Source organism: Emys orbicularis, chromosome 4 (assembly GCF_028017835.1).
Source record: "Emys orbicularis isolate rEmyOrb1 chromosome 4, rEmyOrb1.hap1, whole genome shotgun sequence".
Lineage (NCBI taxonomy): Eukaryota > Metazoa > Chordata > Testudines > Emydidae > Emys > Emys orbicularis.
The window spans coordinates 62,127,985-62,255,358 of NC_088686.1; the positions used below are offsets into that span (position 1 = coordinate 62,127,985).

Sequence of the window (127,374 nt, forward strand, 5' to 3'; positions counted from 1 at the left end):
AGGACCGGAAACCTCAGTCTGTAGCACAATAAAAGAACATTTCTTTATAATACTGTTCCAAAGTACCTCATACCAGTAAGGTTAAAGAATAGAGAGATTGATTGGGGATAAATGTTGGAAAAATTGTGGTGAAAGAGGAGATTTTATGCATATTTGGTGGATATGTCCAGTCATTGGAGAGTATTGGGATGCGATCTGTAACAAAATATCACAATTCTGGGATATTTATTACCAAATGACACTTTGGTAATCCTCCTAGGGCTTCCTACCAGAAATGGTCACACAAAAGTAAATGAATAATTCATCTCGCATCTGCTAGTAGCCGCTTGGCTATTGGTAGCCTCATTGGGGAAAAAAATAGCCCAACCATAGAAGAATGGTTCAAAAGAATAAATACACCAGTTATGTACCCAGCAAAATAGGCAGAGGACAGATAGCTACCTTTTATTCAATACTCAAAGTACATTCACCTGCAAAATAAATAAATAACCAACATACCGGTCCAATTTTTTTTAATATTAACATTTAATAGACAGGTGTCCTCTATTAAATGTGTGCACTGAGATTTCACTCAATTTAATAAAATCACTAGAAACGATGTGGCATTGTAATGATGCTCACTCTGTAATATGATAATTTCCTGTTAAATATAAGATCTAATAACTAAATCCCTTTATAATGTCTCTTTAAAAAGCTGACTGCTGTAATGATTGTTTTGTTTCTCAAATTTACATGGCAAAGATTTATAAACTTACTAAAACTTCTTAAATAAATAGTTTTAAAACAAGTGTCCCAGGTGATCTCTCTGTGTGTATCCCAAAGCAGTAGTCGCTCAAATACCTGGGTCCTAGATCATTTAGGGTTTTAAAGATTATTGTATTGTACTCAGAAGTGAACCAAAATGAACGTCTCCTTTCATTCCAATATCTGGACTGGAGAAATGGACTTTACGTCTCATTTCCCACCATCCTTATTAAGATGTCAAATCTCTAATGGAATCCATGACTGATGTTTCCTCTTGTTTTATAGCAAACAATGTATCTCCTCTAGGTTCCACTGGGTTTATAGTGTTTCACAAACCTAGGTAATTTTAATGACCAGTTGTGCACTGCTTACACTAATGTCCAAGTTTGCAGGTGACAGAGCAACCACTTCATGTCAGTGATGGGGAAAATAGCAGCATCAGAAGACCTGTCTTGATTATGAACAAAATGTGTGGTGTTAGCTAGCTAACAGGATCTAACCAACACCTTCTAAAACTTTAGGCATGGCAAGCTGTAATTCAGCAAATGCTGGTCTAGCTAAAGCATGGGCAACCCTCTAGGCTAATATCACACCTTTCAAGCCTAGTGAAGAAAAGACCATCAAAAGTCTCACTCCATCTTCTCTGTTAGTAGAAAAGTGGCATGAAAACAAATTATGATTCTTTCTCACTTCACTTGTATGGATCATGGCAGTAATTTATAGCACTTGGAAGTGAATGAGATTGTTTTTTTAAATGGAAATTGTAACCTGTGTGGTCAGTCACTTCCCTATCAGCTAAAATCCTAATGTCCCACTGCAGTCTGATAATTCTCTGTCCTTCTCAAAGCTCTTCACAAACAGTAATGAACTAAGCTTTCCAAAACACTCTTGTGAGGCAGGTAAGGATTATTTGATCATTTGTATTGCTGCAGCTCCTAGGAGACCCAAGTCATGGACCAGGACCACCTGTGCTAGGTGCTGTACAAACACAGAACAGGGTCTGTCCTTTTCTAAAGACCTTACGGTCTAAGTGTAAGGCAAAAGAGGGTGGAAGCGGAGGTAAGCTTGAGCAGGGGGGGTGGGGAGTGGAGCTGCCGGTGGGTGCTGAGCACCCACCAATTTTTTTCCATGGGTGCTCCAGCCCTGGAGCACCCACTGAGTCAGCGCCTATGGTATATCAGAGCCCCCGACCACAGGAATAAGAAGGCGACTGACAGGGAGCATTTCCTGTTCCGACAAGTCTCAAACAAGTCCACCTGGGGAATTCCCCACCTTGGGAAGATCACGCTGACCACCTTGGGATGAAGAGACCACTCGTGGTGAGACAAGAAGGTTCTGCTGAGGCGATTGGCTAATATGTTCCTGGTGCTCAGGAGGTGCATGGCCACAAGATGAATGGCATGCTGCACACAGAAGTCCCAGAGCCAGAGAGCTTCCTGGCAAAGGGCTGTCGACCTGGCTCCACCTTGCTTGTTGATATAAAACTTCGCGGCGGTGTTGTCCATCAGGACTTGTACCACCTCACCCTTCAAGTGGGACTAGAAAGCCTGACAGGCCAAACAAACTGCTCTGAGCTCCCTGACATTTATGTGGAGGGAGTGATCGTCCCATGACCAACAGCCTTGCATGCGGGGCTTGCCCAAGTGGGCTCCCCAGCCCATGTCCAAGGCAACGGAAACCGGGGTCAGCGCCAGGGCCGCAAAGGAAACCCCCTCCAACCACCATTCCAGTGAAAACCGGATGTGGTCCAGCACCCTGACTACCAGGTCTAGATCATGCCTGTTGGGGGTGTAGACCGATGTCAGCCACGCTTGCAATGGCCAAAGATGGAGACAGGTATGACAGACCACATAAATACAAGCTGACATGTGACCTAACAACCTCAGGCAGGTGCGGGCGGTGGTGAGTGGGTGGCCCCTTATATGGGAGATCAAGTCCAACACAGCTTGGAAATGGAAGGAAGGCTCTGGCCCGCGTTGAGTTGAGGACCACCCTATGAATTCTATCCGTTGCACTGGTATGAGGGTTGATTTCTTTTTGTTTACGAATAGGCCCAGGTCGCAACAGGTAGAATGCAGCAGATCGAGTCTCCTCTGCACTTGATCCCGCGATCTGCCCTTGATGAGCCAATTGTCGAGGTAAGGACAGACCTGGACCCCTCGATGTCTCAGGTAAGTGGCTACTGGGGCCATGCCTTTTGTGAATACCCACAGGTCCGACAAGAGACCAAAGTGCAGTGCCGTAAATTGGAAATGACGCTGGCCCACCATAAAACGGAGAAACTGTCTGTGTCCTTGGAAGATGGAAATATGTAAATAAGCGTCTTTCAAGTCAAGAGCGGCATACTCGTCTCCCGGATCCAGGGAGACCATGCGGAACTTCAACTTTTTGAGATATTTGTTGAGTCACCGCAGGTCCAGAATGGGTCTTAGGCCCCCTTTTGCTTTTGGGATTAGAAAATAGTGGGAGTAGAACCCTTTCCCCCTCATTTCCTGAGGGACCTTCTCCACTGCCCCCAACTGCAGAAGCTTATCTACATTTTGAACGAGGAGTTGCTCATGGGAAGGGTCCCTGAAGAGGGACGGGGAAAGGGAGTGGGGGTGGCCGAGAATTGCAGGGTGTAGCCCAGAGATACAATTTCTAGCACCCAACGGTCCGAGGTGACCTGAGACCAGACCGAACGGTAGGGACGAAGATGGTTGAGAAAAGAATGAGGCGGATCCAGGGAGTTGACTGAGGTGTTGCTCTCGGGCGCACCCTCAAAATGAGAGCTTCTGGCCTCTGTGATGTTTTGCCAGGCCAGGTTGCACAGGTGAGCAGGAGGAGAAAGGGCGGCGACAACTAAAACTCATGTCCCTATCCCTTCTCCTTGCAGACTCCTGTCGAGACTGCGAAGGCCTGGGCGGCAGGGGCGGCCAGAACTGCTTCCTTGCCAACTGCAGAGTATGCAGACCCAGCAAGCAGAGGGTGGCCTGAGTGTCCTTCAGCCCATGCAGCCTTACATCTGTCTGCTCAGCAAAGAGTCCAACCCCTCAGACGGGAGGTCCTGGATTGAGGACTGCATCTCCTGGGAGAGGCCCGTGGTCTGAAGCCAAGAACTGCGCTTCATGACCACCACTGAATTGACCAATCTGGCCACTGAATCAGCTGCGTCCCATGCCATTTGGGCATCAGATAACTGGCTCTGTGGATGAGGGGAAAGCAGTGGACGTGTTATTCCTTGACTTTAGCAAAGCCTTTGATACGGTCTCCCACAGTATTCTTGCCGGCACATTAAAGAAGTATGGGCTGGATGAATGGACTATAAAGTGGATAGAAAGCTGGCTAGATCGTCGGGCTCAATGTGTAGTGATCAATGGCTCCATGTCTAGTTGGCAGCTGGTATCAAGTGGAGTGCCCCAAGGATCGGTTCTGGGGCTGGTTTTGTTCAATATCTTCATTAATGATCTGGAGGATGGTGTGGACTGCACCCTCAGCAAGTTTGCAGATGACACTAAACTGGGAGGAGTGGTAGATACGCTGGAGGATAGGGATAGGATACAGAGGGACCTAGACAAACTAGAGGATTGGGCCAAAAGGTTCAATAAGGACAAGTGCAGAGTCCTGCACTTAGGACGGAAGAATTCCATGCACTGCTACAGACTAGGGACTGAATGGCTAGGCAGCAGTTCTGCAGAAAAGGACCTAGGGGTTATAGTGGACGAGAAGCTGCATATGAGTCAACAGTGTGCCCTTGTTGCCAAGAAGGCTAACGGCATTTTGTATAAGTAAGGGCATTGCCAGCTGATCGAGGGACGTGATCACTCCCTTCTATTTGGCATTGGTGAGGCCTCATCTGGAGTACTGTGTCCAGTTTTGGGCCCCACACTACAAGAAGGATATGGAAAAATTGGAAAGAGTCCAGCGGAGGGCAACAAAAATGATTAGCGGGCTGGAGCACATGACTTATGAGGAGCGGTTGAGGGAACTGAGATTGTTTAGTCTGCAGAAGAGAAGAATGAGGGGGGATTTGATAGCTGCTTTCAGCTACCTGAAAGGGGGTTCCAAAGAGGATGGATCTAGACTGTTCTCAGTGGTACCAGATGACAGAACAAGGAGTAACGGTCTCAAGTTGCAGTGGGGGAGGTTTAGGTTGGATATTAGGAAAAACGTTTTCACTAGGAGGGTGGTGAAGCACTGGAATGGGTTACCTAGGGAGGTGGTGAAATCTTCTTCCTTAGAGGTTTTTAAGGTCAGGCTTGACAAAGCCCTGGCTGGGATGATTTAGTTGGGAATTGGTCCTGCTTTGAGCAGGGGGTTGGACTAGATGATCTCCTGAGGTCCCTTCCAACCCTGATATTCTGTGATTCTATGAGGGAGCACCATACCCCTGTAGTACCCTCCTCAACAAGGGCCCCGAATTCTTGGGCCAAGTACTGGGGCAGGGAGTCCTCCAACTTACAGAGGGAGTCCCGTAAATTAAAGTTATATCTCCCCAAAAGAACCTGGTGGTTTGCAAGCCTTAATTGAAGGTTGGCCATGGAACAAATTTTCCTTCCAAAAAGTTCCAGCCTCTTGGCCTCTTTATTTTTGGAGGTAGACCTGGATTGCCCATCTGTCTTTCTTGTTGGCCACAGAAACGACCAATGGGGTCAGGGGAGGGTGGGTGTACAAGTATTGGCTGGGATGAAATACGTCTTTTCATCCCTCTTGTAGGTGGGCAGGATGGGGTTTGCTAGAGGGCTTTGCAATCTTTAGGATCCCATCGGGCACCAGAAACATGACATGTGGGGGTTGATGGGGACAGCACATTAAATGAAGGTGTCCGATTTCTCCACCATCTCCTCCACGTCTAGGCCTAAGTTCGTGAACACCTGTCGGAGCAGGGCTTGGTGCTCCTTAAAATCGTCCGGTGGGCTAGCGTGAGAGGGCCCTGCAACAGCCTCATCTGGAGAGGATGAGGATGACTGGACCACCTGGGGAAGGCCTCGGGGCTTCATCCCCCATAGGGGAAGGAGGTTTTGGGGTGGGTACTCGCTCCTCCACCCCGGCATCCGATTGCACTTCACGCACCAAGCCCAGTGTTGTCTGTTGCTTTTCTGAAGCGGCTACCGACGATTGGTGCGAAGGCGGCATCAGCATAACTGGCACGCCCCAGGCACTGGAGTAGGGCCATTGCACCGGCCACTAGCCCTGCTGCCAAGATGGCATTGCGGAGGTGGACGCAGCCTCAGGTGCCCAGTCGTGCCCGTGCTGCCTCGGTGAGGTGCTGAACTCCCTTTCCGTGCTGAAGGAATCTCCTTCCAGCAACCGCAGTGGGGCCATCGAGTCTGGCAGCTAACCTTGGCAGTGGGTGAACAGTGCCTTGAATAAGCGGATTGGTGTCGAGAGCGAGGGGATTGGTACCATGTTAGGGAATGTTCCCACGGTCTAGGTGTCGGTGACCTATGTCGTGGAGATGGTTGGTGGGAGGAATACCAGCGCCGGCCATACGGTGACCGGTGTCTCTCTCTGGGAGAACCTCGTCAAGAAGGCGGAGACCGGGAACGCGGTGCCGGTGATCTGAAGCGGCGAACCAGCCACCTGGGTTGACACAGAGATCTAGGGCACGGTGACTGAGAACGCTGCCTCGGCTCTGGGGACTGGCGGCGTTTGCTCGCCCTCTGGGAGGATACTATGGCTGGCTTGCCCTCGTTGGGAGGCTTTGCCAGGGCCATGGGTACATACAGTGCTGGCTGCGCTAGGAAAGTCCTTTGCTCTCTGGGCACCGGGAGGGCCTGGGAAGGCAGTGGCTTGGTGGGATAACTCACATGACTGGAGTACTGTCATGGATGGATATAAACTGTTCAGGAAGGACAGGCAGGGCAGAAAAGGTGGGGGAGTTGCATTGTATGTAAGAGAGAAGTATGACTGCTCAGAGCTCCGGTATGAAACTGCAGAAAAACCTGAGAGTCTCTGGATTAAGTTTAGAAGTGTGAGCAACAAGGGTGATGTCGTGGTGGGAGTTTGCTATAGACCACCAGACCAGGGGGATGAGGTGGATGAGGCTTTCTTCCGGCAACTAACAGAAGTTACTAGATCGCAGGCCCTGGTTCTCATGGGAGACTTTAATCACCCTGATATCTGCTGGGAGAGCAATACAGCGATGCACAGACAATCCAGGAAGTTTTTGGAAAGTGTAGGGGACAATTTCCTGGTGCAAGTGCTGGAGGAACCAACTAGGGGCAGAGCTCTTCTTCACCTGCTGCTCACAAACCGGGAAGAATTAGTAGGGGAAGCAAAAGTGGATAGGAACCTGGGAGGCAGTGACCATGAGATAGTCGAGTTCAGGATCCTGACACAAGGAAGAAAGGAGAGCAGCAGAATACGGACCCTGGTCTTCAGAAAAGCAGACTTTGACTCCCTCAGGGAACTGATGGGCGGGATCCCCTGGGAGAATAACATGAGGGGCAAAGGAGTCCAGGAGAGCTAGCTGTATTTGAAAGAATCCTTATTGAGGTTGCAGGAACAATTTAACAAACCATCCGATGTGTAGAAAGAATAGTAAATATGGCAGGCGACCAGCTTGGCTTAACAGTGAAATCCTTGCTGATCTTAAACACAAAAAAGAAGCTTACAAGAAGTGGAAGATTGGACAAATGACCAGGGAGGAGTATAAATATATTGCTCAGGCATGCAGGAGTGAAATCGGGAAGGCAAAATCGCACTTGGAATTGCAGCTAGCAAGAGATGTTAAGAGTAACAAGAAGGGTTTCTTCAGGTATGTTAGCAACAAGAAGAAAGTCAAGGAAAGTGTGGGCCCCTTACTGAATGAGGGAGGCAACCTAGTGACAGAGGATGTGGAAAAAGCTAATGTACTCAATGCTTTTTTGCCTCTGTCTTCACGAACAAGGTCAGCTCCCAGACTACTGCACTGGGCAGCACAATATGGGGAGGAGGTGACCAGCCCTCTGTGGAGAAAGCAGTGGTTCGGGACTATTTAGAAAAGCTGGATGAGCACAAATCCATGGGGCTGGATGCGCTGCATCCAAGGGTGCTAAAGGAGTTGGCGGATGTGATTGCAGAGCCATTGGCCATTATCTTTGAAAACTCATGGTGATCGGGGGAGGTCATGGATGACTGGAAAAAGGCTAATGTAGTGCCCATCTTTAAAAAAGGGAAGGAGGAGGATCCGGGGAACTACAGGTCAGTCAGCCTCACCTCAGTCCCTGGAAAAATCATGGAGCAGGTCCTCAAGGAATCAATTCTGAAGGACTTAGAGGAGAGGAAAGTGATCAGGAACAGTCAGCATGGATTCACCAAGGGCAAGTCATGCCTGACTAACCTAACTGCCTTCTATGAGGAGATAACTGGGTCTGTGGGAAAGCAGTGGATGTGTTATTCCTTGACTGTAGCAAAGCTTTTGATGCGGTCTCCCCCAGTATTCTTGCCGGCAAGTTAAAGAAGTATGGGCTGGATGAATGGACTATAAAGTGGATAGAAAGCTGGCTAGATCGTCGGGCTCAGTGTGTAGTGATCAATGGCTCCATGTCTAGTTGGCAGCTGGTATTAAGTGGAGTGCCCCAAGGATCGGTTCTGGGGCCGGTTTTGTTCAGTATCTTCATTAATGATCTGGAGGATGGCGTGGACTGCACTCTCAGCAAGTTTGCAGAGGACACTAAACTGGGAGGAGTGGTAGATACCTGGAGGGTAGGGATAGGATATAGAGGGACCTAGACAAATTAGAGAATTGGGCCAAAAGAAACCTGATGAGGTTCAACAAGGACAAATGCAGAGTCCTGCACTTAGGACGGAAGAATCCCATGCATTGCTACAGACTAGGGACTGAATGGCTAGGCAGCAGTTCTGCAGAAAAGGACCTAAGGGTTATATCCAGCTTCTCATCCACTATGAGTCGACAGTGTGCCCTTGTTGCCAGGAAGGCTAACGGCATTTTGGGCTGTATAAGTAGGGGCATTGCCAGCTGATGGAGGGACATGATCATGCCCCTCTATTCAACATTGGTGAGGCCTCATCTGGAGTACTGTGTCCAGTTTTGGGCCCCACACTACAAGAAGGATGTGGAAAAATTGGAAAGAGTCCAGCGGAGGGCAACAAAAATGATTAGGGGGCTGGAGCACATGACTTATGAGGAGAGGCTGAGGGAACTGGGATTGTTTAGTCTGCAGAAGAGAAGAATGAGGGGGGGATTTGATAGCTGCTTTCAACTACCTGAAAGGGGGTTCCAAAGAGGATGGATCTAGACTGTTCTCAGTGGTACCAGATGACAGAACACGGAGTAATGGTCTCAAGTTGCAGTGGGGGAGGTTTAGGTTGGATATTAGGAAAAACGTTTTCACTAGGAGGGTGGTGAAGCACTGGAATGGGTTACCTAGGGAGGTGGTGGAATCTCCTTCCTTAGAGGTTTTTAAGGTCAGGCTTGACAAAGCCCTGGCTGGGATGATTTAGTTGGGAATTGGTCCTGCTTTGAGCAGGGGGTTGGACTAGATGACCTCCTGAGGTCCCTTCCAACCCTGATATTCTATGACCCCCTACTGCTCCCTGGGGTCAGTGGAGGATCCCTTTGGTGGCTAGAAGGCCACCAGGCTAGAAGGGGAGACACCCCCGTGTGGTTCCAGTGTGGGTGGGCTGCGGCCCGAACAGGGTCCTTTACCAGATGCCCCTTGGTCTTTCTTGCTCAGTGCTGGGTCACACTTCTTTGATTTCTTCTTGGGCATAGGTGAAGGGGAGCAGTGCCGGGTAGAACCTGGTGCCAGGGGTGCACTGCGCGCTGAGGCCGAAGTACTTGGATCTGAGTCCGGACAGGACGTCTCCAAGGCTGGGCGGAGAGCAGCCTCCATGAGGAGGGCCCTCAAACCGATGTCACGCTCCTTCTGTGTTCTGGGATGAAAGTTCTTACAGATGCGCGACCCTTTCATAGGCGCCGACTCCGTGGGTGCTCCGGGCCTGGAGCACCCACGGCGAAAAATTCGTGGGTGCTCTGCCCCCACCGGCAGCTCCCTGCCCCGCCTCCTCCACCCCAGCTCGCCTCCGCTCCGCCTCCTCCCCTGAGCTCGCCACCATGTCCTGCTTCTCCCCTGTCCCTCTCAGCGCTTGCGCCGCAAAACAGCTGTTTCGCGCGGCAAGCCTGGGAGGAGGGGGAACGCGGCACACTTGGGGGAGGGGGCCAGGGCGGGGATTTGGGGAGGGGTCCAATAGGGGCAGGGAGGGGCAGACTCTGGGGCAGGGGTGGAGTCGGGGGGCGAGCACCCACCGGCGCAGAAAAAAATTGGCGCCTGTGGACCCTTTCTTTTACATGTGATTCCCGCAAGCACTTCAGGCAGCTGCTCTGGGGGTCACAAACAGGCATAGACCTTTACAGTCAGCACAGGGCTTAAAACCCAGCAACTGGGGCAAAGTCCCCACCAGGACCCTAGCTTACAAACTACAGTGCTTAACAACTACTTCACTAGCTAACTACTGTCAACAAAACTATTTACAAAGCACTAAAACACAAAGCGAAGGAGAAACCGCTAACCACTTGCTAGGCAAGAGAAAGAGATGCTCTGACCAACCGCCACAGGCGGTAAGAAGGAACTGAGAGGGCACAGGGCCGGCAGCCCCAATATACGGACACATGAGCACGGCACTCCAGAGGGCGCCACAGCTAACCCTATGGATACTGCTAAGGCAAAAATCTCCAGCGACTGTGCACATGGGCGCGCACGCACCTAGAACGAAATTGACATGAGCAAGCACTGGAAGAATATTAAGGCACTGCCCTCATTTTACAGAGGATGTCATTCATCTGCATTTCCACCTAATAAGGATATGGAGGAGAAATTTTGGTGCACTGATACTTTTTAAAGTCTTTCATGTTTTTCTTCTCATGCTGCTGCAGTATTAAGTGGTTAAGTTACTGAAACCGAGACCTTAAAGATAGGAGCCCAGAGTTAAGATCTTAAATTCAAATTTAGGCATTTAAATAAGTTTTTCAGAAATGATGAGCACCCCACAGCTCCCTTTGAGGTCAATTGCAGATGGTAGGCACTCAGCATTTTTGAAAATCAGGTCACTTATTTAAGTTCCTCAAAAGCACCTACATGACTTTGGAGTCTTAGTCCCAATTTCACAAGTGATGTAAGGCACTTAGGGTCTGTCTACACTGAAACTAGGGGTGCGATTTCCAGCATAGGTAGATGGATTCACGTCAGCGCAGCTCAAGCTAGCATGCTAAAAATAGCAATGTGGATGTTGCTGCATGGGCTGTGAGCTCAGGCTAGCCGCCTGACGCCAAGCCTGCCAGACGCCCCTGGGTCTGAGCCGCAGGTCTTGAATACATTTAAAGGGACAGAGTAAAGAAAAAAAAATCATATAGTTAAAGAAACTCCTTCCCTCTATTGTTAATGGCACCTTCAATTATTCCAACTAAAATAATTCCTGCAAAACAGATTTGCTTTTTACCATTCAAGTTCTTTGGTTTTATTTTTCCCTTTTCACTCAGAAATGGAGGCTAGTCAGTTTCACTCTGTTCCCCTGTGGTTGCTTAGCACAATGCTGTTGTGTTTCCAGTACTGCAAGAGAATGTTTAAAGGAAAACAAAGAGCCTTCATGGACTTTTATTATGTTTCAGAGAAATATTTATATCCTATTAGATTCTGACTTCCCTTCCTACCTTCCATCCCCGTTCTGTGCTTAATTTTTCAAAACGCAAAGTTTGAACCTACGAATACTTGGCAGTGATGCTTTAAAAATGACAGCTAGCAGGTGTAGAATGAAAGAGCTACTCAGACTTGTCCAGATGTTGTGATGATAAATATTCTTTCAATAAACAAACACTGTGTAAAAGAATTACATTTCCAATGGAGCATGAACAGCAACACTCCTCAGATCATCCTGCCATCCAGCCTCAAACAAACACCCAGCAAATGTAGATAAAAAAAAAAAGTCACTATCACCTCCACGAATGCAAAACAAACACAAAACAACCAAAAACCCACAAGTCAACACATATACCTAGTGTGGACAGATGGAAAAATACACTTAGGGTACGTCTACACTTACCTCCGGGTCCGACGGCAGGCAATCGATGTTCTGGGATCGATTTATCGCGTCTTGTCTAGACGCGATAAATTGATCCCGGATCGATCCCGGAAGTGCTCGCCGTTGACGCCGGTACTCCAGCTCGGCGAGAGGAGTACACGGCATCGACGGGGGAGCCTGCCTGCAGCGTCTGGACCCGCGGTAAGTTCGGACTAACGTACTTACGCAAATTCAGCTACGTTAATAATGTAGCTGAATTTGCGTACCTTAGTCCGAAGTGGAGGGGTAGTGTGGACCAGGCCTTAGACACAGATCTTGTAAATAGGATTTTGAAAACTCTCTGGGTCAGATCTTCAGCTGATGAAAAACAGTGTAGTTCCACACACATCCATGTAGTTACACTGATCACTTAGGGATGGCCCTGGCACCTACTGATGCCAACAACAAACTCCTGTTGTCTCCAATGATCCAGGATCAAATCCTAAAGTCACTACAAATGTAAGAGGGGGGTTGGGGGGAGGGAAAAGAGACATTCTTTTCTCCTTCACCAAAGCAGCTCACTCGGGAACTCTCTTAGCTCTGGTTCTTAGTTAATACTCAAAGCATGTCAAAATTGAAAAACTTTGCAGAACTTCTACTATTTTTCACTGGTCACTGGAAAGCTCTGGCTCTCAGGACTAATCAGTGTACATCAGACTCTGGGCCCTAATTGTAGGCAAAGCTCCCATTGGCTTCAATAGTAGTTTGGCCTGAGTAAGGGCTACAGGTCTGAGTTCTTTTCTGTTAAAGTTTGCTAGTAGATTTTGTTTTCAGGGATAGTCGTTAGTTTCTATACAGTAGCTACTTTCTTTGAATAAACGGATAGCTATTAACTTGGAACAGCCACTATAAAAGGCCCACAGGGAGCTTTCTTCAAGACAGCTGTTTAATTTAAACCTGACTGCTCCAATATGTGTTCTTTCATCTCACTGCCTTTACGTAAGGAAAAATAGGAGAGGAAAACACATTAACTAACTGTTCTAGGCCCTTCAAGATCTCTGTGATTTGCATTGCTGTGTGATGACAGTAGAACTACAAATGGCAAAAAACAAAAACAAAACAAACACTTGTATTTACATTAGATTGTAACAGAACATTTATATTAAATAAGCAGTTAGCCTGGTTGCTGGCTTGAAGTCCACATGCCAAAGCCCCAGAACGCTGAGGAAACAATGAAACCATATGATGTGGTGTTAACTCCCTTTTTGGAGTTGCTGGTTGAGGCTAACATTTTTCAGAAGCGTCCACTGATTTTTGGCTGCCCAGCTGAAGAAACATGGGGGCTGCTTTTCAGAGATGCTGAGCACTCACAGCTGCCACTGGCTTCAATTGAACTTGTGGATGCTCAGCACTTCTAACCTGAGCCACCTCTGGCTTGATCCTCAGGGCAGCCCAAATCAGTGGCCATTTTTGAAAATTTGGGCCTTAATGAAGTTGCAAAACAGTTGGTGAATAGCTACCTAGTGCAGTTGCTCCCAACTTTGATTTGCCGGAGCCCTCTTAGGCAGTGGCACCAATTAGGGGAGGCTGGGGTAGTGTGTGTGTGTGGGAGAGCAAACCTCCCCCCCCCCCAAGGTTTTTGCACTTGCTCAAAATTCCACAGGCCACTGAACGGAGATGTGAGGAGAGGGGAAGGGGGCAGGGTCAAACCACTTTTAAGCAATGGCCCCATACTAAATCAGTATGGGTGCTGCTGGAAAGGTCTGGAGTGTCACTCCAGCTGCATGGTCACACCACCATTGAAATCTAACTTGGACACCCCTCTGTACAGACGGAGGGACACCCGGGCCAAGGTTCAGTAAGTGACAATGTGACCTGGGTCATGGGGTCACAATACCATTCAAATTTGGCCCAGCTGCCGCTCTCCCCAGATGGAGGGGCGACCAGCCAAATGGTGTTGGGGAGCCTGTTCCTGTATGGCAGAGCACAGGCGAGTTGCTGAGAACTTGACTCCTGGCCGCACCGGCTTGTGCACTGTGTGGGTATAAGACAGGGGACACTCTCCGGCCGAGGGAGACACAGGGACCCTGCAAGAGGAAGATGGGGGATGAACAGGGACTGGAACAAGGTCCCTGCACAGGAGCTGGGAGAGGGTACTGGAGGGGGTCTGGACATGAATTAGCAGGCCCCACCCCCACAGAAAAATATGTGAATTGGCGCCACTGCAGTCTTAAGATAGTTTGGAGAGTGAATGATCTCTCCTCATGGCGCCTTGTATCATGTCCTGGCTGTCTCTCTTTTTGCTCCCTCCAGGGCCGGCTCCAGGCACCAGCTTGGCAAGCAGGTGCTTGGGGCGGCCACTCTGGAGAGGGGCGGCAGGTCCAGCTATTCGGCGGCAATTCGGCGGACGGTCCCTCACTCCCGCTCGGAGCGAAGGACCTGCTGCCGAATTGCCGCCGCAGATCGCGATCGCGGCTTTTTTTTTTTTTTTTTTTTGGCAGCTTGGGGCGGCCAAAACCCTGGAGCCGGCCCTGGCTCCCTCACATGTCTGTCTGTCTCTTTCTCCTCCCCTCTCCTTCCCCCATGTTTTTGGTGACTCTTCTCCTCCTCCTCCTCTCTGGTAACTTCAGCGCCTCTCCCCATTCCCCAGGAAGCAACATGATGAGAAGCTTGGGTTGGTGGGTCCTGCCTGAGCCTGCAGCCTCCGCATCTGTGAGCTGCTTCTAAGGCCAGCTACTTTAGGGCTTGTCATCACTGCTAAAAAGGTGCTTTTTTTTAACCTCAGGGTAACTACCATGCATGAACTATGCTGAAGTAAAAAACACACTGAAGGCCAGGCACCTTAGTTGTATCATTAGGTTAACAGTCCTGTACTCCCTCCTGGAGTTGACTTTGGTGAGTTTGCCTGCCGGTAAAACTAAAGTGCCAGGTCTTCACTTTGCTTTTACCACACAGTAGCTCACAGAGGCTGGTTACGATGAGGTAAAGAACACACCTTTTTTAGTGAAGACAAGCCCTAAGAAACCTCAACAAGAGCAGGGAGGGGAGCTAGACAGTTTTAAAGGAACCACCTGCTGCTTTACCTGCAGACACCACAGCCCGTTTGATGTGCATGTTGGATCTGGAATCCTACAGCTTTACCCATTCACATTGATTTCTCCTCTGCTCCTACTCTTCTAAACTAGTCTGATACCCCATTCCACCAGGAGGGCCTCACCCCAAAATAGAAAACACTGAGCTACATACCAAATGGCACTTTGGGTGCTCACCTCTCCAAAAAAGCTAGACAGAGATCCTATGGTGTCTGCCACCCTGAAGCAGTGATCCTTATTTACTTTGATCGTGAATAGTTACCAGATAAACATAAAGTGGTAGCACTACTTTTTACTCCTCTGACTCACCACAGGGTCTGTGGTGAGTCCTCCCCTCCTACCCCCCATGAAAATATGTGAAACAGCAAAGCCTATGGGACTGTCCAGGCCACTTGTATTACAAGAAGCAACATAATCACTTTTTACTTATTGACCATCTATCCCAGTTCTCAGATCAATATATTACCTCAGATAATATTGTACTATCCAGTCTCCTGCTCATTATCAGTTATTTGAGAACAATGCTTTATCTGTCAGTGAAATTGAGGAGACCTTTGAGCATCTCCCATGCAGACACAAAGGTCTGTTCTCAGCATGATGCAATACTGCAGCTTCACAACCTGCAAGGCTGGACACATACAACCTAAATCAGTTTCAATATTATCTGAGGACCAGCAGCCTTCCTCTTTCAAACAGTCTTCAGTCCCACTGCAGCCTTATCCAGATCAAGGAGGCCTGCTGACTAGAGCTTCCTCAATGTAATAGCAAAAAGAGTTTCCTCCACATTACATGATGATTTCACTAAATTCTAAATGTGAAAATAAATGGCATCTGAAGGAGGATCAAAGATTCATTCTTCTGGTTGTCTATAAAAAGACCCTAGTGGGCCTTGCCAATAGAGCTTTAGCACTTCTAGAGACTGTTCAGATCAAACACACACCAGCACAGCCAACACCTGAGCAGGTCTGGTGCAGCCAGTGGTAAGACAATATGCTGAGCAGGGGGATCAGAGTTAGAATCTCAGTTTTGCCATCTCAAGACTGGCAGGAAGGGGGAACATCCAGGGAGTGATTCCTTCAACTTCAGGGATGAGGAAGTGCTTTACAATGCCACAGTGGCCCTCTTACCTGAGAACTTTGAAGTGGGAAGCAGTGCTCTGAAGGGGGTCTGGTTTCTGCCTGCTGCTTAAGGATGCAAGGAGGTTTCAGGGACACTCTTACCAAATGGCTGATGCTGCAGTCTTTCTAGCAGGAGCAATTCTTGATGATAAAAGCAAAGGATGATGAGGTAAATATAGCTTGTAACCAAGCTGCGAAGTTGGAATCTCAGAACTTCTTGCTGCCTCCCTAGAAAGGAGTCTAGTCTGTCAAAGAAGCTTATTGGAACATCTCTGAGGGTGAGATTTACCTGCATTTAGTTTCCTACTGTATTAGGCTTAGACTTGTGTGTTTTTGTTTTATTTTGCTTGGTAATTTACTTTTTTCTGTCTGTTATTACTTAGAACCACTTAAATCCTACTTTTTATATTTAATAAAATCATTTTTTACTTATTAATTAACCCAGAGCAAGTATTAATACCTGGGTGAGCAAACAGCTGTGCATAGCTCTCTATCAGTGTCATAGAGGGCGAACAATTTATGAGTTTACCCTGTATAAGCTTTATACAGAGTGAAACAGATTTATTTGGGGTTTGGACCCCATTGAGAACTGGGTGTCTGGGTGTAGAGACAGGAGCACTTCTCAAGATGTTTTCAATTAAGCCTGCAGCTTTTGAGGGACGTGGTTCAGACCTGGGTCTGTGTTTGTAGCAGGCTAGCGTGTCTGGCACAACCAGGCAGGGCACTGAAGTCCCAAGCTGCCAGGGAAAATGGGCTTAGAGGTAGTCTCAGCACATCAGGTGGCAGTCCCAAAGGGGTTTCTGTGACCCAACCCATCACAATAAGCTTTAGCCTAAGTTTTCTGTCCATATTTGGCTCCTCCTATAGTTTCCATGCAGGCCCTTTCTATTCCAGACCCTAGCTCCTAATGTTTCAGAAAGGGTCTCCAACCCCATTTATATCCTGGTTGGAGCTATATGAATCTACCTGTTAAAATGATTAAGCAATAATTTACACTGCTTGTTTATGCAGGGTCATAGCATCTGAGTTGAGGTGACAACCAAGAAGCCTTAATTTCTATGCAGGATCCTAGGAACCATCACCCTGCTAGTCAGTGTCATAGCCAGAATTAACACTGGTTAGGCCACAACTGGAGTACTGTGTCCAGTTCTGGGCACCACATTTCAAGAAAGATGTGGACAAATTGGAGAAAGTCTAGAGAAGAGCAACAAGGTTAAAGGATTAGAAAACATGACCTAAGAGGGAAGATCAAAAGAATTGGGTTTGTTTAATCTGGAGAAGAGAAGACTGAGAGGGGACATACACCTCTCCCTCGATATAACGCTGTCCTCGGGAGCCAAAAAATCTTACCGCGTTATAGGTGAAACCGTGTTATATCAAACTTGCTTTGATCCACCGGAGTGCGCAGCCCCGCCCCGCCGGAGCGCTGCTTTACTGCGTTATATCCGAATTCATGTTATATCGGGGTAGAGGTGTAACAGTTTTCAAGTACATAAAAGGTTGTTACAAGGAGGAGGGAGAAAAATTGTTCTCCTTAACCTCTGATAGGACAAGAAGCAATGGGCTTAAATTGCAGCAAGGGCAGTTTAGGTTAGACGTTAGGAAAAAATTCCTATCAGGGTAGTTAAGCACTGGACTGACTTGCCTAGGAAGGTTGTGGAATCTCCATCATTGGAGATTTTTAAGAGCAGGTTAGACAAACACCTGTCAGGAATGGTCTAGATCAGGAATGGTTCTAGATCAGTGGGCCGTGAGCAAGTTTCAAGGGGGCCGCCAAGTAGGGCCAGTGTTAGACTTGCTGGGGTCCAAGACAGAAAGCCAAAGCCTCACTGCATGGGACTGAAGCCCAGGGCCCCAAGTCCTGCCACCCGGGGCTGAAGCCGAAGCCTGAGCAATGTAGCGTCATGGGGACCCCTGTGACACGGGGCCCTGGGCAACTGCCCTACTTGCTACCCCCTAACGCCGACCCTGGCTTTATATGCAGAAAACCAGTTATTGTGGCACAGGTGGGCCATGGAGTTTTTAAGCATGTTGGGGGGGGGGCTCAGAAAGAAAAAGGTTGAGAACCCCTGGTCTAGATACCACTTAGTCCTGCCATGTGTACAGGGAACTGGACTAGATGACTTCTCGAGGTCCCTTCCAGTCCTATAATTCTATGATTAGAACTCAGGAATGTCTAGCCCTGAGCTCAGACCACATTGTTCTCCTCCTTTTACACTCACCCACACCCCAGTCCACCCCGGACTGCCCTTAGCTGAGGAGGTACAACCCTGTCCTTCCAGGAGGATGAGCCATCTTCCTGCACAAAAGGAAGGAGTGGGAAACCTGAAAACAAGGGGAAATTGCCAGCATAACTGAAGTTCTTTTAAAAGAAGATAGGAAACAAATTCCCTTAAATATATTCACATAGGGCTTCTCCTTTTGTCAATGTTCTCTAGTCAAAACAACAACACTTTCTAGTCCAGTAAGAGTTTCTTTTAAATTATCAAAATCAGAACAATTATTTTTTTATCTTGAAAATGTTTCTCTTCTTCACTTGCCCTATAACCTAGCAGTAAGCTCATATTCCCCAAGGCCCAGATCCACAAAGGTATTTAGGTTCCTCACTTTCATGGATCTGAGGAGTCTGAATGCCTCTGTGGATCTGGGCCCATGTGATTGGGCTAACATTCAGCAAAATGAGACATACACCCTGCATAGTTTTCTAGGTATCTGCCCCCACTGTGCACTGGAAAGGCTGCCTGCTCCATCCTAGCTGGCCAGTGGCCTAGCATTCTTAGCTATTGGATCCAGCTCCCTGTCTGGATCAGTTGCCATTCCTTGCCAATTCTCCCCTGTTCCTGGCCTCAATTCCTAATGTGGCCTCTCTCTTACTCAGACCAAGAGTAGGTCTAGAAGTGGCAGCAGGGCGAGGTGAGTCACTGTGAGGAGCAGGTAGTGAGGAGAGACCTGTCTCCCAGACATCCAGAAACCTTCCCTCTTCCTTGCCATAACATAGCAAACTCCCAGTTGACAAATACCTGGAAGCTAGGCTCTAAAGGGTTAACTTTAAGCTTTTTGATCAAGTCTGCAGATGAGCCCAGATCTGATCAAGTCAATTTCTTTTTCTAACTAATTGATTAAAGCATGTTCTGAAAGCACACCTATGAAAGAGGTTGGGCAACAGAACTGTTCAGTTTGCCTGTGCAATTATAAACAAGATTCTAACAGCTGGGGGTGAAATTTATTAGGTGATTCTACCTACTTCTCTCCCTCTCCGAGTATTATGAGGATTCAGTAGGCAATGGCTGTAAAACCCTTTGAAGATGTGATGGTATCATCACCACAGGATGTGACCAAAAAATCTACTTGATTTTTTTTTTTTACCATACACCACAGAAAGCTGTGGAGGTGACTAGACTGCACAGGATCAGTTCTGACCTTCTTCGCTAGTACTCATCTCACAGCTGCTCTCTCCCCAACACACTGTGCTAATAATCTTTGATTCTTCACCCCCACTCTGTTAAGGACATTCTCAGACACTCTTCATAGACCAAGTTGAGCCATTAATAACACAGGTATCATATGGTTATAACTCACACACCACTAAGGAAACATACCTGGTAAGGGAATGAATTCTGACAGCCACCTGTGGCATGAGAGGAGGATGCATGTTTTTTATCTTGTATTTTGTTTTGATTTTATTTGCCTCTTTATACCTCCTGGTCTGAATATTTTGTATGGGCACAACTGTATCCATAACTCAACACTGAATGGTAAGAGTTAGCAATACTTAGCTCATATATCTGGCTTTTCATTTCATCCATAGACACTAAAACACTTTATTTACTGACAGAGAAACTGAGGGATGGGGCAGCTTTATGATTTACCCAGAATCACACAGCAAGCCCTTGGCAGAGCTGAGAACATAAGAGAATACTGTACCTCTACTTTTCCCCATCACCCTGCCCAGGCTGATTCCTCCATGTTCTATACCTGGTCTTAAGAAAACCATGAACTTACAATGTATTCTACAGGCAACTTCTGCAGATGTGCTATCAAAATACTTTGCACTTTTGTAACTCCTTCCATCTGGGGATCTCAAAGCCCTTCACAAACATTCCAGCCCCATTTTATAGAGGGAGGCAGTCAGGCACAGAGAGGATGTGACTTGCTTAAGGTTAACTTACAGCCAGTTATTGTTAGAACTCAGGTGTCCTGGCTCCTATCTCATGGTAGACTAATCTCACTTCTTGGATATTAATTACATGTGATGCTTGGTAAGGGTGACAGAGTGCTGGAGAGATACCTGGCCCTGCAGGTGAGATGCAGGTACTTCTTCATAGGCTGTCAGCCATTCAGCAGCATCCTCTGGGCAGAGAGGGAGGGGCAGCTCTATACTGCAGCTTCTGCTGCAATTAACAAACTTGGAAGTTAGAAAGCGACTCTTTCAAAGCACAAAAGAATACCCCTTCCTTGTGCTGAAGTCTCCCAGTGGGGAAAGGCTGTTAAGGCGCCTCACAGAGACCCGTGATAAAAGCTCTCCTCCTCCTGCTGCGGGAACCGTGTTGCCTTTGGCACAGGGAAGAGTTTGGAAAGTTGCAGACTTTCCTCTTTTGATGGATGAATCTGCTGTTTCAATTCTCTCCGGGACGAAATCACGTAACCGCTTCGCACGGACTTTTCGGGGGACTCTGGGACCACCACAATGGGAGGAGAGAGGCTCAGCCCCTTTCAAGGCAGCTATAAAGCCAGGGCATGCACCCTTCCAAATCACCAGAGCAGAGCTGAGAGAGGGATCTTAGAGAAGGTTAACACAGGACGGGACTGAAATTACTAGGCAAAGACACAGCCAAAAAAAAGAAAGAAAAAAAAAGCGCTCTCTGGTACAGAGTCTCAAGGATCAACCTGACAAGGCAATTTGAAGAAACTCATTCGCTCAAGCAAAAACTATAGGAACTCAGGATGAGACTATGAGACCCTGGAAACTGCGGAGGGATCTATAGGCTGAGAGGAGATTTACTGGGTGTCCAAGCTCAATAAGGAGCCATCTCCCGGGGAGCGCACAAGGGAGGTTCCTAGACGGTTCAGGTGCTGAACTAGTGACTGGCTGGACGGAAGAGAGGCTCCCTAGACTTTTCCCCAGGCCGGGACCCAGAGTCTGGGCGGGATCAGCGCTATGGCCACGGGAGGGGAGAGCAGCGGCGGCAGCCCTGGGGAGCCAGCCCCCTGGCTCAAGGACACGGTCCGGCCCGCCCTGCTCCTCGCCAGCGCCTTCTTCCTCTGCCTGTGGGCGAGGAGGCGCCTGAGGCCGCAGAGCGGGAACCCGCCTGGTCCCTTCGCCTGGCCCCTGGTGGGTAACGTCCTGCAGCTGGGCCGCCTGCCCCACCTCACCTTCTGCAAGATGGCCCAGCGGTACGGCGACGTCTTCCAGCTGCAGCTGGGCCGGCGGGCCGTGGTGGTGCTCAACGGCGAGGCCGCCATCCGCCAAGCCCTGGTGCGGCAGGGCGGCCAGTTCGCCGGCCGGCCGGACTTCCCCTCCTTCCGCCTGGTGTCCGGCGGCCGGAGCATAGCCTTCGGCCGCTACAGCGAGCAGTGGCGAGCCCACCGCCGCCTGGCCCACGCCAGCATGCGGGCTTTCTCCACCGCCAGCGGCCGCAGCCGGCAGCTCTTCGAGCAGCACGTGGCGGCAGAAGCGCGGGAACTGATCCGGGGCTTCCTGCGGCGGGGCGCCGGCGGCGCCTACTTCGACCCGTGCCCGCTGTTCACGGTGGCCAACGCCAACGTGATCTGCGCCCTGTGCTTCGGCCAGCGCTACAGCCACGACGACGGCGAGTTCCGGGCGCTGCTGGGCCGCAACGACAAGTTCGGGCAGACGGTGGGCGCGGGCAGCCTGGTGGACGTGCTGCCCTGGCTCCAGGCCTTCCCCAACCCCGTGCGCCGCGTCTTCCGCGACTTCCAGGCGCTCAACCAGGAGCTGCACGACTTCGTTAGGGCCAAGGTCGCCCAGCACCGGGGCACCTACGACCCGCGGCTCACCCGGGACATCAGCGACGCCGTCATCGCCAAGATCGAGCAGGGCGGCGGCGGGGCGCAGGAGGGGCTCAGCCGGGACTACGTGGAGGGCACCATGACCGACATCTTCGGGGCCGGCCAGGACACCACCTCCACCGCCCTGTGCTGGGTCCTGCTGCTGCTGCTCAAGCACCCGCACCTCCAGCGCCAGCTGCAGGCTGACCTGGACCGCGTGGTGGGCCGGGACCGGCTGCCCACTGCCGAGGACCGCGGCTGCCTGCCCTACCTGGAAGCCTTCATCTACGAGACGCTCCGCTTCAGCAGCTTCGTGCCGGTTACCATCCCGCACGCCACCACCGCCGACGTGGTGCTCCAGGGCTTCCGCATCCCCAAGGACACGGTGGTCTTCATCAACCAGTGGTCGGTCAATCACGACCGGCACAAGTGGAAGGACCCCCACCTCTTCAACCCGGCCAGGTTTCTGGACAGAGAGCAGAAGCTGGACAGGGACCTGACCTGCAGCGTCATGATCTTCTCCATCGGCAAGAGAAGGTGCATCGGCGACCAGCTTGCCAAGCTGCAGATCTTCCTCTTCACCGCCATCCTCCTGCACCAGTGCACCTTCGAGGCCAACCCGGCCGAGCGGCTCACCATGGACTGCATCCACGGGCTGGCCCTCAAACCTCTGCCCTTCACCGTCTCGGTGAAAATGAGAGACACCCCTCAGAGCTGCCGGGCTGGGGATGCCCAGTGAAGAACCACCCTACTCCGAGCCCTCTGGGTGCACCCTGCTTGCTGCGCTGGGCATGCCAGCTCGCCCTGCCTACACTCAAGAGCAGATATCTCCCAATGGGAACGCTCTCTGTATAGCTTTAGGTAAGATCATTGCTTGTATGAGGGGTTTTCTCCCCCGCGCAGTTACTCCCTTTCCCAGGAAGGTCAGAAGCCCTTCGCTGTGAATTTGTGTTACCTCCCCTTTGAAAGCCTCCAGCCGGTAAGGAGGGAATAGAAAGCCCCCTTCTGCCCGCTGCTCCCCACCAACCTTCTTGCTCAGTAGTCTTCTGTCTGCTCCGTGTTAGATCAGCTCTGACTCCGATGCAGTTTCATTCCATTTCCGATTGGTAGTGACAGCATGTGGAGCCAGAGGCGATTTTAACACAGCACCTACTGCCAAGTGAGCTGTAGTTACCTTGATGATACCTTTTTGCAGGTCCGGAGTCTCAGCGATTTTCGCTTTCTAGAGATCAGACGTTTCCGATCTCTGGCTGCACAGGGGAAGTCCTTCACCCTGGCTTCTGTATGTGGCAGAGGTTTGAGCAGCAAGCTTAGCCTGAAGGCAAGAAGGATTGAGAAAAGAAGCGCTGTCTTTGCTAACTTCCCTGAATTATTGTTGACATAAAAGGGTCGGCGTATGCGCACTGCCCCTTATTAAAACTTCAGAGCCTTACAACAGCTCATAGCAAGAAGTGAAGGGATCTAGATTAATAATGATTTATTCCACGTAAAGCAGACCATGGGAGTGTAAACCACCTGTTAAATGTACACTAGCCCCGCTAGAACTGCATAAACAAACCTACTAGCAGGCAGTCGGGTACTCACCTGCCCTAATTATTTGCATTCCGATTCAGACAATGAGTTATACTTTTCCCCTCCCCGGAGTCTAAATTTTAATTCGACCGGGTATTAAATGGTTAATACGATTTACCGGGAGCCTTGCAAGAAGTTGTGTTCAGGAGTTGACACTGTGACATTAACTTTGGCACGAGATCAGCATCTCCATTATGCATATAAACAGCCCCACCACAAGCTTGGGTTGCCTTCAGATTGCACCCTCTCCGTACAAAGAGTGTCTTGATTGTTTCCTGCGGGGCGGACAAAGTAAATTTGGCAGAGCCTGTCGGGGTTTTAAACGCTTCACTAACGAATGCAAGGAGGTGAAAGTCATCCTTGTTGAACGCCACAGCAGACTGCCAGGTTTTGCCTTCCGCTGAGTCAATCCTTGGGGAACAAGTGTGTGTCCTGAGTTACTCTCTGAGCAGGAGGAGAATTCAAGCTGAGTAGCACTTCCTTCCCGGCAGCTTTCCCCTCTGCCTGGCAAACCCAGAGCTTGGAGAGCCTTTAGCTTATCTAGATAGCGCTGCATACTCGCTGATATTTTACACCCAGCACTCTCTCTCCCCCTACGATTAAGCTTTGGACACAAATACATTTGTCTATGGTGCTTCTCCGAGTTATTCTTTTGTAATATGAATGATTTCCATTTTAATTCATGGAATAACAAAATGTGACTGTCCCTTCTCAATAAAATATCTTTGGCACAAATGTATTATTGCATTGCTGGTTTTGGTTGGTTGGGGGAGGGAAGCAGGGGAGTGTCATTTGTTCCTAGACTGCGTTTCCCTGCTCTGCAGAACTACCCTAAACTTGGCCACAAAGATAGCCAGCAGAAAAATCTTCCAGGGAGTAGCATATGAGGCTCCATTGCTGGGGGTGCATGTGTGCATGCTCCTGGCCTGAAATCACTATCCCAAGGGACAAGGATATTAGCGGGGGACAATGTTTTCCAAACCCTCATGCCCATTGAAACAGCAGGGATCCCATGGGTTGTGTGTAATCAATGGCGATCATAGACTGGGGAGGGAGGGAGAGCAAGATTGTGCACTCCATTTATTATTTATGGATAGGGCTCTCCCAAATTCACAGTCCTTTTTGGTCAATTTCATGGTCATAGGCTTTTTTAAATTCTCAATTTCCTGGTTTCAAATATTTATATCTGAAATTTCAGTGTTGGTAACCAGGGAGCCCCGACCCAAAAGGGGGGGGGGGGTTGCAAGACTATTGTAGGGGTATTGCAGTATTGCCACCCTTACTTCTGCACTGCTGCTGACAGGTGCTTCCTTCAGAGCTAAGCAGCACAGACTTGAGGGTCCCATGGTATAGGGGGGTCATCATTTTGGGGGGGACAAGGCCAGCCTTACCCATGGGTGACTGCCCAGGGCCCCATGGTCAGTGGGGCACTGTGGTCCCCCCACACACATAGCCCAAGGTCCCTTTATCCCCTGAGTGCTGGGCCCAGAGCCGGGAAGGGCCTGGCTGAGGGCAAGGACTCCAGAACCTTTGTAAAAGTGGGGGAGGGGCATTGGTGCTGGAACTGGGATGACTGGGGGCCAGGTCCCCCCCCTTTCTAACATGGGTGTAGTTTGGGGGCAGAGGCGGCATTGCCCCCCCCCCAACTGCAAGCCTTGGGCAGGCATGGAGCAGCAGAAGGGGCTGTGCTTCGTGGTGGCATTGACCCCCAAAACTGCAAGCCTTGGGCAGGTTTGGAGTGGCACTGGCAGGGGCTGCACTTCACGGTGGGGGAGCTGATCACCGTTATCAGCTCCTCTGCCATGAAGAGCAACCCCTACCTGCCCCCACCGAACTATGCCATGTTAAAAAGTGGCAGGTATGGCCCCCGCCTCTCCCCCCCCACACTTCCGGCACCATTGGCTGGGGACACCCCAGCCGGGGGCTCCTACCAGGCTCCAGCTCATAGTCCCAGCCAGGCTAGGGAGGGACTGGACAGGACTTCCATTTCCCCTACCTGGGCCACTCCCAGGCTGGGTCAGACCCACCTTTGGGAACCTCTGCCAGCAGCAAGAAGCTCTGTGGCTACTATGTGCTGTGAGTCCCTCCCCGCCATGACTGCAAAGCAATGGGGGCAGGAAGCGGGGCAGGGGTGCTGACCTTCCTGAAGATGGGGGAGGTTCCCGGAGGTGGGTCTGATCTGGCCCCGGAAGCAGCCCCCGCAGGAGAAGAGGAAGTCCCATCCCTCCTAGGACTAGCAGCTATAGCCCAGCACATGATAGGAGCACCGACTGAGGTGGCCCCTGTCACGCCCCCATGGGCAGCACATGACTCCCACATTCGGAAACTCCCTAGAAGTGGGAAGGGACACCGGCACCTGGACCATGGCTTCATCCCGAGGCCCGCTCCTGAAGCCCCCGTCATTTGTGCCTCTTTACCTTCCCCCCGAAGGACACCTGCTGCTCGCACCTTTTCACTCCCTCCCACCACCCACCACTTGTGCCACTCTGCCCCCCGCCTGCCAATGAGCGACATGCGGGGGGGGAGGGAAGAGGCGGAGTGAGGGCAGGACCTTGGGGGAAGAGACAGAGAAGGGGCAGGAAGAGGAGCAGTGTGGGCAGGGCCACGGAGAAAGAAGACAAGTGGGAGTGCGGCCTTGGTGCGGAGTGTGGGCAGAAGTACTGCCCAGGCATCCTTTCAGCAGTGGCAGCGCTCTAAAGGTGGCAGGCTGGTGCGCCTCCAGAGGGAGATGTGCCACATCCAGTTTGGGTAGGCTTAGCCTCCCCTGGCCTCTTACACCCACTGCCCATGCCTGCCCCTTCCCAGCAGATTTCACAATGGAGACCAGATTTCATCATCCATGATGCATTTTTCACAGTTGTGAATTTGGTAGGGTCCTATTTATGGAGCACCTACAGTGAGCAGGTAGCATTGCACAAAGCTAAGAAGACAGGGTCTCTGCTCCAGGGGTTGTGATCTCGCTCAGACACAGACAGAACTATGTGAGGGCCCATGTTTGTGGAGGAGGGAAATTGTGTAGCAAACACACTTGTCAGGATTCACACAATCAATCTATTTTAAGGATATGAAGGAGACAAGGGGCTGGTAGGTGCAGAAGAAGAGTGGCTTTTCTGAGTTCACAGGGCAGCACTGAAGAAGGCACAAGTGTAAAGTGGGAGACTAGAAAGTGGCAGGTAGAGGGGGAAATGACCCATTAGCACAGTGATACTGACGAAGGCTCACAGCCATAAGTGGTTCTGTAATGTGTCTCCTGGCTCTTTGTAGCACATGATACTAAAACACTGTGTGATTTAATTATTAACCAATCTAAGTTATTATTAACCAGTCAGGATGCTTTTACTATGTTATTAATAACATAGTGCAAGTTGATAACTTAACATTTGCTGTGAGAATTATACATTATATATATCGTCTATACACTAGCATAAATGAAACTATGAATTCACACAACTGTGGCTCTTTTGGGTAATTGCTAATTTGGCTCTTGAACCACAGGTCTGCGTATCACTGCCCTAGCATATGGCCTCGATTCTTCACAGTGAGGGCTGAACTTACTGCTGTTGAAGTGGGGAAATCAGGGTTCTCTTTAAAGGAAATAGAAGGTTATCCTGTTAACCAGAACATTTATGTGATTAAAGTGACAGTGTCTTACTTATGGATACTTAGAGTAATTTGGTACTTGAGAAAGTTATAATAGCACTGTTGAGGGCTGAGCTCTGTTGTGCTAGTCATCAAGGGGCTGCCCACTCGAACCTACACACCTCCAAGACAGAGAGAAGCCTCAGCAGGAGAAACAAATCTATACACATATAGCTCATTATTATATATCCCAGCAGTGCCAGTGTTAGCCCAGTGGGGGCCCCAAGCAGGAATATTCCCGCTCCATACTAAAACAGGCAAGTTTTTATAATAAAAAGGAAGTAGGGGTCCCCTTGAGCTGCTTGGGTCCTAAGCAATTGTTTAGTTTAATTATGCCTAGCCCCGGCTCTGTATCCCAGCAACTCCCGCCCTGTGAGAACTTGTGAATGCTGCAGGGAGCCCACAGGTCCCCTGCTATTGGCTCTCCTTGATTCCACCTACTTCTACTGGTCTCCACTAGGAATATGTCCAGAATAGGTTCATTTGTGTTTGCTAACACATTTCTGAAAATCACCTCTTACCTATTTTAAAACTCTAGTTTATATAACTTACCCTGTTTACAGTGGCCATTTGTTGAACATGCAGGTGTCTATTCTAACCCGGAACAAGTAGCATGGCTGTTACTCTAGTTCAGCTGAGATGGTGGTGGTATGATCCAGCCCTACAATCTGATTTCCTGCAGGATCTCCCGCTCACAGAAATCTTCTTTCACCCAAGACTCCGCTCAGTCTTGTAGGTTGAGTGAAAGAGAATGGGCTTTGAGTAGGCAACTCCTTAGTGAGTCTGGGGTGGCTACATTAGTGAGAAGTAGGGGGTACACAAGTGACTCACCTTGTTCAACCCACCCCAGTGTCTGTGAAAACTTTAGCTCAGTCTTCCCCTGTGTTCTGTCAGCTACAGACTTCAGAAAAAAATATATTTGTAACCATTTACTTTTTTTTTTCTCCTCACTCTGCCTGTTCTGTTAGGCGCTGTATAAACGCAGAACAAAAAGACAGTCTCTGACCCAGGAACTTACATTTTAAGTATAAAGTTCAGAAGGAATCATAAAAACCTCAAAAAAGGACCTAAAATAGCTTTTTCTATGTATAAGTGTCATTGTGTTAAAGTCAGATGCTTAGGCCCTTGCTGGTGTTGATCCTGTGTGCCAGGTGTGATCCCCATTCTCCAACACTATAAATGACTGAAACCCTTAGGCGGACTTGCCTACCTTCCAGCTTCTTGCTGGGCCATGTAGCTCCCCACCCTCCCATAAGATGTCTTCATCCTTTCCAGCTGTCCAGAATATGGCTGCTGATGCTGATCCTTCTTTCCCTTCTTCCCCTGCCAGGTACTAGAAGGAGTTGGCAAAAGAGGAGGAGCCTAGGAAAGTGAGGAAGTCAGAACTTAGTGCCTTCTGCTCCCTCTATCCCCTTATGGAACTCTGAATACCAAATGCGGGAGAGGAGTAAGAGAGCAGAGCTAGAAGGAAATCTAAGATTCTCTGTAACTTGAAGTCTTTAAATCAAGATTTGAGGACTTCAGTAACTCAGCCAGAGGTTACGAATCTATTACAGAAGTGGGTGGGTGAGGTTCTGTGGCCTGCAATGTGCAGGAGGTCAGACATGATGGTCCCTTCTGGCCATAAAGCAGGAGCGACAGAAGCACTCTAAAAGTGTGTGTGAGGGGTGACAGGTGCCTGAACCGTGGCCCTGCCCTGCCCCACGTCCCTGCCCTTTCCCCCCCCCAAGATCCCACCCCCACACCGCCTCTTCCCCTGAGGCCCTGCTCCCACACTGCCTCTTCCCCCCACGACCCCGCCCCCCACTCGCTCCTCTCTGTCCCTCCCCCCCATTGCTTGCCCTTATGGCTGGTAAAAAGTAGAAGGGCATTCATTTTTAGGCAATCACAATGCAAATGAACTCGCCACTATCAGTCTCAACCGCATATGATCCAGGAAATTAATTATTTTTCTTCATGATAAATGGAGTCATCCATCCGTTTTCTCCATCCAATTTGACACAGAGTCACCAGGTTCTAGACCTGAGTGACATCTGTTGTAAAAGTGGTTATAGCTTTTAGCCTTTTATCCAATTTGGGTACTCTCTTCAGGTCTGGTCCATATGAAGATAGATTCTTTTCCAAAGTTTGAACAGTAGTTCTGAGTTGTCTTCCCATCAGGACTTGTGCTGGACTATATCCAGTAGCTGCTATTGGTGTTGATCTGTAACTCTCAAAAGCAAGGAATGGATCTTCCTGCTGCAGGATTTTCTTAACTGTCTGTACAGCTCTCAGTCTCTCCATTCACTTGTGTGTAATGTGGACTGCTAGTAATATAATCAAAATCATATTTCGTTCAGAATGACAAATTCTGCTGCAGTGAATTGTGGTCATTGCCTGCCACTAATTGTTCTGGAATAGTCAAGTCAGCAAAGCTGCACTTCAGTTTCTCAATAACACTGAAACATGTTATGCCTTTCAATTACATTATTTATACATATCTGGAAAAATAGTCCACAATGACCAGGTAATCATGTTCTCTTAATCTGCAGCTAGTCTCTTCTCAGAGCTCTCAGACAGAGGGATTTATATACTGCATAATCCAGCATTGTCTCTTAAATTGATTTGTACTGGATCTCCTTTAAAAACTCCAATATCATAAAATCTTCCTTCTTTCTCATCATGGCTGCCACACAGCAGCTGACAAGGTTGTTGGTCTTTGATTCTTTGATCACGTGCACTCTGAATGCAAAGCGTTTGTAAGTTGTTTCTGTGGTAAACTGGCCCATGTAGTTCAGAATACCTCCAGAGCTCGTCAGAACTGTGTCAAGTGACACCATCACCTTCATCCCCACCCCTGACAGCTGATAGTCCTCTCAGAAGGAACTTGACTCAGGAGCTGATGTCACAATTTGAAAGTCAATAGTCTTACCATGAATATTCAGTTTCACTCTCCAGGCAGGCTCTGTTTCATCACACATGATAGATCCCAAAAACAATGGCTCTTGATTGTAATACAAGTCAGCTCCCTGACTGCTTTGGTGCAGCAAACAGCTGCAAAATGTCCATATTTCATGCATGTATTACACCATGTGCCTCTGACTGGAATGCATCATCTCTTGGGATCTGACTTTTTCTACCCTTTGTGCATGTAGGCTGGAAAATGTCCCTCTAAGCCACAGAGTTCTTTCTCCTTGCCCCAGGGGTTTTATGACAACTTTTAACACTCAAGTGTCTGTTTATAGCTTCAAAGCTATTTTCAGTTTTTTTAAATTGCTCCTGCCTTCTGTTCTGTAGTTTGAGTAATTCTGACTGTTTTTCTATCTGTATAGCTATGGCTAGGGTTAAATCTCTCTTCAATTGTAGCTGCTGTTTAACCCAGTAACCAACCAGTCTGATATTTTTATGTTTTGCATTCCCAACATCACAGTTTTCAGCCAATGTAAGCAGAGCTCTTATAAACCATTGAACATTTCCCCCGGTTCTTGAATTCTCTGGTGAAAACAATGCTCTTTCATAAACCGTATATCTCTGAGGTATAAAGTATGCATCAAACATAACCAGAACCCTTTCATAGTTATCTTTGTGACTGTCTTCAATTAAGTCCAAGAATGTAAATATATGCTTTGCTTGCTTCCCCATAGCATAATTTAAAGATGATACCTGCATATCTCCAGTTTCTTTGTGCAGCTTGGTAGCAATGCAAAAGCTTGCAAAATATTGTTTCCAGTCTATCCATTCTGAAGGTTTGTCAAAGCTGAAGTTCTCTGGGGCATTGAAGAGTGGAATATTGATAAGATCCTGCAGCCTTTATTGCTGTTCTTTCTGTCTGCAACTTTTGTTGCTCTGTTCGCAACCTTTATTGCTGTTTTCCTTCTGTTTCTATTCTTAATTCCGCAGCTAACACCATGTCAGCATCCTGTACAGATGTGGATTGGTCACAGAGCTTGCTTATACACATCAGATGTGTTCATCATAAGATCCTTTAGTGCTCTGCCAGCTATGGCTGAGGGTCATTTAAATAAGTATTTTACACACACTGTCATATAGTGGCTGAATGGTATAATACAGTTTAATATGCCATTACACTCTCCCTCCCTCCCTCTCCCTCCCCCCCCCCCCAAAATCACACATACTTAAGATTCATGATAGCCAAGATTCAATGCTGGAGCAGTATGGGTTTAAGGATCAATATCTCACAACTCAGCAGGCAAACCTGCTTACCTTTGGCAATCAAAAGAAATTACTTGTAATACTTGGTGAATCAAAATTAACTCTTCTCCATATAAATGCTAACGAAAAAATTTCAAACTATATTTAAAGAAACAAGTTAAAATGAATATATGGACAGAAATAGGATTTCTAAAGTAGCACCTTCTTAATGAACTATCTACTTCCTGTGCATCCTTGAAACAGACCTGCTAATTTCAATGACTAAGCACTGGGGGAAAAGGGTGGGTATACCTGCAAGCCTTTACTAAGAAGCTCTCTGGATAAGTAGAACACTTCATACCTAGGGCTATCTGACACTGTGAGGAATACATTTGCACACTTTTTTAAAATACCAAACCATCTAAAACCCAACCAATTCATGCTATAAAAACCCTACTGAACTGGATTCCGTTGATTAAAGTACTGCACCCAATTGTGACTTGCAAGCTTTCCCAGTGCTCCTTCCTGCCAGCATCTGCTGAATGCAGATATCACTGCTTATGGGGTGAGCTTCATAACTTCCACTAGTCATAGTGGGGGTAGCAATAGGTTAATCATTGATCAACTTTTTCTTGTTTTTTTAAAAGGGAGAAACAGAAGGTAGGCTGGAAGAACAAAACTCGCAAAGTGTAGTACAACTACTCTGCCATGATCCTAACAACTGTTTGCCAGAAGCTGAGCATGGGCAACAGGGGATGGATCACTTGATGATTACCTGATCTGTTCATTCCCCCAGAAGCACCTGGTATTGGCCATTATAAAAAGCAGGGTACTGTGCTAGATGGACCTTTGCCCCAACCCAGTATGGCCATTCTTATGTTCTATAGGTAAAGTCTGTAGATCGGAAAACAACACAGCCAATGCCTCTTTTCAGCAAGCAGTCTATAGTGGGACAGATACCTCACACTGGTGCAAATTCTCCCAGTGCTTCAGCAATGCTTCAGCCATGAACGATTTCCTCAGCCAATCCCACACAGATACACATGAGAGAACATCTGTTGGCCCTTTCGCCACTTGAGAGATGTGCTCCGTTTATCTGAAATGCTAGTTATTGCAAAGGCTTTTGAGAAAAAGTTCCTCAGAGTCAGCTTGAAAACGCGTGCAAGGGTTTAATGCAGCTGAAGTGGTTTATTCCACTGGATAGGGAAGGAGCTCAGAATTTGACCGAGACCATCTGCTCTGAAAGCAAAGGGCTGGAACTATTCCAGTTACAGCTTGCTTCTTGGGGCTCTTAAAAACTACTGGTCTATGTGGGGGGCATATGTACCGTACCCCTCACATGCTATATGTAATCCCAAGAATATCTCAAAACCATTTCACTATTTAAACTCCATTAAGTACATTATTCCATACCCAGACCTTTTGTTCATTTTACTAAACACATCTGTATTTGCAAGCACTGTAGAATAGGTAAAGCACTGTTATATTGAGCAGGAATTTTATTCCTAGCTCTGGCACTGACTTGCTGGATGATCTCTAACCTGCAGTTAGTCACTGTGACGTTACTGACATAATCTGAGACCATATAGAACATGGTTGCAACCAAAGTCCTGTAGTGGCACCAAATCTTGTATAAAGGGGTTCAAATGAGGTGTCTAAGACAAGGTTATGGTTTGCTGGTTATGATTATGCTGTCTATATGTGTGTATCAATTTTGTAGTTAAAGTTATAAATATTGGCTCTATACTGTCTGTATTTCAAACTTATGCTATGCTTCTGGGAAACTTCCCAGACAAGTTGGTGTTAGCTCTGCCTAGCCTGCTTGATGGCCCATTAAGGACCATCAGCTATACAACTGATCCATTGAGAGAAGGCAAATACGCCTTGCAACTCAGCAAAGTATGCAGGGACCGGCCCATGTGACTCCAGACTCCATTTTGTTGTAATTTTTTACAGTAAGGACAAAAAGATGTTCTTACACCTGGAAAAGACTATAAAAAGGCTGATGCCTCTCCTCCATCTTGTCTTCAATCCTGCTTCATACCTCTGGAGGAACTTTGCTACAAACTGAAGCTCTGAACAAAGGACTGATGACCCATCCCAGCTGGGGATGTATTCCAGAGACTTGATTTGAACCTGCAGTTTATTCTATCTCTGCTACAAGCCTGAACCAAGAACTTTGCCATTACTGTATGTAATTGATTCCATTTAACCAATTCTAACTCTCATCTATATCTTTTTCCTTTTATAAATAAACCTTTAGATTTTAGATTCTAAAGGATTGGCAACAGCGTGATTTGTGGGTAAGATCTGATTTGTATATTGACTTGGATCTGGGGCTTGGTCCTTTGGGATCGAGAGAACCTTTTTTCTTTTATTGGGGTATTGGTTTCATAACCATTTGTTCCCATAATGACGGCACTGGGGGTGATACTGGGAAACTGGAGTGTCTAAGGGAATGACTTGTGTGACTTGTGGTTAGCCAGTGGGGTGAGACCAAAGTCCTCTTAGCAGGGCCGGCTCCAGGCACCAGCTTACCAAGCAGGTGCTTGGGGCGGCCACTTCGGAGAGGGGCGGCATGTCCAGCTGTTCGGCGGCAATTCGGCGGACGGTCCCTCACTCCTGCTCGGAGCAAAGGACCTCCCGCTGAATTGCCGCCACAGATCGCTGCTTCGGGCGGCCAAAACCCTGGAGCCGGCCCTGCCTCTTAGTCTGGCTGGTTTGGTTTGCCTTAGAGGTGGAAAAACCCCAGCCTTGGGCTGTAACTGCCCTGTTTAAGCAATTTGGCCTGAATTGGCACTCTCAGTTGGGTCCCGCCAGAACCGCATCGTTACAGTCACTCCAGCATTTTGTGCTCGATTCCTCACCTGAAGTCTGGGTATAACATATACTACCTCACAGGAGAGTGTAGTGAGGCGGTGTGGCGCCCCTTCGTCCCGCATAGGGCCGAACTTCCCCTAACCCCAACGTGGGCGGAGCCACCGGGCCCGGTGCCCGCCCCTCCGAGGTCACGGCCCCGACCCGGAAGCATAAAAGCCCGCCGGCAAAGCTCAGTGGAGCCCAGGCCGGCAGAGAGAGCAGACGTCCCGGGCCGAGCTCCCGCTTGGGAGACAGCCGCAGGCCGCGAGCCGCCTGCTACCCCACCGCGCCGGTCGAGCCTACCTCTCGCCAGGTACCCCGAGGAGAACTGGCCAAGCCTGCCCCGGGCCCGCGACCCCGAGGAGGACTGGCCAAGCCTGCCCTGGGCCCGCTACCCCGAGGAGGAGCCCAGCCTGCCCCGGGCCAGCTACCCTGGTGGAGAACTGCTGGACCGGCCCCCAAGCCCCGCACCAGAGGAACCGATGCTGCTGGACTGGCCCGAACCCGGCGTCGCCAACGACGTAGGCCCCGAGGGGGAACACGGAAGTAGCCCGGGGGTAGCCGACCCCGGTCAGGCTGCAGAGACCTGTGAGCCGATGTCAGTGTGTTTCGGTCAGGACACCCCACTGACCAGCAGCGGCAGTAACCGCTGCTAGGGCCCCGGGCTGGGATGCAGTGGAGTGGGTGGGCCTGCGTCCCCCCCCTGCCACCCCTGCTCACGGGTGGCAGGCTTCCCCCTCACCCAACGCTCAGGCAGGAACCTGAGCCTCCCCCAAGTGCATTGTTGCTCAGTCCCTGCACCAGAGGGCCTGAGCCCCTTAACTGACTGTTGCTCAGTCCCTGCACCAGAGGGCCTGAGCTGTGACCTGTTTATGCCCCGCCCTGATCCAGGGCCCGGGCCTGCTTAAACTGTGGATTATTGCTCAGCCCCTGCACCAAAGGGCCTGAGCTAGCTGAGTGTTTGCTCAGCCCTGCCTGAGGGCCTGAGCTCCCTGAACTGTGGGTCGCTCAGCCCCTGCGTAAAGAGGCCTGAGCTTTGACTGTCTGTGCTGTAGTGAGTCGGTGTGGCGCCCCTCCGTCCCGGAGGGTAGAGCCCCGGCGCGAACCTACTACAGAGAGCTATAAAGATACAATAAATATTTGTAAAAATAGTTTGAGATCCTCACATGGAAGGCACTGTATAGAAATGCAAGAGAAATATTTGCCAGGCTGTCTAAACCTATTATATCCTTTAGAATTAGATGTATGGAACACAGTAGATCTCAAACTTGCATCGTCTCTGTACCTCTCATTGTGCTGTCCTGGTACCTGTTCATCAGACAGAAAAGACGGTTACTTACCTTCTGTAACTGTTGTTCTTCGAGATGTGTTGTTCACGTCCATTCCACATTAGGTGTACGCGCGCCGCGTGCACGAACGTCGGAAACTTTTTCCCTCAGCGGCTCCCGTCGGGCCCGCAGGGTCTCCCTTCCCGCCAGAGCGGCGCCCCGCCCCAGCGTATATATATCCCTGCTGGCCCGACCCTCCCTCAGTTCCTTCTTGCCGGTGACTCCGACAGAGGGGAAGGAGGGTGGGAAGTGGAATGGACGTGAACAACACATCTCGAAGAACAACAGTTACAGAAGGTAAGTAACCGTCTTTTCTTCTTCGAGTGCTTGTTCACGTCCATTCCACATTAGGTGACTCACAAGCTTACCATTGGAGGAGGGTAGGAGTCAAGGAATAACTGATTGAAGCACCGCCCTGCCGACCATCGCGTCATCTCTGGTCTGATGGTGGATCGCGTAGTGGGCTGTGAAGGTATGAACCGACGACCAGGTGGCTGCCTTGCAGATCTCCTGAAGCGGGACCTGCGCCAAGAAGGCCGTCGAGGACGCTTGGGCTCTAGTAGAGTGAGCCCGGATCGGAGGTGCAGGCACGTTGGCGAGCTCGTAGCACGTGCGTATGCAAAGCACGATCCACGCCGACAGGCGTTGCGTTGAAATAGGCTGGCCCTTCACCCGTTCCGCAATGGCCACGAATAGCTGAGTCGATTTGCGGAAAGGCCTGGTACGGTCCAGATAGAAAGCCAACGCCCGCCGCACATCGAGGGTATGCAGGCTACGATGGCGAGGGTCCGTATGGGGCTTGGGGAAGAACACCGGCAAACAGATGTCCTGCCCCATGTGAAAACTTGTGACCACCTTAGGGAGGAACTTAGGGTGAGGCCTAAGTTGCACCTTATCCTTATAAAAAACAGTATAAGGAGGTTCTGAGGTGAGGGCCCTCAGCTCCGACACCCTCCTAGCCGAGGTGACAGCCACGAGGAACGCGACCTTCCATGAAAGGTGCATGAGGGAGCAAGAGGCCAGGGGTTCAAAGGGGGGCCCCATGAGTTTAGTGAGGACCAGGTTGAGGTCCCACGGGGGTATAGGTGGGCGAGTGTAGGGGAACATCCTATCCAGCCCCTTGAGGAATCGGACCACTGTGGGGTTGGAAAACACGGACAGCCCCAATTCCCCCGGGTGAAACGCCGATATGGCGGCTAGATGCACTTTAATAGAAGCGGGGGCCAGGCCCTGGCGCCTAAGGCTCAGCACGTAATCCAGGATCATCGGTATCGAGGCCCGCAAGGGCTGGACGCGCCGAGACTCACACCAGAGGGAGAAGCGCTTCCGCTTGGCCAGGTAGGTTGCCCTTGTGGAGGGTTTCCTACTACCCAGGAGGATTTGCTGGACCTCCTGGGAGCATCTGTGCTCCGCCTCATTTAGCCAGAGAGCAGCCATGCCGTGAGATGCAGCGATGGCAGGTTCGGGTGGAGTAGGCGACCTCGATCTTGTGTTATGAGGTCGTGATGGAGGGGGAGGGTTATCGGAGAGGCCACGGACAGCTCTAAGAGAGTTGTGAACCAGTGTTGACGTGGCCACGCCGGGGCGATGAGAATGACCTTCGCCCTGTCCCTGCGGGTCTTTAGAAGGACCCTGTGGATGAGTGGGAACGGGGGGAAGGCATACCGCAGGCTCCCGCCCCACAGGATTGCAAAGGCGTCCGCCAGAGAGCCCGGACTGCGGTTCTGGAAGGAGCAAAACTGTGGGCACTGGCTGTTGTCCATGGTGGCAAACAGATCCACCTGGGGAAACCCCCACCTCAGGAAGATTGAACGGAGGATGTCCCGCCTCAGCCTCCACTCGTGTGTGAGGTAGGACCGGCTGAGATGGTCCGCCAATCCGTTCTGGACCCCGGGGAGATATGCAGCCTGGAGGTGTACTGAATGGGCTATGCAGAAGTCCCAGAGGAGGAGCGCCTCGCGACAGAGGGGAGAGGACCGGGACCCGCCCTGCTTGTTTATGTAAAACATAGCGGTAGTGTTGTCCGTCAGAACTGACACGCCGTGCCCTCTTATGGTGGCGTGAAAGGTCTGGCAGGCGAGGCGAACCGCCCTCAGCTCCTTCAGGTTGATGTGAAGCAACTGTTCCTCCCTGGACCACAAGCCCTGAGTGCGTAGGTCCCCTAGGTGCGCCCCCCAACCCAGGTCCGACGCGTCTGTCACCAACGTCAGAACTGGTTGTGGGGCGGCGAACGGGACCCCCGCACAGACCTGCTGTTGGTCGAGCCACCAACAGAGGGCGTTCGATACCGGAGCCGGGATCGTGACAACCATGTCTAATGGGTCGCTGTTGGGGCGATATACTTGGGCCAACCACAGCTGCAGAGGCCGGAGCCGGAGACGGGCGTGTCCAACCACGTGGGTGCATGCCGCCATGTGCCCCAAGAGCTGTAAGCAACGTCTGGCCGTGGTCGTGGGGAATCTCTGGATGGAGGTCACGGCCTCCTGGATTGCCCGGAAACGCGACACGGGAAGGCTCGCCCTCGCCGCCACCGAGTCCAGGACTGCCCCTATGAACTCCAGTCTCTGTGTGGGGACTAGTGAGGACTTGGGCACATTGACCAACAGGCCGAGATCACGGAACACTTGTAGCGCCAAAGTCACGTGGGCGTGAACCTCTGCCTCTGACCGGCCCGCTAGGAGCCAGTCGTCTAGGTATGGGTAGACGCGCATCCGTCGCTTCCGAAGGAAGGCCGCCACCACGGACATGCATTTCGTGAAGACACGTGGGGCCGTTGCCAGGCCGAAGGGCAAGACCGCAAACTGAAAATGGCGCTGCTGGATAGTGAAGCGCAGGAACCGCCGGTGGGCCGGGCGGATAGCGATGTGAAAGTACGCGTCTTTCATATCGAGGGCAGCGTACCAATCCCCCGGATCCAGGGAAGGAATGATGGTACCGAGGGAGACCATACGGAAACGTGGTTTTTGCAAGTACTTGTTCAGCTTGCGAAGGTCCAGGATAGGACGGAGGCCCCCTTTTGCCTTGGGAATGAGGAAGTATCTGGAATAGAACCCTTTTCCTCTGAGGTCTGGAGGAACCTCTTCCACCGCCCCTACAGCGAGGAGGGTCCGTACCTCCTGCATAAGGAGTTGCTCGTGAGAGGGGTCCCTGAAGAGGGACGGGGGGGTGGGTAGGAGGGGGGGGGGCGAGGAAAACTGGAGGGCATATCCTGACTCTACCGTGCGGCGCACCCAATGATCTGATGTTATATGGGACCAGGCACGGAAAAAACGGGATAGGCGGTCCCTGAAACACAGGGGAGGATCCGGGGAAGAGGTCGGTACGCTGTCCTCGATCGCGTCTTCAAAATCCTTGTTTATTGCCCGGCTGCGGCTTGCCGTTGTTATTGCCCTGGCCTTGACCCTGGTTAGGCGTATTGTTGCGCCTACGCCTATTGTCTCTGCCCCGCCTACGGTAAGGCTCGTGCCGAGGGCGAGGCTGGTAATGCCTCTGTGGAGGCTGTGGCTTAAAGGGTTTCCTCTGCGTCACGGGGGTATGCATCCCCAAGGACTTGAGGGTAGCCCGCGAATCTTTGAGGCCATGGAGCCTGGCATCAGTCTGCTCCGAAAACAACCCCGTCCCTTCAAACGGAAGGTCCTGGAGGGTGTTTTGCACCTCTGGAGGAAGACCAGACGCTTGCAACCACGCTGAACGTCTCATCACCACTCCGGACGCGATAGTCCTGGCGGCCGCATCGGCCGAGTCGAGCGAGGCCTGTAATGAAGTCTTGGCCACCGCCTTTCCCTCGTCCACCATGGCCGCAAACTCGGGCTGGGACCCCTGAGGCAGGGCCTCCTTGAACTTGGACACCGACGCCCAGGAGTTAAAGTTATGTCGGTTGAGGATCGCCTGCTGGTTCGCGATCCGCAACTGGAGGCCTCCCGACGAGTAGACCTTCCTGCCAAAGAGGTCTAATCGTTTCGCCTCCTTGGCCTTGGGGGCCGGGGCCTGCTGGCCATGCCGCTCCTTTTCGTTGACCGCCGAAACTACCAGCGAACATGGGGCCGGATGGGAGAAGAGGAAGTCAAACCCCCTGGATGGGGCAAAGTACTTCCTCTCGACGCCCCGTGCGGTAGGCGCAGAGGAGGCTGGCGTCTGCCACACAGTCTTATAGTTTGACTGTACGGTCTTTATCAATGGAAGAGCAATCCTGGAGGGACCCTCCGGGCTGAGAATGTCTACCATGGGGTCCTCCTGCTCGACCGTCTCCTCCGCCTGCAACCCCAAATTGAGGGCCACCCGGCGGAGCAGGTCCTGGTGTGCCCGGTGGTCAATCGGGGGAGGGCCGGACACTGTTGTGCCCGCCACGGCTTCATCTGGTGAGGAGGAGGAGGTCATGGCTTTTTGAGCGTCCTCATCCTCCTGTAAGTCCTCCTCAGCGGGCTGACCCTCCGGGGTGCGTCCCCTGTCCTGGGCCACGGACGGTGCCTGGCTCGGTGCCGAGTCCGCCCTCTCGGCCTCAGGCGGTCTGGAGACCGTAGCCTCCGCACGGGAGGTGGGACGGTACCGTGGGGAGCGGGACCGGTCCCCCAGAAGGGCCCGACCTCGAAGTTCTGGATGGCGGGCCTTGCTGGTGATAGGCCCACGGGGTCCAGAACGGCCACTGTCCCGGATGGCTCCAGTGCGGTTGCCAAGAGGTCTCGTGCCGTGTAGCGGAATGCCCTCTGCGATCGTACCTCGACCGCCCCGAGCTCACTTCCGACGGCAGCGACGGCGACCTGGAGGGCCACGGCGGTGCCGTGGAGCGGTGCCGATCCGGTGTCGGGGAGCGGTGCCGTCGGGACCGGGACCGTGAGTAGCGCCGTACCGATCTGGATCTGGAACGGTACCGTTGACCGCGGGACCGGGAGCGGCTGCGGGAGGACGGTCTTGGGGTCCTCGCCGTCGAAGCGCCCCGGTGCCTGCTCGGGCCGGGTTGCTGGGACGGTGCCTCGCTCGCGCCGGGGCCCTTCTGCGTGGAGGCCCGTTGCGCGGCGGGAAGCCGGGAGTCCACCGAGGCGGAGCTCGACCGGGACCGGCGCCGGGAGCGGTGCCGAGATGGCGACCGCGACGGGCGCATCATCGCCGGCTTGCCCTTGGAAGGCAGTCTCGGCGGAATGTCTTTGGCGCGGAGTGTGCTGACGGAGGACAATTCAATGAGGTCCTTCGCCGCCTCAAATGTGTCCGGGGTGGAGGGCTGTTCCAACAGTTCCTCCAGCCCCTCCTCCTCACTCGACGCGCTTGTCCCGGGGCTCGACGGGCCTTTCGGCGCCGGAGCCACTGGTACCGGGACCTGTGCCGGGGCTGGCACGGCCTTGGGCGCGCTAGCGGTCTTCGTAGGTGCCGCCTTCTTGTGCGGGGAGCGACCCCGGGCCTTGGGCTGGCTCTTGGGCTTGGCCGGCGAAGCAGACCGGTGCCGGGCGTGATCGCGCCGAGGCGGCACCGCAGGTTTAGTCTGCACCGCTTGCGTTGGGTCGCGGACCGATGCCGGGGCACTTCGCACCGACGCTGACAGTGCCGTGGGAGCGGAGGGCTGTAACGCCATCTCCATGAGGAGCTGTTTCAGGCGAAAGTCTCTCTCTTTTTGAGTCCTGGGCTTGAAAGCCTTACAAATCTTACAGCGCTCCTTCTGGTGAGCTTCTCCCAGGCAACGGAGACACGACTCGTGCGGGTCGCTCACTGGCATGGGCCTGTGGCACGTGGCACAAGCCTTGAAGCCTTGGGCGTGCGGCATGCCCCGCCGCCCAGGGCCGGTGCCGGGGTTGACCAAACCCCTATCACCAAGAGTTTGGTTGGTCTTTGTAACAACTAAAAAACTACTTAACTCTAACACTTACTATAACAAAGAACTGATAACTACTGCTAATGACTATGCTAAGGGACACTCTCGAGTTGAGAGGAGAGCTGTTCCAACGTCGCCACGGGCGGTAAGAAGGAACTGAGGGAGGGTCGGGCCAGCAGGGATATATATACGCTGGGGCGGGGCGCCGCTCTGGCGGGAAGGGAGACCCTGCGGGCCCGACGGGAGCCGCTGAGGGAAAAAGTTTCCGACGTTCGTGCACGCGGCGCGCGTACACCTAATGTGGAATGGACGTGAACAAGCACTCGAAGAAGAATATACTTTTGTATGGGGCTTTCTAGCAGCAGAGGGTTTGTTTGGTCGATCTCTTTTTTGCTTTTTTTTGTCTGCACTAAGAAAACATCTCAGGTGGAAACCAACACAGAACTATAAACCTCCAGCATAACTGGAAAAATTTTTTTGGAAGGCCTGAACTGGAATCTTAAAACTTTTGTAGAACTGCCATGAGGGAAATTACATGAAATACAACTCTTAATATTATGTTCTTTCCCAACATTTAGCTTCTTAATTCAATCTGGCAAAGTGACTTGCATTTTTTTGAAATGTTCTTTCCCATTAGTGCACAGAATTAAAATCCCATAAGCAGTGAGCAATTAATAATGCATAGCTCAGAAATCACTGTTTTCTTCTTCTGGTGCTATTAACTCCTTCATGCCAGTCTTTTCGGTACTACTTTAAAGTGCATCACTAATGACATTGGTGGATAATATATCCAATATAAAATTGTATACTGTGCTCTTCATCACAGTATCCAAGAACCTACATAGCTTCTTGTCCCAAAAGAACATAGACATTATACTAAACTAGACCTGTGGTCCATCTAGGTACCAGATGCTTCAGAGCATGGTGCAGAATATGCCAAAAGGAGAATGATGGATTAATCTGCCAGCAGAGGAAGTTTCTACCTAACTCCAAACAGTTTGTGGTTGGTACATCTGGTCAAGATTTGTGGCAGAACAGTTTTCCAATGGAAAATGCAGTTTCATCAAAATCAAAGCACTTAAGGTGAATGTGTTGATTTTGATACAATCTGAGACTCATTTTGATAAGGCAGAAATATTTCATTTCAAATTTATATTTTCAATTCATTTAGTTATATCTCTATGTTCTATTAACTGCATTATAGTTATGTATATTTATATTTGTTTCAACATTACCAAAATTAAATGTTTCAATGTTTCCAACTCTAAATTTTTCAGAATTTTGTTTGTGAAAAATTTCAAAATTTGATTTTTCCTTCCAATTCAGAATGAAAACAAATTTTGAAATGTTAGAATTTCTCAAATAGTGGAAATTCAGTTTCCTGACCAGCTTGAGAAGTTGGTTTATGCCCCCAATCCCGAGTTATATTTTACACATATTTTATAATTGTGGATGATCTTAAGAACAGCATAAATAGCAGGGGTGAGACTTGGGGCTGCACCTCTAAGAAGTGCAGCACAGAACTCGCAGCACAGGTTGTGTCATTAAGTGGTTTTATGTCATCTTCGCACCTCCCTATCCTGGGCTGTTTTGAGGGTCTGGAGAGGTCCCCAAACTAATACAGACAATCCTGGGGGGGGGTCTGTCTAAATTACATCAGCTTCCTTGGGCTTCAGCACTACCCAGAATCTCTGCAGGGCTGCATCCCTGCCCCGAGCACCATGCCTCCTACACCTTGTGAGGGGGTCCTCTGAGGGCAGCCTTAAGGCTGGCTTCTTTAGTGCTTGCTCAGGAGGAATCCTCCTTTGGCAGGAGATGGGTTTTTTAGGACTCATTTACACCATGCTGGTCCTTTTATCCAGCATAAAGAGGCTAGAACTGGGATGAGGATCTCACCCCTTTCTCATCCCTTTTTAAATCTTACCAAGTTTTATCTCCCCCTCCCAATGAGATCTTCTGCTAATGAACTTACTTCAAGATTTGTTGCTTTTTAAATTCATCGGCTGTCCTTTTGTTCTTGTACCATAGGGAAGGGCAAACAGGAGTGCCCAGCTTTTCTAAACCAGGTGGTACTTTGTATATCACCAGCACGTATTTCCCTTTTTGTCTCCTCTCTAAACTAAACAGGCCCAACCTTATCACTCTCTCTTCATACGAAAACCTCTCCATGTGTCTAATCTTTTCATCACCATCTCTTCCCTCTTGTCATCGTACTATCTTTTACCAGAAGGTCTGAACAGTCCACACTGCCACCCATCTTTTTCCTTATTTGTTCTTTTGACTATTTGCTCCTCCAAGTCTCTCTCTGCTCTGTTAATTGCCATTTTACCTGCCCCAGAAAGGCCCATAAACTACGTGTTTGACTTGGACTAGATTTGTATGTTGAATAATTCCTTTTAATAAATAGTAAAAGTGGGGACTGGGATAGAGGACAGCCACTGTTGGGAAGCCCGAGGGAGAATGAGCCCATCTTCTAGCACTTTGGGAGGAGAAGAAATTGATAACCAACTTGATGGTGCAAGTTTCACCCACCCACCCACAACAGGTGCTTTGAGTGTACTGATCGCCATTGTGGGGTGCACAGGGAGAGTATTCATCTTGGTGGCAAGCTGTTACAAAGACCCTTCAATTTTTCCTTGTTTCCCATTTAAATAATCTCATAAATATTGTAAAGAGTACAAATGACTTAAGAAAACAGTTCAAGTTGTTTGAGTAGCTGGAAATATACTGCACAGCTGTTCATTTGAGTAAGCTATTTCCTCCCCAAAAACACAGTCAAGAGTACAAAAAGTCTTAAGAAACCATTTGAGAGGAGTGCACTTTGGTATTTCAATGCTTTCCAAGTAATTTAGGGTGGGGGAGTTACAGTCAACCACCACTTAGGAAACACCAGGATTACACAGGCTTATAGATATCCTCTGTGCATAGTTGCTTCAGGCCTAAGACTGCTGTAAATTATGAATTCAGCTTAAAAAATGTCCATGTAAAAACTTTACCTGCTCATCTGCCTTTGCCTGCCTCCATCCAAAAGAGAGGTGACTGCTACGATGTCCCCAAAGTCATCATACACAAAAGCTAAGATATTATTGAACATGGGCAGAAATAGAACAGTAGGTTTTACATCCCTGCTTGGGCATGAAGGTCATAATTCATGAAAGTCCCCATCACACACACACACCCCTCCTGTGAAGATAAAACCAATATTTTACAGCATACTGTTACATATTGATTTATAGTGGGGTGATTTTAGAATTAATGAGAATGTTTGTTAGTGCAGAACACATCTGACTTACATCTGTAATAAGCAGGGCCGGCTCTAACTTTTTTGCCGCCCCAAGCAGCAAAAAAAAGCGCCGCCCCGCCGTAACACCCCCCCCCCGCTGAGCGCCGCGCCGCCGAAACCCCCCCGCCGAGCGCCACGCTGCCGAACAACCGCCGCCCCCCGCCGAACAACTGCCGCGCTGCTGAACCCCCCCCACGCGGAGCGCCGAACAGAGCGCTGCCGAACACCCCCCGCAACACCCCTCGCCCCCCGAGCTGAACACCCCCACCCCCCGTGGAGTGCTGCGCCGCCGAAACCCCCGCTGAGCGCCGCACCGCTGGAACCCCCCCCTGCCGAGCGCCACGCCGCACTGCCCCCCGCCATCCCAAGATTGGCTGCCCCTTACCAGGTGCCACCCCAAGCACGTGCTTGGTTGCCTGGTGCCTGGAGCCGGCCCTGGTAATAAGGCTAGGAGCAAATGCAAATTGACTGTAGCACAAGAACTCCTCTGCTTCTTTCACAACAGTAACCCACAAATGCAAGCAAAAACCAGCAGGAACAAACACACAGTATTTCAGCCTCCAACGTGGCTTGTGGTAGCTGACACGCTGAAAATGAAGGGCATATTTCTCCTGCTTCTCCAGTTTGCAAGTGTTTTAGTTCTGCTTTTAAAGCAGAGCATCTTTTGTATTTCTTCAGGCAGGGGCAATTTTCAAAACGTGTATGAAGTACTTAAAAGAAAGAAATGTGCCCACCTAGATCCTGATCCTGCAAAGAATGCTGGGGGGGCGAGAGGCAGGCAGAGCCCTACTGAAGTCAATAGGATCTACCAGCATGGAGTAGCTGGCAGAATCGGGGCCTAAACTAGAATCTAGGCTAGGAGAAGGAGCAGGGTGTCAAAACACAAAAGGAAGGTGGAATGATGCAGTTGACTGACAGCCTTTTGGACCAAACAGCAGAAGTGTATTATCAGGACTAACTGATTTAAGTTTGCTCACTCTATTTCTGGTGTGAGTGAGTGCCTGTTTAACCTTTGTAATCATGGCATAAAAATCTTTTCACCTTTACACAAGAATTGCCAAATAGCCTCATTTAGAGGAACAATTTATATTTATCACAAAAGAATATTATATCGTATGATTATTGGATCAAACACAAGGCCTTACATCATATTTAAGAAGGAAATGGTTTACTTTGTCCAATGAATGGGTCAAAGCTATTTTCTAATTAAACTCAAATAAAAACTACGTACATAAACAAGCCAGCAATCAGCAACTGTTTCAAAATGCAGAATTTTAAAGCCCTAAATCTCATTTTCCTCCTGCTCTTCACCCCAGGCTTTTGACCGTGCCTGAACTACTGGCACACAAAATGTCACTGGAGATGCCAGACAGCAGCATTCCAGCACTCTGCTTATTGCGCAGCTCAGAGTTTTACAGTCCATTTATCCCAGCTCTGTGGACAATCTCTGGTTTTACAATCCAGCTGGTGATTTATTTGATATCTAAATTTATCCTCTGGGCGATGCTGGCATTGTAGACAGATGGACCATCTTTTATGGAGTGACAGCCTTTTTGACTGAGAGGTAAAAATTGGTAAACAAGCATACAGGGTCGCAAAACTTGTCAGAGATGGTCAGGTTTACTTGGTCCTGCCTCAGCACAGGGGGCTGGACTTGATGACTTCTTGAGCTCTCTTCCAGCCCTACATTTTTATGATTCTATGAAAACAGCATGGAGGTGACAAACATGGGAACTGCTAATACCTCTCATGTTTCTGCCCCTATTTTCAAATGAGCACTGTGGATGAGGACTCAGCTACCTCCAGGACCATCTCTCTCTGCACACCTCCAACATTACTATGATCAACAGGACCACTGTGGCCAACAAAGCCTAGAATGAAAATGTTGGAGGCGAGGGGAGGGATAGCTCAGTGGTTTGAGCATTGGCCTGCTAAACCCAGGGTTGTGAGCTCAATCCTTGAGGGGGCTATTTAGGGATCTTGGGCAAAAATCTGTCTGGGGACTGGTCCTGCTTTGAGCAGGGGGTTGGACTAGATGACCTCCTGAGGTCCCTTCCAACCCTGATATTCTATGATTCTAGAGGCATCAGCTCTTGATTGTGAAACTCCCTGCAAGAGCCGGAGTTGAGATCACAATGCAAGATTCACCTCCGTGCACAGGCTTCCACACAATAATGGTTAAGCAGTCCAGAGCCATTTGCAGAACCAACACCCTGAGAGAGAGGAAAGTGGTCTCAGCTGAACCAAAACCATGCCGCCACTACTATTCATATTTGGCCCTTCAATACTACAGTGCTGGGTATGCATTAGGAATCCACACATACAGAGCCATGTGTACGCCACAGTTCAGTGGCTTTAGGATTACTCAGTACTGGCTTGCAGAATTGTGCTGTTTTGGTTAATTTCTAGCTCGTGAAGAAAGCCTTCCTATGTGTCCATGTGGCCTTCCCCCAACGTTTGAAGTATATCAAGTTGGGGGCCCCCACTGCCACTACCAACTTCTGAAGATTTAGGCCTAGATGTTTGTATGCAACAGTAAATCCTTCCTTCGCTGTGCCAGTTGGCAGCACACTGTTGCAGAGCATGTTGGCTATAGCTCTTTTCTACAGGGAAAGACTGCTAAAGGCAGTTATTTGAACAATTTTGCAATGCTTTGTTGACCAGATCGTTTCTCAAGTGCGGGGAGGACAGGGAGGTGGGGGGCAGGGGGCAGAGAGGAAGAGAGATTCCCAAGAACTGAGATTTTGTTGGGAAGCAGGAAAGAGGCAGAGAAATCATCCAAGACTACAGCATTATTTGCAAATGGCTTGTAATGGTTTCAAGCCTTGAAGCTCTGCAGACTTGACACTAACCTTGCAGTGGATGCAGAATAAATTAGTTCCATAGCAACAGAGGGTCCTGTGGCACCTTTAAGACTAACAGAAGTATTGGGAGCATAAGCTTTCGTGGGTAAGAACCTCACTTCTTCAGATGCAAGTAATGGAAATTTCCAGAGGCAGGTATAAATCAGTATGGAGATAACGAGGTTCTTATTTATACCTGCCTCTGGAAATTTCCATTACTTGCATCTGAAGAAGTGAGGTTCTTACCCACGAAAGCTTATGCTCCCAATACTTCTGTTAGTCTTAAAGGTGCCACAGGACCCTCTGTTGCTTTTTACAGATTCAGACTAACACGGCTACCCCTCTGATACTTAGTTCCATAGGAAACTCTAAGGACCTAAGAGGTTAGGAAATGGGGGAAGAGAAGTATGAACTGTGATGGCACAACCAAGCCACTGGAGAAAGCAGATCTGACAAATATGCCTTGTTTTATGATTAAGCAGGTCTGCAATACAGAACACGCACAGGCTTTTGGAGAGTCTGCTCTGCTTTTAAATGAAGAAACAATCCCGTGATTAGAATTTGATAGTTTTAATCCACAATCCACTCAGCTCAAGACTGCACCTACCTCAGCAGAGATGCCTTGGTGGAGGATGAATCAAGCTGTAGAGGCATGTTGTCCACATGAAATTAATGGTGGAATTAAGCCAAGACTGAAGACTTTAGTTCAAGTGGGAGAAACCCTTTCCCCCAGAGCTCAGATGCAGTGGATAGGCAGCAGAACAGCACACAGATACCTCTTTCATGCTTCTGCCCTTATTTTGTAGAATCTAAAGCTTTTAATTTTTATTTTTAAAAAGTGTCTAGCTACTTTGGTTGCTAAATAATCTTAACATGATGTCTGCCTGCGATTGCAGAAGCTGAAACAATAGCTCAGAGATGTGATCTGCTCCATTCATTTCAATGGGCACTCAGATGCCACAGCTATCACTTTGATGTCAACATTGTTAGCTCCTCAAAGCACATAAGAAAACATGTTCACACTGTGCAGATTGGCCCAATCTGCTGGGAGTGACAGCTCATTTTGGCCACACCTGTGAGTGGGCTTGAGGGTGCTGCCACTTTTTTTCCATGCCCAGCCAAGAGCGAGCTAAAGCGAAGGAACCTAGCAGAGCCCAGTGGATTACCCGAGCTCCCACAAGGGGGAGACAAGCTCAAGCAACACAGCAGGGTACATGAGACTCACCAGAGAAAGTCAAGCTAAGCCCAAGGGTGTATTCAGATGCCACTGACAGGAAACTCAGCCCACGGTGCCCAGAGAGCACATGGAGCTATTTTAAACATTGTTCACAGTAGATTTGTGCCAGTGTCTCATGTGCCTGGAGCCTAGAAAGGTAACATTAACTTTGTCCCCTCCACACTGTGACCAATTTCCTTTTACAATGAAAATGTGATTTCCAGTAGTCAACTTTTTTTCATCTGGAGAAGTTTTGCAGGTGAGACACCAATTATACAAGCAGAAACATACACACTTTAGTTGTACTATTTTCAGTTGGGAAAAAACTTTCCTTACCCATACTGATATTCAGGAGACCTTGCAATGGGATTATGATAAAACCCCCTCAAAATGAACCAATGACTGCTCTGACCACTCACCAGATATCACAAAGGAAAACATTAGTGATGTCAGCAGCAGGGATTGCTGTGGAAAATGTGTGCGCGCACACATAGGAAGTTGCATGCAACCACCCTCTCAAATTCTGCAGGGTCAGAGCAGATCAGTATTTGCCAGAGATGTTCCAAGGAACACTCGCGTGTTGTAGGAAGTAAAACAGGTATTATAGGGCCCATTTCTAGTTGGAAATGATGTTGACCCTGTTACTTGTCACTGAAGGCTCATCTACAATTACAATGATATTGTGTTGCTGTAGCACTTCCGTGTAGACACTACATATGCCAATAGGTTCTCCAATCGGCATATGTACTCCACCTCCCAGAGAGGTGGTAGGATACCTAGCACTGTCTACCCTGGGGACTTAGGTTGGCTTAGCTATGTCACTCAGGGGTGTGCCTTTTCACACCCGACTGACGTAGCTGGGTTAACTTTATTTTCTAGCATAGATCAGCCCCCAGTCAGAACTTACCCAGAACATTAGGAAGAATTCAGTGATACTTCAGATTCTATCTTCTGATATGAGATATAAAACCAATTTCCCCAGCACTTATCGTAACTGATGGTTCGATGGCACTCTTCCAAGAGTGGGGTATTAGACCAGGAATATGATTAAAATTCAGCCTTGGATAATTACATTATACCTAAATTCCTCCTGTAGCTTCATTTAGATATAGTATTCTTTGCTTTCCACAAATGTTATTACTCTGCACTGTTAAACAGCTAGCGCATTGCACTCCAGAGGGCAGTTGAATTTCAGCAAAGGTGGAAGTGACTGCTCTGTATAGTTGGTATATTCGTTTGCTGGAATTGTGTAATGCTTTGGAATAAAAGGAGCTATAACATGTAAGATTCTAAAGAGTTTAAATGCTAAAACTAACACGATTTAACACTTGTCATACTTTCTGAAGGGGAAAGAGCTGGTCATTTGGGCAAGAGAGGCTAGAGACTTAGATTACTCAAATCCGCATCAGTACAAATGATTAACCAGACAAATTCACTTTAAATCAAGTTCTGCGTATATAAGTAACATTCCTTTTTTAAAAAAAAGGAAGTGTACATATGTATTACAGTGAAAGTATCAGCAGCTATGTATATATACACACTAGATCATCTACAAGTGTAACATTTTCCCCTCCCCACGAACCCCTGGCCACAAAACAGTGACATATATTCCCATATGTTCATTATGGTATTTTCAGTATTATGCACGCATATGCGTTCAATGACTTTTTAATAGAAAGATGTATTTCTGTCAGTGGACTTGCTCAATTACCTAAATCATTACTGTAAAGAATAAGGTGCCAACACTACAATTAAAAAAGGGGAAATTTTCTCCTTAGACACTTGAAGTGTTTTATTTCAAACAAGACAACACAGTGAAGTTAAAAGCATTTTGGTAATTTCGCAATTATTCTTTAACAGAATATCAATTAACCACAGACAGATATGCCATAAAAATAACACAAGACGAGTTGCAGGAAAAATAATTCTCATCTCTGATTCCTGTAATAAATCTTGGAAAAAGGCTTCCAAAGTCAGCAGGGTGAAGTGTCTTTCAATTAACTTTTACTCATCCAAATCTCCTGTCTCTTATGGCCCTGGAATGTTTACGGTGCAGTCAACTTCATGAAATTAACAGTAACATCCAGGACTGGTCAGTAAAACATGTGCAAACGTAAAAATCAAAGAAACCCAAAACAAGCTCTGTGTTTACCTGAGGCTGTTAAAGTGCATCCCCCTTTCTAACAGGAGGAATAAACCCTGCTGCCTTTCCCTGCATGCATATAAAAGCCAATCTCTGTCAGATTATTTTAGGTTTATCCTCTCAAAAGACTACTTAAAATTTAGTTGCTTAAACTAAAAATCCCAAACAGCACTGTTAAGAGTGTGTTTTTAATTAAACTTCCATGATTCACCACATCAATCTGAAAGCTATGCTGTTCATTAGAATTGAAACTGCATTCCTCCATCAGATTTATCTTATTCGTAACCAGTAAGAAACACAGAAAGCTAAAATGTTTAAAAATATTCATTTGATCCCCAGCATAGCATACCAAGGATCATTGCGAAAGATGGTCAGGATGGAAACAGCAAAAATAGAGCCTTTGAGCTTGAAAAGAACTGCAGACTTTACCATCTCCTTTCCTCGTGTTCTTAAAGCCACATTAATTAGTTTCCAGCAAACATATCTGACTAGAAAATAGTGTCTGTTGAATTCAAGTCTCCATCCAGTTGTTAAGCCAGAAGTGGAGCTTCCAATGGAAATCTTCCCTGTACATGCACCTGAATATCGCAGCCCTGAACTTCAAGTTCCCAATGAAAAAGCACAATGGGTAAAATTAAATTAAAATGGAATTCCAGACCCCAAGATTATTATTTTTTTTTTAAAGGAAACAAATGCAATTGAAACAGGGAACGAAATACATAGAAAGCCTAGAGTAAATGTTCACAAACAAAAAATGGAGGGATGAAATAAGGGGTAAAGAGAAGACACCACTCATCATTTGAAGTAATCTAAAAACTAGAGATCCCACTAAAATGTCAGAAAGAGGAAAGAACACCCCTTACCTTAACTTCATTACTGCCCTCTCCCCATTCAATGAAGAGATTTAAGCTTTCTCAAAGCTAAAATAAGTTTAGTCACACTGCCCAATATTCCTTACATGTCTTTTTTCAAGGCATTCTACCCAATACCCCACAAGACCCAACTCAACATTCAACCAATGGAGGAAAAGAAAACCTCTCAGATTTTGGTATTAACATCAATCCCTGCCTGCCTAACCTTTAACTCACTGCTACGTTTGTGCAAGTCTCCTCATGAACTACAGCATATCACAGGGGCATACAAGGAGCTGATCTACTCCTTGGTTACTTGAAGATCTATTCTACATAACAGAGAACATAAGAATGGCCATACCGAGTCAGAGCAAAGGTCCATCCAGCCCAGTATCCTGTCTGCTGACAGTGGCCAATGCCAGGTGCCCCCGAGGGAGTGAACCTAACAGGTAATGATCAAGTGATCTCTCTCTCCTGCCATCCAACTCCACCCTCTGACAAACAGAGGCTAGGACACCATTCCTTACCCATCCTGGCTAATAGCCATTAATGGACTTAACCTCCATGAATTTATCTAGTTCTCTTTTAAACCCTATTATAGTCCTAGCCTTCACAACCTCCTCAGGCAAGGTTGACTGTGCGCTGTGTGAAGAACTTCCTTTTATTTGTTTTAAACCTGCTGCCCATTAATTTCATTTGGTGGCCCCTAGTTCTTATATTATGGGAACAAGTAAATAACTTTTCCTTATTCACTTTCTCCACACCACTCATGATTTTATATACCTCTATCATGTCCCCACCCCCCGTCTCCTATTATCCAAGCAGAAAAGTCCTAGCCTCTTTAATCTCTTCTCATATGGGACCCGTTCCAAACCCCTAATCATTTTAGATGCCCTTCTCTGAACCTTTTCTAATGCCAGTATATCTTTTTTGAGATGAGACCACATCTGTACACAGTATTCAAGATGAACAAGAGTACTTGTGGCACCTTAGAGACTAACAAATTTATTTGTGGGTGTACCATGGATTTATATAAGGGCAATAAGATATTCTCCATCCCTTTTTTAATGATTCCTAACATCCTGTTTGTTTTGACTGCCACTGCACACTGCGTGGACGTCTTCAGAGAACTATCCACGATGACTCCAAGATCTCTTTCCTGATTAGTTGTAGCTAAATTAGCCCCCATCATATTGTATGTATAGTTGGGGTTATTTTTTCCAATGTGCATTACTTTACATTTATCCACATTAAATTTCATTTGTCATTTTGTTGCCCAATCACTTAGTTTTGTGAGATCTTTTTGAAGTTCTTCACAGTCTGCTTTGGTCTTAACTATCTTAAGCAGTTTAGTATCATCTGCAAACTTTGCCACCTCACTGTTTACCCCTTTTTCCAGATCATTTCTGAATAAGTTGAATAGGATTGGTCCTAGGACTGATCCTTGGGGAACATTCTGAAAATTCTGACTGACCCTCTCCATTCTGAAAATTTACCATTTATTCCTACCCTTTGTTCCCTGTCTCAATCCATGAAAGGATATTCCCTCTTATCCCATGACAACTTAATTTACGTAAGAGCCTTTGGTGAGGGACCTTGTCAAAGGCTTTCTGGAAATCTAAATACACTATGTCCACTGGATCCCCCTTGTCCACATGTTTGTTGGCCCCTTCAAAGAACTCTAAGAGATTAGTAAGACATGATTTCCCTTTACAGAAACCATGTTGACTTTTCCCAAACAATTTATGTTCTTCTATGTGTCTGACAATTTTATTCTTTACTATTGTTTCAACTATTGTTTCAACTAATTTGCCCGTTACTGGCGTTAGACTTACAGGTCTGTAATTGCCAGGATCACCTGTAGAGCCCTTTTTAAATATTGGCGTTACATTAGCTATCTTCCAGTCACTGGGTACAGAAGCTGATTTAAAGGACAGGTTACAAACCATAGTTAATAGTTCCGCAATTTCACATTTGAGTTCTTTCAGAACTCTTGGATGAATGCCATCTGGTCCCGGTGACTTGTTACTGTTAAGTTTATCAATTAATTCCAAAAACCTCCTCTAATGACACTTCAATCTGTGACAATTCCTCAGATTTGTCACCCAATCCTACTCCTATTTAATAGGAGTTTTGCCATCAGTTTTGAGTGGAAGCATGACTGGGGCCCAACTGCACATACATTCAAATACCATCCATCCAGAATGGATGCTCAGAGAGTAGAATGGAGAAAGGGGCAGTTAATTAGGTGCTCATTAATCTCACTTCACCAGCTCAATTGGCAGTTTCCAATTTTAATTGTATTCTCATGTCTATTTAGAAACAAGTAGACATCATCTGAACTAAAATATTCTCTTGGTGGGTCCATGCTTTCAAAACCTGAATAATTCTAAAGTCTTCTCTTCTAGAATTTGTCATAACATTTAACTATTTGGAGATTTGCTGAAAACTTACACTTCTGCCCAGACTCTGCCTTCATGGCAGCATGTGGACAGCAGCTTCAGTGCTCCTGCCTTTTATCTGCCTAAAAGGGTTTTGTTTTTGTTTTTTTTAAACTAACTTTTGGAAGCAGCAGTGAGCGGTGTTCTCTCTCCCAATCCCCCTCCTCTCCCCGGGCCAGTTTTTACTCCGGTATTAGAACTCACCCAGAACCTCCACTGCAGCGCCTCCCTTCTAGCTCCTTAGCACCTTTTAGGAATGACAAAGAAGCCTAAAAAAGCACAGTATGATATCCAAACGGTGCTCCAGCTGTGATCTGGGACAGTCCGCCTCGGGACTTGCCCTGAGTCAATCAGGCATGAGGATCCTACCCACCAGAGCAGCTGCAACTAACACGGGAATAATGGACCAGGTGTCTCTGGGCAGGATGAAGAGGACCGCAATCAGCTGACTTAGGGGGTAAGTGGAGAACAGGGAAGTGAGACTTACAGGATCACGAATCCCCTCCCCCCCCAATCTTAAAATGGGTCCTGAGTAGCCTGGGAAAAGCAGCAGGGCTCAAACAGCCCCCTGCTTCCCAATTTGGTCAGGACTCTGGAAGCATTTCCCCTCCCTGGGGGAATGCGACCCAGCAGGCGAGGACTCAAAAATCTTGAGAGGGGACTTCAGGCCCTTGGGAAAGCTAGCTGCAAAAAGACCTCACTAAAGCTGTGATGGAGCTAGTACGCTCTCTAAGCAAATAAAAAAGCAAACGCTAAAAAGGAGACGCAAAAGCTTAAAAGATCTAGAAGTCCTCTGATTCCTCTTCCACAGAGGATGGTGAATTGTCAGGCTCTGATTCCTAACAGGACCAGGGAAAACTCAGCCAAGGTCCACCCCCACCGAGAAATGTCCCCCTAATACGTATGTATAAGTGGTTAAGAAAGGCAATCAGATCTCATTTTCTATTAGATGGTGTGTAATTAGCTTAAATGTTTGGTCTTGTAATCCCACTCTACAGCAAATCAGACATGATATTCTATAACATGTAATAAAGTGTTTAATGCCCACACACAGATAGCTGCCAGCTAAAATAAAAATTTTTTAAAAAGGTATGAGGAAGCCCAGTTAGATTCCTGGGAGAAATTGCTGTGCATAGAACAAGGTGAGTTGTGTTGTCCTCTGGAAAAAAAAAAAAAAAGTGTTAGAGGAGAAAAAAAACAACCCAAAACTTTCTGCTATTTGGAACTGACTGGAACAAATATTAGTGGTTAGCTTGATACCCCCCTCCCAGCCCAAAGTGTCATTTTGATTATACTTTGAATTTGTTATCTAGCAGAATGAGGTGGAAAGCATTTGTGCCAAACTGTCAATTTTGCCATGTGGTTCCTCTCCTTCTGCAGCAAGTGCTTCATAAAGATAATGAACAGCCTCTGCAACTCCTAAACTTCTTTACATCAGGTAGGTAAGGTTTAGATGAGTGCAGAAGATATCGAACTTTCACAATTAAGGAATCTGAAAGCGTCCACTTGGATTAAAAAATTAGCATTTTTGGTGAGTGAAGAAAATCCAGTTTGTGTTCCAAGTTTAAGATTTTATCACTTGGTCTCTTATGGCAGTGATACGTTTCTTTAACATAAGTCCTTATTTCTGAAGAACATCTCTGAAAGCAGATGCATTGGTCCCATGATGTTAATCTCTAGACGTATGTTGATGAGTATTGTTGGTTTTACCTTGATGACTAAAACCACTAACTAGCCAGATGAACTTGCAAAGAGACAACAGGAGTGGGCTCTGGGCATCACTGATGTTTTCAGAGGGAGGTGAGAAGAGTCTGAGCAAAACTCTTGCCTTTGGTATTATGGTTTCTTTGTAATTGCCCTTTCTTATGATCTAATGTCACTGCCCACTTCAAGCCATAGGTTTAATGGAAAATAAGAATGCCTCACTGTCTTCAGTACAGCAGGCAGCTAGAACCAATGGAAAATAAAACACCAAGCACAATGGCTTTACCCTGTACCTTGTTGAAGCCTCTGTACAAATGTCAGGCCTGTATTTTATCAGCTATGCCAGTGTCCAATGTGTAACTCCAGACTGTGTTAATATTGTTTAAGTAGTAAAAGTGAAAGTGGGTTGCCAGGCCCACCCTGGATTCTCAACTGAAGAAACCTTTGCTGAAAAAGCCATGAGCAATCAAAGAGCTCAGCAGTAGGGAAAGATTGACATTCTCCACTCTGCCTATTAGCAATGGTTGTCACTAACTATAAAGAAATATAGGCATAGCTAAGGGTGGCTGTTGATTCCCAGCCTTCATAACACACTAGAACCATGCCTGTGACATTTTATTAATTAGAGCACAGGATCCCATCACATCTTGAACTTCACAGGTTTATGTCCTCGCCCGGTAGAAGTTGAGCAATAAATACTTCTTGGGAAGTGTACGTGGATGAATGTGAAAATCAAAGGCATACAGGAAACAACTAAAATCCAATCAAGTTGATGGCTGCTGCACTGAACAGGTCAAGCGCTTGATTCATTAGACTATATCTGGTGCAACAGGCAGGCAGATGAACAGAATTAGAGTTTAGTCCTGTGAGTCTCTGCCAAGATTTAACTCCTCAGGGAAGTGCTGTTGAAACTGCAGTTTGGTTTGTTCTTTGTAAGATCTGTGGTTTGCCCACGAAGCCCAATCCAAGGTTGTCCAGACTGTGAAATCCTTTAGACTGTAATTTGTCCTGTCCACACCACAGTTATCAGAGGACTGGGCTCTTTAAAAAAAAAAAAAAAAAAAAAAAAAAACACAACCTTATTCTTCTGAGATTCCTTGCATCTCCTCCATCTCCCTCTTGATTTTTTCATCCTGAGACAGCAAAGAAAGAAATGATAAACATCACAATGGCCAGTGGGTTTAATCCAGTCCCATTTACAAAATTAAAGGTTACTCACTTGGTTTCATTTTCTTATTAAACTATTTTTTTTTTTTTAAAGCAAATTTCTCATATCCCTTCTCCTACCTGATACGGGTCTTTATAGTTGTTTTAAAAATTCTATTCAGGTTTTCCAAGCAGTAAGAGGAAGTCTTCCTTCTTATTTCTTTTTCACTTCTGAAAGCACAGAATTGTGAACCAGGAACTCTGGAGTTCTAACCTTGGCTTTCATGCAGATTCTTTGTTGAACTGGGCAAGCCACTTCACCTCTTTGCCTCTGTTTCTCCATCAGTATGATGAAGTTACCTATCTACTTTATGGGGTGAAGAGGATGAATGTGTGCAATTACATTAAAAATGAAAGCCACTATATAAATATTATCTGGACCGCCTTACTAGACCCTTGTTTTCCTGTTTGTTGCATGCTGCTCTTTTCTTTATGCCATCTCAGAAAAGGGAAGTAAATGTTCACAAGTCCTTGATTTTGTCTCTTTCCTGAAACCCCCCTGCTTTTCTTATTAAGTTTTATTCCTCCAATATACTGCTTATTCTTTTGGAATATCTCCTGTTTCCAGTTAACAAATGTTTCATCCTAGTTCTGTCCAGAGGAACTTGAGCTGAGGAAGCTACTCATTTGGCAGAATATGGCCATTTCCTGTTCACATTCTGGAATTCACAATTTGATACCCCGGTTTCCTTCAGTTTGGCAATATTTAGCAGCTGAGTACCTTCATGCAGTAATGGATAATGCTCTGGAGGTGGCAGCACTGTCAAGTCAGCATGTTGCAGATGGTTGGCTGAGACTCCCTGCCTACCTGCGGCCTGAACTCCAGCCGAATAATTTGGCTACAGCAACACAGTCTAATGACAGATTTTAAAATACTGTGTGTGTCATAACAAAAGTTACATACTTCTACAATGCTGCCTTACATGTCAGTGTTTATTCAATAATACAGAGAATGAAGGAGTAAGATCTGGCTGACTTGTCTAGATTACTTTACTTACATTTTTGATAATTATGATGTAAACAACATCTGATTACAAGTAATTTGGGGAGTTTCTGATCAGTCCTGGACTAACAGTAATAAATTGGCAATTCCCATCCATAACTGTATTTCACCACACAGTAGGCAGGGTGTTACTGTCAAGCCAGTGTAAAGGAGGATATTAGCCTACCAGTTCAGTTTCATCTGTTGTTAGGGCCATAGCAACAAAGAACGTGGCCCCCTCCGAACATATGTCCGGGCGGGGCCCCTTACAATGCAGAAACTGGAATGCGGTATTTATTTTGCCACTTTTAGGGGCCCCCTCCGGTCGGAGGGTATGGAGGGCGCTTGCTACGCCTCTGTCTGTTGTCTCAAATGCATGGCAATCAAGTGATACTTGAATTGTGGCTATAATGAGAAAGCTATATAAAAAGGCACCATGTTATTCAGATCTGCTTTTTTGTTGTTGTAGTACTCAGTCATATCTACTTTAATGACAAAAATACATTTTTACAGCTGCTAGCACTGCAAAGCCAACAGAGACAGCTATAGGAAAGTGAGATGGATTCTATTCTATTTGTGTATCATCAAAACAATTATAGCAAGATCCTCCAAATGGAATGTATCATAACCCATCATAAAGAGGAAAAAAATCTCTGTTTAACTTTTGAATTCCAAGTTGAATTAGCAGTAGATCGACCAACAGGTTTTGGGCTTTTTTTTTTTTTTTTTTTTTAAACTTGTAACCTGGAAAGATTCATATGGAAAACAGGGAGCCCCACCGTGCCATTCTCACATAGTCCTTTTTTCAGAGGCTAGCCACATTTGACAGAGAAGGGTGAGACACAATCAAAGTTATAAAGACCTGAATTTTTTTTTACATATATATAAGTAAATATGGTGTGATATACATCTCCTACCATGCCATCTGCTAAAATTTAAAAGATACAGATGTCTTCCCATGCCTGAGGTATTTAACATATTCTATATGTCAGATAATATTAATGGTCATGGAAGCTTACCTAAAGTTACTAAGTTGTATTTCCACCTTTTTTTTTGCCAACTGTTCTTTCTGGTAGTTTTTAGTTTGCTAAAGCTACTAGGACAGCCATACTTGGATACAGTATCAACCACTCAATGGCTTTCATTATGTTGCTTGATCACTTGGGGAATTCTGAAACTATGTGCAATGAAAAGGCAAGTGTCTGTGCTAAGGTGAAGATGAAGACAAAATGAGCAAGCTTAGAGACCTCTCTCCCAACTCTCCAAATCAGGGTTGAGGTATACACACGCACAAGGAACTTTTGCTGTATCTTTCTGTGAACTTCAGTCTCCAGGGCTCTCAACCCATCAACTCTTACCAGCAGTAAATTCACAAAAGCATACAATTTAAAGAGAAAGTTCACTAGTGGACTACAGTGTGTGAAGTTTTAGCATAGATTAAAGTTTGCCATACACTTAAATAAGAAGTGCTCAAAGATAGGGTTTGAGGAAGTTTATGTCTAAGCCTGCTTAAACATACTTTGTATACTATAAAATAAGAATTATCTCCAAATTTTTAATAAGTTACTACCACCCAAATTATTGTTAGTTTAAAAGCTGATTTTAATGGGAGTCCATCATAACATTCTGAAGGGCTTAGGCAATAAATATTCAAAACAATATTTCCATATAATCACTTGGCCATCACATTACCCATTTGGATCTCTCATAAAATTGCCCAGTGACTAATTTTACCAAATTACCAATTTCACAGATGGATAGAACATTTATTCAATATCACTCATCTGATCCCAGAGGTCAAATACATATAAAAATCTATAGATGGATCTAAAATTAAGTTTTAAAGGGTTTTTTGTTACATGATCATATTGGAGTGTCAGCGAGAAAGAGCAGAAATTGCTACCTCATTTGTGATAACTGGCAGCTCTGAAGCCAGATTCATCCATTGAACAGCTGCAGAGTTATTCCCCAGGTCTCTGTAGCACTGTAAAGAAAAATGGCAATAGTGAGAAGTGTCAAGAAACAGGAAAATAGAGGTCAGTCAGCAACTCTGAGGGATTGGAGAAGCCAGCTTGTAATTGATGAAAAGGGCTCTTCACACCTGCCAAACACCTACATTCAGCAATTCAGCTCTGCCATCTTTCCAGTAGACCCCTTCATGCAAAGCACTATAAACGATACCACGTCACAAAATAATTAATTTATTTTTGATAGGTAGTTTTACAGTCCCTTATTCCTCCCCCAATATGGGCACCATTTCCCTGACCTTGTTCTTATCTAGAAATATACCATCTATTTTTCTCACTGTTCTCACTATTCCTTGAGTCACCTAGATAGCCAGTGTGCAGTATGGACTCCCATACCTACAGAGTAAGTGTGTCATTTTATCACGTGCCTTTGTCTTCAACAGCCTGGAAACAAGCGTCTCAAATTCAATTCCAAGCTCTGACACCTACTGTCAAACTTGACAGACTTAAAATTAGACTTTCTAAACCTCCTTCCCCCACCTTCAACAGCACCAAAAACAGTTATCCCATTGGCATAAGCAGGCCCAAGTTTTCTTAAAATGAACTCTAACCCCATCTAAGCAAGTGGGGCAACTCTTTCCAATGCTGACTGCAAGAGAAGCCATGTTCTGGACCCTCTGTATTATGTAGCAAGCTGGAATTAAATTCTGCAGCAGAGCCCTCGAGGTTCTGTAGTGCTCTAGATTAGTTTACAACATATTCTGGAGAAGCTTCAGGTAATTTTAATAAAAATTTCAAATTTTTAATAGGTGACTAATGCAATTAGTATACAATTCCTTCTGATTTTAGTTCTCAATTAAATTCAGTTATTTTTACACTGCCCCATAATTTTCATTTTTCTCGTGCTACATATTTATGCCCATAACTCCTAACTGCCTTGTAGAAATTGTCATGGAGGAAAGCTGGAGGCTTTGGCAGCTGGATAGCGACATTTGAACTTCTAGCTCCCAGAGAGTAATGGGAGGCAGTTTGAGATTGTGGGACATGCATGTTATCTAGAGAGATTGTTGCTACACAGCATCAGCAGTGAAAGTTAGCAATGCTGATGTTTGTTATTAGTTTCAAGAGCGGACACTCCATTGGGATTGATGGGTCAGTTCACACCTCTCAGAGCTACTGTTTCAGGCTCTTAAACTTAATGGCATCTTTAATTATAGTTCACATTTTAAAATAGTTAAGGGCCATAAGTTTTTGTTTTTAAGCTTGGACTCAGGAACACAAACTGTCAATGGATAGATTCTGCTACATATTTATGAATTCAGGAAGTATCATGTTTGATACTTGTCCAAAATGCTCCAATTCTCAGCATTAGGTCCAGAGCAGGGGTCGGCAACCTTTCAGAAGTGGGGTGCCGAGTATTCATTTATTCACTCTAATTTAAGGTTTCGCGTGCCAGTAATGCATTTTAACGTTTTTAGAAAGTCTCTTTCTATAAGTCAGTAATATATAACTAAACTATTGTTGTATGTAACGTAAATAAGGTTTTTAAAATGTTTAAGAAGCTTCATTTAAAATTAAATTAAAATGCAGAGCCCCCCAGAACGGTGGCCAAGACCTGGGCAGTGTGAGTGCCACTGAAAATCAGCTCACGTGCTGCCTTCGGCACGCGTGCCATAGGTTGCCTACCCCTGGTCCAGAGTCTCAGAAAGCAATGCACAGCAGGTTTCTTTTCCTCTTCTGCATTTTGACCCCTTAGTTAAATTCTACTTCATTCAAAGTAATTAAATATCAAGTTAATTTAGAAATCCTATGATCAGATATTCAACTCAAGAAGACATTGTGGGATTTGAGGAAAGAGACAAAGCACACTGGGACCCCTACCAAATTCTCTGGCAGGTTGTGTCTTCAGAATATTCCCTCTTCTAAACTCAAGCACTTCTATCAGAAACATCATGTGTGTTTTATTAGGATAACAGTTAATCTAGTCATTATGGGGAGGTGTGACAAAGTGGGAATTTTCTGTAATATTTTTTAGGACTCCTACATGTGCCACAATTTCCTCCTATTCTTTGCACTCCTACCCAGTGGTGGTGGGGAAAAGGATTAAGTTTGTTCTCAGGGAAGATTACAACACATGGGGGAGGGGAGGAATGTCTGTGTGCGGTTTGAGCAGACTGCATGGAAAAAGGACTGGCCCAGGCCTACCCATATCAGTAGACAATCCAACAGAACAATGGAAAACCCCAATCACCATAACACTGACACCTAACCACCAACAACCCGGAGGGAGGAGGATTTCCCTGGCTCTCAGCGGGGAAGCTGAGCAGAGACCCCAGCTTGGGGAAAAAAGGACAGATGTGTCAGGTGGGGGAAAAGAGAGCTGGTTTCTGGGAGAGGCTGGGACTGACTAAGGAAGTCAGAGACAGAGCCTGAAAATGGAGTTCAATGCAACTTGGCTGGTGAATTCCTCTGGCTTGACTAGAATGGACTATGTTTTAATCTTTCTCTGTGCTAGCTTAAAGACATCCAATGCTGGGTTCCAGTTCACTGCTTGGATGTCACTGCAAATACTTGCTGAGGCACATTCATCCCTGAAGATTGTACAAGTCTCTACCAGGTGTCTATCTTGGGCCTGGTCTACACTACAAAGTTAGGTTGAGGTAAGGCAGCTTACGTCGACCTATGTCAGCATCTACACTACAGCCTTGCTCCAGCCATAAGAACGGCCATACTGGGTCAGACAAAAGGTCCATCTAGCCCAGTATCCTGTCTACCGACAGTGGCCAATGCCAGGTGCCCCAGAGGGAGTGAACCTAACAGGTAATGATCAAGTGATCTCTCTCCTGCCATCCGTCTCCACCCTCTGACAAACAGAGGCTAGGGACACCATTCCTTACCCATCCTGGCTAATAGCCATTAATGGACTTAACCTCCATGAATTTATCCAGTTCTCTTTTAAACGCTGTTATAGTCCTAGCCTTCACAACCTCCTCAGGTAAGGAGTTCCACAAGTTGACTGTGCACTGTGTGAAGAAGAACTTACTTTTATTTGTTTTAAACCTGCTCCCTATTATAAGCCAATATAAGTGCCCTACTACATCGACATAACTCCACCTCCAAAAAGGCATATGGTTTATGCCGGTGTAGTTAGGGCCATACAGTGTCTGTGTAGACACTCCATTACTTACATCAGCTGTTGGCTGTTATTCTTGTCAATTTCATGGCTCCATGGCCGTGAAATTGACAAGGAACGCTGGTAGGTTCCCTTCTGTATAACACCCCCGCCCCCCCCCGACTCACAGCTGTGCTGTCAACCTGGGGGGGGGGGGGGGGGCTCTCAGCTCCCTGCAGAGCTAATTAGCGGGTGCCCAAGTTGGGCTCCCAGCGATTCCCCCCTTCCCCCCCAGGCAGCTGCCGGGCTCCCTGCCCAAAGCCTGGGTGGCAGCTGGGCAGCTCCATGGGGAGCTGGGAGTCCCAGCAGCAGCCAGGCTCCTGGCAGGGAGCTCTGCGGGGAGCCAAGAGCCCAAGGTATCAGCCCCCATACTTCCCCTCTTAAATCGCTGGAAGTGCTCCTGGTGAGGACGTGCACCATCGACAGAAGGGGTGTAGTGTCGACACAAAAAGTGCAATAATTACTGCGGTGGCTGTAAGTTGACCTATTTTGTAGTGTAGACATGCCCTCGCAGTTGGATTCACTGAACAGAGCTCACCATGTGAAGCAGAAGTTCTGGAAGCCGGAGGCTCAATCTAGGAAGCAGTGAGGTTGCAGGGCCTATCCTGAAGGAAAAGTGGGACTCCTTGAGGTCTGGCACACTGGAGGGTTTCCTCCAAGAGACTATTTAAAAGCTGGGGCATAGCACAGATCCTGTGGATCTGTGACAGGAGGTCACAATTTAACCACATTAAAGCCCTAAATGAGATTTTTTCCTGTAACTCTTAAAATGTTAACTGAATAATTAAGGTAAAGCATAAGATTTTCCAATTATGGGACTGTGCAAAAGTTGCTGCCCCCTTCTATTAAGCATGGAAGTAGTAGTGTGGTGGTGGTTTTTATTCTTAAAAGAGGCATGCAGGAAAGATGAGGATTTTGAATATGCACAGATACAGGCTTGGTGTGGCAGCAAATGGGAAAAAATACCTACAAGAATTTTCATTTTAGTAAATACTAAAAGGATTTGGAAACTGAAGGTGATACTCATTTGCGGGTGGGAAATTTAATCTAGTGGGATACATAATGATTTCCATTCCTACACAGGCACATACAGCCAGACATGGTATGTCAAAGGCAGAACTGTGGTAGATGCAAGGGCCTCTAAGCACCTATTAGCTCCCTTCCTGGTTTGAGATCACTTTCTATGTTTCATAAAATAGACTTTTCTTGTCAAATAAACTCTTCACCTAGTTTCAAATGCTAATACATTCCAGGCTGGGAAACGAACCTTAAACTTGCATGCTACCCAGATAAAATTTACATTCTTTGGGAATTGGGAATAGAGTGATTTCACAGAAAATGACTACAGCTACACTTTGCTACGCCCACTCTGGCTGCTGTTACTAAAGCTGTTTGGGCTTTAAATATTTCCTAGACTCCAACAGGAGGCCAAAGGAACTAAGCATCAGTTTTAGCATTTAAAAGATTCAAAACCAGTTATTTCCCTCAACACAAACAACAACAAAATCAGCAGATCCTCTGCTTCAGGCCAGCACATTCATGGTCTGTTTAATCACTACCATCCGTGCTGGCAAAAGAGGGTCAAACTGGGTATTTCACTCTTTCCCTGACTCTCTCCTTGCACACAGCTTAAATGTGAGGATCAGTGAACAGATGTGGCTCAGAAGTTAAGTGTTAATTTTTAACAGAAAAAATTCTGCGTAAAGTAACCGGGGTGCCCCTTGGAAGATCTATAAAGGCAAAATAACCAACAAAAAAAGAGCAGCTTAGAGTTCCATATCCTCCTGCCCCAGATGAATTGCTATCTCCTTGCCCATTTGTTAAAAAAACACACACAATATTAACTTATAAGTGATTATATTTATATACAACACTTTGCATTTCTACAGCATCTATCATCCATGGACCTCCAAATGCTTTACACACACGCCTTGCCATACAAGCATATAGGCTGAAGAGAACAAAATTAACTGCTCTAGTGTAATAAATGACCGGTTACCTTAGAAATGTACACCCTTCCTGCTTTGGAAAATCCTGGGCTCAGCTCTTCAGCCTACCAAGGGGGGGGGGGGGGGGAAGAGAAGAGAGAGGATTCAATAGGATATCAGAAGGACCCAATTTGAACAGTTTTTTATTACAACTCAAACAGAAATGTTGCCTTTAACACATGGGGCTGACTTACACACAGTTTGTGTATCAATTTAACTTATCTGTTTAGAAACAGATGGAGTTAAATTGGTGCAATCTCCCCAAGAGTACTTTATATCAATTTAACTTAATTAGGAACAGATCACCCCTCGGAATTCCACAAAGTGTCTGAGATTTAATGAGCAACGTTTGTGTCCTACTCTAATATTACACACTAAAAAAAAACTACATTAAAAAGAACAATAAGGTTGCAAAGTCATACGCTCAGAAGTTAGGAAACGCCAGAATTAAGATTGCCTGTGGAGGCCTACTTCATCCCCCTTGCGCTTAAGCATTACAAGATAAAATTCAATTTTTTGACTCCGCATCAGATCGGTCTCCTCCCTCATGGGTCCCAATCTCCCCCACCCCAACTTCTAAACTCACTTCTTCCCTCTACCCCGCCAGCCCCCAAGCTCATGGTTCCAAACTATTTACCACCCAGTCCACCAGCTCAAGCCCTTGTCCCTTCTTCATTCAAATGAGGCAGCTTCCTCCTCCATGCCACTTAAGCTGGGGAGTGAGGAGGGGGACAATGGATGACAATGAAAGCACAAAAGAGGCTGTCTGCCTTGCTCAGTTCTGGTGGCTGGACCCGGAACTGACCCAGCCTGCAGCAGCCCAGATCTGCAATTACAGGAAGTCCTGCTCAGCCCCAAGCTGGAACAACCTCAGAGTGGTGGATGGAATCTTAAGTTTTTAGCTATGAAGCTTCAGTAAGTCTGAGCCTGTGCAAATTGTGATTTTTTTAAAAACGTTTAGAACATAAATTTGGACAGATTTTTAAAGGGATGGCAAAAGGCCACCCCTTGCCAAATTTCAATTCCCTGTTCCAAAACATGGGGGTGTGAGGGCTTGCCAAACACAAATCAGATTTTTTTTAAATGGGCAAATACATTTTATCCTAGCCTTGTTCTCAGAAATTAATGGACCCTATTTGGATGACATTTTCAAAAAAAAAAAAAAAAAAAAATCATCCTGAGGCAGACACCCAGCATGAAAAATTTCAGCCTGAAAAGTTACAGCCCAGCAGAGTTATAAACAACTGAAAAACAGGATCTTATACACCTCTACCCCGATATAACGCAACCCGATATAAGACTAATTCGGCTATAACGCGGTAAAGCAGCGCTCCGGGGGGAGGGGGCGGGGCTGCGCGCTCCGGCGGATCAAAGCAAGTTCGATATAACGCGGTTTCACCTATAACGCGGTAAGATTTTTTGGCTCCCGAGGACAGCATTATATCGGGGTGGAGGTGTAATAGGAAGTGTTGGGCAACCTTAATAGGCAGTGCTGCCAGCCCCACCTATAATTTGTAGAGTAATCGGTTCATGCATTTCTGCAACATACTTCTTTAGAGTATTCAAAAGCACTATATACCAGTACAGTCCAAATCAGGAGAGTATGTTTAACTGATTCATATCATACAGTCTCCAGCAACATTTAAGTATTAGAGCTATAAATTTAACAGTTTCCTTGCCCCCCAGATTTCAGTACCTTTAAAAAGTTCTGCAGTGCATCATGGACAGTGGCCGTAGGGGGTGCTTCATACAAGGCAGAAGCAGTCTTTCTTTCAAGCCATCCCAGATGAGCGATCTGCACAGAAACAGTAACATGAAACTATCAGCAAGGAAGTCAGTAGCCAGCACGCATCCCTAGGAATTCACACAGCATATGCAAAGCATACAGGGACATTTTCATATCCACAGTATCTGCTGCAACATCAAAGTCACATACAAAACCTTTTTGCTAACATCAGCTGACTCTGCCCAGGTACACAAATCAATCCATCTGCAGAACTTGCATTCCTTCCCCCCCTGCCTCTACCACCATTTTACAGTTTTGGCCAATTAACAGTGATACAAATATGGCTCAGAATAAAATGTGTCCCCACAACTGGATTTCTATGGCTAGGAAGCTCTCTGGACTGTTTAAAATCCGATCATCACCTTATTATAACCACATTTGTTTCTGGTGACTCACCTGCACACCAGAGCAGACCCATGTTCTCCCCCTCCAAAAAGAAAAAAATTGGGGGATTAAGTCTTGTACCAGAGTATGCCTTTACCATACACACACAGACCTCGAGAGGCAAGCTCAAGTCTTTCCACCAACAAACACCCTCTGAAAAGCAGGCAGCAGTATAGTTATAGTACTTACTCCCTGAAATCTCACTGTCCTGCTCCCAACTCGCTTATCCACCTGAAATAAGCCTCCAGCAGCCGTACAACTCTCTACTATAATTCCATAGAACAAGGAATTGCTATTTCAGAAAACATCTTCCCCACTATAGGACTCTCACAATATGCAGAAATCAAGGCTATTAAGGGAATGTTGTGGAGGGGGGGAAATGTTTTTGCAACTCCAGCAGAAGAGGTAATTAACTTGGTGCCAAAGGATCAAAATCTTTGTAACCAGAGCTTCTGTCCTAAATGCACAGGCAGCGAGACAGACTAGAGCTAAATGACACAGGACCTGTGTTAGACAGGAAGAAGGACAATGAGACAGGATGCTCAGATAAGTAGACAAAGGGGCCTCGTTTGAAATACTGACAGTACAGACAGCAGACAGTGGGTAGTGGGATCAAGCCTTCAGATGGGGACAGAACAAGGAGTAGTAATATGGCTGAGTGTGAATGTCAGTACAGGCAGAATTTCCTTCTGGATATCAAAAAATCAAACTAGGTTAGCCACACTTCAGCAGCCCATCTGCAGTAAGTACGCCAATTATCTCAGCTAGAATTGTCAATGTGATTTCACTTTTAACAATAGCAAAGTACTTCCAACTCATAAATGAAGGATTGGATGGTCACAACAAACTCTTATTTCTTTTTATAGATACTAAAACTGAATGATAGTATCTCACTCCAAGCTTTGCCCTCTTGAGAATTATAAAGCAACCAATACGCTTCTAATACCTGCAACACTTTCTAGCAGAGGCAGAGGAAACACATGCATAGATGTACTGTATGCAGGAGCCTTGGCCAGCCCTGGAATATCCTTGCTCACATCTATGTGTGCTTAGATTGGAGGTGGTTTGTTTCTACTGGAGTAAAGCATGGGAAAAAGAAAGAGCATGAGCTAGTCTGCAACCAGTGCTTTTCTTGAACTATTTTCTCTTCCACTTCCCAGGGCCCCTGCAATGATTAAAGAGCTGATTCAGGGGCAGGAAACTATCCAGAATTCTGATTTTTTTCAGTGTGAAAGCATTACTTTTAGCAAAGTGATTGCGTTTATCTGCCAGCTGGCAGAGATACAGAGGAAAAAGAGGGGAGCAGAATTATGTAATCATTATCACCAAAGCTTAGAGGCAAGAAAGTCAGTAGCTTTCACTCAACATTAATGGTAAGAAAGAAGAGGTCCAGCAAGTACTTTAAAAGCTCTTTACTGATGCAAAGGGCAAGTACTCTGTAACAGCAGGAACAACTGGCCTTGCCAAACTGAGCCACCATTCCCCAAGCTCTATTTTAAAAAGAAATCTAGCCAATTGCATTCTAATATCATGGATCCTACTCCCCGACTTTTGATCATTAGTCCTGGACCAGTGCATGGAAAAGGTCTACTTACTCCTGGAGGAATTCTGCACCATTGTGTGTGTGCAGAATTCATATTAATGCAGATTTCTTTGCTTCCCTTCAGAAAAATGATTGACGGGGAAGCCCTAAAAGCGGTCACGCGCCCCTCCCCAGCAGCACGGGCGTGTCATTTTAGGAGCCTGGAGCAGCTGGCAGAGGTGTAAATCACTGCAGCAGTGGCAGCTGGAGGGGGCGGGGGGGAGAGAAGGGGAAGTAAAGTACACCCCCATACCCAGATCCCCACATCGAGCCTCAGCAACCAGAAACCCCCTGCCTCACCCCCTGCACCCGAACCCCCACCTCACCAAGCCTCACCCCTGCATCTGGAGCCCCCACACACCCAGAGACCCCACTGAGCTGCACCCCCCAAACCCAGACCTCCCCAGCCTCACTCCAGCCGGTGGCGCCTATCCTGCGCCGGGCTCAGCTGCTAGTCCTGGCTGGGCTGGAAGAGGATGAGGAGTGTACTTTCCCTGCATGGGAGCGGCCGAGGCTGGGTCAGGCCCACTCCCAGAAACCTCACTGAATCTACACCTCTCAGACCCTGCTTCCTGCCCCCATTGCTCCTCAGCAGCAGGGGGAGGGGTCAATATGCAGTGAGCTGCTCTCCCATCCCCCAACCCTCCCTGCATGCGGATCCCCACCCCTTGCAGACTACCCCCTGCCAAGCCCTATCCCCCTGCATCCGGACCCACCCAGTCAAGCCCCTCTGCACTCAAACCCCAACAATCCCAACCCCCAGGCTCCTGGACCACTCCACAGCCCCCCACACCTGGATTCCTCCCCACCCCCCGCTGAGCCCCAACCAGCTGCACCTGGACCCCCACCTCATCAAATCCCCCTCCCCCAGGCTCCCCCCCTCCACTGAGCCACAATCACCTTTACCTGGACCCCCCTGCAGAGTCCCATTGCCACTGCACCTTGAACCCCCCCAACCAGCCCCTGTGCATCCAGATCTCTCCTCCCCCCCCCCAACCCGTACTCTCTCACTGAGCCGCCTGCACCCAGATTGCCCCACACAGTAGGGTTACCATACGTCCTCTTTTTCCCGGACATGTCCGGCTTTTCGGCACTCAAACCCCCGTCCGGGGGGAACTGCCAAAAAGCCGAACGTGTCCGGGAAAATGGCGGCTCTGCTCCTCCCCTGACTCTTCGGCTCTGTTTAAGAGCCGAGCTGCCCGAGCGCTATGGGCTTCAGGCAGCCCCCTTGCCTCCGGACCCCAGCCTCCTGGGCTCCGGCGGCGCAGGGTCCGGAGGCACGGGGGCTGCCCGAAGCCGGTAGCGCTCGGGCAGCCCGGCTCTTAAACAGAGCCGGGCTGCCCGAGCGCTACCGGCTTCGGGCAGCCCCCATGCCTCCGGACCCTGCACCGCCGGAGCCCGGGAGGGGAAGTGCCCGGCTGGGGGCGCAGGGTCCGGAGGCAAGGGGGCTGCCCGAAACCCAAGCGCTACCAGCTTCACGGTTTGCCGGGCAGCCCCCAGACCCTGCGCCCCCGGCTGGGCGCTTCCCCTCCCGGGCTCCAGCTGCGCTGGGCAAGCGCCGGCCGGGGGCGCAGGGTCTGGGGGCTGCCCGGCAAACCGTGAAACCGGTAGCGCTCGGGCAGCCCTTTCCCCGTGGCTGGGAGTGGGAGGGAGGAGGGGGCGGGGAAGGGGCGGAGTTGGGGCGGGGAAATGGGCGGGGCCAGGGCCGGTGGAGGGTCCTCTTTTTTTATTTAATAGATATGGTACCCTACCACACAGAGCCCCTCCACACCTGGTGCGCCAGGCGCAGGGTTGCTAATCCTGGTGAATTGCTTCACCTGCTACTCCTGAGGGGAATTCTGCACCAAAAAAATAAAAATTCTGTGCACAATATTTTAAAATTCTGCAAATTTTGTCAATAAATAAATGTGGAGGCTCCAGCATGGCAATGGGGAACACAGGAGGTGGGAGATCATCCTGCAGCCCTCCTCCCATACTCCGGGACATGGACCTTTGGGGCAGGGACATGGACTTTGCGCTGCATCAGGGTCAGGTGCAGCCTCACTGCACAGTCTGTCTGGGGAGGTTGCAAGGTGATCTCCCACCTCTGTGCAGCCAGTGGCCTGTGCTCCCCACTGCCATGCTGGAGCGTCCATGTTTATTTATTGACAAATAAAATTTGCAAAAAAAAATTAAATTATTGTGCGCAGAATTTTTTTTGGAGGGGTGGGGGGCACACAGAATTCTCTCAGGTATATCTACTGGTCTTGAAAGCATTTGCACTCAACATTCCCTCCCACATGATTGTGGTAACTGAGCTCTCATGAGCTGCTTGAAACGGCTTTGAAAAAATGATTTAACAATTAAAAGCTTGGATTCCAAGTGGTAAGATAGTAGAAGGCATTGATTTATAGCGCTAGCAGTTAGAGAGAAAGATTGCTTAAATCACAGGTATTCAAGTGGAAGAATAACTCAGATGGGAATCTGAATGACAAATTCTATGGTTAGGTATGTTGTGCCCTGGCAGGCCTTAAACATTAATGCATTATCTCATTTGCAAGCTGGGATGCCAATCATATGAGAACATTCATTTGTAGTCCTTACGGTATGAAAGATTTCTGAACTTCAAGTATATCACACTGGAGTTAGTGTTTTTTAGCACTGTTCCAGGACTGAATATAGGAAGCCCTGGACCTCCCATAAGGATAATTTTCAATCTATATGTACAAACAGGGAACTTAGGAAACTAGGCCATTTCTGTGAGGGTGTATTAGGGTTTTCTAATGCAATATGCAAATTCAACAACTGAATAGAATTCCCCTAAGACTTATGGCTGTTGGATTGAATTCCCCATCATTTTCATGTAAATGGAAGATCATCTTCCAGAGAAGAAAAAGATAATAAGATTTAGAACATCCAGGAAATCAGGAGTACAGGCTGAAGAAAGCTATTTACCTGGTAACACCACCTGCCCAGAAGATAGTAAGACTTGGGGTCATCTGGTTTCAGGGCAATTGCTTTATCAACATGTTCCTAAAGAAAACCAGAGCCAAGAGACAGAATTAACTTATGATAAAATCATTGTAGTCCATAAACAGATTGGGGGAGGGGGAGAAATCAGTGACGCAAGTGCCACTGCTGAATAAAAATCATGGTTGGAAAAGTTCTATTTTAAGCAAATATAGTAAACTCAAAAAATGTTGTTTTCATAGCCTTCAAAAACTGAAGTTATGTATTTGTCTACCAGCATGGACATCAACAGTGCAGGCCTCCCGCTCATTATTCTGCCAACATCTCCTAGCCTGGAAGCAGAGGGGCTGCTACCACGGGTGAAAGGATATTTCTTTTTCCGTGCCCATTCAATCCTTAGCTTCTTCGCAAAGTGGTGGTGAGATTTTGCAGAGTAAAAACTGGACTTGACTTAACTCACTCATTTCACACAGGACAACTCTAAGACTGGACTGTTGTAGTTTTCTTCCACAATTCAGGCCACCTACCTTTTGAATCCCTCCATTGGATTCTTATAATTTAGCACATAAAATTCCAAACCAATCTTCCTTGCTTCCCACCCTAGAAGCCAGCTCTGAATAAAACTCGCATATATGAAGCAGCTGCTCTTTACTCACCTTAAAAACATACCCAGCTTGAATACGCTTCTGAATACTTTCATGTTCTGAGAACTGGCCACAAAGAATAGCATACCTACATAGAAACAAGTCCACAACAAAAAGTCACATATTGTCACAATTCCCAATAATGGTTTACACTTCCTTCCAAAGATCTTAAAGGGCTTTACAAACATCAGTTAAGCCTCACAACTTTTCTGTGAAAAAGGGAAGTATGATACATGTTTTCCAGATTGAGAAATAAAAGCACGAGAGAATCAGTGACTTGTCCAAGGTGTGCAAACAACTCAACAGCAGAACAGTGACTAGATCTCAGGAGTCCTGACTTGAGTCCCCTTCTCAACCACCAGACAACATTTCCTCCATGTAAGAAAGAAGAATAGCATACTTATTTTACAACATGCTCCCTCTTCCCTTGTCAACTAAACAGTGTCAAAATACTGGCACTAGGGTAACTGAAGAGTGAATAGCAACACTAACACGTTATTAGGTGGATGACTATCCATGCACAAGCGAAGAAGTGGAGCTTGCTGAAGGAGGTATGGAATCCTACTTTGAGTAAAAAGATATTCTTAAAAGTATGCCCACCTCCCTTAGCCAACAGCACCTCCACACCTAGAAATCAAAGATAGCAAGCATTTTCAATGATCCAAGCTCAGGCTAGTGTAGTTAATAGCTAACATGAAGCCATTTAGTTTATGCCCCAAAACTGTCCCGTAAAGAAGCTAGTAATTTTAGACTCCTCTTATAAACAAATTAACAAAAAAGATGGAATCTAGATTACAATTTCATTGGCAGCCATTTTTCAATAGCTAAAGTTCTATTTGCTCAACTATGCTGATAGATACTCTACCCTCTCACCTTACCGTCCGAGTTCCTTGAACTAACCTTGGTGCTGTTAATCCTGGCAGTTGTTCGTAATGCTGTGTCACAAAAATCTTTTGAATCTCTGTTTAAAGTCATGACGAATTTAGGTCGCAAAGCTTTGCTTCCCCTATTGCTCCTGCCCTTCCAAATGCTTGAACTAACTTTTCAAGGTGCCAACTATGATGCAAAGTAAGTTCTGTCTTCTTTTCTGCTTCTTCCTTTTTCAAATTCCTTTCAGCCACTGCCAGCAACATACATCTGACTGATAGCACTTCTACATCTACTGCTAGTAATATCAATTCCCAACTAGGAGAGCATGCCAGGCTCCTTCAGTGCTAGTAGAGGGATTAGTCAAGAGAAGGACTGCATATTCAGAATACAGGATTGTTCCCAAGATGATACTGTATCTATTTTACAGAACCTGAGTGTAAGGCATGACCCAATTTTGTACTTTGAACATCAGAATGATAAATGTAGAAGTTAGAATTAAGACGTTTCCATACTCTGGTCCAATACTGAAGTTCTGATTTCCATTGCTAATTCCAGACATCAGTAGAGTAATGCCTTATTGGATTGATTCCTGGTCCAAACTGGAAAAGCAGTGGCAGCACTCCGCCACGCTCCACCCAATGGAGATGCCACTCGCAGATGTTTGAAATATGAGTGTGCATATTCTGCTGGGCTCCTTGGGTTTGGCTCCTACTCAGTAGCATATGGATACACCCATGAACAGGGCTGGATTATAATTTAGGAACAAGAGGCACATGCCTAGGGCATCAGAATCTGAGCTTTTTTCCCCTTAAAAAATAAACGAAATAAAAATTCTAGCTCTAGTGGTTGTGAAGAAAAGCTCCGAAATGTGACTACAAAGTGTAACTGATGCAGGCATGTCTGCCTGAGTTTGCAGATAGCTTCCAGCAGAGGGAGGAGCAACAGCTACTACAGCCACCACCAGAACAGACCATACTCCACAAAGGTTTCGGAGGTCAGGGAACTGGATACCTCTAGAGCCCAGGCCCAGGCCTAGGCCTGTAGAGCTACCAGGCAGCTGATATCTCCAGGCTGCTGCCCAGTGGCAGCTATAATCAACTTGCACTCCACTTCCCATGACCTGCTGTGAACACAGATCATAGAAAACTCCACCTCAAGGGTTTGACATACAGCAGGCCCATAGCGCCTGATTGGCTCCCTGCCCTATATAAACCCACAGGCATTCCAGGATGTGTCCAGGCAACAGTGTGAATCTTCTGTAGCTATCATGACTGTTCCTGCTCCTTGCTCTTGAACTTCTGGCTTGATCTCAGCTTGATTTGGACTTTGCCTCCTGATTCTGACTCTTAGTATTGACCCTGGCCTGGACCAGACTACAAACTCCACTGCTGCTCCCAGCCTCTGTTTTTCCCCTGCACTGACCCTTGGCCCTGACTGCCCTTGTTGGGATCTTGACACACTGGGTTCCATCGATCCCCTCTGGCCTTTCGACTTCATGGATCATAATGAAGAAAAAAAAATTGTGGTACTCCCCCAAGTGCCACCCACTCATGGCAGCAAAACAGACTGTGCAGATCTTCATAGTATGGCTGTCCCTCTCCTTCTCACATGTTTTGACGAACACAGTGAAATAGTTAATGTTTGACATTTAAATCACCATTGGGCATCTGAGTAATCATTCTGCTGAGATGAGTGGGGGAAATCATCCTTCTCAGAGATTTTGCAGAGAACCTGAAACACTTGGGTAGGCACTGCTGCACTGACTACACCCAGGTCAGATTTTAAAGGTTTTATTAACAACCATAGAAGCTAAGAATTACTTCATTTTTTAAAAAATGAAGTATGACATTTTGAACAAGATGACAGCCTCAAAACACCCACCTACCCCACCCTGGTCACTAACCCAGTCCAATTAGAGCCCTGTGTGAACTCTGCTAGACAGCTACACAGATTTCAACTTGTGCTGTATTCAGCTGCTAGTATAATTACCTATACCAGGTGTTTTCAATACACGTCAAGGGACTGGACTAGATGACCTCTTGAGGCCCCTTCCAGTCCTACAATTCTAGGATTCACCTGACCTAAGAAATCTGTAAACTGTGTTGCTATAATATTGCTTATGTCAATAAAATTAACAGAGAATAGAGAATTAAAAACTATGTATTAAGAGATCGCTAAATTGGCTCTTGATTACGATCCCAGTATTAAAGACAATTAGCCAAACCTAGCTTGCACATCTTAGAACCAAGTTGTGCCTTGAGTTCCAGGGGTGTCAGCCTGTTGGTGATTCTTAACTATCAGTAAAGCTATTTCAGAGTCTTCTCATTGTGCCTTTTAGATCTGGAATTCCCCTCCTCAGTCAAGTTTGCAATGCCAATATGGTTTCTGCTTCATCTCTTTCATTTGTTTAATTTGGCTTATTCTTCAATATATGAACTGTTCGTTTTAATTCATTTTGCAAAGTGCCTTGGGGATGCACTTTGAGAGGCTGTACAGAATTATAAGAGGATTGACTAAGTGTGATAAGAGACTAAAAAAAATAAAGAGTTAGAAGAGGGGATTTTCATCTCCTGTAGACATTAGGTAATATCTGAAATACAGCATGAATTAGAAAGTCCCATTTCAGACAGCTGTCTAAGCAGTTCCTGAAATTTTGCAGTATGCCACTTGCAGCACTAATTATTAACCAGAACTGTTCATTAAGCTGTTGACCTGGGTCAAACCACAAGCTTCCACAGGGGTCTCAGCAGGATAATGGGTTCTCCATTTGCTGGGAAATGAACTCCGGGGATCAGGAGTGACTGATACCATAGGCAGGAGACACACACATATACATATACACACACACACACGTCTGCCCTCCCTACTCAAGTTCCAGAGTTCAGGTCACATGGCTGCCTTAAGACCTCACTTCCAACACTGCACTTTGGCAGACTCCAATTTAAGCAAGACTTTTGCCCTTGTAGGCTGACAAAATGTAAAATATACAGTTCTTCACAGCCCAGCACCTCCAAAGTGGCATTTAGGGGGTCATGCCAACCAAACAACCCCCTTATCTTCCTCAACTGATAGGCCTTTGACATGGCTACACTGTGTTGGTGGTTCCTTTCAACACAATGCAGACAGTAAATGTAAAAAACTAAATGGGGGAGGGGAGATGTGGGGTCGGAAAACTGTTTCTAATCAAAATGATAATAAAGTGGAACAGAGTAGGTCATTTTATTTTGCCAAGTGAGGCTTGAAGTCTGAAACTCAGATAGGTGACCATTACAACAATGGGAAAGAACTTTCCTTTTATTTATTTGAACTAAAAGAACTGCTCTGTGTACTTTGAAGAGTCATCAACAAATACTTTTATTCCTATTAACATTGCACGAGTCAATATAGCTATGGAAGAATGAGCAGTATTATATTCCTCATCTAACTCACAGGGTACAGTACAGTAATTTAGAAGTGCAAATTTTTTATTATTATAAATCCTCCCAAAACAATCTTTGGATCCCTGCCATTTCCCAGGCTGAGGAGGTTCAGGAGTACTCTGGAGGCAGGGCTTTTGGCTTTGGGGAAGGAAATTGAGATGGGCATGCTTTGAATCCCTCAGATTTTAAGGAGAGCTACAATCATTCTTCCTAGGATGGAAGAGTAATGGCAGCGACACAAATGTTTGAGAGTGAAGATTGTAAAAGGGCAAGGGAACAGAAAGTTCAGGAACTCAATAGGGATGGACAAAGCCTACATCAGTGTTACGAGAAGCTGACATAATTAGGATAATTACAATGGGGTTGAAAATTGTGATTTAAAATGCAGTTTTATAACATTAACAACCAGCCATATAAACCTCACTTGAACTCAAATGGATCTTTAAGAAAGAAACCCTAGAGAGGTGTTCTATTACTCAGCATGACCACTTGTAAATCCTACCACACTTGGGAGACTGCATTGGGAGTTCCCAGTACTGCTGGTTACAAGAAGAATTTGAACAGCTAGTAATTAGTGGTGAGTTTGCAGGTCTGGCTCCAGTTAAAGAAAACGCTCACTTTCTTTCTCTCACAAGTTGCTGCACTGGCCAGGTAAAACAAGGAGGAAAGAATTATAGTACTGGAACACTGCCAACTTTGTGGAAGATCACATGTCTTCAGCACCACTGGAGATTGCCAAAGGCAGGAAAATGAATCAGCCAAGTGTGTGGTGAGAAATGGAATATGGAGCAGCTATCCCTTTGGCTGTGCAAGTGCTTTACTTTTTGTAAAGCAAATCAGAGACTTGCTCCTGTGCTCACCCTCTGCAGAGAAGAGGCTATGGTTACACCACAAGGTAAAATTGTTTCAGATCCACATCATTGCTCCATGAGCTGAGCTGTCATTTTCTACAAAATCTTTTATAGCCTTGAACAGTTGAGGAAATAGACATGCATTTCAGAGATCTTGATGCAAGAGACACCATGACTAAGCTTTATCTTTGTATGTGAGGTTCCACATTGAACCTAATCACAATATATCAGTCAAGGATACCATGTCCATTACCTCCCAGAAAACACAGCACAAAAGGGCCATGAAAGGTAAAGGAAACTGCCCACATGGAGCACCCCCTGCAAAAAGGAAGCTCCCCTTGATAGCGGAGAGTGGCCTCTGCAGCTCCCCAGCCCTGCAATGTAGGAGGTCTGACTGGTATGCAAGCGTGTTCTGGCTATTCTTAGCCTTCCTCAACCTATAAGGGGTCATGAGAAACAAAGCGTAAATTAGAACAGACCCTGGACACATGCTGGGGGGTAAGGGCATGTAGAGATAAGAGGTCTGGGAACCTCCAGAGACTCAGAAGTGCATCCAGGATCTTTTATAGACCCTGATAACCATATAAAAATAATTCAAAATTCACTAGACTGTATGTATGGTCATCCAGCAGTCCCCAGCTTACTTGAAGATTTTCTCCAGGAAAACATTTCAGATACTAGCAATTATGCACCTTATCTCCACTGGCAGGATTTCTGCTCAGAACAATTAGGTGTATTCCATGTCTGCTGATTAAAAAAAGCAAGGCTGCTTCTCATCCATCAAATCATGACTCAATACCGCTGCCACAACTGCAGCAAAACAACAAGCAAGAGGGTTATTGAAACAATGACTTCACAACCTGGTACTTTGATAAGGAGTCAATACAGTAACTGGATAGCTGTTTGCAGCTGAAGCAAGTTTCGTGCTTAGGCATTATTTCAATTAAAAGAGTAAGTTTTATATAGACTTCATATTTTAACATACACCCTGCCACCCTTGCCAATTCTCTAGGTCCATTTCACCCTATAACCACCACCACAAGACACACCTGTTTTTCATATCACTAAAGGAAGCATTATCGTAAACAAGTATAGCTCTGCTCTCCCATGCCATTTCATTTCACCAAGCACAACTATGCTATCATAACAGGACTTGCAGTCATACCACCTTGGGCAGCGGTCCCTTCAGTTCACACAAATGAGGCAAACAGGTCAGTTCTTGGACAGGAACTGAACACCCAGATGTGTTTTAAAAAATGGTGGTGACAATTCAGTGGGTGGTACTAGTCCCCTCTGATTAAATACTGTAACTAGCACGATGGGTACCAAAGGTGCTGGCTTAGGCATGAAAAGTTCTGACCCTAATTAAGGAAATCATATTAAAATGTTGGTTAACCAACATGTTTCACCAACCCCCCCCCCCCCCAAATGCCCCCCCCCACATCTAGACAGAGCCAAAGCCTAGTCTATTCACTCTCCGTACTGCTATAGCTATTTCAGTTAGATTTCTCACACACACACACACACACACACACCACAACCCCTAGAGTGAACAGTTATATCAGTATGAAGCCACATCTATACTATGGGTGCTATAAGCAGAACAGCTACGGAGCTATAGCTATGCTTAGACACTTCCTACAGCAACAGAAATAATTTTTCTACTGCTGCAGATAATCCACCTCTCCGAGCAGGAGAAGCTTGGTCAACAAAGAATTCTTCCATCTACCTAGCCACAACTAATCTGGGGGTTAGGTCAGCATTTTTCACACCCGTGAGTGCTGTAGCTATGTCAATCTAACTTTTAAGTGTAGGCCAGGCCTACGGCACACATATAGCAAAATATATTACTCCCTTTCCTGTATAGAAGTAAATCAGTATAACTGCATCCACACTGGGAGTGGTGTGGGGTTATTCTACTAACTATACTGGTATAGCTAATGTGGTACAATTTGTGTGTTTAGACAAGTCCTTAGACAACAGCTGCATCCAGTGATTTGTGAAGTGGTCCACATTATAGACTTTATCATGATTGTCCCTTCTGACCTTAATCTAGTTGGGCCTCCTGCACATTGCAGGCCACAAAACCTCACCAACCCATACCTATAATAGATCTATAACCTCTGGCTGAGTTACTGAAGTCCTCAAATCATGATTTAAAGACATCAAGTTACAGAGAATCCACCATTTACACTAGTTTAAACCTGCAAGTGACCCGTGCCCCATGCTGCAGAGGAAGGCAAAAAAACCCAGAGTCTCTGGCAATCCAACCTGGTGGAAATTCCTTCCTGACCTCAAATATGGAGATCAGTTGACCCTGAGCATATAGACAAGACCCATCAGCCAGATAGCTGGGAAAGAATTCTCTGTGGTAACTCAGACATCCCCATCTAGTGTCCCATCTCCAGCAGTCAGGGATTTTTTGCTACTGGCAGTTGCCAGTGGGCCATAGGCCATTGTAGGCAGTCTCATCATCCCATCCCCTCCATAAACTTATCAAGCTCTTAACAGTGGGGATCTCTTGCTTACATCAAAAAGTAACAGAATAATATTTATTTTTAGCTCAATTATAAATATACTTATTAATTAAAATTTTCAGTTGCATGAAATTGGGGAAGGTGTCAACATCCCATATCAAAATATACAAAGTAAGTATTCTTAATTCAAACTAGTAAATTCTCAAGCAGTATTTTTCTTGCTTTTCCTATCTGTAAGTTGATTATTGTTGACAAATATTTTGTCATCGGGGGTGTGCGCGTGTGTGTGTGTAAGTAAAGCAATAATTAGGGACATATAACAATAAAAATCTAATCCTTCCAAGCCTACCAATATCATTCTATTTCCAGCCCATACAACTCCAACTTTTCACAGAAATATTTTACGGTATATGTATGAAGGGATTCATTGTTCTTTATGAAAAGGGCTTTTTCTAATTTTTAAAGAATAAAGACAACACTATTTTCCCCCCATTGAACATTCGGTGCAGACCAAGGTCTACAGTGCCAAAAAAGCAAGCTTTTCATCTTTACGCTGATGGAGCCACCAAGATTACTCAATCAAAACAGCAATTCAAGATGACCTGAAAGTGAACCTCCTCCTCAGGAATGAGCAGTGGAAGCTTGCTGTGTATAAGCAAAGCCTACTCCTTTCCAAAAGGCTCCCATCTGGATAAAATAGAAATCAGGGAAATGCTTCATTTGATCAAGAGCTACAAAGATTAAAGTAACAACCCCCCAAAAAATCCCATAAAGAGGAAGAACAACAATTCTTAGGCTACATTAAAGGCTTGCTGTGGAGAGTCTCTCAACTCAGAAGATAGGAACAAAGCAGTTGTAAGCACCTCAGTATGGATATTTGAGAAAGGCAAACAAACACTGCACTGAGCAACATTTTGTTGCAGGTTAGTATTCAACTAGCACTTCTGCTTATCAGTGTCCTCAATCTTCCATTTTCCCAATTATGTTAGGATAGCATAAAGCTAATTCTATTGAGCATGAGGAAAGGAAGAGTTTTGATGAACTGAAGTGGGAAATTTCAGGAGTTGCCAAGTAACCTGGATTTCAGGAGGAGGAGGGTTGGTTGCAGCCCACAATATGGTTATTTGGAACTTTACCATCACTCAAATAGCTTCAGTTTAGCAGTTTTACTTAAAATTTGCTATGGAGTTTATTGGTAATCTTCTGATTTCACACATCACATCAGACTCCAGTCCCCATAGGTTTACAGCAGGCTCCCTAAGAAACAGTCTTGGCATGGTGGCTGAGGGACAGCAAAACAATGATTCCCAACCTCACCTGGCAGGAAACACCCTAAGGTTTCAGTAGTGCGCTTCATATGCAGGCACACTGTCTGCAATGTAGTCATATCATAGGAGCGGAAATGGAATTGGGAGAGATTTTTGGTTCTTTTCATAATCCAGAAAGCACAGTTGAGGAAGGAATGGTATACTAGTCAATTTATTTACTTATGAATCTGCCCTATCCACCTGTGTGGTAGATAGTACATGCTTGATTTTGGTATGAAAAAGTGTTTTTGCTCATTACGAGGTGCTGAGGAGTTGATTTTATTCATGTATGCATTAAATCTTGTGGACACGTGAGAAAAAACTCTGCCAACCTTAACATGAGTAAAAATTTGGTGGTGGAGGAATGGATTTAATATTTTACTCCTGGCTACTACACTATCTGATCCCATAGTCCAGGATTAGTACATTGTTCCATGAAATGAACAGAATAATCACAAAGAACATAGCCCACTGCATGGCAGTTTATAGTTCGTTCACTACATTTGTCTAGAACAGACCTGGCTGGCAAATGGAAATCCGTTCCTATTTAAAAATGTCAAATTTTTAACATTTTCATTCCAAATTGATGAAAAGATAAATGCCAAATTTTTCACATGAAAAGATTGAGAAAAGTTTGATTTTGGGAGGATCAAAATAAACTTTTCATCTTGCTGGCAGGCTGGCTGCTTGCAGGCAGAAAGCGAGATTAAGATCCTTCTAGTTGAGCAGCTGGATTTTTATTATGATTTTCCTGATGGAACACTGAAGCCTTTTTTTTTTTGGCAAAGTTAAATTTCAATTTTGAAAAAAGGGCATTTGCCATCAGAAATGTGTTCATGAAATGAAGAAATGCAGAGGCAACATTTTCTCCCTGTCCAGAGGCTCCCAATATGCCCCTCGACTGCTATTATTTATTCACAATGCCTAGAGTGTACAAAGCAGAACATATAGACAGACATTCCTTGCCTGAAGGGTTTATAATCTATGGTAAACAAACATAACAAGTAAGAACTACATACAATAGGGGGCATGAGGGAAGGGAGGAGGAAGATTACAAGGTCATCTGATCACTTAGATTTGCTATGCATGTTTTGGTGATTCCTTTCTCATACACATACAAAGTAAGAGTAAAATACAAATCATCTCCTTTGGCTTCTTGATCAACACCTAAAAAGTTGCTCAGACTTCATCGTTCTAAAGAAAATTACTATTTATTATAGGACCTATTTTCTGAGCCATTTCACATCCACCCATTTACTTACACCCAGCATTGTTCTTTTGTTTATATAGAATTCTTTACATTACTTTTAAAAATATGATTAAGCACACCGATTTCCCCTTCAATACCTGAAGTAGACACTTAACCACAAACCATATCCCCTTGTGATGGCAACCCCTCAGAGTCTGTGTTCTGCATATACCTGTCTGCCAACTGCAGTCCACTCCCTCTCCAGAAGTGAGCAGGCAGAGCGCTCACAAGTTAGGAGACAACCAGGATGAGGGTGTGCTGGAGACTCTTACTGTCCTCCTGAAAGTTTAGCTCCCTCCCTCTTCACAAGAGATAGTGAGGGCTCTTGTCCCAGAGAGCAACTGATGAGTAACTGGAATCAAGACACTAGCAAATGTCATGAGACATTTGGGATTTGAGGGTGGTGGTGAAGGAAAACAAACCAACATTTACTGCATCAGTAGAACAAAACGTATGCAGCTCTCTTTTCCATTAACGCTATGTGAAGAATAAGTGCACACTCCATAATCCTTTGCCACCAAGCAGGCACACACAGAGCCATTTTCCTCAGGGGACAAGTTTGTTCTCTTACATCTTTTTTGCAGTATGGTAGCATGAATGGGGACATATAGGAGGATGGGGACACAAGCATGACTGAGAAGTGGCCTAGAGCAGGGGTAGGAAACCTATGGCACGCGTGCCAAAGGCGGCACGCGAGCTGATTTTCAGTGGTACTCACACTGCCCAGGTCCTGGCCACCGGTCTGGGGGGCTCTGCATTTTAATTTAATTTTAAATGAAGCTTCTTAAACATTTTAAAAACCTTATTTACTTTAACATATAACTAAGCTATTGTATGTATAGACTTCTAGAAAGAGACCTTTTAAAAACGTTAAAATGTATTACTGGCATGTGAAACCTTAAATTAGAATGAATAAATGAAGACTCTGCACACCACTTCTGAAAGGTTGCCGACCCCTGGCCTAGAGCAGTTGGGTTTCATATGTATTAGTTTACTTGATAAATGTTGTTAAAAAAAAAAAAATCACACAAGATTTGAAAGCCCATTGGAGGAGACAATGCAGCCTCTTCTCCCTCCCATAATAGAACACACGGGTATTCCTGTTGCTTAGGAACTGACAACACCCTACAACCAGTGCTTAATCTGTAATGGAAGAGGTGCTAGGGCTCAGCCCTGGCACAAATAAAGCACTGCCTACAATTGTATGCCTCTCCTAGTGAAACAAGCAGCTGATATACCAGGAGCAGAGGTAAATTCTGTTAGTGGTTGAAAACAAATGCTGTCTCCCCCACCCCCCATCCCTCACTCAGCTCATCTTTAGAAAGTTCATGAGTAGAGCAGCACTTCTTACTAGCTGTAAAACTACCAGTAATTAAAGATGGGTTGAAATTGTATGAGCCTCTTACTGCTGAAAAATGAATTCTGGATATGCAACCAAGGTGAATGTGAAACACCAGAGACCAAAAACCAGGGTGGATAAAAATCAATGTGTGTTAAAAATAATAATAATAATAATAAAAAATCAAACATTTTTTCGATTTAAATTGGATTTTTTTTATAAAAAGCTTTTTGAGGAAAACATCTATCTAAAGATTATCTTAATTAAGATACATTATAGCTCAAAGATATCTCATCATGGAATAGGGATTATAAATTCTATTTCTGTAGTATGAGACAATATATTCATGAAATGTTTAAGAAAAGTTTTGTAAATGAGTTCCAATAGTTCATGGATTAGGGACCCAATCTTATGGGGTTCCAGGGGCTTCTGTATAGATTATTTAGGTTAATCTTTCTATCTACCCAATGGAACTCAGTGCTCAGTCTAGAAGATACCATCAGAGATGCTTAGTTTTGCAGTTCTCAAACTGTGGATTTGTGTCTCCAGAGATAACATGCTTGTTAACAGCAAAAATGTTTTAAAATAAATAAATGAATTATATATAGAGGTGAGAAATAACAGACCTCAACCCTATTGTCCCTCTGTAAAGTTATGTACACAGAGTCAATCCCTTACCTCTCTCTAAAAGTGCAAAGTTTCAATAAGTTCAATGAATAGAAGGCTGTTGAGGGCGGAATAGATCTGGACAAGGAGAAGAAGTCTGGAGATAAATGTGAGAAGTGAGGGACGTATGCTTGTTTTGTTAAAATATTATATGTTTGCTGTTGAAGAAAAAAATCCAGAATACTTAAAGTTGTTTAATATTTGGAGGATTTTCTTACCATGCTGTATTAGGAGGAGATCATCACCAGACAGACATTTAAATTAATGATTAACCTGTTGAACTGGAGGTAATTCACCTCCCAATGACTTCATAAATATCTGCTTCAATTACCTTTGGTAAATGAAATAACGAAACAATCATTCATTTTCTGATATAGCTGTAAAACTAACCTGAAAAGTTTTCAAAATAAATCACTGTTTAAAAATGTATAGTGTGTACCTTTCTAAAAATGAAACCTACATCCATCTCTGAGTTGTGAAGAATATGGATTAAGGTTATAACAACCAACAAGAATGCACTTTTATGTAGAAATCCATGATTAAATCAAGTCTTTCTGACTAGTGATTTAAATCAATTTGATTTAAATCAAATCCACCCTGCCAAAAACTAGCTTCTAATTTGTGAGTTAATCCTGTGCTAATGAAAAAGGAGCAAGGAAATGAACGGCATAAGTCTGAGCCAGATGGTTGGCCTCATACTTATATCATGTGCTTATTTTGGACAGCCAATCATGGCAAATTGTGCAAAGCCATGCATTGCTTTTTTGATGTGTATGGATAGTGGCTGTACACTGCTCCTGCTCCTCCTCCCTTACAGCTGGAGCTCCCTCTCTGAAAAGGCCCTTCATGCACAAAGGAAGTGTGAGACTATTAACTTGGCTGAAACCAAATTAATTTCATTTGTGCCTTAAACCAGGATTTGAATCATGGTCACGAGAGGAGAAACGCTAACATACCAGCCCTCTTCACCTCCTTTGCTCTCCAGCAGTTCCATTTTGTCTTAATACTGATAAAACAAATTCCAACCAAAGTGTTCAAGATTTAACATATGCAAGATTTAGCAAAGATGGGGTGAATTTTGAGCCAATCCTGGATCTGTGGGCTTAAGGTCTCTAACTAGATTGGGGAGGGGGGGGAAAGGAGGGATCTAGAACACAACAGAAAAAAAGGTTAAAAAACTTATGTTGTAAAAGACACTAATATTTCCCTCCTCCACAATAGTCAGTTACAAGGCTAGATTCAACTAAAGATGCTCTAGAATATATTTTAGGTAGTAACTTCATATCTATTCAGTCTCCCATTTTCCTCCCGAGACTCCCGATTTCAGAGGACCCTGTCATGGACTAATAAGTGGATGCCTGGATCTTCCAGGGAAACAGGGAGACTTAACAGAAACTGCCGGCAAGATGTTCTACCCACAATCATTCGTCGTCTGTGTGATCTGAATGTTTCTGGGTAGAGTATCACACCTGTGTTGAGGGGATGTAAAATGCTGCATAAAAAAAAGCCATTTCCAGTGAACAACAAGTTTTTATTAGTTCCTGGGTTTTGTAGGACTATGTTACATATTCCTGAGTACTGCTGACTGGCACCTTTACTATTTACATTCTGGTATCTCTCAGAAAGTCTCACAGCATAAACACTGTGTGGGGTAGAATGCCTCACACCTCCTTTGTGCATGAAGGGCCTTTCAGAGCCAGAGCTCCAGCTGTAGGGGAGGATCAGCAGGAGCAGTGTACAGCCACCATCAATGGCATGGAATGGTAGGGCCTAGAGATAATTTCTGTGACTACAATCCCAGCTTTCAGTGAGGCGGACAAGTGGATCTGATACAATTCCCTCCTCATCTCCAGAGAAAGCCTCTCCCCCACTCTCTCATCCCAAAGGAGCCAACAGCCTGGACTCCAGTTGGGTATCTAACATTAATGGAGTTACCATGGTATTTTTCCTTGGTGCCTGGGCTCCTCACTCTCCCTCCCTTAGAGATTGTTGGAGTTTCTGACGGAAGACCTCTCCCATCAGATTGTCAGCAAATACTACTTTTAAAATCAGAAAACTAAAACGTTTAGCCTCAGTTTGTATTTATGCTTTAGTCTCATTAAGCACTTAAATGTCTACTAAAGTTAGCTTATACTTACTTATGGCATGTCCATCAATGTAGCAAAGCAACTTAGATGACAGTAGAAATAAAATGTTTTTCATTTTAAAGCCTGATATGCAAGTGAAGTGATGCATACTGAAATATTCAAGTTAAGGCATTACATCATGTTCATACACTCTCTATATTTCCAGGCCTTCAGTTTTAACAGAAGATTCCTGCCACCTTCTGGAGCATCGTTAGTAGAAGAATAACTGAGGGGCAAGAAATTTTAAGGCAATTGAAAACATTTATTTTCCTGACAAATGCCTTTCCCTCCCACCTCACCCAACGCAACATTTATCATGTTTATTAAAGTAGTGAGTGCCTAAGGACCAGCCACAAATGTGGTCACAATGTGCTAGACACTGTACAAACAGTAGACAGTCCCCCCACCCCAAAGAGATGACAATCTAAACAGATAAAAACAAAGGAATATAACATACAAGCACAGCAAACAATGTGATGCCTGCAATGACATGTTTGGTCTAAGTTTTTGTGTTGTTTTTTTTTTAATTGTAGGGGAGGGGTATTACTAGAAGGAGATTAGCTAGACAGAAAGGAGAGGGAACACTGAAAGGAAGAATTGAGAGACCAGGAAGAAGAGGGTACAAAAGATACATAGAGTGAGGCTGAGGTGCAGAGACTGTGATAGATGGGGAACAAGGGGGTTGGAGCAAACAATTAATCAACACAGGGTAGATAATATCCAGTCAAAACTGTAAAAAGTAGTCTCACATCAGTGTCCACTGTTATCTTGTTGAGGTTGCTTTCATGCCTGTTCTTCCTAGCTTCAGTTTCTTTGGCCTAGGGCTGGCTCCTCCCTGGAATCTCCTTCTCCCCAAGCCCACATGGCTCAGGGGTAAGGGGCACTTCATGGATGCTAGTGTCCCCCAGAGTGGAGTGCGCGGTTCTTGGTCCAAAAGGTGCAGGGATGATCCTGGCTAGGAGCTTTTCTCCCCTCCCCATACTGCAATGTTTTCCTGATGCTGCTTCTGTGCCTGCTCCTACTGGCTACTATTTCTTTGGCTCCTGACTTATGTTCTAACGCTCTTCTGTTTAATCCACATGATTAATAGGGAGCATTCAGCATAAGTCTAGATTTAGCTCAAAATTCATGAGTTTCATTCAGTACTCTGTGAAGAGTTAATCAGCAAGGTCCTGCTGATTGTCTAATTAGAACTGGCTTCTGATCATCAGCTCTGGGCTGTGTCCAGAATGCTGTTCACTTTACAGTTAGACAAAAGTGTCCACCTCAAGAAGTCCAGACACACCAAGTGAAATTAAAAAGTATTTAAATATATTTGTGTAAGTGGTTCTCTTGTGAACTTTCAAGATGCTACATCGAACAAAGTAACTGATTTTCCTTTAAAGAAAGGAGACCGTGTTTCAGAGAGTCTCATTCAATCCAGAAGACTATTTTCACTTCTCATAACCAACATGGAATGATCACATTTCAAAGACAGGCAACAAAAACTTATTACTTCATCTGCAATGAGCGCTCTCAGCAATCAGCAAATACCATTTTGTTCAATTTGACTATTTCTCCCCTTGACAATTAAGGCGGATAATACTGCACCTGCAAAATCCTCCCTAGACGGACCCCTGAAATCCCCTGCTACTCCAGTTGTACTTCCAATATTTCTTTTAACACCAGGGCTGAAGCCAAAGCAAACACACAGCTCCCTCTCTTCCTCATCCTTAAAGCTAGTGTTGTGCGCTTAGAATTGCACAGCGAACAGACACATTGAAATGGATAGGGAATCATTTGTTTCTCTCTCTAAATTCTTGAGAAGTTTGTTTATTCGAGCCTCAGCAGCTTAATACACATGCCTGTCCCACATGCAATGCCCCAGGTTGTGTTTTTTGTTAAACAAAAAGCTCCCCACCCATGTGCTTGTTTTCTCCTTTTCCATAATTTCTACGAAGCATGTACATATTGGTTCCAGAGCTTTTGTATTATGGCACAGGCTACACTGGTAAGAGCTGTAGAACTAGGAATCAAATTTCAAAATGGATCAGACAGGCCCATGAAAGTGCCTGCCTAAAAACTACAGCCATGGAAGTTGCTCTGCTGTACAAAGGATGAATATTCTATTCAGCACTGGGATCAGATCACAGTTCTGTCTCCTCCACGTGGAGAGGTCGCTAGGGATTTGCCAAGATCTGAGTGTAAACTGCAGCAATTGCCATTTGCTTTATTGTGTTGTAAAGACTCCAGGGATCAATGCGCGGGTTCCCCTTCCTACTTGGTTCTGGCCCCAAGGCCAGTCCAGACAGGGTCCCATACACACTCCCTTTCTCTAATCATTCTTGAGAAACCATCTGTGATCATGTTGCCATAGCCATCCAAGCCATCTAGTCAAAGGCATGCTATAGAGCTGCGGTTAGTCAGTCAGTTCCTGATAGTCCTTATGATTCTGTTCTATTCTACAAAGGTTTATTTGTTTTTTAAAACAACACCCAACACCACAGTAAATGCCGGAGACCAAAACAGGGAAAAGTAGCAGTCTTGCCTGCAACTGTAGTCAGACTGCACGTCTCTATAAAGAGAAGACCACTACCATAGTGCACCCTTATCAACTTCACACTACACAAAAACAACTCTACCTTGTGGCAGGTCATCATCATATTCCAAAATTAGGAGAGGAAAAGAGGGCTGGGGTGACGTGCAGTAGTATGATAGCCGCACACAATGAAACAAACGAAGGGAGGGAAAGCAGCACAACTACATCCTAGATAAAGCAGAGACATTCAGCTGTGAGTAAGTGAAAGATCTTAGGATGTATGATACTTTGTCATTATGTTGTGTTCCCCAGTATATAAAAATCAAAAGTTGGGGGGGGGGCACATTTTTACAAATTACAAAAAGTAATTTTCCCTTTGCTGATACTCGCACCTTTTTGTCAACTGTTGGAAATGGGCCACCTGATTGCATTGGCCTCATTAGCACTACAAAGGTAATTTTCCCTCCCTTGGTATTCACCCTTTCTTGTCAACTGTTGAGAACAGGCCACTTCTACCTTAATTGAATTGGCTCGTTAGCACTGACCCCCCACTTGGTAAGGCAACTCCCATCTTTTCATGTGCTATGACAGGGGTCAGCAACCTAGGGCACGCGAGCCGATTTTGAATGGCACGCGGCTGCCTGCCGCTGTTCCGACCCCCAGCCGCACTCAGCCCCCCACCCACCGCTCTCCCCTGCTGGGGCAGGAGGCAGAAACTCCGTCCTGCAGCAGCCAAGCTCCCCCCCTCCCCCGCTTCTTCCCCCAGCCGTGGTGCAGCCTGCTTTCCTGCCCCTCCTCCTCTCCTTCCCTGCGCCGGCCCTTGCAAAGGGAGGGGGGAGGAGTGGCAGCGTGCTCGCTGGTCCGCAAAAGCCCTGAGGCCCCACTCTCCGGGCCGGAGCTCCAGCCGGTGCGTGGCAGCCCCTTGCTAAAGCCGGCCCTGGGTAAAGGAGGCAGAGAAGAGGTAGGGACAGGCCTTGGGACAGGGGATGGAACAGGACATATCCCTTCCAGCCCCCTGCCATGAGCCGCTCAGGGCAGAGGGCTGGGAGCACCCCCACGAGCCGAGCACCCCAGCCCTCTGCCCTGAACCTCCCGCACCCCCAGCCTTCTGCCCTGACCTCTGAAGCCCCCCAAGCCCCCAGCCTTCTGCCCTGCACCTCCACACACACCCCAACCCTCTGCCCTCCCACCCCAACACCCAACCTTCTGCCCTGCACCCCCCCACACACCCCTCCAGCCCTCTGCCCTGACCTCTGAAGCTCCCCACGCCCCCAGCCTTCTGCCCTGCACCTCCACACACACCCCAACCCTCTGCCCTCCCACCCCAACACCCAACCTTCTGCCCTGCACCCCCCCACACACCCCTCCAGCCCTCTGCCCTGACCTCTGAAGCCCCCCACTCCGCCAGCCTTCTGCCCTGCACCTCCACACACCCCCAACCCTCTGCCCTGACCTCTGAAGCCCCCCACACCCACCCTTCTGGGGGCGTGGGGGGCTTCAGAGGTCAGGCCCCACTCAGCCCGCTGCCGGTCTAAGTGAACAGAATGCCAGGCTGACAGCGAGCTGAGCAGGCTGGTGGCATAAGAGCAGCATTTTAATTTAATTTTAAATGAAGCTTTTTAAATATTTTGAAAACCTTGTTTACTTTACATACAACAATAGTTTAGTTATATAATATATAGACTTATAGAGAGAGACCTTCTAAAAAACGTTAAAATGTATTACCGGCACACGAAACCTTAAATTAAAGTAAATAAATGAAGACTCGGCACACCGCTTCTGAAAGGTTGCCTACCCCTGTGCTAGGATATATATTCTGCTTCCTGTATTTTTCACTCCATGCATCTGATGAAGTGGGTTTTAGCCCACGAAAGCTTATGCCCAAATAAATTTGTTAGTCTCTATGGTGCCACAAGGACTCCTTGTTTTTTCGTGGTGAATAAGAAGCTTTTTCTCAGGAGGACTAATTAACATAAACAAACAGGCTGTGACTAAAACAGCTTGCAACTGTCCCACGACCCAGATGGCGCTGGAAAGAGAACATTTCCAGTTATATATTCACGAAAGTGTAATTATGTCTTTCTACTAATAAAGGTAATTATTCATTTCCCATGAATCCCATGCCTCCCACATGCTGTTCTGCTATTTCCTTTCTATGGCTGCCCTCTTGCCTTTCTGCAGCTGTTCTGAAGAAATAAAAGCAAGACATAAAAGTGCATGCTCCCAGTCAGCAAAAGGGCAAGTCTACGGAGACAGAATTTAAGTCTGTGCACCTTTCCAATGATGCTGTTCTTGGAAGAGGTGGGCACAGATTACCACACATGCGGCTAGCACATGTCAAGACTGCTTCAGCACAAGGGGATACTGCACTGGAGACAAATGATTAAGCAACATGTTACCACAGAACTATCATGACGTGAACATTCTGCATTTATAGGGGCCTTATCAAGGTCTTTCAGAAAGGATGAGAGGAGGGAGTGACTTGCACTATCAGCCTTTTTTGACAGCATATAACCATAGTACTAAAAGTGTCATGCAGATGATCCGTGGCTGATCAGATTTCATTCCATCTCCAGAATTCAACACTGCTCGGACATTTCTTTGGATCAGTTACTTACTTTTGCACACAATAAAACTCTGAATCATTAGGCTAATCCATCAATCTTTAGCTCAGAAGCAGAATCACTGTCAAATATGCAAAGCTCCAGTGCCAAAACTGTTTAAAACTTTAACAGGCAACTTGGTGGTTCACCAACATTCCAGTAGTTAAACCGGCAGAAAGAGCCAAACACCTGATTCCATTACAGAGATCAAGTCATTTTGGTTTCTTCCCCAATTTTTGCCTCACACCAACATGACAAACATGTTAGTGACCAAAGGCATCTAATTACTAATATGAAAAGCATTTTTTCTCCAAACCTTACATTCAATTTCCAGGCCACAAGGCATTTCTCCTATGAAGTAATGGTCCAAGCAGATCTTCGGAAAGCAAAAGAAGAGAGATTATTCCCTAAAGAGTTTTAACCTCCACGCCCTTGACAATCCAGAGCTCTTAACACTGAATGTTAATGCGTTTAACATTCCACCTTCAAAAATCCCACCTGCCAGCAGTAAGGAGGTCAGTCACATCAGAAATCCAACAGTTTATCAAGCAGTTCACTCCAAAAACAGAGAGGAATTTTCTCTTCTCTCTATAACCAACATTTGTACTAAACTAGGCTACCTCACGATTAACAGCCAGGGCCGTCTCTAGGTTTTTTGCCGCCCCAAGCAAAAAAAATTTTGGCTGCCCCCCGCCCCTGCCTTGGGCTCCTTGCCGCACCCCCCTGCCACCTCAACCCTGGGCTCTCACCCCCCTGCCGCCCCAGCCCTGGGCTCCCCCTACCCCCCCCACCATTGCCCCCCACACACACCTCCTGCCGCCCCAGCCCTGGGCTCTCCCCCCCCGCCCTGCACCCTCCTTCCGCCACAGCCCTGGGTCACTGGTAACTCGCTCCCAGGGCGGGTCATTCAGCAGGAATTTTAGATGTGCACAGAACACAGACAGGATTGGTTCCCATATGGTTACAGAACTGCAGTAAAGTGGAACAATTTTCAGCTTGTGTGATTGGAGGATATCTGGATGCATATTATAAGACTGTCCTACATAAATGAGGAAAAGTTGAGGTGCCTTTATTATTCTTTTGTTCCACTTTCTTTCTTTCTATGGGGAATTTGCCAATGCAATATCACTGTCTTCCTTTTAAACAAACAAACAAAAACAAACAAACAAACGGCAATGGCTGTTGAAAATAGCAATTCCAGTCCTAAACCACTGGGAAGCATTTCCTGCTCAATTTTATCCTACTTCTTCTACAGCAAGTTACAGTGGATCAGTATATTTGATTTGGGAGAAATGAAGTAACAGCCGCCCAAACTGAGCTTGAGCACTCCTGAATTTTGAGGTGTTCAAATCTGGAAGGCAGGTGCTGGGGGGGGGGGGCTGTGGCTCTGCAGGGGAGCACGGCAGCATGTATGCAGCAGCATGTCTGGCACTGCGCGAAGCCAGACACGCTGGTCTGAGTGGCACGGTAAGGGGGCTGGGGGGTTGGAGAAGGGGTAGGAGGTTCCGGGGGGGGGGCAGTCAAGGGACAGGGAGAAGGGGGGGTTAGATGGGTCAGGGGTTCGGGGGGGCAGTCAGGGGACAGGCAGCAGTTGGATAGGCATGGGAGTCCCAGGGGTTTGTCAGGGGACGGGTAGGGTCCTAGGGGGGAAGTTGGGGGGGGTCTCAGGAGGGGGCAGTTGGGGACAAGGAGAAGGGAGGCTTAGATAGGGGGTGGGGTCCTGGGGGGCAGTCGGAGGGAGTGGATGGGGGCAGGGTGGGGCTACCCTCCCTCCCCGTGGAATGTCCTATTTTTTTGAACATTAAAACATGGAATCCCTACTCACAGTGCAGCTCTCCATTCAAAGCAGGCTGTAGCATGAGGTCTCAGCTTCCTCACTCCCTCCCCCTCTTTCCTGTTGGTAGTGGCCAAGGGAATGCTGGGAAATGTAGTTCTTTCCCTGCTCCAGGGCTGGCTCTATAGGCAGGGAGCTAACCAAGGAACTACAGCTCCCAGGGCCCCCTGTTGGTTCTCAGCTCCCATGCTGGATCCCTGCCGCCCCTGCAAATGGGCTGCCCCAAGCACGTGCTTGCTTTGCTGGTGCCTAGAGCCGCCCCTGTTAACAGCTTTAGTTTAATCACAGCAGCAGAATGAGCAACCATCAGCTCCATACACAAGTTTCTACAAGAGCCTGTTAAATACTCAAGCCACTGAGGATGGTAGGGAAAATGAGAAACTCCTCACTTCTAGCCAGCCACAGTACTTGTTCAAAAATAGCAATGAAAAAACAAAAGGAATTTATTACAGATAATTTTAGTTTAAATCATGAAGGAAAATAAAAACATTGCCTATGTGGAAAGCTGTATGCCAATACTACTAACTAATGCTGGTTAGAGTTATTTCAGAGCCATTCAGTTATGTAAAATAACTGAACCAAATGAAGAGCATAGGATCGAAAGACTGTCTTCTGGCATGCCACTGGTTTCTCTGGAAGACCCTGTATAAAAAGGTTATCTAGATTAAGACACCTCACAAATACAAAAAGCCAAGGATTTTGCAGACCTCTAACAATGGCCATGATAAAACTAAAAATGAACAAGATCAAGATCAGAAAAAATTGTGTAACAGTGTAGTCAGTTTTACGGTTTCCCTTGTAGATAAGCAGTTTTTCACGTACATAGGTCTTTCACACAGCAGCTAAGTAAAGAAAGTGGAAAAAGTTCAGCTAATACCACAAACTGAGAGGGCAACTCAGGGCCAGGTAAAGTACCCGAAAAGACTTAACGTAGTTTTGAAATTAACTAGATTTCAAAATAATAATCTTTTGTGATCAAGTTACCTTAGTTACATGTATGTATGGGAAGCTGAAGAAAAAGTTGTATTGTTTGAGGAAATAGCATGTGATGACAACTTAAGTCTACTGTAAAATAAATACTTAATGCACCAATTTAAGATTGCATGTTCAATGTTAATTTAGCATTTCCTGTTTTTTGAAGGCAAAAACCTTTATTTTGTATTAGTATAGTTGTGACATATAATGTAAGCTATTTAGATAATGTTTACATATAGTCAGTCACTGCCATCAATTTAAAGCAAAATTGTAATGGTAGCAGAATGCTTACCCTCCACTACAGAGAGACAGCCACTATATTAGCCCTCCTTTGGATGTGGCCAAGAGGAACCTGCCATATAGAGTAACCAGAAATTCTTTTCCTTTTAACCACGAACACAAACTCCAACAATCCATACATTTCAAGCCCAGATGACAGATTTCAGAATTATGGAAGTCTCATGTTGCAAGGGACATCTTGTTCTGAAGGCAAGAGATAAATTGCCCAATACCTCAGTGACAACTGCAGCGGTCAAACCTCTCCCTTATTCCCTCCATCCCAAAAATACAGACGCTTTCTCTCCAAACCCTAGAACCAAGGGGTTAACCTTTCTTAAGATAGAGTTTCTACTTTACTTGGCACTGTATAAGCTTTTGGAATGTCAATAATAAAAGAAAATAAGAAAAGCAACTAACCCCAGTAAAATAAAAAAAGGAAGAAGGAAGAATGTCGGGTCATCATTAACCATCTAGCTCTCAAGTTACTTCCCCCATAGCTTGTGCAGCTAGCTGTTAGTTTCAATGACATAAGAGGTTGCTCTGTAGGGGATTAAAGAAGGGCCAACAGAAAAGAGCAGATGAGAAAGAAAATAAGAGAGGCCATCCCAGTTCCAGTTCTTGAAAAAGGAATTACAATTTTCTGTAAATCAGCTGTGTGAAATGGGCTTCCTAACCCTCACCTACCAGATTAATTTCCAGCACATAACAACAGGATACATAAGTAGTCATTTTCCCAGGGCACACAGAAACCAAAAGGATCATCAATAAAGTTCAGCTCATTTCTGAGCCAAGATCTTTCATGAGGTCTCTCCTAGCTACTTCAATCCAGACCCTGTTACCACAGTATCTGAGCATCTCACAATCCTTAATGTACTTATCCTTATAACATCTCTGTAAGGTAGGGGAGTACCATTATCCCCATTTTACAGTTGAAGAACTAAGGCACAGAGAGACAGAAGTGACCTGCCACAGACTTCTTGTGTGACCTTGGGCAAAGCAGGGAATTCAGCCATGACTCCCAAATCTCAGACTAATGTACTAACCACTTGATCATCGTTCCTACATGAACATCATTCATCATTATTAACTGAAATAATTGCTCGTGGGACTATGACCCAGTGAGTGTGAGATCACCAACCACAACATGTCTCACTGGCCACAGGAGAGAAATTATGCTGAGGAGACATCAGATACAGCAAGAAAGTTTGCTCCATTAATAGAATAGAATATTTGTTTTGGCAGAGCAATTTACAAATTCCTTGTTTTCTTGTCATTTGAAAAGAAAAACTTCAGCTGAACTAAGGAAAAAAAACTCTTAATGCTAGAACAAACTTTCCTCCATTTCACCCTCATGTTCTCACAACACACACAGTTACAAGATATAATTAGGATTTCCAGAGATCAGTTTAATAACTCAAAGGGAATCCTTTTAGAACACAGTTTTAGTCCCCAAATTTAAAATGCTTAAAAACTACCCGAGTGCACTGAACTCTGTATCTCAATTTCTTCTTGCTAGAAGCCCCTTTCTGCAAGACTCATCTATAAGCTGATCTTTTACCATCCTTGATGTAGCTCATTAAGCTATGAGATGCAGGCTCATAAGAGCTTGATACAATCAGTTTCTCAGAAACTAAAGAACACACATTATCATAGCTACCGCCATCTTCTGTTCAAGAACTTCTCCAGGTCATCTCCCCTCAGAACCAAGTTCTTAATTAGTTGTCATGAACCAAATAAAAACAAAATTTATCTTGATAATTGTAACCAGTATTGTCTGTTGCTTATTCAGGTCTACTAACAAGGAAAAGAAACTAAAATAAAGTCTGTTAGGAAAAGCATAGATTCAATAATGTATATTTAATGTAAGAAACAAACTTGTCTACTGAGTAGACTGTGATAAAGCCTAACTCTTAATATGACCTTTAACCTCCCTTGTTCTCCCATACAGGGGAAAGTTACATACCACTGGTGACCCTCAGCACTTTGATCCCCTTTCTGTAGGGCTGCCTCTGCCTCTTCTTTCCCTGCAGACAGAAAGCACTGATTTAGCAAGAATGAAAGTTACTGAATTTCTCTGAATACTTACCTCCCAAAGTGCTAGGGTCTCTACAGTGACAGGAAAGTGTAAAGAAGTTATAAACATTTGTTAGTCACCTAGTATATTTAGCTTGAGACACATTCCAAAAGATCGCCTGTATGGAGAACTCACAGATGCTCCAAGGCCGCTGGGCTGACCTAAGATCAAGTTCAAGGACACTTTCAGCATCAACACTGTAAGCTGAGAGCTTGCAGCTAGCAACAGGCTGCACTGCACCAGGGAGTCAAAGAGGCTGAAAAGAGGTGGCTGAGAAAGAGAGAAAAAGCAGAGAGCAAAAAAGAAAGAGCAACAGGCCTCAAGGGTGCTTTGGTGCTTACACCATTGTCTGTTGAGATGGACAGTTGCTCTTCCACTCACTACCAAGCTGCATATCTTGCAGCGATATTGGGCACCTACCACCACACAGAGTGCGCGCGCACACACACACACACAATTTAATGGAGCTCTCTCCTCTCTCTGCTCCATGTGCTTGTGATCCCAAAATGTGGAAACTTTGCAAGCCATCGGAAAGGACTATATACATTAAAAAAAGTCTGAAAATGATTGCCTTAAATGACTGCTTTACATTTCTGAAAGGGACTACTCAGGCAATTCAGCCTTAAAGCTTAGGTTAAATTAAAAAGGGGAGGTGATTTCCAAAAGCTGATAGGAGCAGAAGTGTTAATTAAAAAGTCTCCTGGTTTTATTTCAAGTCTTTTATAATGTTAAAACCCAAAACAAACTGCATTTGAACTAGTGAATGAGAAGTAGTGAAACTGATCAAGTAAACAAACAGGAAAATTGTATTTTTAAAATTTGTGTTAGTAACACAAGATCTAGTTAAAAAACATGTTTATCCAATAAAAACACTACACTGAGCTGCCTCACAAACACACACTTTTCCTTACCATCAGAAGCATATGATTTCTTTTCGTCTGCATCCTCTGTGATTTCATACAGATCACTGTATGCTCGAGCCAGGCGCCAAAGGAAATCTTGCTGGTCTCCATACTGCAGACAGAACATAAGTATTTCAGATCACCTGTTAGAGAGCCTCTTTTCTTCCACTGGTACAAAGACATAAGGAAGAGGACTGGAAGAGGACCATCAAGTGGCAGCAGTAACAGGCAGTATGTTATCTATTTTATATATCTATATCTAGCTAGCTACATAGAGTAAACATATGTAAAAAAAACCCTTTGAAAAAAATTAAACGGGCCCAAACCAACAAGAACTCCAGCAGAAGTACAAAACGAGTAAAATGAAGGTCCAAATTTGCAACTAAACCCACAATTCAAAGAAGATCAGAAGAGGTCTAACTCATCACATCACCATAAATGGATTCCCCATTTCACAGAAGTTTTAGTACGGATGAGGGGATGAGCGTTGGAGCCACACATCCACTTGTCTGACTCCATCTCAAAAAGCAGGAGAAAAATGCTGTCTGTTCATTTTAGGCATTTGCTTACACAAAACAGCAATGAGGCTGTTGTGGCTGGGTTGCCAATACTGCAGTGGCAATGTTCAGTCAAACACAAACCAATGCACTGTCAGTGAAATATAAAAAACAATTCTTTATACTAGGTTTTGTTAAACAATTTTTTTTAAAGTACAAGTTTTAAACCTAAACTACTTGACAATATCAATTTAAGTTGGTTTATTTTGGTACTATCTTAGACTATTAAGAAGTAGGAGAAACATTTAAGAAAAGGGATACACTGGAGTATTAAATAAATTCCTGGCATGATCCCTTTTGGGGCTTACAAAGAAACTTTACTTATGCTTACTGTTGATTAAGTCATTTGTTATCTCTCGTCTCTACATCATCTTTGATATTAATGTTGAAGATAAGCAAAACAATTTGGCTGCTGTATTAAACAGGCACCTATGTAAAAAAAGCTATATAATTTCTTGTACTGACTATACAGTGCTTGAACTCTATAACTGAGTCAAGGGACCCAATTACAATACTGTTTAGATTTGTACTACAGACAGGATGCAAGAGGGTACATTTAAGAAAGCCAAGTCCTTGGATTGTCAGGGTTTTAGTTTTGTTAGGTACCATCTACACTACACTTCTAAGCCATGTTATGACCAGGTCCATTGACTCCATTACATTTGTAGCATGGATTAGGTCTCGCACAATGATAACTAAAAGCCCAATTTCATCTTTCCCTGTTAGCCGAACACACAATTTTGCTCGGAAATTAAAATGAACTTTACCACCAGTTTATTGTTAAGCAGCAGCTGGAATCCTTCCCTCTTCTCCTGGTTATTCCCGCTATGCAGCTGGTCAGCCTGCTGCAGCAGCTGACCAAATTCCTCCTCCACTGTAGAGTCAAAGACCAAAACAGTTTCATCCTCATTGACTAGGTCCAGTGAATCCCTCCGTGCAGTCTTCACTGTCTCACAGCTCACTTCATCTTCCCCTTCCTCACTCTCTCTCTCTGACTCCCGGTCATAGTCAGACTCTGCATTGGCTGTGGTGTACCTTTCAGTAAAAATTAAAATATAGAATTAAGTGACATCACATGTACTCAAAACAAGATGCAGGGCAAACAGTTTACAAACCAAGAGAAAATATTTAAAAAAAATCAGAGAGAGATGGGAGTTGGACTAATAGATGTCCTAGGTCCAACCTTCTCTAGTGCAGAAGTGTTTTCTCTACACTGTATTCTCCAGAATTTTGTGCAGTCTAGTTTTAAATCTCTGCAGTTATGCATCTTTCAACTATTCCCATGTAGTACAGACAAATACAAAAGGGTGAAAAAAATAAATTCAAAAGGAAGGTAGCATAGGAGTCAAGACACAGGAGTCTGCATCCAGCTGGCCTCGTGAGAGAGCCTTTTTAGACCATTTAGCTTTAAAGCCTACAAAAGCATACACAGAACAGAACAAGCAGGACAATCACTTGGGAAATTACAGATTATACATCAGATACCTCAGTAGGAAGTTTAACAGACTCATCTAGGTGGGGGATACAGCTTGAGGTTTTTGGTCTGTTCTAGAGAATTTCAAACACAGATAGCTTTCTTGGCAAGATTAGTATTTTGATCAAGACTGTCTGAGCACTAAATACGAAACAGCTTGTTCGAGCTGACGGGGAGAAAAGGTGTGAAACCAGTGGGTGAGTGATCAAAATCATTGCACATGTATAAAAAGAAATTAAGGAGTAGCAGCTTAGCCATGTAAAGACATGATATCTATGTAAAAGCAGACAATGATTAACAATAAAGTGGTCCAGATTAGACAGGGTATGACTCAGACCAAGATTTTCCATAAGGGATTGTCTAAAGTTAAATTCACAAATTTATGTTCAGGCACCTAAATAGGTGGCCTGATTTAAAAAAAAGCTTAGCTTAACGTGCCCCTTCTCTAACTCACATGGGAGCTCTGAACAAAGGAGGAAGCACTAAGTTAGACCTCATTGTTTAAGAATGTTCGGTTTTAATTTCAGGCTTCGTTGGACTAATGAGGGAAGCAAGTTCCAAAGGAGAGGGCCCTCTGCTGCAAGCAGCCTGCCATGAGCCCCCATGACATTTAACTACAGACCCTGACTGCAATTGTTCAAGCAATGAAAAGGAAGATTAACCAGATGTAACCAAGACCCAAACCATGTGTAACTTTAAAAGCTCAATGCTTGAATTGCACCAGAAGCAAGTAGGAAACCATTGCAGCCTATGGGACACTAGCGTAATGTGCTCCCTATGGTTAAGGCTGCGAGTCTGTCATGGAGGTCGAGATGGGCAGCCACTGGGCCAGCAGCAGCAGTTTGGGTGTGTGGGAGGGGACTCAGGACTAGGGTCAGAGGGACCCGGTGGGGGGGGGGGGGGCGGCACTTACCTCAGGATGGGGGGGGGGGGCTCCGTGGCTCCCACTGGCATGGCCCTGCAGCTCCTAGGCAGAGGGGCCAGGGGACTCCCGCACACTGCCCACATCCACAGGCCCTGCCCTCGAAGCTCCCATTGGCTGCAGTTCCTAGCCTAGGAGCTGCAGGGACACGCGGAACCGGATAGGGAGCCCCTGCCAGCCCCACCAACACCCCCCCACCCCAACACCAGTGGGGGTCCTGGACCACCTCCCCCAGCACCTATGGTGCCCTCGGACCGCCTGTCCCCTGTTCTCCCTCTCCCCCGAGCATCCGCAGGCCCCTGCCCAAGTTTTAGTTAGGGGTATATAGTAAAAGTCATGGACAGGCCACAGGCTGTGAATTTTTGTTTACTGCCAGTGACCTGTCCATGACTTTTACTAAAAATACCCATGACTAAAACATAGCTTTACCTACCGTCAGCTATGTTAAGCAATCAGATCATAACATTTTTCACCAGCTGAAGTGTCCAAGTGTTCTCCAAGGACAGCCTCAAACAGGGAATGTTAGTTATCAAATCTAGAGATTGAAGGCATGTACCAAGGAACACATCTAAGAGAAACGTGGATAGCAGTTGTGCCAAATACAGATGAAAAGAGGTACTCCTGACTACCAAAGTACTGTTTTTCCAGGAGTCATGAGGAGTACAGTTGGATCCCTGAACTCACTCTCTCCTTGGTAGAGAACCAAGGAATACTGTCAACTCAGAGGGCAGACACCACACCAGCCCCATCACTCTCTCTAGATCATCATGAACTGTACACTACCAGGTAATCAAACCAAATCTCAGGCTAAGCAGTGTTGTCTGGTCATTACGTGGATGAGAAGCCTCTAAAAACACCTAGTCATTATGTTGCAGATTCAGTAGATATTCTTCCCTCTGAATCCATAGTGAAGCTATGAATCAGCATGGTGCAGGACATGCTGTACTAGAGGTGTTGCCATATTTTGTGCAAGTTGTAAAACCTAAGGTACTGACCACTTGTTATTAAACATCTTGTGGCACTTTCATAAGAAGAAAGATACAAACTTTGGTTCCCTAGTCAAATCCTGTTAAAATGTAACTGCTCAGACTCCCTTAATTCATGCAGCAGTTCCAATTTAGCATGCTAGTCTTCATTCCCTGTCCTACATTGCTGTGCAGCGTTGGTGTGGGCAGATAAACAGCTGCCATGCCACATTCCAGACTGGCAGCATTTTAAAGGTACTCAATGATTTTCAACCTAGATACACAAAAGACTTTTTATCCTGAAGCACAATCAAAGTACAAGGTCTAAAAATCATTTCAAAATGCTGTGTCTATCTTTTTATAAAAGCAAGAACAAAAATTATTACCATTCAGTGATGGCTCATGATGTATATACATTTTCCTCTCACCCAGATAGACTCGCTCTATTGAGATGGCTCATGTATGAGATGCTGCCAGTTTAAAAAAGAAATAGTGCTGAATGTAATTCAATAAAAACAAAAGTATTCAAAAAGACCACGGGATTTAAGTGTTTTTATCCTGTTTTAGGATAGAAGACAGACAGTTCTTAAATGCATTAATATATGAAAGTCCCTAGCTAGCATATTTCCTACATTAATAACAAGATATTTGGTGCTAATAAGCATGCGAAAAAAGAAAAAGGCCCCAGTGGACTTGTCTGCCCTGCACAGTGCCAAAGCAATGCAAGACAATTAACTTCCACACCACAATCCAAGCCTTCTTGCTGCTAATAGCATGGAACAATTTGTGTCATCTGGAAGTGAAACATGAGGAGCTACTGATGCCTGTTTGGATTATAAGTAGCAGCAGCAGCAGTTTTATAAGATTTCATCAAAAGGCAAAAGAAAGCAACCGCCAAAAAAAAAAAAAAAAAAAAAATTATTGCAGGAATCTGAGGACAATGGGTGCTAATGCAGAAAGTTACAAGTCAGTTCCAGAGTGGCTACCATACACAGCTATATAGGATTAATACTGGAGGGATAAGTAACATGGAATCTTCAGTTTAGTACAACAAACTTGTTTTATATTAGGCCAGGATTGCTTATCCATTAATTCATCACAGTGACTCTTAAAGCTGTCTGCAAAGTTTTAAATTACTGACCTGCTACTGGTCTGAACTGTTTAAATATATTTTAAACAAACTAAGGAATTGCAAAGAAGCAATGAAACACAGAAGCTGACTTCCAAATCCTTATAACTGGTTCACAGGGAGGGAGTGCAAATGAGAATATAGAGAATGCCCCAATTTCTTATCCTCCCACACAAACTCCCTACTTTCTTTCCAGCCCCACCCCTCTCCCATTGGCATATCTGCTACAGTCTGCCTTGCAGGAGCAGTGCTCCCTTCCCACAGATGTCAGAAGGGACACAGCAAGTGGGAATTGGATGACAGCTGGCAGTGTGAAGATACACTATTGCCAATGCCAAGAGTCATGCCCCCCAAAATCATGAGACTAGCTTAACAGTCAAATTTAAATTTAAAAAAATATATCTGCTTTGAGCTTCACATTTTCAAACTTCTCTCTGCAACCATGAGGGCTAGAAACTTAGGTGGAGAGGTTAAACAAAAGCTGTGATGATCATAACATGATTTCAGGAGCTGGGGAATTAAGAAAAACACCTACTAACCACAAGACTCACAATAAAATCACAAGTGTTAGCAATACTGGAGATCAGAGGGGCCTCTCCCAAGGTCTGCTGTAGAGGAGAATCACGGCTAAGTCTTTGAGACTTGCGGGCCTCTCTCAAGCTTTTCGGCTGAAAAAATCATCTTTACTCTCTAATAATCAAGAGACATTTTGAACTCTATTGGAGAAAAAGCTTGAGATTTCTCAGCATCCCTTTGATATCTTATATCAAGCGGGCTAAAACATACATTTCACAACAACATTAAAGTCAAATAGCTTTACATTTGTAATCAAATGGGTGCTAATTTTCAGCTAGGGGATCCAGTAAACTAAATTTTATTTATTACCCGTTCTAAAAAGGCAAAAAGTCTCAACTTTCTGAACTCTCCTGAACACCCATTTTTAAGGTGTCACATTAAAGTAATTCCCTGACTCACATCTAAACTATAGATTTTGGATTTTAAAAAGGAAGTGGGAAGAAAGGAGAGACAAAACAAGTTTATAATGGAAAGCTAGTTGCAACCTTCACTATGGAACTTTAATACAAATGAGGAAAAAGCTTGGAGATAATTGAGAAAGTAGGTTAGCCAAGTTAAAAGGTTTTAACTTGCTATGGTGATTCTCAAGTTTAAAAGTCTTATCCTGACACTTATCCTTTCGCTAGTCTTCCTCTGTTAGATATGTTCTACAAAGATTTTATCCAGCTGCAAGAATCTGTTATTAGATCAGTACTACAGTCAATCACCAAGAAGGTTCAACTGAATATTTATTAGTAATTTAAAAGCCACCATGAAAGACAGTCAGGAGTAAGCCCAACAGCCCTGCAACAAGTCTGTACTGCCCTATCTCATGGTAACAGAATACTGCTGGCTGAGGCAGCCCAATGACATCAAGCTGTTTCCTCTATCAGAGGATCTCTTTTCTGCAACCTGTGAATACTAGGAGCTCTACCTTTTAATCCACTGCAATTATCTTTATTAGTTAATGCCTCTTTAACAGCACTAGACCAACATCTCAAAAAATCCACTATCTACTGTGCTTGTTGGGTTCTGGAATTGACCTTTACATCTTCTAAAAGATGCTAGTATAGTAACTTGTGACAATGAAGACTTAATACATCTGTTATTACATACAGAACTTCTTTAACACAAGGACTTTTTCAGAACCAGTTACACAAAGTGTTGTTTAGCCAAATTCCTTTAATCTAAATATTCCTCTTACCAGAATCTCAGTTTTGACCCTCCATGAATCAGTTACTCAGTAACTCCCCCATTAGCCAAATGTTTTTAATGTTTTCAAACTATTGTCAGGTGAATGAAGTGGCTGTGTAATCTGTCTTGTCAATGTCTTGTTCTACTATTTTATGAGATGAACTGAAAAGCTTTTAGCATTTCACGATCCAGATTTAGGGTTGATTTTCTTCTGTGATAGTTGAAGATCCTTCACACAAATAAAGAGAGAAATGAATACTCTATCCTGCTGTAGGTACTCCCAGCTATTGCAGAGAAATATTGCAGGGCCTTGAATTCAGTTCCTAACTGGCAAACAAAAAATAGGTATGACACTCAACTTTGTTCTAGAATCATTGACATTTTAAGGCAAACGTGGACCCATATGGTTATAAATTAAAATGGAAGGGGAGTAGAACGTGCATATAAAGGAATACCCGACATGTCTGACAGTCAAACAAAGCCTTTTGAAAATACTTTGATTGGCAGGTAAGATGATGGATGTTGGTTTTCTTCCTGTGGAAATATTACTACCATAGGCCTGCGCCTGCTCCCCTTTACTCTAAATCAATGGTTTCAGGGGGAGCTGGCACCTTTTCATATTCTTGTTCATAAATGGATGATATAGACACTTTTGTTTTAAAGTTGTAATTTTAAGTCTATACACTTTGTTAACCTGAAATCTTAAAAAACATTATTTGTTTAGGTCAGCTTCAGAAAAGTGCTGTGTGGTCAAATGTGGCCCAAAGTTTAGGTTTTACAAAACTTGAAGACTTTTGTTAAAACAAACTGAGTATATATTTCCATTTTTAATTAAGTAGAAGCATTCTTTAACTTTTAAACACACTTTTGTAAGTTGGACTACAGACTGTACAGATCGCTCTATAGTGGGAAAGTCTGAACATTACTCTGTGCTGGTAGAGCGGATGGTTAAGTGACATGGTCTACCAGTATCCTGCCAACAATGCAAGCTGTGAGTGCAGATAAGTGTCTTCAAGGGCTTTGTTTTCAGGAAAGTGTGTAATTCTCAAAGTGAAGTAGACTAAAATGAAACTGACTAGTCTCTTGTCATCGACCAGCGCCAAGAAAAATGTAAGAAGTGATGAGCATAACTGGTGCAATAATTTATTTTAATTATATTAAAGTATTATTTGTATAATAAGGAATTTTTTAACCCCTCCCCTTAAATTCCATAATGTTATTCTCACACAAAACAAACAATTACATTTCCCTTGCAGTTAGGATCCAGTACAGAGCCTACAACTAACAGGAATTAGCCACAAACATTTGGGGCTTACTGACAACCTTTCACTTCAGAAAAAACAGACATATGTGACATGTTTCAAAAAGTTACAAATCACCCTACAAAACCCATTAAACAACATATGAAAGCTGTCCAGTAAAACCTCTTAGCTGTGAGTATTAAAGAAAAAACAGGGCATTTCAAATACTTGGAGACAGCAATTCAGTTATAACTAAATGTGCTGTGTCAATCAAGGTGAGTGAGCACATAAAAGATTAATTTAAAACCTTCCCTGCCAAACTATTAATCAAGAGGCTACAGTCAAAAGTGATCAAAAAGATGGTTCAGTAATTAGCACCATGGTGAGAATGGTGTTACAACAGTATACGGACGGCAATTGTTCACTGAGATTGTTCCAAATCTGTCTTTTGCTGAGAATAATTAAAAGTGGCCTTACTAGAAGGATGATCAAACCTGTGGAAGTATTTATAACTGGACTTTAATCACCCTGAATAGCCTGTACAAGTAAAAAAAAAAAAAGTCTCTCTGAATCAACTATAAGCTTACATGTTTTATCTGAAAGGAATACCATCTTCATCAAAACAAGATTGAGAGGACAAGCAGTAAAATGCTCAATATATCTTCAGCTGGAAACATCTCAGTCATTTCCATGTCCTACAAATGATTCTCTGTTCTCTTCAGACAGCTTTTCTTGCTTTGTTATTTTAATACATTCCTCGATGTCTCTTAGGAGTTATGTTTTCTGTTTTGCCAAAGCCAAAAAGCCCAAACAAATCTTACACTTCTGTAGAATAAGCATGGGAATCCCAAGAAAGCATATTCCAAATTCCAAGATGCTGTAAACAACATCCTGTTAGGTCAATAATTGCCTTTTTTCTTATATAACGCAGAATTATTGTGGAACTATTCTTTAGTCACTTTGAAGCACATTGGTTATCATATATCATTTGCAAGGGGTTAAAAAACGACAATGAGATCAGCTCAAATTCCTCCTCTAAGGAAAGATCTCACAAAATATGGAGAACCTGGAAGAGTTTTACGATCAGCTTAAGACAAACACTGTAGGAAGAGATAGAAACTTTCAGTTTTCTTCCTCCATGCAGCCATACACACTTTACAAGTTGGCCCACCCATTATCAGCAGGCAGAGGCAACATGCTAGTTATATGCACTGGCATAATTATTTGAAGATTCATTTAGACCCGCAAGTGACACTGAGAAAACACACACGGTAATTTGGAACCCTCAGTCTAAAAGACATATCATTTGCCTTTCCATGAGAAAATACTGACAGAGAATTTTATGCTCAGGAATCTGCTTCATGCCCTTCTTAATCTATTGACTTTAAGAAAAAGAAAAAAAGGCAGGAAAGAGAAGACTTTCCTCCTCTTGACCAGAGGTATGTGCACCCAGTAGGCATCCTACTTATAAAGCATCAGGTGGCTTATGGTACTCAGATAGCACAAGGATAGGTGTGGTAAGAACCTAAATAAAATGACAAACATAAGCATGACCCTAACAAAATGAGGTTTTACATAGTCTTAGCCCTGGTCTAGACTACGAGTTTAGGTCGAATTTAGCAGCATTAGATTAATTTAACCCTGCAGCCATCCACACAACGAAGCCATTTTTGTCGACTTAAAGGGCTATTAAAATCGATTTCTGTACTCCTCCCCGACGAGGGGATTAGCCCTGAAATTGATCCTGCTGGGTCGAATTTGGGGTAGCAATTCAACGATATTTGCCTCTGGGAGCTATCCCACAGTGCTCCACTGTGACCGCTCTGGACAGCACTCTCAACTCAGATGCACTGGCCAGGTAGACAGGAAAAGCCCCGCGAACTTTTGAATTTCATTTCCTGTTTGGCCAGCATAGCAAGTTGATCAGCACAGGTGACCATGGAGTCCCAGAATCGCAAAAGAGCTCCAGCATGGACTGAACGGGAGGTACTGCATCTGATCACTGTATGGGGAGATGAATCCGTGCTAGCCAAACTCCGTTCCAAAAGACGAAATGCCGGAATATTTGAAAAAATCTCCAAGGGCATGAAGGACAGAGGTTATAACAGGGACCCGCAGCAGTGCTGTGTGAAGCCTACCAAAGAACCAGAGAGGCAAACGGCCGCTCCGGGTCAGAGTCCCAGACATGCCGCTTCTATGATGAGCTGCATGCCATTCTAGGGGGTGCCCCTACAACTACCCCTGTGCTTCCCTCCTCCCCCACCCCTCCCTGGCTACCTTGGCAGTTATCCCCCCATTTGTGTGACGAATTAATAAAGAATGCATGAATTTGAAACAACAATGACTTTATTGCCTCTGCAAGCGGAGATCAAAGGGGGGAGGGAAGGGGAGGGCGATTGGCTTACAAGGAAGTAGAGTGAACCAAGGGGGCGGGTTTTCATCAAGGAGAAACAAACAGAACTTTCACACTGAAGCCTGGCCAGTCATTAAACTGGTTTTCAAAGCTTCTCTGATGCACAGCGCGCCCTGCTGTGCTCTTCTAACCGCCCTGGTGTCTGGCTGCGCGTAATCAGCGGCCAGGCAATTTACCTCAGCCTCCCACCCCGCCATAAACGTCTCCCCTTTACTCTCACAGATATTGTGGAGCACACAGCAAGCAGTAATAACGATGGGAATATTGGTTTCGCTGAGGTCTAACCCAGTCAGTAAACTGCGCCAGCGAGTTTTTAAACGTCCAAAGGCACATTCTACCACCATTATGCACTTGCTCAGCCTATAGTTGAGCTGCTCCTTACTACTGTCCAGGCTTCATGAGCAATGGATAGGCTGGGGTAGGTGCCACCGTGCGGTGCTGCCGACTGGGAAAGCAGCCTGAGGCAGAAGCCTCCAGCTGGCATGATATTCCAGGCAGGACTGAATTTCCATTAGACGAAACTTAAAGAGAATGACCTGGAGTCATTCCCATTTTTGTCCAGGCGCCCCCGACTGACCTCACTGAGGCCGGCCAGAAGCACCCATGTCTGCCCAGGTGCCCCCGACCAACCTAACCGAGGTCGGCCAGGAGCACCCACGGGACGATGACTAGCAGTCGTATTGCACCGTCTGCCGTCCGCAAGGCAAGGCAAGGCAAGGCGATGCTACTGTGTAGCACTGCAATACCATGTCTGCCAGCAGCACCCAGGAGCCATATGGTGACAGTGAGCTGAGCGGGCTCCATGCTTGCCGTGGTATGTCGTCTGCACAGGTAACCCAGGAAAAAAGGCGAGAAACGATTTTTTGCCGTTGCTTTCACGGAGGGAGGGGGGGTCTGACGACATGTATCCAGAACCACCCGCGACAATGTTTTTGCCCCATCAGGCATTGGGAGTTCAACCCAGAATTCCAATGCACGGCGGTGACTGCGGGAACTGTGGGATAGCTACCACAGTGCAACACTCCGAAAGTCTACACTAGCCTCGGTACTGTGGATGCACACCGCCGACTTAATGCGTTTAGTGGGGACGCACACAATCGACTGTATCTAATCAATTTCTAAAAAAATCGACTTCTATTAAATCGACCTCATTTCGTAGTGTAGACATACCCTTAGAATTAGAGGTGTTGTATTCTGTTTAACTTCCTTTTAATTTCAGAATCTTTTAGAAAACATTACTTCAAAAGTAATTTTGGTTTATGTCCTGACAGTTGCTGTTGCTCTTTGCCACTCTGACCCCAAATGATTTGTTAGTGTAAACCAGATTTATATAATCTCTCCCAGAATGTCACGTTTAGAATTATAGTACCCATCTCCTTCCAGCCCAGCCAAAGGCTTATTTCAATCACCCTTTGGTCAGTGAGCTCAGCTTCACCCTCAACAGTGGGTTCTTGCTCCCAGCTGTACCTAACTGCCAGTTCTGGTTCAAACTACAGTAGCTTTCATAGGTTTGCGTTAAATGGAGCCCTGCTGCTCAAACTCTCAGTGAAAGTTGCCTGCCCCTAACTAGAGCACCTCTCTTGAATTACAATTCAAAGAACACCACATTCCACAATTATAACTAGAGCCAACTGGAGTATTTCTTATTTCCCTCCAGCCCTGTCATAATTTCCTTGCCAGTTTGCCTGCAATGGCATATAAACTGTCACACCTCACCCTGACTGTTGATCAAACAGGAACTGGAGGGGATACTTTTTTTTTTTTTTTTTTTAATTATAAAACATGGTAGCAAAATTACAATTCTTGGTAGGACGACTCAGGGGCAGGTGTAGTATCTGAAACTTCTAGCTTTTTAAAGAAAATCAACAGCTAGGTTTCATGCAAGAAGGACAGAAAAAAAATGCATCTATTGAAACATCCCATCTATGATATAAAATACGATGAAGTAAGTGGCTACTGAGTTTCAGAGACCAAGAACAGTTCTTAACTGATGTTCTGCTTACCCTCCCTCACTTTCACCGTCATCTGTATTGGCCCCTCTTGAGCTGGCTGTGAAATAAATAGAGCTGGACCCTGTGGAATCACTCCTCTCTCTAGGAAATGGGTATCGCCTCCGCCGAGTTACCTTCTGGGTTTCTTCCAGGTGGGACCTGAAAGACAGACAGAAAAACAGTGATGACGAGAGAAGTGTCTATTTCAGTCTATGTCAATTTCTTTGTTTCTAATCCCCCAATCTATTACATCCACTCCATATCAAAGGAGCAATAATTAAAATGGCTACTTGTTCCTGCTTCATGTGGGTGAAGTCACAAATTGCCAAGTTTAAAATACTGTGGGCTACACTGTAAATGAGATCAAAAACTCGTATGCAAATAGAAAGTGTATATAATCATCCTTCCAGTGAAAAAAGATGAAGGAACATTATTTATCATTCATATTATCAGTGCCTAAAGGCCGTACTCAGAGACAAGGACCTCACTGTGCTAGGTGTTCTATGAACATAAAACAAAAAGAAAGCCCCTGCCCCCAAAGAGCTCATGTTTTACAGGATATTCCATTCACTACGTAATCTACAGTAGATATGAATGGGACAAACATTGCTACAGAGACAAGAAAAGAGCCAGAAATGTACAGACCACAAGTCCGTCTGGTTCAGCATCTGTCTAAGACAGCTGAGAGCACTCAATGCTTAGAGGAAGGAAAACACCCACAATGCATCTAGTCTTATGTACAGTGTTGTACATGACAAGAAAACATAATTCCTGAAATAGGGTGATGATCACACATCCTGAAGCATAGATATGACTTCTCATACTGTCATTGTTTTGTACAACTATAACTATTAATTGTCATAAAGTTACAGGCCTAAGAGTCCAGAGTCACTGTTCCACTGACCTTTGAGTAAGTGTACACCTAGGGTGAAATACTGACCCCAGTGAAGTCAAAGGGAGTTTTGACTTGAGTAGGGCCAGAATTTCACCTCTAGTGAACAAGCAAACTGTATAAGAGAAATATTTCAATTTATTGGTTTTAGATTTACTGGGCTTTTAATTTCACTGAATATCTCCTTGTGCTTGTGTTACAAACAAATCGAAAAGGACTGAATGATTAGTTTTCACTATTCCTGTCACAATTTTGACAACTTAAAGCCAATTCCTTCCGGTTCTTTTCCTTTCCAGTTTAAATAATCCTACTCTTTAGTGGGATTTACACAAAATGAGATTGTAAACACATGCCTGTGCATGCTCAGATTATCCAGACTGTAGAATATTGAGCATACATTGGATTTCAAATTTCCTTGGCTGGCATTGGCTCTCTGTTTGGGGGAGTTAGTTGGGGGAAGATGGGACAAATTTTAGAAAACAGTAGCTTACAACCTTGCCCATTTTTAGAGCATTATTGTAATGAAGGGTGGATATACACTGTGCATGAGAGACTTGTCCCGATTCCCATTTCCCATACTTAGGTTGATATCTTCGTTAGAGAAGGAAGAGAGGACAAAATTGTTTTCACCTAAAACCTGCTGATCTATGAGCTCTTTCAAGGCATATAGAGAGATGGTTTTCTAATTGTCTATAATTGACAAAAAGGAGGGTGGTTTTGTACGTACTTGACTTCTCCAATGATCTCCCCAGCTAAACTCTGCAGGCTGTTCTTCAGCTCCTCCACTTCTTTTCGTAGCTCTATAATGTTTTTCAGCACGAAGTCCAGACGGTTCAGCACTTCCACCTGCTCTTCTCGTGTTAAAAGAGTTGTATATGTAATGCCATCACCAGCCTCCATTGGTGCTTGTCTTATAAGCAGAACTAAAAGAGTGAGAAAAAAAATTAATTAGACACAGAGGTGAGTGGCAAAGATTAGAAACAGGAAAACATTGCCAGATGCTTCTTTCTGGGCATTCAAAGAGGGGAATAAAACAATGTAATAGTGCACCGTAGGAAAAAAATGAATACATCAGTGACCACTGCAATTGAGGAGGTTGGTTATTTTTAAGCATGTGTTCCTTTCTTTTCATTGGTTAAAACTATTTGTCACGGGCAGGTTTTAAAGTTATATTCCCACTAAGACTAAGGTGACAGCAATTTTTAAGAAAGGCTCCAGAAGTAATCCCAGCAATTACAGGCCAGTAAGCCTGACTTCAGTACTGGGCAAACTGGTTGAAACTATAGTAAAGAACAGAATTATTAGACACAGATGAACATGATTTGTTTGGAAAGACTCAACATGATTTTTGTAAAGGGAAATCATGCCTCATCAATCTGCTAGAATTCTTTGAGGGGGTCAACAAGCATGTGGACAAGGGTAATCCAGTGGATATAGTGTACTTTTAGATTTTCAGAAAGCCTTTGGCAAGATCCCTCACCAAAGGCTCTTAAAGCAAAGTAAGCTCTCATGGGATAAGAGGGAAGGTCCTCTCATTGATCAGTAACTGGTTAAAAGATAGGAAACAAAGGGTAGAAATAAATGGTCAGTTTTCAGAATGGAGAGAGGTAAATAGTGGTGTCCCCCAGGGGTCTGTATTGGAACAGGTACTTCAACATATTCATAAATAAGCAGAAAAAAAAGGAGCAAACAGTGAGGTGGCAAAATTTGCAGAGGATACAAAACTACTCAAGATAGGTAAGTCCAAAGCAGATTGCGAAGAGTTGCAAAGGAATCTCAAAAAACTGGGTGACTGGGCAACAAAATGGCAGATGAAATTCAATGTTGATAAATGCAAAGTAATGCATATTGAAAAACATAATCCCAACTAGACATATAAAATGATGGTGTCTAAATTAGTTGTTACCACTCAAGAAATGACTATGGCGTGATAGGGGTATATAAAATCATGACTTGTGTGGAGAAAGTAAATAAAGAAGTGTTATTTACTCCTTCCCATCACGCAAGAACTAAGGGTCACCAAATGAAATTAATAGGCAGCAGGTTTAAAACAAAAGAGAAGCAAGTATTTCTTCACACAACACACAGTCAACCTGTGGAACTTTTTGCCAGAAGATATGAAGGGCAAGACTATAACAGGTTCAAAAAAGAACTGGATAAGTTCCTGGAGGACAGGTCCATCAATGGCTATTGGTCAAGATGGGCAGGGATCGTGTCCGTATCCTCTATTTGCCAGAAGTTGGGAATGGGTGACAGGGGATAGATCACTTGATGATTACCTGTTTTATTCATTCCCTCTGAAGCATCTGGGATTTGCCATTGTCAGAAAACAGGATACTGGACTAGATGGATCTTTGGTCTGACCCAGTATGGCTGTTCTTATGACCAGGGTGGATAAAAATCAATGATTTTTTTTTTTATAAAATGCTTTCTGAGGAAAAAACCTATGTAAAGATAGTTTTAATTAAGATATCTTTGAGCTATAATGTATCTCATCATGGAATAGGGATTATAAATTCTAAGTCTATAGTATGAAACAATATATTCATGTAATGTTTAAGAAAAGTTTTAGAAATGAGTTCCAATAGTTCATGGATTAGGGACCCAATTTATAGGGTTCCAGGGGCTTTTGTATTAGGGCTACCATAAGTCCGGATTTCCCCGGACACATTCGGCTTTTCGGTCTATAAATAGCCGTCCGGGGGGATTTCTAAAAATCTAAAAATGTCCGGGATTTCCCCCCAGTCGGCTATTTATAGATCGAAAAGCAGCGGCCAAGCGCCGCTGGGCAGCCAAAGCCCCTTCCCGGCTCCCCCCATCCCCTGCAGCAGTAGCTGCGGGGCCGGGCAGCGTGCTATCCTCCCCCTCCTCCCCTCCCCTGAACGCTCCGCCCCCCTGCTCCTCCCCCTCCCCTGCTTCCCACGAATCAGATGTTCGCGGGAAGTCTGAAAACAAGCAGGGGCAGGCAGGCAGCAGCAGGTAAGCTGGGGGGGGGAGGGGGAGAGACGCGAGGAGGAGGGCTCCGGGGAGGCGAGGCGCGGCCCAGTCCGGCCCTGGCCAAGCGGCTCCGGCCCGGGCGCCGGCCGAGCATCCCCGGCCCCGGCGGCTCCGGCTGAGCACCCCTGGCCCCGGCGGCTCCGGCTCTGGCCCCAGCGGCTCCAGCCAAGCACCCCCGGCCCCAGCAGCTCCGGCGCTGGCCCCAACGGCTCCGGCCCTGGCCGGGCAGCCCCGGGACACCGGCGGCTCCGGCCCTGGCGACCCCGGCCAGAACGCAACCTGATTCCTGGGCTCTTGCTAAAGCCGGCCCTGGGTCAGGGGACAGGGAGGGGGGATTGGATGCGTCGGGAGTTCTGGGGGGACTGTCAGGGGGGCAGGGGTGTGGAGAGGGGTTGGGACAGTCAGGGACAGGGAGCGGGGGGGGTTTGATGGTCGGGGGTTCTGGCGGGGCTGTCAGGGGGGCAGGGGTGTGGAGAGGGGTCGAGGCAGGCAGGGAGCAGAGGGGGTTGGATGGATCGGGAGGTCTGGGGGTCCTGTCAGGGGGCGGGGAGCAGTTGGATAGAGCATGGGAGTCCCGGGGGTCTGTCTGGGGGCGGGGGTGTGAATATGGGGTGGGGGTGTGGATAAGGGTCAGGGCAGTCAGGGGACAGGGTCCTAGGGGGGCAGTTAGGGTGGGGGGTTCTCAGGCGGGGGCAGTCAGGGGACAAGAAGCAGGGAGGCTTAGATAGGGGGTGGGGTCCTAGGGGGCAGTTAGTGGCAGGGGTCCCAGGAGGGGGCAGTCAGGGGACAAGGAGCGGGGGGGTTGGGGGTTTTGAGGGGGGCAGTCAGGGGGTGGGAAGTGGGAGGGAGTGGATGGGGGCGAGGCAGGGCAGGGCTCCCCCCCCCCGGCCCAGTGTCCTCTTTTTTGATTGTGGAAATATGGTAACCCTATTCTGTATAGATTATTTAGGTTAATCTTTCTATCTACCCAATGGGACTCAGTACTCAGTCTAGAAGATACCGTCAGAGTTGCTTAGTTTTGCAGTACTCAACTGTGGATTTGTGTCTCCAGAGATAACATGCTTGTTAACAGCAAAAATGTTTTTAAATAAATAAAATAGATAGAGGTGAGAAATAACGGACCTCAACCCTATTGTCCCTCTGCAAATTTGTGTACACAGAGTCAGTCCCTTACCTCTCTCTAAAAGTGCAAAAGTTTCAAAACGTTCAATGAATAGAAGATTGTTGGATGAGGAATAGATCTGGACAAGGAGAAGAAGTCTAGAGATAGATGTGAAAAGAGAGGGACAGGCAGTAGAAACAAAAGTGAAACTGTTTGAGCAGCATATTCCAGAATGCACTTTTATGTAGAAATCCATGATTAAATAGAGTCTTCCTGACTAGTGATTTAAATCATGATTTAAATCAAATCCACCCTGCTTATGACTATGTTGTTACACATAATTAAGCACATGTAATTCTACTATCTATATGGTTCTAAAATAGTCTTAGACAGCCACACTTCACTTTACTTCTGAAATGCAACCAACTCTGGAATGCAGAATATTAGCCAGGAGATCAACTAGTTCATAAAATAATGTATGACAGTGGAACAAAGGTATGTAAACTAATTCCGGCCAAGGACACGAGGAAAAATCTCTACTCTTGCAGAAAGTGACATGGACTCTTAATATCAGATGAGCAAATTCAAACATCTGGTTGCTGTGCACTAAATATTTATGACATTTTAGCTTATCTATTAAGATGATGTACTTTGCTCCAGCTGCAACATGATCAACATGTAGTGCTGGTATGACCATTGATTTCACTATTACCAAAGCTCTCTACAAACAGTCTTGTTTTTAAACTTGTTTCTCTATTTCTGGCCTTAAGGTAAGAAATTTTATTTTTATAAGACAAATAATCACACCTTAAGTCAAGGATGACTATAGTAAGAAAAATAACTTTAGGACTTCAAAGGAAGGAATCTTAAATAAAACAGTCTGTCAACCCTTCAGATTATTAAAACTAAAAAATGATAAGTTCTTGCTTCTCATTACTTATGCTGTCGATTTGGACATTAACAACATAAACAACAAACAAAGTTAGACTTTTAGGTTTCACTTTCTGGTCTGCAAAATTTTACATTGCTGGGATGGTACATAGCACTGCAGAAGAATGCTAAGTAAAAAAAATCAAATTTCTTATGATTTCAGTGAAGAAAACACTTATTGCAAATATGTAATTTTCTTCCAAAGCACAACCAGCACCCTGGTAATAAGTCACCCCCCCCCCAAAAGACAAATAAGTAAAATTTTGGGCATAATAGCCGACAGTCCCTTTTTAAGATATAATGGCAACATATTGTATCATACAAAAATTAAACCCCAAACTGAGTGAAAGCTTGCTGCTCATGCCGTAAAACAAGTTAAACTGATGTATTGCATATCCTGAATTACAAGATTCTGTCTTCCAGCTAGCCTTTATTTTCTACACTGAAATCACTACACTTTTCAATATATTTAGAGGGATACAACTGAAAAAAAACAAAAAAAAAAACTTCTGGTGTAAACAAGTTTCTTTATCTATGTTACTACCACTACCATGATTTATTGAAAGTGAAACATTTAACACTCCAATTTGTTTCTCTCTGTTTAGGATCATTGTTTACTTGTTCCATTTTTCAGCTTGGACAATTATCGTCAATCAAGTTAGTTACACTTTCAAATTCCTAGCTGTAAAAAGTTCGGTTATGGACAGGTAAGGGGATATCATTTTTTACAATGTTTTAACTGGATTTATTTTTTTTTAATTTTTGTACAATTTCACTGGTCTTAGTTTTAAGAAAATTGTAAGTGTCCCTTTATGTTTTACTTCAAACAAACCCTAAAAATACACCACAAAAAACAACTCTCCACACAACAGAATCTGTATTAGCTTGTAAATGGCACAGTAAAGTTAATGAAAAGCAATGCAAAAGCTAACAAAAAGGGAAAGTAAAGGACCTGAAAGAAATTTCTTTGCAGAGAAATAATGCATTTTAGAATACTGTTGATAGAGAACGAACTTGGGAAAAAGCCACTTAGAAAAGTGCTTCAGTGCACTTGTCCCATACAACCTACACACTACAGTTACAACTTGAAACAAACCAAAGGAAGTACTTCTTCACACAAAACACAGTCAACCTGTGGAACTTGTTGCCAGGGGATGTTGTGAAGGCCAAAACTATAATTGAGTTCAGAAAATAATTAGATAAGTTCATGGAGGATACATCCACCAATGGCTATTAACCAAGATGGTCAGGGATGCAACCCCATGCTCTGGGTCTCCCTAAGCCTGTAACTGCTAGAAGCTGGGAGTGGACGAAAGGAGATGGATCATTTGATAAATGACCTGTTCCGTTCCTTCCCTCTGAAGCACCTGGCATGGGCCACTGTTGGAAGACAGGATATTAGGCTAGATGGACCATAGCCTATCCCACTATGGCCACTCTTATGTCCTTACTTTTATGCAGTTGAACACAATCTAGTTACTGTAATGATCTAATTATTCAGTTCCACGTCCTTGTCCACATTACTACTTTTAAACAAGTGTTTTAAGAGAAGTAAAATAGTATAAAGAAAATTAACATCAGTTAGATGTAAGCTCTTTGGGGTAGAGAATGTCTTTTTATTTTGTGTTTGTACAGCACCTAGCACACTGGGGTCCTGGTTCTCTTTAAATAAAATATTTTGTCCCCCATTTGCTTATGAAAAACTCACCCAAAAAAAAAAAAAAAAAAAAAACCATTTAGAAACTTACTATGGTCTAGCTCAGAGGTTCTCAACCATTTTCTTTCTGAGGCCCCTCTCAACATGCTATAAAAACACCAGGGCCCAGTTGGGGAGAGGTGGGGGACTCGGGGCTCTGGGCCAGGGGTGGACCCTCAGGCATAAGTGTAGTTGGTATGTCTATTTATTTTTTCTTTGGGGGGGGGGGAGGAGGAGGTAGCAGAGGCCGGCAGGGCTTGGGCCAGCTTCACATAGCAGGGTCCAGGAAGGCAACGCCACCTCCACCCGCTGACTCACCTCAGCAGGCCACCCAGCCTGTCTGGGTTGTGTGCGGTGGGGGTTCTGCACTTTTTGAGAACCACTGGTCTAGCTCCTGTAAAGTAAGCCCTATTCAAGCTGATGTGGCTCTGCTACTTTGCATGAACTCTGGAGCAAATCCAGGTGGAGCCAGTTGCAGGATCTACCCCAAACTATATAGAGGAAAACAAGGTCACTGACTGTATGCAAAGCAAACAAATCAGAAAAAGCAGAGAAAAACCATCTCTCTTTTTAGTCTTCTGTATTATTTATAACACATGTAGCAAATAACTTTTTAAACTAAAAAAGTCACTTTGGTAAGTTGACTATGTCTTTCCCAGGTGTCTGGCTGGTGGGTCTTGCCCACATGCTAAGGGTCTAAGTGATCACCGTATTTGGGGTCAGGAAGGAATTTCCCCCCAGGTCATATTGGCAGACACCCTAGGGGTTTTTCACCTTCCTCTGCAGCATGGGGCCTGGGTCACTTGCAGTTTAAACTAGTGTAAATGGTGGATTCTCTGTAACTTGAAGTCTTTAAGATCATGATTTGAGGACTTCAGTAACTCAGCCAGAGGTTACAGGTCTATCACAGGAGGAAGGGGGTAAAGTTTTTGTGGCCTGCAACATGCAGAAGGTCAGACTAGATGATCATGATGTTCCCTTCTGACCTTAAAGGGTATGTCCCTTGAGGTTTCCCTTCTACAGATTTGCAAATCTGCAGAATAGCCTTGTGCTAGTATATCTGCAAAAGTGAAAGTGAATGGAAACTGACTAAAGAAGAAAGTGAAAGTTACTATTTAGTATCCAAGCTAAATGGCATCCTAAAAGAAATGAAACCTCATAAATGGTGAAAACTAAATTATGGTAATCATTCAAGGCAAGATCCTGCAACTGGCTGCATGTGGGCAGCCCCCTAAACTTGCATGGTGCCTCCCTGACTTCAATGGGGGGTCCATAACACAGAGCTCCATACAAAATTAGGGCCAAAGACTAGAGAATGTGATGTGACACAATGCAAAATGTTTGAACAGTGATGTTTAGCATCCTGCTTGTTTATGATTTGTGTTCTTTAAAGTATTTAATAATTTATTCTGTTCAATTCTTCGCTGAGATGAATTGGGGTTTGTTCAGCACTTAGCAACTGGCTGGAAGAAGGCTGCTTATCTTGGATCTTTACAATTCTTTAATTAACTAGCAGGTTATTATATTAATTTGATGATAGTGTGCATTTAATTTTTCCAGTAACAAGTGGATTATTTTTAATTTAGGTCAGTTATTTTAAAATTGATCTACTGAAGTGTCTTATGTATCATCTTTTGGGTGAGCAGGTGGGCAGTTTACCTCCTGAAATGCTAATATCCCAATTATATACTAACCATTTCTGAGCTACAAATAGAAAAAGCAGTAGTGGTAGCACTGAACCAAAGTTCAGGCATGAAGGACAAATCCACCCTTGCCAGTCAGAGACCAGTTTTGCAGATAACACAGAAGAAACAGAAATAATTACTGTACCCTGGTTATGATGCCCCCGAGTCTCTGCATTTTCATGGGGCCCCACAGAGTTCTGCATGTACTGAACCCCAGAGTGCCTGGAGCTGCGTCCCCACCAGGGCCTTTTCCGCCTCTGTTTGTAGAACACATACAAGAACCCGATCCCTGCAGCCGCACCCAGCAGTATCCCAAGCCCCACACGGGACACCCTCAGTTTGGACATGATGTGCCTGAAAGAAGCAGACAGGATACAAGTCAAATGAATGCCAGTCACTACCTCTCCCCACTTCAGCACCTCGGAGGGCCTCCCCCGGGGGGAGCAGTGCTCCAGCCCGAAACCTCTCGAGCCAACCCTGACCTCTGCAACCAAGCGAGCAGCCCCCGAGTGTGAGCCTGCCGAGGGGGGCGGGATGGGAGCGCTCTTCGCAGCCCTGCGGCACGCCGCTCACCCAGCCTCGCACCAGCCCGGCGCGGACACGGCCGCTCTGGGGTCCGGGGGAATAGCCGGGGCCGGGGCCAGCTGTTTATCACCCCGCAGCCCGGGCGGTTATACCCGGCTCGCGCCAGGCTGGGGCGGCTGAGCTGGGACAACGCTGCCAGCCAGTAACTGTCGCCGCAGGGAGCGTGGCGGTGCCCGCGGGAGCGGAGCCGGTAGCCGGCGCTGCGCGGTGACACACACACGCGCCCCGGGCCCCACAGCAGGGTACTCAGGGTTACTCACACCACCATGCCCTGAGCTCCCCGCGCGGCCACCGTCCTACCGCTAACGCGCCACACGCGCCCCTCACTCTGCCCAGGGGCCGCCCTCCCGACGGCGCATAGAGATGACGTAGACAGAGCCGCCCCTTCCAGGCCTCAGCCCTGTCCAAAGTGCCGGCGGTGGGATGATGTCATCAGCCCCGCCTTATGGGCTAGAAACGCTAGCTGAGACCACATCACGTGTCTCTGCCCGTGGGCTAAGGGCGCGTGACTGCGGGGAGCCAATGAGCGTGGGTCAGCAGGTGGGTGTGTATATGGGGGTGGGGCCGGCGCGAGGCAGCGTGTGCTAAGGTCCGGGGGCAGGTGGGGGTGTGGGGAGCAGGGCGGAGATTGAATGGCAGCTCTGAAGGTTGCTGCTGGGCTGCTCTGTGGGCTCATTTCCTAGCCCGATGCTGCATCTCGGTTTGTTCTTTCATTGGCCAGCCTCTCTTCCCCCGCGCGTCCACCGCCCGCTCTTTGCAAGGCCCTGCCCCAGGCTTCGCCTAGTGCTGTGCTGAACCCGGCATGTGCAGTGCAGGAGCTGGTGTACTGGGTACCTTCATCTAGGGAGCGCTTGTCATTAGGTGGGCGGGGCTCAGTAGCCTAGGAGTCAAGGCACTTGTAAGAAAAAACAAAAGAAAGTGAGAGTGTCAGGAGGAGTCATAGGGGAGAGAGGTTCTGATCATCAGATGGGGACATAGCGCAGTGGTTTGGGGTGCATGGGTGCCTCTTCTTCCAGCCTTTAGCCTTCTTCCCATGAACTCTTTTGGTTGGGTTGCTGTCCCTGTAGCTGGTTACACTCACAAAGATGGGGCCCAGAGGTATTTAGGCTCCTAACTGCTATCGATTTCCATGGAAGTCAGGCACCTAACTACCTTTGAGAATCTGGGCCCTAGAGCCCAGGGGAATTTCAGGTCTGCTAACTCAACTGTTTTGTAGGCTCAAGGATGAGGTCCAAAGTGTGGAGCCCGCAGAACACAGGGCCCTCTGTGGCTTCAAAACCAAGTGTATAACCCTCTTTGCTATAGACACACTTGACAAAAAACAGCAGTGGAGGAACACTCAGTTTTTCCTCCAGCAGGAACACCGTTACATAATTTCATTTTGTAGTGATCACCAAGGTAAAATTTGGACTGCTGATTGTTTTATTGGTTATGTCAGAAAGCCGGAGAACAGTACCAGAGGACCCAAGATTTCAAAGCCTCCGCTGATACAAGTTTGGAACATTCAGGCACTAAACTTATTCATTTAAATTCAACTCTTCTTCCTTAAAACATTTTTTTGGCTTTGCACTGTATGCAGGTGATATCAGGTGAAGAACAGATGCTTCTTGAGGCTCTGAGTTGCCCCACTATCTTGTGCTAGAAATCTGCTGTTAGCCTTTCAGACTGCATTGGTGACGTAGGATCTTTCGGTGAAGGCAGCTGAAACACATTTGTTCTGATAAAACTTTGATATTGAATGGAAAGAGGGCACTCAATTTCCTCAAACTCTCATTATTATTTGCAGTCTTGTTATCAGGAAAGCAATAACAGGCTCAAGGCAGCATGAGTTTGAATTCATATCCCCATGCATATTAAAGATGATATCTGAGTAGTACCACACCACTGCTTTGATTGTACTCTGTTTGTCTTGTGCTTCAGATATCAACCTTTATGAATGCAATAAAAACAGTCATCTTGAAAGAAGCAATCTGTGAATGTGGTAGATGCTACCTTAGCCCCTTTGTTTTTTCCCTTTAACTCCTTACTCCAATGGAAAGCGGTCTTATTTTGGCAGTTCGGGTACTGAATCATAGAAGATAGAGATAGAAAAGACCCATTCAATCATCCACTCTATTGCTCCCCTACTGTACACTATACAGTGTCCTGTGTGGTCTAGTTTTAAAAGTTCTAAGCAATGAGGCCTCTATCAATTCTCCTAGAAGACTATTCTGCAGTTTAGTAGATCTCATTAACAGGAAGTTTTTCTTGAAATACATCTTTGTTTCACACAAAATAATTCTCCCTTCTTGGTATTTACATTCTTCAGATATCTGTAGTATTGTGTACCCCTATCATGTACCCCTTTAGTCACTGTTAAGCAATTAGCCTAATGGAGCTCATAACAATCTACAAATATTTGAAGGAGGTAAATATCAAGGCGGGAGTATGATTTTTGTGGGAAACATACATATGTCTCCATTTAAGCTTTCTACATGTCAGTTCCTTCAATTGTCAGTTGCTCTTTTCTAAGCTTCTTCCAGTTTATGAACTTCTTCCTGGTAATATGATGCCCCACAGTCACATGCACACAATATTTCAGATCCTGTCTCACCAGAGCTATATAGACAGGGACTGTGACCTACCCGCTCAATGACATGCTAATTTTGTGAATGAACATCCAAACTACATTAGTTTATTTTCTCCCTAGTCATGTAGCATTGCAAACTTGTGTCCTACAAGGGGTGAGGGGACTGTAGTCTCCATTGCTATTAAATCCTTGTTTTTTCTGCTACGATTGTGTATAAGGGTTTAAATCACTGCCAAGCTTGGAGTGGTTTTATGTGATCTGGACATGTAGAACAAGAGGATGCCAGTCCTGATTTGGGACAATTAGTTCCTACATGTAATACAAAATAATAATAGACTTCTCCCCAGAAATGAACAGAGATTGCCAATTGAAATTAATTGGCAACTAAACAGAGGATAACAATTGTTGGTTACTACCTACCTATGTAAGATGTGAAGCAGTGACCTGCAGTTGAAAGGTTGCACTGTGATGGAATTGGAGCCGCTCTGTAATAAATTATAAATACCATATGTTGGCCTGGTTATTGGGATGTGTACTGTATTAATATATTGGTTTAGTTTAATATGGGACTGTAAGGAAAAACAAACAGGGGAAGGGAAAAGAATGGATCAAGATGAACCTCTTCTGTGCACACACTTGAGGGCTGTTAAGAGAAAATGGCGTTACAGGAAAAGGCCTTTACACACCAGAGATCAAAATGACCACAGCAGTTTAAAAATGGACTTTGCTTCAAGAGAGGGGAGGAAGTTGTTTGGAGGACCAAGGGTCAGACACAGGCACCCACTGGGGCAGCTGAAGAATTAGGCCTGCCTAGCTTACCATCAGGGGATGGTAAGTCTTTAGATAAGACAGACATGCTCACAGACTATTGTTTTAAAATCCTTTTTCCTTTAAGTATTTTTCCTACTATTAAAAACAAACAATGCTTTGCTTTAAGAAGGCTATATGGTCACTATATACACCACTGATCACAGACTCCCAAAGGGAAGAACTGCAGATCTCCAAATTAGTCAAACCTAGTGTGTAAGCATGATTGGTACACAGGATACTGTAGCCCAGGGCTCTGTCTAAGGGCATGATGTAGAGTGCAATGAGTTAAACCAGCCCTAGGAGAGCGCAGTAGGGAAAGCACTACAGTGTGTCCAGATTCAAGCGCACTGGCGTGGCCACATTAGCAGCTCTTGCAATGTCACAGAGAGCAGTGCATTGTGGTAGCTATCCCAGCATGCATGTGGCTGTTACGTGCTTTTCAAATGGGGGGGGGGGGTGGAGTGTGACAGTGTGTTGTGTGTATGTGGGGGGAGAGAAGGGTTTTTTGGGGGGGGGGGGGGCCCGAGCATGTCCACATGCTGTCTTGTAAGTTCAGAGAGCAGCAGACTCCCCCTTCCCCCTGCCTCTCTCTCTCTCTCTCTCTCTCACACACACACACACACACACTCACAGCAAGCAACATTCCACAGTAATGGTTGCTTTGTCCCAGAGCAGATAAGCATGCCGGCTGTCAGAAACGGAGCTTTGAAAGGGCATATCCGCATTCCAAAAGCCGATTCCAAAACAATGACAAGAGTGGCCACTTGACTTAAGGGGATTATGGGACATTTCCGGAGGCCGATCAGAGTGCAGTAATGCAACACCTTGTTCACACTGATGCTGGGGCGTTTCAGCCGAGGCGCAGCACTTGTTATGCGTCTCGTGGAGGTGGATTACCAGGAGCACTCCAGCTGCAGAGTCGAGGCGCTCTAAGTGCCTTGCTAGTGTGGATGGGTCATGAGTTAGGGCCCCTGGGGCTGCTTTAATGCGCTCTAACTTGCGAGTGTAGCCAAGCCCTAAGCGTGGGAGAATAATTATGGATTTACCCTAGGAGAGGTAAAGGCAAGAGGCCAGACACTCGAGAGGGTCTAATCAGAGACGGGAGAGAGTTGCAGCTAGTCCTGTTCCATGACAAACATCAACAACATTTCTTGTCTCCTCCTTGCTATTTTGTGTGTGTGGCTTCTCCCTTGTGTACACATATCATAGTCTGATGATAACACAACTTGCTGGAACCAAACCCCTCTGTCTGTACTCCTTGATGGAGAGAGGAAGAGAGATTCCCTTATCCTTCCTCACCTTTCTTTATAAATTATGGGGCTCTTTTCTCTTTGGGGATGTCTGTGTGAAATTATCAAAACAGTAATTTATTAAACCTAGATAATATAATTAGAGCCCTGCAAACAGTAGATATCCACTGACCATGTTTGCAGATCGTGAATGGATGCAGATCCAAATTTTATATAGAGAGCCCTGCAAGTCTGTGTGACGATGCGGATATCCATGGACCATGTTTACAGATCGGATACAGATACAAATTTTGTATCCACCCAAGGCTCTAAATATACTGTAATTAAGAGAAACTGATTAATATATCTAGACTTACACTTCTCATCAGCTAAACTAGATATGGCATTTTGAGCTCAGTTACAGAGGAAAAGAAAGATCTTGCATGTCTAAAAAGCAAGTCCTTGCTCTGACATTCCCTTGTCAGAACCAGCTCCTGCTGCTGTGCCCAGAGAGAGATCAGTGACACCATCCCTCACTCAAACAGTTCACTACACCATGTATCTGGGTCAGCTTGCATGTCCGGACAAGTCCCTCCTTGATTCAGGGCAGCTGCCCCTCATTTTCCAAACCAGTTTTCTCCAGTTAGCTTTGCTAGGGTTACCATACCTCCGGTTTTTCCTGGACATGTCTGGCTTTTTGGTAATCAAACCCCCGTCTGGTGGGAATTTCCAAAAAGCCGAACATGTCCGGGAAAAATACTCCCAGCTTTGCCGGTATCCCTGGCTTGCCTTAGAGCGGGCTCCGGCAACTCCTGCTGCTCCCTGACTCCTCAGCTCTGTAAGAGCCAAGCTGCCCGAGCGCTACCGGCTTCACGGTTTGCCGGGCAGCCCCCAGACCTCCAGACCCTGCGTCCCCGGCCGGGCGCTTCCCCTCCCGGGCTCCGGCTGCGCTGGGGAAGCGCCCGGCCGGGGGCGCAGCAGGTCTGGGGGCTGCCCAGCAAACCGTGAAGCCGATAGCGCTCGGGCAGCTGTTTCGCGTGGCTGGGAGGGAGGAGGGGGAATGCGGGGCGCTCAGGGGAGGGGGCGGAGTTGGGGCGGGGACTTTGGGGAAGGGGCCAGGACCCCGTGGAGTGTCCTCTTTTTTTTAAAACCTTAAGTATGGTAACCCTAGCTTTGCACACATTAAGGCTTTGTGGGCTCTCGGTAGACTGTAAAAAAATAAAAAAATAAAAAACAAAATAAAAAAAAAAGACCCATTAAAAGCACAAAGATTGTTTAACGATGAATAGCTGCATTTTAAATGTTTAATATTAATTTCACAGTCTATATGTCTGAGAGCCATTTTCTAGACTGTCTTTTGAAATAGACATTTTGCTTGTTTTCCATTGTTATAAACTACAAGTTAGGGACAGTCTACAATGAGAACCTACATCGGTATAGTTAAGTCTCTCAGGGTTGTGAAATGTGTAGACAGTGCTAGGTTGATGGAAGGATTCTGTTGACCTAGCTACCGCCGTTTGGGGAGGTGGATTACCTACGCTGATGGGAGAACCCCTTGTGTTATGTAGGTAGTGTCTATACTGAAGCACCACAGTGGTGTTGCTGCACCGCCAGGGCTGACAAGAGGGTGGGAAGCCGGTACAAATTACCGGGGCCCGGCAGTCCAGAAGAGGGCCCAGGGCCCGGCTTCCCCCCGCCCCCTCCCCGTCGCCTTACCGGGGCCCGGCGGTCCGGAAGGTGGCCCAGGGCCCGGCTTCCCCCCCCCCCCCCCCCATCAGCCCTGTTTAGCCAGTCCACCCTTGCTGGGGGGGCCCCCAAAAAATTTTTCACCGGGGCCTGAACCCGCTCTCAGCGGCCCTGTGCACCGCTGTAGCATTTCAAGTGTAGACAAGCCCCTCTTGTTGAAGTGAGTTTAAGAGCAGACATGCCCTCAAAAACTTCCATACACACAATTCTGCCAGTACTCAGTCCTGAGCGTCTTTCAATGAGACATTGCTAATTATGTTAAGCTGTCCTCCTAACATCCACATGACATGGAAAAAACATGCCCCACATCTAGACTTAAAAATAAATAATTAAAAAAAAAAAAAAAAATCAAATCTCATTTTCACTTGTGGCCTAGGCCAGAATTTGAACCTGTTTCTCTGGAGCCCCTAAACTGGAATTTGAGCTCATGCTTCCAGAAATGAAAAGCAAGGTGAGACAGGTCTAGTGGAATGAGCATGAGACTAGGCACCAGGAGTGGAGTTCTATTCCTATCTCTGCCAGTGACTTGCTTTGTGGCTTTAGGCAAGTCACTTATCCTCTCTGTGGCTCAGTTTACCCATGTGTACACGTGAGGTTAATAATACCTGATGCACATGGGTGTTGTGAAGATAAATTAGTTGCTTGTAAAGTGCTATATGAAAAGCAAGCTACTTAGCTCCAAAGTGTTTTCTATTTCATAATTTTCTTTCTCCAGCTCCATGGGATAAAGTCTTTCATTCTTTTCTTGTGACATCAAAATTTGTCTGGATGGAAATCATTGCTCCATCAT

At 45.6% G+C, this 127,374-nt stretch overlaps 2 protein-coding genes across 2 annotated transcripts; one reads left to right on the plus strand and one right to left on the minus strand.

Moving 5' to 3' along the window:
• The first annotated feature begins 21,092 nt into the window (after positions 1-21,092).
• LOC135878179 (cytochrome P450 1B1-like) lies at positions 21,093-22,682 on the plus strand. Its single transcript, XM_065403768.1, has one exon. The coding sequence runs from the start codon at positions 21,093-21,095 to the stop codon at positions 22,680-22,682; it is 1,590 nt and encodes a 529-aa protein (XP_065259840.1).
• Positions 22,683-54,403: 31,721 nt separating this feature from the next.
• On the minus strand, positions 54,404-120,557 carry RMDN3 (regulator of microtubule dynamics 3). The gene is made up of 14 exons (XM_065402685.1): positions 120,491-120,557; positions 119,791-119,999; positions 111,963-112,158; positions 110,356-110,502; positions 99,227-99,494; positions 97,912-98,014; positions 96,890-96,950; positions 72,426-72,501; positions 71,755-71,832; positions 66,765-66,863; positions 65,080-65,133; positions 59,845-59,925; positions 56,832-56,886; positions 54,404-55,208 (listed from the first exon to the last, which is right to left on the minus strand). The coding sequence occupies exons 1-13, from the start codon at positions 120,496-120,498 to the stop codon at positions 56,833-56,835; spliced, it is 1,434 nt and encodes a 477-aa protein (XP_065258757.1). The 5' UTR covers positions 120,499-120,557; the 3' UTR covers positions 54,404-55,208; position 56,832.
• Between the last annotated feature and the right edge of the window lie 6,817 nt (positions 120,558-127,374).

Coding starts and splice junctions, on each gene's coding strand:
- LOC135878179 (XM_065403768.1), top strand. CDS start 21,093: ATGGCCACGGGAGGGGAGAGCAGCGGCGGCAGCCCTGGGGAGCCAGCC.
- RMDN3 (XM_065402685.1), bottom strand. Junction 96,951..97,911: donor GAAATCATATGCTTCTGATG/GTAAGGAAAAGT, acceptor TTCTGTCTGCAG/GGAAAGAAGAGGCAGAGGCA. Junction 59,926..65,079: donor GAAGGGTGTACATTTCTAAG/GTAACCGGTCAT, acceptor TTTTCTTTACAG/TGCTACAGAGACCTGGGGAA.